Source organism: Mchenga conophoros, linkage group LG8 (genome assembly GCF_057382185.1).
Source record: "Mchenga conophoros isolate Kocher_MC1m ecotype Shallow Benthic linkage group LG8, M_conophoros_male_GT1.1, whole genome shotgun sequence".
Taxonomy (NCBI): Eukaryota; Metazoa; Chordata; class Actinopteri; order Cichliformes; family Cichlidae; genus Mchenga; species Mchenga conophoros.
In genome coordinates this window covers 20369833-20503251 of record NC_140533.1, presented here as the reverse complement: position 1 = coordinate 20503251, position 133419 = coordinate 20369833, and the positions used below count along the sequence as shown (strand labels likewise).

The 133419-nt window shown below is 38.6% G+C and overlaps 10 protein-coding genes across 14 annotated transcripts; 3 read left to right on the top strand and 7 right to left on the bottom strand.

Moving 5' to 3' along the window:
• Positions 1-6805: 6805 nt before the first annotated feature.
• LOC146568668 (G protein-coupled receptor 26-like) lies at positions 6806-14284 on the bottom strand. The gene is made up of 3 exons (XM_085284854.1): positions 12677-14284; positions 11926-12039; positions 6806-9876 (listed from the first exon to the last, which is right to left on the bottom strand). Exons 1-3 carry the CDS (start codon positions 13342-13344, stop codon positions 9648-9650), a joined length of 1011 nt encoding a protein of 336 aa, XP_085140980.1. The 5' UTR covers positions 13345-14284; the 3' UTR covers positions 6806-9647.
• Positions 14285-31488: 17204 nt separating this feature from the next.
• LOC146568667 (uncharacterized) lies at positions 31489-49636 on the top strand. 2 transcript variants are annotated; one of them, XM_085283410.1, is made up of 7 exons: positions 31489-31634; positions 32047-32166; positions 33143-33243; positions 33494-33642; positions 34507-34735; positions 36467-36687; positions 48017-49636. In XM_085283410.1, the coding sequence occupies exons 2-7, from the start codon at positions 32048-32050 to the stop codon at positions 48182-48184; spliced, it is 987 nt and encodes a 328-aa protein (XP_085139536.1). In that variant the 5' UTR covers positions 31489-31634; position 32047; the 3' UTR covers positions 48185-49636. The 2 variants fall into 2 exon arrangements, with proteins under 2 accessions (XP_085139536.1, XP_085139535.1); XM_085283409.1 differs by having other exon boundaries at positions 32042-32166.
• Positions 49637-59677: 10041 nt separating this feature from the next.
• Positions 59678-65152, bottom strand: bub3 (BUB3 mitotic checkpoint protein). Of its 2 annotated transcripts, XM_085283406.1 has the most exons (8): positions 64979-65151; positions 62873-63067; positions 62713-62782; positions 62459-62610; positions 61790-61948; positions 61502-61679; positions 61045-61261; positions 59678-60066 (listed from the first exon to the last, which is right to left on the bottom strand). In XM_085283406.1, exons 2-8 carry the CDS (start codon positions 63065-63067, stop codon positions 60057-60059), a joined length of 981 nt encoding a protein of 326 aa, XP_085139532.1. In that variant the 5' UTR covers positions 64979-65151; the 3' UTR covers positions 59678-60056. The 2 variants fall into 2 exon arrangements, with proteins under 2 accessions (XP_085139532.1, XP_085139533.1); XM_085283407.1 differs by lacking the exon at positions 59678-60066 and having other exon boundaries at positions 61041-61261; positions 64979-65152.
• A 1027-nt stretch (positions 65153-66179) lies between these two features.
• Positions 66180-68492, bottom strand: hmx3b (H6 family homeobox 3b). Its single transcript, XM_085284853.1, has 2 exons — positions 67756-68492; positions 66180-67475 (listed from the first exon to the last, which is right to left on the bottom strand). Exons 1-2 carry the CDS (start codon positions 68033-68035, stop codon positions 66883-66885), a joined length of 873 nt encoding a protein of 290 aa, XP_085140979.1. The 5' UTR covers positions 68036-68492; the 3' UTR covers positions 66180-66882.
• A 1926-nt stretch (positions 68493-70418) lies between these two features.
• Positions 70419-75043, bottom strand: acadsb (acyl-CoA dehydrogenase short/branched chain). Of its 2 annotated transcripts, none has more exons than XM_085284847.1 (11): positions 74937-75043; positions 74443-74608; positions 74254-74354; positions 73949-74155; positions 72969-73139; positions 72530-72655; positions 72350-72442; positions 72182-72271; positions 71941-72078; positions 71547-71646; positions 70419-71024 (listed from the first exon to the last, which is right to left on the bottom strand). In XM_085284847.1, the coding sequence occupies exons 1-11, from the start codon at positions 74967-74969 to the stop codon at positions 70948-70950; spliced, it is 1302 nt and encodes a 433-aa protein (XP_085140973.1). In that variant the 5' UTR covers positions 74970-75043; the 3' UTR covers positions 70419-70947. The 2 variants fall into 2 exon arrangements, with proteins under 2 accessions (XP_085140973.1, XP_085140974.1); XM_085284848.1 differs by having other exon boundaries at positions 74863-74980.
• A 550-nt stretch (positions 75044-75593) lies between these two features.
• Positions 75594-78793, top strand: LOC146568663 (zinc finger protein Pegasus-like). Of its 2 annotated transcripts, none has more exons than XM_085284849.1 (4): positions 75594-75632; positions 75913-76069; positions 76161-76349; positions 76526-78793. In XM_085284849.1, exons 2-4 carry the CDS (start codon positions 75934-75936, stop codon positions 77452-77454), a joined length of 1254 nt encoding a protein of 417 aa, XP_085140975.1. In that variant the 5' UTR covers positions 75594-75632; positions 75913-75933; the 3' UTR covers positions 77455-78793. The 2 variants fall into 2 exon arrangements, with proteins under 2 accessions (XP_085140975.1, XP_085140977.1); XM_085284851.1 differs by having other exon boundaries at positions 75603-75781.
• Positions 78794-79331: 538 nt separating this feature from the next.
• pstk (phosphoseryl-tRNA kinase) lies at positions 79332-82406 on the bottom strand. Its single transcript, XM_085284852.1, has 6 exons — positions 82099-82406; positions 81161-81398; positions 80876-81077; positions 80695-80770; positions 79820-79913; positions 79332-79723 (listed from the first exon to the last, which is right to left on the bottom strand). Exons 1-6 carry the CDS (start codon positions 82315-82317, stop codon positions 79509-79511), a joined length of 1044 nt encoding a protein of 347 aa, XP_085140978.1. The 5' UTR covers positions 82318-82406; the 3' UTR covers positions 79332-79508.
• Positions 82407-84395: 1989 nt separating this feature from the next.
• Positions 84396-93377, bottom strand: LOC146568661 (disintegrin and metalloproteinase domain-containing protein 9-like). Its single transcript, XM_085284845.1, has 22 exons — positions 93107-93377; positions 92701-92807; positions 92538-92614; positions 92380-92458; positions 92220-92296; positions 91809-92001; positions 91655-91717; positions 91329-91400; positions 91067-91236; positions 90847-90937; positions 90197-90327; positions 89528-89699; positions 88541-88630; positions 88234-88429; positions 87994-88105; positions 87011-87191; positions 86769-86855; positions 86572-86677; positions 86101-86221; positions 85913-86012; positions 85269-85306; positions 84396-85141 (listed from the first exon to the last, which is right to left on the bottom strand). Exons 1-22 carry the CDS (start codon positions 93174-93176, stop codon positions 85018-85020), a joined length of 2457 nt encoding a protein of 818 aa, XP_085140971.1. The 5' UTR covers positions 93177-93377; the 3' UTR covers positions 84396-85017.
• A 1785-nt stretch (positions 93378-95162) lies between these two features.
• LOC146568660 (disintegrin and metalloproteinase domain-containing protein 9-like) lies at positions 95163-99193 on the bottom strand. Its single transcript, XM_085284846.1, has 11 exons — positions 99115-99193; positions 98957-99033; positions 98116-98246; positions 97772-97934; positions 97495-97584; positions 97179-97374; positions 96937-97048; positions 96257-96437; positions 96018-96104; positions 95842-95943; positions 95163-95371 (listed from the first exon to the last, which is right to left on the bottom strand). Exons 2-11 carry the CDS (start codon positions 98969-98971, stop codon positions 95282-95284), a joined length of 1167 nt encoding a protein of 388 aa, XP_085140972.1. The 5' UTR covers positions 98972-99033; positions 99115-99193; the 3' UTR covers positions 95163-95281.
• A 1126-nt stretch (positions 99194-100319) lies between these two features.
• LOC146568659 (poly(ADP-ribose) glycohydrolase) lies at positions 100320-124554 on the top strand. Its single transcript, XM_085284844.1, has 17 exons — positions 100320-100852; positions 100942-101030; positions 101127-101875; positions 102150-102272; positions 103705-103791; positions 104035-104109; positions 107721-107813; positions 108393-108547; positions 111408-111487; positions 111573-111633; positions 111753-111828; positions 112953-113100; positions 117421-117499; positions 118277-118385; positions 121020-121125; positions 122303-122431; positions 123736-124554. Exons 1-17 carry the CDS (start codon positions 100740-100742, stop codon positions 123909-123911), a joined length of 2448 nt encoding a protein of 815 aa, XP_085140970.1. The 5' UTR covers positions 100320-100739; the 3' UTR covers positions 123912-124554.
• Positions 124555-133419: the final 8865 nt, after the last annotated feature.

Sequence of the window (133419 nt, the reverse complement as noted above, 5' to 3'; positions counted from 1 at the left end):
GAGTGAAAGAAGCCATTTACGTCCACTGTGAGTGACCATCTTTGAACAGAGGCGGTGGTTTACGACACCAGCTGTCTGCCATCTATAATCCAGTTTTGAGATCCCTTCCCAGACGCCTTAACGCCCACTCACATCCTGGGCCATCTGACCTCAGGAAATCACATGATAGGGTGGGGCCAGGTTTCACAATGAGCTCACCTGAAACCCTGGCTGATTGTGACCCACACCCGCTTTCACCCCTTGGCTCATGTGATTAGGTAGAGGATCATCAGGGGGTCCTTTGTCCCTCTTTGGGGGGATACTCCCACTGGGTTTAAATGTGGGATTCTCCACCATTTGACCCTTAGAACTGAAGAAGCTTCTCGGATGGGAGGTGAAACATCTTCAAGCAACTCAAAGAAGTCCAGACGCTTTTCTTTCCAAGCTCCTTAGACTACGATGACCTGGATGACTGAGAACCTTCACAGACACATCTCATCATCCCAACAACCCAAGATCACCATATTTATGAGTTAGTCTTACATAGTTACTTGTACTTTTTTTTTATAGACATTGAACAGTTACACTTCTTTGTACCTCTATTTAAAGTTTTTAATTACTTGAAGTCTCCAGCTCAGCTTTTGTTTCTGCTTCTGTAAAAAATCAGAACCAGGGTTCAGCCTTTGATTTAAGTGGAGACCCTTTTCTCTACTGTAAGAGAAGAAATGTGGTTATTTCGGTTCACCACACCTTCGAATATAGAGTTGTTTTTTAAAAAAATGCTGACTATGTACTTAATTTACATTCCTATGCTTACCTTTGAATGTCTTGCATGTTACTGTATTTGTAAATGTTAAATCAAACAGCTGCTGAATCCACCTAAAGAAGCAAGTCACTTGTTAAAAATGGGACATTGGACATTGATTATAAAATACTGGTGATGTTCATGAATAACTTGCAAGACAAACTAATGATACTTGCTCCATATGGATAGCAGACAATCCCTGTGAGATAAAATCTGTGTAAATCGTGACAGGGTATGAGGGTCGGGGAGTTGTACTGTAAGTAGGGTGTGTGCAGTGTAGCTGCTGTGGCCAGCAGCTGTGATACCATGCAGATGTGTGGGAAAATACAGGCACCAGCTGACCTTGCCAGAAGCTAAAAGGCCAGTGCTTCTTCAGAAGTCAGTCCAGCCTTTGAAGTGTTAGAGCGTCATGCTGGATATAACAGGAGTGAGACGTCACAAAGCTTTGGTAAACCAGCTCTTAACCTGTCTCCCCTCTGCTTCTCTGGAGCCTCCGAGACAGATTACACACTCTGGTTTTGATCTAATAGCGACAAGTGGAGATATCATCTGAATATCAGGAGCAGGACCACTCCTCCTTCACGCCCCTTCTGGCCTCAGCCTATAAAAGCCCCCCTTGTCCAATACCCGCTGTTCTCATTTTCATGCCCCCCCCCCTTTTTCTCTCTTCTCTTCTCCTGTCCTCTCCTCTCTTCCTTTCCTCCCTTTACTTCTCGTTAGTACAGGGGGTTCTGCCCGGCCCGAGAGCCGTCGCCAGTCCCCTTCAAGGCCTTCCCCAAACCGCAGCACTAATCACACTTCCTCATCCCTCATCGCCCATCGTTACCAAGGGAGTGGTCCCTGCTAGTTAAGCACATCCATGAAGAAATGGTGGTTGAGAAGTTTTGTAAACTCTGGATTCATTTTACTGGGCACATTATTCCTCGTTTACATTTCCTTAATGAGCATAAAACAAATATTTCAAAAAGTCTCATTTAGTTGGCTTTAGTCTTCATGCCTGGTCATATGCTACATAGCCTGTTTAAGAAAGTAAATGCCAATTTGAAAAAATAATACAAAGTCTGATGAAGCAAGAAACATGAGCAGTCAGACAACTAAAAGGTTTTAAACAAAGCTGAAATGGCCACATTATTCTGGAAGAAGGCATCAAAATCTGCAGAGAGACTTTGATTTTAGATTTGGCCTCTTACTGAGCAGACTAGTGGTGAAGTATCGTGTGGGAGGTTGCAAACAAACAAAGAAAAAAACTGCAAGAAGAGGTTACCACCCTGTGAGATACACTTTTTAAACTGTAGCAGCTCCAGCACAGATGTCGCAGGTTATGAGCAAACCAAATGCAACCACTACCACAATGCACGGAGTGATCACACACAGATGGTATTCTGAAAGATCTGTAGTCAGTAAAATCTTATATGTCTATACTTGGGAGGTTTTGTAGACTACTGTACTTAATGTTACTTCAATGATGATAGTCAGGTGAGCTTAAGGAAAAATGTATAAATGCCTTTTAATGCTTTTTGCTGGATCTGTGTCAATGGTCAATTATTTTTATTGAATGCCCAAATCGAGAATGGAAAGTATTCTTTTGTCTGCATTCACTTACATATGACATACCATTCTTATTCCATAGGGTTTAATATGATGTTGGATCATCCTTTGGAGCTTCAACTTTTATGGGAAGGCTTCCCACAATGTTAAAGAGTGCATTTATAGGAATTTTTGACCATTCTTCCAGACGTGCGTTTGTCAGGTCAAATACTGATATTAGAAGAGAAGGCTTGGCTCATTCTAATTCATCCCAAGGGTGTTCTGTCATATTGAATTCAGGACTCTGTGGCGGCCAGTCAAGTTCTTCCACACCAACCTTGCTCATTTATGTCTCTATGGACCTTGCTTTGTGCACTGGTGTGCAGTCATGTTGGAACAGGAGGGGCCATCGTTAAACTGTTCCCACAAAGTTGGGAGCATGAAATTGTCCAAAATGTGTTGGTCCAGTTTCACTGGAACTAAGAGGCAAGTCATGAAAAACAATTCCACACCATAATCCCTCTCCTAATAAACTTTACACTTGGTACAGTGGAGTCAGACGAGTACTTCTGGCCACCAACAAACCCAGGCTGACAGGTGCAGATGTGTGACTCAGAGAAGACGTCTCCACTGCTCTAGAGTCCAGTGCATCCGAAACTTTGCATTGCGCTTGGTGACGTCAGGCTTGGATGCAACTGCTCAACCATGGAAACCCATCCCATGAAGCTCTACGCGCTGTTCTTGACCTAATCAGAAGGCTATATAATCTTTGGAGGTCTGTAGTGATTGATTCTGCAGAAAGTTGCCGACCTCTGCCCACTCACTGCCTCAGCGTGCGATGACCCCGCTCTATAGCCTACCACTTTGTGGCTGAGTTGCTGTCATTCCCAACTGCTTTCACTTTGTTATAATACAACTAACAGTTGATTGTGGAATATTTAGTAGCAAGGAGATTTTATGAGTGGACCTGCTGCACAGGACTTCACTCGTGACAGCGAGCCTAGGTACTTGACCATGGAAGGGACAGGAAAACCTGAATTCAGTGATATGGATCAGTGAGTGAATACTTTTGGCAATACAGTATATTCAAGATGGGAACAAAAACCACTTTGGTCATTATAGCTAATTACCAACTTTGTGAAAACTATAAGGTAACAGATTTTTTGTTTAAATAACAATTTAATTTAAAGTCTCTACACTGTGCATGATCTATAGTAGGTCAGCTTTGATTGGTAGGTTGGCTGCTAGCTGACTGCTAGCTGTTTGGTACCTTTAGGAACATTTTCAGTGCAGCAATCTGAGAAATAATTGCTGCATGGTTCATTATAATCTAAAAAAGTTTACAAGTGTTAGTGAAATTCTTTTACTATATTGGTACGTTATTGATGCTCATTAGCAGATTTGTATATTTGTTCAAATCAAATCAAATCACTTTTATTGTCACATCACATGTGCAGGCACACTGGCACAGCACATGTGAGTGAAATTCTTGTGTGCGAGCCCCACAAGCAACAGAGATGTGCAAACACAACAACACAAACGAGCAAAATACAAGAATGGCCAACCTGAAACTAATAAATATATGTACAATATATAATAGTGTATGCATTTCTGGATGTGTATACTAAATATTTTCCTACGTGTGTGTGTGTGTGTGTATGTGTGTGTGTATACACATTTTTACAAATTAAATAGTAAAAAAATAAATAAATAAATAATAATAATAATAATAATAATAAAATATATAAAATATACAGAGTTGAATATGTGCAAAACAAGTGGCATTTATATACAGTGTGGAGTGCATAATGTTGAAGTTCCAGTAGTGAAGCTGAGGTGTCTATGACGTGTTCAGCAGTCTGATGGCCTGATGGAAAAAGCTGTCTCTCAGTCTGCTGGTACGGGACCGGATGCTGCAGAACCTCCTTCCTGATGGAAGCAGTCTGAACAGTTTATGGCTGGGGTGACTGGAGTCCTTGATGATCCTCCCCGCTTTCCTCAGGCAGCGCTTCCTGTAGATGTCTTGGAGGGAGGGAAGCTCACCTCCAATTATCCGTTCAGAGCACTGCACTACTCGCTGGAGAGCTTTGCAGTTGTAGGCGGTGCTGTTGCCATACCAGGTGGTGATGCATCCAGTGAGGATGCTCTCAATGGCACAGTGATAGAAGGTCCTGAGGATGCGGGGGCTCATGCCGAATCTTTTCAGTCTCCTGAGAAAGAAGAGGCGCTGCTGCGCCTTCTTCACTGTTTTGTTTGTGTGTACTGACCACGTAAGATCCTCAGCCAGATGTACTCCAAGGAACCGGAAGCTGCTCACTCTCTCCACAGCAGCGCCGTTGATGGTGATGGGGGTGTGTACTTCTCTGCACCTCCGGAAGTCCACTATCAACTCCTTTGTCTTTGCGACGTTGAGGGTGAGATGGTTGTCTTGACACCAGTGGGTCAGGGCGCTGACCTCCTCCCTGTAAGCCGTCTCATCACCGTTGGTGATAAGACCCACCACTGTAGTGTCGTCCGCAAACTTCACAATGATGTTGGAGCTGTTAGTGGCTGTGCAGTCGTAGGTGTAGAGTGAGTACAGGAGAGGGCTCAGTACACACCCCTGTGGAGCACCAGTGTTCAGTGTTTGATACACCTCTGGGCACACCTTGCTAATAAAGCACTTCATGTTTTTGTCCAATGGGCTGCTTTAAAAAAGTGTAATCAGACAAATAAGTGAAAGCATGTGTAAGGATGTAATAAAAAAAGGAAAAACAAAGGAACAAAAAAAAAAGGCCAAGTACATTTATCATTTTAGTGAAAGTATATTCTTGCAGCAGCCACACATAGCAGCATAGTGAGAATATGTCACACATTTTTTTATATATATAAAAAAAATATAGTCAAACAAAAAGCATGTGGTAGCATATGGGAGAGAAAGAAAAGGACAACTGCAGGAATAAGCCCCACATGTTTGGGGTTTTTCACACAGGAAGATAATAATCATCCTGAGTTACATTTAAAAATTAAACTCTTATAATAATTGAGTTTCACAAATCGTACCTATGTTACCTATGTCTGAACCTAACCTAACCAGTCCTAAACAAAAGTATCATATGGAGGAAAAAAGATCCCAACATATTCTTTTGATTTGTGTTTTGCTTTTTGTGTGAGGTGTCTACTTTTCACTTTGAGTTGTGGCATATTTCTCACTGAAACCCCCCCCCCCAAAAAAAAAGCCCGAGTGGGCTGAAGCTAACCACCATTAAACCGTATTAGATGGTCAGTGCCACCCACCTGTAGATAATCACTGGCTCCTGGGGTGGTAATCAGTGTACAGGATATCAGTGTTTTACAGCCAGGCCCTTCTCTGTCAGCTGGTGCTGTTTCATTACCACCTGCATTGTGGTGTGAACAGAAAAAATGGCATCCCTGTGACTCAGACTGATTGCTCGTGGTAACAGTCTGAATTGCCGCAGATACATGAGAGTCATCTCGTCAAACCCTTGCTTTTTTCCCCCTTCTGTCCAACACAGATGCATTCTCAAAATCTAAAAAAACCAAATAGTTATTGCTTGTTATTGCTAAAGCAGGAAGTTAAAGAAAAAATAGGGGGGAAAAAGGAAAAGAAATATGGCTCCTGATAAGATACGGACACCAACTTCAGCAACTCAAAGACTTTGGACTGAGCAACAGTCCAGTTCTTTTTCTCCTCAGCCTGGGTAAGACCCTTCTGACATCTCTGGTTCAGGTGTGGCTTGATATTAGGAATGCATCAGTTGTAGCTCCTTTCAAGAGCTCTGTGTGTCTAGCTCTTCATGCACTGACACAATCCTCAGCCCACTCCTTGTAAAGCTTCCCCAAGTTCTTGAATCAACCTTGCACGTCAGTCCTCTTAAGGCTGCAGTCATCCCTGTTGATTGTGCACCTTTTTCCTTCTGCGCTTTTCGATTCCGGTCAACTTTCCATTAATATGCTTTGATACAGCATTCTGTGAACAGCCAGCCTTTTTAGCAGTGACCTTCTGCGGTGCTTTGTGGAGAGTGTTAACGACCTTCATCTGAACAACTGCAAAGTCTGCAGTCTTTCCTGTGATTGTGGTTGCATGTAGCGAATAAGACACTGTCTGAAAAGCAATATACTCAAAACACTAAATGAAATGTTCTAGTAATTTCAGATACAGGGTTTCTGATTGTCGTGAGTTATAAACCATAAAAAGCTACATTAAAACAAAAAGGCGTGAATTATTTCACTGTGTGAATTTTACCTTTTTGAATTAAATCACAGAAAATTTTGACTTTTTCACAATATTCAATTGTTTAAGATGCACTAGTGTTTATGTCTGTGAACAAAGACACAAAGACTCCATTACGAGAGGCTGAGAAGCTTCATGAAGACCTCTTATGGATTCATCTTATCCATTATGTCAAATAGAACTAAAGTTATATGTGCAAGTGTGAGCTGTGTTACGATGGTGTGAGTGTGAGAGTAAGTGTTTCTTTGTTGTCGCATCAATAACAGTTGTCATCAGTTTAATCATCATGGTTAAAATCTAAAACAGTCATCTTTGTCATTTTTACCAACATAACAATTACAATCTCCATTAAAAAAAAATATTATGGAAAAAGCATTCATCCCATCACCGCCAACATCGTGGGTTTGTCATCTTAGCCATCTTTAGCAGCAGCAGCAGCATCGAGCCATGGTTTTATAAATCAGGAGGTACATAACAAAACACTTTAGGCAGTCAGGTCAGTCACTGATAAACAAAATGAGGTATATTACACTCCACTCATTGCCACCGATCCACAACAGGATAAACTTCATTTGCATTTGTAGCAGCACATTCTGTAAAATTCAGACATACAATAAATTATCCCAATAAATTACATTTACATATATCAAAAGACTCAAAAATACTTTTCACATTGCCTTTCATCTAAATATGTCGACATGTTTTAGGTTTAGGTTTCGTTTTAGTCATCATTTATGAGAAACATTTAATGTGGGCAAGTGAGAACTTCAGGAAATCAGAATTAGAGGATAACAAAAAGGAAGCAGATTTCGAGTAACGTTGATGAACAGAAGTGAATAAGGCAATTATTGATTCCAGTAATATAGTTCTAGATATCTATATGTCTGAAAAACTTAAAACTAACATATTATAGAATTTAAGGCATCAGCTGTCTTGGAGCGTCGTACAATGCATGATATAGTCAAGACAACTGTTTCTCCTTTGTAAAATTATGAATCCTTACACCCTACATAAATAGCCTTCACTTCTTTTGTTTTCTTTTCTGCTTTTAGAAAATTAATTACATCTGCTTATATTTAGCTCACTGGGCATCATCAGTAATTTTGGCACTGCATTTTCACTCCCCATCTCACTGTCAGATGTACTGTTTAATGCATTTTGTTTCCACATGACAAAAAAAAATTAAAATGTACTGTAAACGAGTAAATATAACTGGTTTTCTATTGTCTTCTATCAAAGTCTTCTATAAAATCAAATACAGTATCTTTGGATGTTTTTGTTTCGATTTAATGGACCAAACCAACAAAATAATTCTAAATTGCTTAAAACTATTTTTTTTTATCTCTTTACCAAGAAAAAAAATGAAATAACTTAGGGTTAGTGGGACAGGTGGGTTAAAGTTAGGGTCCAACTGGTAGCCTGGTGTTGTTAGAGACTTGTTTGTTGCACGTCTCCTTTAAATAAAGTTTATAAGGTCATAATTATTTCTACTTGGTGCCTTCCACCATCATTTGCCAAAGCTTTACAAATATAAGTGGCACTGGATGATTTTCATCTGCCTTCTACTGCTTTCAGGTGATTATTTAAAAGAAAAACCTTTTTATCAGCAAAGACAACAATATGTTATATTTATAAATACAATTGAGTCCTTCTATTAGTCCTTGCATTAGTATCAATATCTAATATCTGTGTTAGTAGCTTAGCTGCCCACTTATCTATTATCACTACTAGCTCTTTCCTGTCGCTGACTTCCTGGCAAAGTAGTTGGAAAACCTGCTGCTGGTTATCTGAGAAAAAAAAAAGACTAATAGGAATCACAGACTAGGATCATTTAGTTTTGCGGTCCAAGTTATTAATCCTATCTTAGTTTAGCTAGGATTATCATCCCTTGTTTTGAGCATATTCAGTAATTCAGACTGATTTTAATAATATTATGTGGTAAAGGTGCTCTCAACTATTACCATTGCACATTTAGTTGGCCTTAGCTGTTCAGAGATATTTCTTTTTTTACTTCACCCATTCAAACTGATTATTTCTGCATCCAGAGGTGCTTTGCTCTACTATTTTCTCGTGTCCGTGGCTGTCATCTCTATTAAATCATCTCATCTTTTTGCCAAAAGACATGTCCCGTGCATTTTTCCTTCCTGTATGTGTGAAAAAGCATCGAGCAGTCTCTACGGGTCACTTGTGACTGTGAGTACAAACCCAGGCAAATACAGTTGATCATGCTTCACTTGACTTAACAACCTGAGGGCCACATGTCAGTCATGACAGCAAAGGCAGTCGGTTTGAAGGTTTTTTCTTTCTGCTAAAACTCTGCTTGGACAGATCAGTAAGTCCTTAAAATGGGTGCTAAAGCATGAACGATGCCAGTACACATAAAACAAAATATATTTACATCCGGTGCTAATACAGCCAGATAATGTATTGAAAAATAAAAAATACCCAAAGAATTTGCTTAATTCGGACTGGGCTATACCTGAGCCATCCTGTGCAGTGTGCACAGTCTGCTGTATGTTTTCATCTACAATACAATTTGGGAACTTGTTCTTCTACTTTGTCAAGTTTTGGTTAGACTAGTCTTCAGTGCTACATACAGAATTAATGTATAAATTACTGCAAACACTTTGCACAGACTAAAACAGACATACAGCCCACCCTCCCCCCTTTTTTGTAAGATAAAATGAATATTACAGTTATGTCAAAACAAACAGACACACTGCAAAATCTGTATATAATAAACTGTATCTCATATCTGACTGTAAGCTACCCTAAAATAATAAAACTTTTAGGTGGCCATTCATCCTGGGTAAGCACATCTGTCTCTCCAGGTGGACATGGAATCTGCTGCTCTTTGTTGTCCTCACAGCAAGTTCACTGCACTGATTTGCTGTTCTGGGCACTCGGTATGAAAGCGCAGTGGTATTCCTGCACAGGGAGTTGACCTTGTCTGTTCTGTTTTCTTTCCTTTTTTTGTAGACCAAATTCAAGCAGACATGGACAGGAACTACCAAAATTTATTCCACTTCTTCATCGACACTAAACTAGGTTCTTTTTTCCCTGACAGTTGTCGGGTTAACCTTCCCATCGGGGCAATGCCGGTCACTCCACGGTGGGTATGCTGTTCACCTGGCTCTCGTGCTGGCGTCCGGACGCGTTCAAGGAGCTGCGCTTCAGCAGCTTGTTGATGATGTCAGTGCATGTCTTCTTGTACTGGTGTCGGAGGAGGGAGTACACAAATGGGTCGCAAGCTGCCTTGCTGTAAGCTAAGCACTTGGAGACAATTCCCCAGTGAGGGTTGATAGGCACCGCTGGAAATAACTCCACGATCCTGCAGGGAAGCATAAACAGAGGGTGGTGAGAGAGAGCGTGGTAGAAAGGCAAGTCAACATGCTGGAAAAGACATGCATGCCTTAAGCTTATTGAGCAGAAACTGAAATACATTTGCAACACAGTGTTCTATTTTTCCCCCATAGTAAGCAGGGAGTTACTTACGAAAATGTTCTGCTTCTTTATAAATACAGGAATCCCATTAAACACATATTTGTATAAAGTTATTTTTCTCATCTACCCACAAGAAAAAAAGTAGGTAGCTGTCAAAGGACAGTACAAGATTTCCCCGCCTTTCTGTCGTGAATGTGGATTTACAGTGTGGGGCTATATTAGATTTCATTTCTAATTTGCAGTCAGCAATATTTAAAGCCAGAAAAGACAAAAGAAGAGTAAAACAGATAAGCAGTAATGAGTGTCTGTGAACAAAGTTTGATTGTAACTGACAACCACATTAGACTGAAGACTGAGCAGAAAATGTCAGACAGTGAATTCTTCCAGTCTGGTAAAAAACAAAAAAACACCATCTCATTAGTGTATAATATAATATAAATATTTAATTTAAAGCAGCTCTTAATAAGCTTTACAGTCTTGTGAGGTCTGCATCTCAAAGCAGTTCGTGGCACTCCCAACTTGTTTTTGCTTTTAGACACATTTGTGTGAAGTGTAAGTTATTAAACCATCATAAAGCTGTATAAAACCGCTGATTGTCTACACTTGCACTCTGTATGATTAGGCCATCCAAAATAGAGCTCTGTCAGCGTATTACCACAGGCCTTACATGGGCTACTAGCCATCCCTGTCATTTGTTCACACACACTCCACAGAACGAGTGAATGTTGGTCACAGCGCCACACAAATGCAAAGGTGTTTTCTCACACGAGTTAACACAGAAGAAGCTAGAACTCCACAAAGCAGAGGATCAGGGGAAATCGGAAAATTTAACATGAAATGAATACCCCAAACCGAACCTCTTGGAAACTGGTTGAAGATGCAGCTAGTAGGTTTCATCCCATTATGTAGAAGTAAAGACGTTAGGGAAATGGTAGGCAGTGGTCCAAAGCAATTTTAAGCAGAGTCCATTTTTCAAAATCTCTGTTTATCGTACACAGATACACAGTTAGCACAAGAGCTTTCAGCACATATTATCTCATGATGTAACATTACATAGGCTACTGTAATTATATTTACAGTTAAATTGTTAGGAGGGCAAAACTGCTTTTCCAGGAGAAAGGAAATTCTCCAGAACTTATGGCTTAGGTGATATGACAAAGTAATTTGAGGTCATACCTACTTTTGCAGCTAAGCTTTGTTATCCACTGAAAACACAATAAATTGGGAGCACTTGTTGTCCACATAGAAGAACAGGTTACTGCCAAAGCCTACTGTATTTAACTCAGATCACGTCTACTTCAATTTTTTTCTACTGTGAGTTTTATTTACAGTAAGTTACTGGCATCCAGCTGCCATGTAGTTGCTGTAGATTTTACAGCAACCCCTTTACAGTGCAGCAGGTCTATGCATAAAGATTCTTTTGTCAAATCTCTTAATCTAAAGCTGAAATTCTGCACTTCAATCACAACAATCTTGATTGTTTGATTTAAATTCTGTTGTGGTGGTGGGTTCTCATTGTCCAAATGCTTGTGGGTCTGACTGTATTAAAGTAAATGTCTCACATGACAGCAACCCGATGACTTATGTGTCTCACTCACTACAGGCCTTATTTGGTATCCTGTCTTTGTTTAGTGATTGATGTGAGTGGATTCTACCTGACAAACTGATATGCACCCCGCGAACTCGAAGAGAAAAAGTGCTAATGCAGCAGCAGCAACAGCAGAGCAGAGGCATATTACTTATCACAAGGTCAGCCAATCTCATCTTCCAGCTCTGGCCAGTGTGAGGAGGAAGCGGAGGGGAGAGAGAAAGGAAGCAGGAGGGGAGGGATATGGGTATCTGTGACTGGAGTGCAAGGAGGTATCCAAGGGTTGCATACTCTGCATGGTGGTCCAGCATGGATTCCCTCTGGTCACCCAGTCTCTCTACTACTCACCTCGTGATCACATAGGGAGCGAAGCAGAGCATGAAGGTGCCGATAAAGGTGCTGATCTTCCTTGTCGCTCTCTGTCGTCGCCTCTTCTGCTCCTCCAGACAACGCTGACGGACACTACAAGCACAAACACATAAAGAGGGATGCCCACAAAGTGGGTTAATATGAGACAACAGGGAGTGGGTGTCATGTAGGGGTAAAGCATGGGGAGATCCAGTATAGGGTGAGTTCAGGTAAATCAACTGGGTCAAATTAAAGGCTCAAAGTGGGGATCTCCCTTTTAAGAATTCCAGTTTAATCATTTTCTCTGTGCCTGTATGGTTTTGTGTGATACCTGAGTGCACCACAGCTGTGATGCCATGGTGACACATTGCTTTGGAGATTTTTTTTTTTTATGAAATAGAGGTCATCTGTGTGAGTAATAACAGGATTTATAATCTGCAGTAGGCTATTCAACCACACACACACACACACACACACACACTCAGAGATTGTATAGTATTTCCATGGGAGCTATTCTGCACAGAGACAGAATAAAGCAATCACCCCAGATGACATTTCAGTTATATTAGATTTTGAGCGAGAACTCAATTCACATGTAAGATTCGCTGTTTTAGATAGGAGAATAAAAGAGGCTAAACCCTTCCTTTTAACTAATTTTTAAATACTTTTCAAGCTCTACAAATATAAAGGTACCAGATTGCTATACCATATAACGTTATAGTTGCAGGATTGATAACTTAAAGTAGCTCACCTGGGGTGTATATCCACTAGAAGCACCAAAGTTTGCATTGTAATAACGTCGATCCTCTTACAGTGAAACCTTGCTACTTTAAGTACTTTGAGGTATGTGACACATAATACTATGAAAGATAGAAGAAAGGTGAAAGAGTGGAAAAAGATGGTGAAGACGACAAACTGTGTCCGATTGCTCGCTCTGGGGTTGGACAGGGTGCAGGATGCGTAAAGCCGGTGGTATCCAACCCAGGAGAGACAGGCGGCCACCGTGGAGAAGGACATGGAGTGCGCCCACGTGTACGCGAGCACAAAAGCCGCGTCTTTGTGGCGCATTTTGGAGTGGTACCTCAGGGGGAACACCACCGCGATCCACCTGTCGATGCTCAGAGCTGCCATGCTCAGCATCGAGTTCGTGGACAGGAAAGTCTCCAAGAAGCCCACGATCTGGCAGAAGCCATCTCCCCCCGGTTGAGCTTTACTGACAAGTCCTACCAAAGTGAGCGGCATGTTGGAGACGGTGAGCAACAAGTTGCAGAAGGTGAGGTTGAGGTTGAACAGACCGGGGACTTGCTTGCGGATCTCCGGGTTATACAAAAAGCAAATCAGCACCAGGACGTTGGACAGCAGCGACACTATAATAATCACAACCACCAGCACCGAGAGAATTACCTCCGCAGTGTCCATCCTGTGGACACCCGAAACTCACTTCTCTCCAGTTTTTCTGCGCATATCCAGTCTTTATTTTGCAGCTGCAAAATTACACTAATCACCCGTAACCGTGTCCATGCATCCCCGGATCTCTTCACCGGTGGAGATTCCCTTTTCTTTCAACTACATTGTTTCTTCTTCGGCAAAGATATTCAGGAGGATTCCGACATGATAGAAAACCTATGTTTGTTAGTTTTTTAACGGACTAACTTCCTTCTTTCTCCCCACTCTAATCTACAGAAAACAAGCTCTCTTGCCAAAGCTGCTCTCTTCTGGCACTGCGTCTTGCAGTGGGGTTTTGTGTCCTGTGATGCGCTCCCGAGGCATCACCCCTCCGCACACATTGCACAGTGTGTGGGCTACTTGATCTCTCTCCTCTCTCCTCTTCTGGGTAAAAGTAAGAGGAAAAAAAGAGCATTAGTTACAGCTAAAATGAGAAATTATTAAGCTCATTTAACGGAAAATGGCAGATATGGTCAAAATAAGCGTGCTTGTTTTGTTTGTTTGTTTTTTTCAAAATTAAAAAAATATTATTATTTTGGACTATTGTAAATGTTAAACTCGCAAAACGGCTTTTTTCCATTTTAAACTCTCCTTCAGGACTTTTGTAAAAAGGGAGTTGGAATTATCTTGACAATAAATACAAGATAGACAGCATAATCAAGGTGAAAGAAGAATATAAATACTACACTAAAGAGCATATAAGGTACACAATTAAGAGGCACGAATCTGACTTTTCACCAAATCACCTAAAATCCTTAAACCTGTCAAACTCATTAATAAAACAGAGATTAACATGAGTTCTCGTGCCTGATTCTGATCTCATTCTTCCAAATCACGATTGCCAGCAGTACTGCTTCTTCATCTTTACTAATTAAGTCTGCATCATCACATTGATAAAGAGCAAAATCCTCTATTTCCCTGAAAGCTGGATAACACCCCCACACTCTGCTGCCCCTCTGGACTTCAGTGTGGGGAGAATTTTTCCTCTGAAGCGTGGGATTCAGCGGAGTGTGCTGTGGCACGTGAGCCACTGAAGGCGCTGGAGCAGTGTGTGTGAGGTGGTGGTTGTGGTTTTCAGAAGGGGAGGGGGACGGGAGGGGGTAGTGTGTGGGTGGAAGGAGTTATTGTTACCGTGCACACACACATACGTGATATTTGAGTGTGAGGATGTAATAAATGCAGTCTACCGTGTCCTCTTTCTTTGGCTAAACGTGAACAGAAACAGGAGGAAAAGAGGAGGATTTGTGTTGAAAGTGAGCCTCATTAAAGTCGTATACTATGAGGTAGTGGAGTATAGGGGTGGTGTTTGTTCTTGATGCAAAGAGAAGGTGGCTGCAGGGGTGGACAACCCTGGCAGCTGCTGTGTATGATTAGGCAGAAATGGAGCTCCATCTTGGACCCCATGAGGCTTTGGCTGTGATGGATGCATTATCAGCATGTTGTACATGTGATGGGACAATCAGCTTTTGCAGGAGCGGACACTTGCATACTGTCAAGCAACTGCTTCTGCGGCTTTTATCTCGTCACTTAAAGGGACTTATCAGCACAGAGCCACCAGTTGATCTCAGGCACAAGTGCAGCTTTTTGTATGCATCATTTTAATTATTCTTTTCATAATTAAATGTCAGGTCCAGAGACAATAATGTATCTAAGGAAAGTGCTCTAAAAATATGGCTTAGAAGGGACAGAGGGACATGGATGAATAATATCCACAGACAAGGGGATACTATTCTTTAAAATGCAGATTTTTTTTATTAGGATTTACTATTTAGAACATTCACATTTCTCCACAGCACTACACCACATTAGACAAATATGCCAAGGAAAACCTTTTAATTTTAATACCACCTTACAGAAGGCTTGTTTTCAGAGAGCACTGTGTCTTTACAGATCCAAATATGGCCTGGTTCAAGGAAACATGGGTTCTGATACCTCCTGGCATCCCGTGAGATTACCCAGAATAAAAACACTGTACACAGCTCCTGTTGTGTCAATTAAATAATGCCTAGTTCCCACAAATCTTATCGACTGTGGTTTATTAAGAATTACACAAACTAACATTATGGAGGTCATTTACTGACTCATCAAACAATGCTAAAGAATGACACATAATTCAATATGTTGTCTCAAGTTTGTGTCTACCCACAACCAACATTATATTTGTGTAATGCAACAAAAAGTACTGATCATTCAAAATGGTCCAGTCCCATGTGCAAAAACACCAAATCTACACATCTTTACACAAACATTGATGGGTCTTGATTTCTGGGCTTAATTGGACTTATTTCCTTTGGGATAAGTTCTCATTTTTGTTGACTAATACCCTAACTTGATTAATAATAAAATTTAGGTTTAGGGCTTCAAGATGTACACATTGACTGGTCACTTCATTGGGTACACCTTCTTCAACTCCTTGTTAATGCAAATATTTAATCAGCCAGTCACATGGCAGCAACTTAATGTATTCAGGCATGTAGATACGGTCAAGATGACCTGCTGTCCAAGTTCAAGTCAAGCATTAGAATGAGGAAGAAAGGTGTTTTAAGACTCTTTCAGTGTGGCATGGTTGTTAGTATTGGTGGAGTATTTGAGAAACTGTTCATCTACTGGGATCTTAATGCAAAACCATCTCACATAAAATGAACACATTGAACCTTGAACCAGATTGGCTAGAGCAACAGAAGAATATAGCATGTGCCAATTCTGTCAGCTAAGAACAGGCTACAACTCACACTCACCAAAACTGAACAACAGATGATTTCAAAATCATGACCCGATGAGGTGTTTTGATTTATGCAGTGACATTTTATTCAGGTAAAGGCTGGTTGTGGTGTAATGGTGTGGGAGATATTTTCTTGGCACCTAACTGTTGAATCAAAGCCACAAACAATTGAAGCAGTTCTGAAGGCAAAAGTAGGCTCAAAACAGTTTTAGCACGGTATCCCTAATAAAGTGCTAACTGAGTGTATAAACGCTCTTTGTCAACATACCCCACTCATTCTTCGGGACATTGATAGGGACCATAAGTTCCAAAATAAAATACGTGCTTTACTAAGTAAAACTTGAAATTAGCAATTAAGGCTTCATCAGGAAACTTTTTACTGAAGGCATGGATCAGGCGTCAATAAGAGGCTTCTATCCAGCTGCATCTAGGAGAATTTACCCCCTGCTGAGTATTGCAAAGAGTGCAGCTCTAAGACATTTCCAAACAGACTTCACTTTTAAGACCTGGAAGGTTTCTGATACAGTCTAAGATCATTTGAACAAAAACAACAATCAAGAATAAACACTATCATGATCTCTACAGATAATTAAACAATCAAATTCATCTATAACATTTCTTTCTACATACCTAAATGCACTAATTTGCTACTAATTTGAGCAAGTGAGCAGGTGTACCTAACAAATTGGCCAGCCAGTGTATTTCTCCCAGTAAGTGAGTCTTTGCTTGGTGGCACAAGACCTGGACCAAACCAACCAACTATATTATTTATTTCTATTACCGACTGGAACAAGAACAAATAGGATTCATCTTCAGGTCATTCATCCTTTTTTCTGTTAAATGAATTTCACGAACATTTTGTCAGGAGATGGAGAGAGTGTATATCCATCACTTTACAGAAAGGCACAAAAAGGAACAATTACACTTAATAGACAGTGATAAGGCACCTAGAGTCAGCTGAAATGTCAGGAGGAGGTTTGGGGACACACACTGCATTATATGAATTATTATTATTATTGAGAATATTGATATGTTCTTAATTTTTTTTTAATATTACAGCTTTTGTAATTACTAATCTATCACAGTGCCCCATAGTGTGTAACTTAGGGGTTTTATTACTTAAAATCTCTGTTTTGTAAGGGAATCCTTCGGGTTTACTGTGGCTGAGAAAAAATCTCAAGTCTGCAGATCTTCACTTTGAAGATAATACCTCTTGTCAAAAGATTTAACAAGTGCAGGACTTGACTGTGAGAGACAGTAGGTTGAGAGAGAGCCTGCGGCACTCCTCCTTTATGCTGTGACAGTGTGAATTTGAATTTGCTGCCAGTTCCAATTCCACCCTTGACTTCCCTCTGATTGGCAGGCTGGTATATATTTAAAACCCACAGTTGATATAGGCTGTGCTTTAGCTTCTTGGTTTTCCTGACTCATGTGAATATAGACATGTCACTTATATTTCCAACCTTCCCAAGAAAAATAATGCAGGATTTCTGAGCCGAGAAGAAGTTGTGCTGCAAATATGACAACTGGAAAACTTGTAAAAGTAAGACTTGAGTTATGTAACTCAGAAGAGTACATGCAAGCTGTAGAACAGCAGCCTTATGGCTCATAAAGGTCTCACGGTGAAGACGGTAGGGATGCTCACTCATACAAGAAGCTTTATATAAACATCGTGAAGTGCCACTTTGCAAGTAAGGAGAAAAGGAAGGTGTTTACACAGCTAGCTATAACGCTGAGAGAGGCCAGTTTCCTGTCACTTCTGACTTAGTCATCACCAATGCAACCACTCTGATATCTAATAAAGCTTGTACATATGTTAAAACACAAAGCAGTTACCTGAAGCAGCAGAGAATTACTGAGTGAAGCTGGTAGAGTTTCTGAAACCTATTACTGGCATTACTACCTTGAAGCAGATATTACTGGTTCTCAAAGTGGAGTCCCAAAACCCCCAGAGATGTGCAACACATACTGTAGGCGAGAGCTCCACATAATAATTTGTTGCAAATGACTAAATTCTGGCGTATAAAAAAGTAAAAAGTGCATTTACACAGGTAAAGGACATTTACACCAATAAAAGGTAAATTTGTTTTCATAACTTGGCCCCATTGTACTTCATGATGATGTATGGAGAGTCAGGTGAGTACCAAAGTCAGTGTGAGTCGTTGTCTAGTAACCATAAAGTGAGTACTGATTAGAAATAGAAATATACAAGTATGGCATTGATTATCCAATGTACTGGAAACACTCCTCAGAGACTTTGGTCCATATTGACATAGCATCACACAGTTGCTGCAGATTTGCTGCCCATCCATCCCAAAGGTGCTTTACTGGATTGAAATTGGTGAGTGTGGAAACTATTTAATGAGTCATGTTCAAGAAAATTTCTTGAAATGATCTGAGCTTTAGGACATTCTTTGTGTTATTATCGAGTTTTTCTAAGGAGCCAAACTGTGCTAGGAAAGTTTTCCCACAAGCCTGAACAACTGAGACTCGATGCTTTCATGTTGTTTGTGACAAATCAAACACTCATAAGCCCAGGCAATGTTTTTCCAAACTTCAGTTTCTTGCTCTTAGCTGATAAAAGTTGCACCTGGTGTGGTCTTCTGCTGCTGTAGTCCATCTGCTTCAAAGTTCAACATATTCAGCATTCAAAGATGCTCTTCTGCATAATGAGCTTGAAGAAGTCTGGCCTTTCTCCTCTGACCTTTGACATCAGTAAGACATTTTTGCCTGGAGAACTGCTGCTCAATGTATATTTTCTCTCTTTGAGACCATTCTCTGTATCACAATATGGCCCACAGTACAGTAAAAGTTCTAAATAGGCTCTTGATCTTATTTAAATGTATTGAGGTAGTTTTTCACTTATATACTGGACACCTTACATTTTTTAAAACATGAACCAATCAGCAGCTGCATTTCTACTACATAATTACATAAATTTTGGACAATCTTTCAGTTCTTTTCCTGAAAATGTTGTACTCCACTGAACTGCATTCAAAGACTTTTAAAAGATATCGAATTCTAATTTTATTATTGATGCACCAACATCCAGAAGTACTTGAAATGAATTCCAACTCGATCAGCTACATTAAATGCGACTGATGCTTGTGGGCATTATGCATCGGTCACAATAATAGAATAATGTAATCACAGAAAATACTGAGTGCTGCATATGAATTTAAAAAAGCCTCCCTCATAAGAAGCTTTTGTTCATGTCCTCCATCTGTATGCCCTGCTGAGCTGCTCACCATACCGATCCTCCTGTAGTATCTGAGACTTGTCTTTCCACATATGGCAAGGCAGAGAAAACCCAGCACCCATTCTGATCTCACCACCAGAAATGTATAATCAGTGCACAGTTAATACAGACGCTAGTACAAGCTTGTTTTCATTATGGATCCTGGAAGGCGCTGGCCAACTCCTACAGACACAAGCACAAAGCATTCCAGCTTGACAGTGTTTTATTATAGGTGCCGACAAATTGCTTTCAGCCTCCTGCTTGATATTTGTACTCTAAAACAATGGAGTGCAATAATTATCTTTAGCGGGACAGTTTTATGCAAACATTTGCTGCCCAGATTTTGTAGGATGGTGTCAGTTTTATAGCATAATTATCTAAAACTGTTGAACCTTACAGGACGGAGCTGGAATGAGCTGTATTTTTTCCAGTGTTGACAAAGGAGAAAGAAAAAAAAATCCAAGGGAGCTTTAAATCAGCTGGATAGGCTTAAGAATAAATAAGAATAAAAGACACTTTCACTCTTGTAAATTTAGATCATTTATCAAGTCAAATACATCCGTCTTTCATCTCTTGATTTCACAGACGAGTTCACAGCGACACTGTCAGCCGTTCCTCGAAGCCTGTGGTACATCAAAGAGAGAAAGCAAACACAATTTGCGGTGTATTGATCTCGTTATTAGCAATTCTCTGGCAGAACACGAAGTGTCAGGATGTGATGCCAAGATGCAGAGTTTGTTTTTTTTTATCTGGAAGTATCTAGATGAGCACTGATGGGAGAAATATGTTTTGTCTAGTGTTTCTGGAGCATGAGAGCTTTTATTGTGGTGCACTTTAGCGGCCTGTATTTTTTCATAATGCAGTTCACTTGGACTTGATTAGATTCCTCCCCCATGTTGGACTGTGATCTGAACCCTTTCCCCTTGACAGCATTTAAATCAGTTTTTCATTCAGATACATAAAATAGAAAGCAATCCTCTTTTTCCTGTGGACCCAGATAGTCTATTACTACCAACAATTTGATAAGAGTCAGTCACCTTAATGCAGGGCTTAAGAATTACAGAGCATGTCTGACAGGTAATCAGTTCTCCCTATGAGCCATCGAGACAGAGGCTGAACCTTGTGACCCAAATAAAACCTGAATCTAATACCTCTGCTGTATATTTATCTTCCTTTGATATCAAATCATGAAATTTATGCTGTTAATAGCAACAGTTAACGCAGTGTGCCAGATTTGTTATTTTAAGTGCGGGTGTTATCCCACCATCAAACTGTAGGTGAAACCTGCTTCACTGACAGTAAAGGCAGCCATAAAAAGTACAAATAATCTACTCCTGTGATGACAATGATCCAGGAGCCATTTGGTTCTGTTAATTACTGAAGTCGAAAAACAAAATGTTGAAAAACTCTGAGATGTAACAAAAATAACAATGATAACCAAGACAGGAAAAATGAAAGAAAAAGATAAAGAAGATAATTTAGAGATAATTTATTGATACTATTTGTGATAACACAGCAAATAATGATTACGCAGCCTTTCCCTCAACCTTTCTATGCTCCCTGAAAAAGTTGAATTTGACAGATCATGTTAAAACACCAGATGACACTTAAAGGAAAAGTTGAATATTTTTTTGTAAATGTGTTGTAAGAAAGTCTGTCTGTACGAAACTGGACCTTGAAGGCTGTCAGTCCATCTTAGCATAAAGACTGAAGAAACTGAGAAACAGTTGTGTTCAAAGGTAGCAAAATCTGTCCTTGAATTCAGAGATTTCCAGTCACTTTGTTATTTACATCTTTTTAGAATTTGGCTGAATTTTTTACTTCAGAACTGCTCTTATTCAACATGCTGCTGGAAAGTTAAGTTGCGCCTGGTGTGGTCTTCTGCTGCTGGACCTCATCTGCTTCAGTTTTATTTATATAGCCCCAAATCACAACGAAAGTCACCTCAAGACATTTTTTATTGTTCGGTAAAACCCTACAACAGCGAGACAAGCCCCTATGAGCAAACGCTTGGCAACCTTTGGCAGAGCCAGGCTCAAGAAAGGGGCAGTCATCTGTCACAACCAGTTGGAGGTAATGGGGGGAAGACAGGACAGGTCTTTAAGATAAGACTGGGCTTAGTGGGCCTTGTATGCAAGGAGAAGAGTTGAATTCAGGATTTAACATCTGCTTGAAGGTTCAACATGCTGTCCATTGTTCTGCATACCTTGGTGTAACGAGCGGTTATTTGAGTCACCTTTTGTCTACTCCAAGCAGCCTGGCATTTTCTTCTGTGCTTTACCATCAACAAGGCATTTTCCCCAGAGAACTACTCTTCACTGGATATTTTCTCTTTTTTCACTCTCCTCTTAAACCCTAGAGATGGCTGTTCAGGAGACTCCTAATTGGTCAGCAGCTTCTGAAATACTCTGACCAACCCATCTGGCACCAACATCCATGCAATGTTCAACATTTTCTAAATCACTTTTCTTCTTCATTCTTCAGATGGAACATCAAGTTGTCTTGACTATATCTATGTGCAGAATGAGTTGCTGACTTGAGTTTCTGCCATGTGATTGGTTGATTAGATATGTGAGTTAACAAGCAATTAAAAAGGTGCATTTAACAAAGTAGCTGGTGAGTGTATATTAAGTATATACATCCTCATATTTAACATACTAAAACAACAGTTCTATAAGTCAAAAATAATATATTACCTGGATGAGGTTTACTCTGAGGTCACTGTGAAAATACCAGCAAAGTGATGGTATGCAAGAGCATGTCTAGAGTCAATGTCACATATGCACTTATGTGTGAGAGAATAAATCGAAGTGCTCTGGAGTAGCCCCAGATTAAAAGACGAATCAGTTTCTCGTTCCCCTGGATTTGTTGTGGATTCTCTGCTCCCACCTAAATGTAAATAAGGTACTTGCGTGGTCAGTGAAATAAGAGCTGTTGCCATGCCTCCTCGATAGTAATCTGAACTCGGCTGCTTGCAGTCCTTCTTGTGCTTTATACCAATCCCACCTTCTCATCCCTGCTTTGTGTTGAAAAGTCAATTTTCTCATTCACTGATCTAATTCATTGCAAGGATTAATTTGCCTTTCTAATTTGATTTCACAGTAATTTAATAAGTCCCCCCAAAATTTCATCAGTGGTCCATTCACCGTTGAGAGAAGCCCTAATTAGAAACGCTAATGCATAATTATTCTTTTATTTCCAGCTTAAGCTAGCCAGCACATGAATACATGAGAACAAGGGGATGACAGCAGATATCAGCTAAAAAAACAATCTCATATAAGCATGTTTACATGAATGTGTGTCTATACCCACCACCCTCCGTTTGCATTGAGGCACCTTATCAAGCTTGACGAGACTTCAATTAACTTCTGGTGTCTCCTTTAAAGCATGCAGCTCATACAGTGATATAACCATTAATGTCTCATTAACTTACCAGCCTTTCTTTAACACATATGCTGCTGTGCAGATGGAAACCTGATCAGATTTCTGAAGGACAAGCTTAATTAAGTTTATGAAGGAATGTGATGTAGCCTGGTAGCTTGGATTTAGCACCGGACCATTTAATTATCATTTAATTAAAATGCTACAGAGAAACCTTCTTCATAGCTCAGTGATCACTGCTGTTAAACTACAAAGCAAAAGGTGTGCCTGTCCTGTTTGTTCAGGTGGTTTGCTTCTGAAAGAGATTGCCTTGGAAGTTAATTGCCAGGATCTCGCTCGTTAGCTCATGTATTCCTGCCATCTAGTGAAACTCTGCAGTATTACAAGCAGTCTCCAAGGGTTTTTTGAACTGTTGGAATGAATGAGACTGCAGCAAAATTTAATCAGTGGGTCCTCCTTGTGGCAAAGCAAGGTCAGTGCTGTTTTTACCCACTTTGTCATATTCCTTCTGCTAAAGTACCTGACTCCTTGAACATAATCTCTAAATTGCTTGCCCAGCTTGTCATGGTTACATGAATTATTTGACATCTCTGAAGCTAAACAGGATGCGTCCCATAAAAATGGCTTCCAGCCAAAGCATATTTTTTGAGGCAGTCCAAAATGCCAAGATGCTTGTGCTAAAACTGGATTTCAGGCATAGCAATATTCTTGATTTTATTCACAAAGTAATGTTAAGCAAATGTAAATTGCGGCTATGGTGATGTCAGAGGTCAGAGTAAAGGACCCAAGACTAACTCCATTTAATCTCAGCACTGGTTTGTCCTGCTTCTGCAGCTGCTGTAACGCCACTTCAGTCCTTGTTGAGATTAATAGCAGGCGCACACAGGAGCCATTAATGCTGAGGAGCCATTGTCCCACCTCTTCCCCAGTGCTACCCAGGGAGCCACAACCTCCATAATGGCTCCATTCTCTATATTAATGATGCTCCCTGGTCACATGAAAAAAGAAAAAAAGAAGAAAAAGATTTTTAGCTGTAAGCCTCGGTGAAACAAAAAGGAAAATGTGAAAAGGGGGAAGCAGGGAGACCTTCTGTCACCAAAAGAAGGAGGTGTTTTACTACAGGGGACTCAAGATGGCTCGTTATTAAAATTTAATGTGTATCGCGAGACTTTCAAACATAAACAATGTGGATATTTCCACAGGCTCAAGTTCTTGAAAAAATGATATTCAGGGTAATATTTTAATCTTATTTTTACATTTGATCTATTTCTATTGTTTTAGGGAATTTTAAGTTTCCTTCTTTTGTTGAAGGAAAGAATCTGCCATGCTGAATCTGTGTGCTTTTACTACCAACTGGTAATTTAATTAAGGTTTATTATATTCATATTTTGTAGAGTCCAAATCCCTGGGTGGTGTTGTTGGTCTTCTTTCTCTAGTTAGTGTTCCCCGCCACTGATGAAGTTCAATTTTTACAAGCCAAATTCAACTCGGATATGGGCAAAAATAGCCCTTTTGCCACAGTTTATGGGCAAAAGTATTTGTCATATACATTATTAGGCTTTGACTTTAAAACATAAATGTTAAAATGGCATTTATCATCCCATTTATCTTATTATTATTTTAATTACAAGTATAGAAATTATACAGCAGGAAGAAGTGTTTCACTGAAAAAACTCAGGCTAGACTGACAGGCTGCTGCTTCAGGCCCCGCCTTAGCTCAGGATGCTGATCGTCCAGTTCTGTAACAGTATCCAACTGGAGACAGACTGGTAGAATCTATCTCCACTTGGACCTCCGTGGTCTACTGTCATCAACCAGCAGAGGACTTCCTAAACTTTGTAGCAGTAGACATAAGATCCCAGCACACCAGTAACTATACCATAAGTCAGGTTTCACAAAGCAAAGTCAATATGAGAGTAGTGGTTGGAGTTTGTGGTATTTAGACTGTGATGTTACGAAGCAGTTTATATACTCTATATATAACCAGCTAGACAAACAGTGTCTTATACAACAGCCAACAAGTGTACACACGTCTGTATACGTTGGGCAATTTTAGTGCCTACTGAGTCCTGCAGAGGGCGAAGGAGACAGCCAGTCCACTGAACATCCCATCCACCTGAAACCCAAGAAGGACCTCTTAAAGAGAGTCACTTGCAATCAGAAAGCCCCCATTTAATTACAACACACAGGAAATTACTGAGTGAATGGGTCAGGCGCTGATAAGAGGCTGAGCTCTGGGGATGATAGCTCCTGAAACCCGAGGAGCCCCAATCTCAAAGCCAAATTATCACAAAGGCCAAGTCTGGAAGCCTGACAATCTGATTGTACTGTCATCCAGATTCATAATTAATACATTTATCAAATTAATCGCTGAAAAGAGCCCCGGCCTTGTGAACAGTAAGCAGATTCATTGGCCACTGGCTCAGCTTACCACTAATAACAGTGTTGTCAGTGGAAATAGGCCCAGAGTGGGCCGATGACCCGGACTTCATGACAGACAAATTGCGCATCAGTGTAGAGATGATATGGGGAATTTAGGGAGTAAAAGAAAGAAAAAAATGTCATTGTTTGGTGACAACCACAATTGTACCCTTGTTTCAGATTGTGAATGCCATGTTGGAGGAACATGAAAGGGATATTTACTGTTTGGATAGAGCTGAAAATATCTGCTGTTGTACCTGGTCTAACAAATCACTCATTAAAGGGACTTTCAATGTTACTACCACAGGCTGTAGTAGTGAAAAAGAATGATCTTTATTTTTAGAAATACAACTACCATAGAATTCGTACATGTTTAACAAGTGATTCGTGTGTTAAATAAGTAATTAAATAAGTGCACAAAATCACTTCAGAAAATGAAAAAGGTAAAACAGATTTATTATTTTTAAAAACAACTTTTTTTTAGGCTTTACAACAAAAGAAACTATAAGTAAAAAACTAGTATTTTGTACTTATAAATCTAACTAAAACAAAATAAAATGTACAGAAATTGCCTTAATTTTTGGTTTTTGCCAACATGATTGTCAATATTTTAAACATTAGAATTTATAATGGCATTCAGATATGCATGTTGTATAAATTGCTATGTTTCTTCTAGTCTAATTTAAAAAAATTCCCTGACACATTCCAAAGTATTGTAAGAATTCATAATAATAATAATAATAATAATGATCCTAAAAGATAATAACAAATTGATTACATTTACTTTTCCCCCCTTATATAGTAATTTTCTACTCTGTGTACATAACACAGTTTATACAACTTGCCTCATTCATACAATCACTTAAAAAAAATACAAAAAAAACCCACAAGTGCTTTCTGTCTAACATTCTTGCCCATCTTCCCCAAGAATATTTGGCACACAGACTGCAGCGGACAGGTATCGAACCACCAACCTTCTGATTAGGAGGTTCCCTGGTCCTTCTGCAGATCCAGAGTGGGGTTGCTGTGGCTCTGTGGGTAATATTAAAAAATATTAAATTATAACTCCTGTAAACAGGCAATAAACACATACAACAGTGTTTCTTCAGAACAAAAACTAATGTTGTATCAGACATTAATAGAGTCTGATGCAATAATGAGTAAAAAGCATTTTTCAAACAAAGAACAAATTTATGTCTTCCCTGTGGTCGTTGTTTTGGTAAAAAAAAATTTGCTTTAGCTTTCCTTTTTTTTTTTACTCACCTTGTTAGTTAACAGATGAAAGCATCCAACTACCTTCCTAAATGGTAGTGACAGCCTGACAGAAAACTAAATGTATTCCCCCCTTAGCAGAGTTCCAGTGATAATGCAAAGTGATTATTTGCATTGGCAAATGTGGACAGAAAAATAGTTCCTAATTTTTCTGAGTCACAGGGTCAAGTATGAAACCAAACACGCGTCATTTAGTTTATGTATACGTTAGAGAGGGCAAACATTTCTGCTGCTGACATCCTTATAGAAAAATAGCTTTACTGTGTTAACATTTTGGACGTTAGTGGTTCCCTGACTACAAATAGGATTAGTCACAACCCCAAAAACTGATCACAGACATCTTGTGTTGTCACCTTTAATAGAGTAGACCTTTTCTCTGCCGTGTCATCCCTGGCGCTATAGGGACTAATCACACATTGGTAACACATGGTAATTTAAAGCACTAATGAGAATACTGAAAAGCTGCTGGGTGAGCTCCTGGATTTCCATCTGGGCCCCTGAAAAGACCATAATCACTGGTCAACAACCCAGGTCATTTGAAACTGACGATATTGCTGTAATTACATGATAAATGTCTTTGTTAACGATACCTAAAAACACACAGATTTAGTATTTTTGTTGTTTTCTTCAGACTGTATACTATGGATACTGTGGATTTCTTAAATAGGGATTGCCTCCTAATTTACTTAGTCTTTTTTAGTTTTTATGAAATGTTTTCTTATAGAACATAATGAATCTGACAATAAGGGCATTGAGGAAAAATTTGTTTGAAATAGAATAATAATGCATTTGTACATTTTCTTATATTGCTGTTTCTCCAGAGAAATCGAGAAAACAACTGGAAAGTACTTCATCAGCAGGTGAGTTGCGCTCAACAACAAACGCATTCAGAAGTTTCAGTGTTTCAGTGCCGTGTTTCACAGGTTGAAACGTGACGTTGAGGACGAGGCAGTTTATTTCAGCTCATACTGATTTCGCCCTCTTTTCAAAACGAAAAGGAACAAGCGTTTCTTTTATGAAAAGACTGAAAGCTCAATTTGTCCTCTCTTGTTTACTCTGCGATAATGTTGTTTTGACATGTAGTCCTCAGCAGTGCTTATATAGTTGGTATTTATGCTGTCTATCAGGAGCTGGTTGAGGTCCTTTTCTGCACTGAGAGCCTGTCTGGTTCAGCTCTGGAGCCTGAATGGACCCACTCTTCACTGCCAACAACTGCAGCAGGCAGGTAGCAAAGGCTTTTCAGCAGGGCCAGCATGCATCACTCAACTTAGGTAGAGGGCTCTCTTCGTAATTGCCAACTATTACAATACGTGGCATGAGGGGTTCAACACTATTTTCAAACCTGATGAAATGGCATCAAGGCATCCTCTCACATCCAGTGATAATTGAACAATTAAACTTTAGCAGACAAATTACCTCTTCATAAAGCACAACTAATTATAACAGGCCAGTCACAAAGAAGCTTATCCAGGGTCAGTCCTGGGGCTGATGTTCAGATTTTCATTATTAGATCAGGCTTAACTGTATTTATTGTATCAAATACATTTTTATTTGTCCATTTTGAGTTTCCTTTTTATGCAGTGCACCCCCAAAACAACTTTTTTTCAAGCATCCAGTCTGTTTCAGGGACCTAGGATATTTTCAGACCATTTATTTGAGACATCCAGCTGCAACCCCCCCTATTAAACATCTTGATTAGACAGGATTTAAATCACCCTATTTGATTGGGGCAGTTAAGCTCTTTATACTCTTCACTGTAAAATGCTAATTCTCTGTGAAACGAATGGACATGAATCCTCAGAGAGCATATGGAGAATCTCTCATATAAATAATTCACAGGAAATGAGTAAAAATTAGTGAGCAGAGCATCAGTGATGTTGCGCAGTCATTACTTCTGCAAATGAGGTATTTAATATGAAGGATTTAAAATGGAAATGTCATCAGTGTGAAAAATGACCTCCTTTTGCAGAGCAAGACACCTCATGTACACTGCAGCACAATACTAGCAATGTAAATGCATGAAATCCATACTACTAGCATTTTTTAGATTATGGTGTTTCCTTCTACTACTGCCACCAAGCCCTTTACACAATAGTAGCTAAGCCCCCAAGTGTGAACTCTGAGCCTAATTACCCTCACAAGGGGACCCGAAACTCCTCACGTGCACGCTGTGGAGCTCTTCAGGTGCATTAGGTGAAAATTATATTGACGCTAACAATGGTGGCTTCAGGATCCACTTCAAGGATGCAATAGACTTGAAGAGCACCCATATTTTAGTCCAGGACAAAAGGCAGAAGATAACAGTGCAGGTTCTGCAGCAGCAGTATCTGTAAACAGTTTCAAATTTATCTGCAAAATACTTCTTTTTGAAAATTTGATGAGCCTAAAAGAGCATCGAATGAATCAGTGTAAAGTTTGTGCCAGACAAACACACACTCATGTCAATATTTGACACCATAAACTCCTCCCTTGGCCAGTCACCGATGAGACTCAGAGATTATGAATTTGATATTAATGCCGACCGAAAAGGCCAAACTGGGAGCACGGAGCACATTTAATATCTAAACGTGGCTCCTCTCGCACACACAAGTCATTTGCAAGTTCCAATACAAGATGATTATATGTGTTGATACATCAAGGCAACAGATGAAATTGATTGCAAATGTATCATAAGGTGGTGATTGTAGACAATATTAAACTTCACAAAGGAGCTTTTGTTCTCAAATTCCTGCGGCGGTTCAGCCAGTATCGCCTCTGCTTTAATTTAATATCTATTTATTTTACTCCATTGTACGGGTTTTATTGAGGTTGCGCCTGCTTTATCGCCCCGATCTAAACCAGAAGTGAAGGTCAGGAGAGGCAGAGTGCCTCTGTTTATTGGCTTCCATTGAGCCCATATGAGCTGATTTGGCTATCTGCTCTTTCATAGTATTTTGTGCTATCCGGATATTGTTTATCACCGCATTGAGATATTCACTGTGTATTTACTGCTGAATTAAATATTCTTCATCACTTTTGTAATATCCTCTCTGTAGGCTCATGCAGGATGTGAGAATCCTGTTGGATGTGCCAGCAAATCCTCGCTGACGATCTATGAATTCAGGAAGAAAAAACAGCGTGGAACATATATTTGTCATCTGTGTATGCTTTGAAAATGTTAAGTCACACTATTTTAGGCAGCTTCACTATGTTATTTTGAAGTCTGGACTTGGTAGCGTGAATATTAACCCATTAACCCAAAAGCACATTCATATTCATCAGCATGTCCAAGATGTTCCAGTGACCTCAGATACAGTGTAATGTAAAAAAAAAGAAGCCCACTACTACCTGGACAAATCAAGGTTATTCGTGTATGCAAAAGTTTTGACGCACATTTCATGTTTTGCCTCCAAGGAGCCAGACTTTCTTGTATTTTTTAACATGGTTTTGAGCAATAGTTCTGCAGGGGGGTTGCTGCTTTTTCACACATTTTCAGTCTTTAGTCATTCCCTTCAGTTGCTCCATTTACTGTTCACTGAAGCCTCATCAGAAATGGTCTTAGTGGAAGGATGGCTGTCAAGAAGCCATTCTTAAAGAAGGGAAGTGGATGAGATGTGCCAAATTATACAAAAACTGGACTGAAAATCAGTGGCAGCGGGTGTTATGAAGCGATGAATCTAAATTTAAAATTCATGTCGGTGTAAGCCATTTGTAAAGGTGGCTGTAGGTGGAGGTTCTTTCATGGTTTGGACCTGCATTTCATCATTTGATGGAATTATGAATGCAGAAAAGTAAAAGTATGATTAGATTTTGATCCATCATGCAATGCCGTCTACAAAATGCCTGACAGCAGTTTCAGTCATGGATTGGCCTCATCAGAACCCGGACCTCAACAGATACCAGAACAAAGGCAGACAAGAGCCAAAGAAGACCAATGAATGTCCAATTGGTACCAGTTATCGAGCTGTTTTTCATACCATGGGAATGGAGTGATATTTTTCCTCCCAACACTATTTATTTCTATTATCTATTCCTTTTGAAATTTTATGAAAGAAAACAGAATGATCGTGATGTAAAATTTAAAGCTGCACATGAACAGTGAAATAGAAACATGGTTTCTGATTAGAAAGAAAATAATACTACATCAACCTTAATCTACATCTTGCCAGTTGTCTGATATTGCAGAACTGTCACAGGTGGATCTAGAAAGTTTTACATGGGGGGGCAAACGAGTGTGAAGAGGTATACACAGGGTGGCAGATACCTCTTCATTAAAGTATGTCAAAATCCCTTATGTGTAAATGGAATCAACAATATATACACAAAAACACTTTAAAACGATTCATTGTATCATGATCTCTTCTTAGAAAACGAATATTTTAGGTATAAATAAAACAAAAACATTTCCCCCAAATAAATACAAAACAAATACAGCAATAAAGGAATAAAAAAGACAACAAATGCAGGAAAAGAGCTTAAATTACTGTTTTATCTAAATCAAATGTCATCTATTTCTTTTAGGAGAGCTTAAGCTTAAAATAGGGGAAGGAGGGATAAATAAGGCTCTACAGCAGGGTGGGCAGTTGACCCCCTTCCCCCTCTGTAGTTCTGGAATAAGCTGTATGGTCACTGCAGCCTCGAGATTCTTGCATAATGTTACCTCTTGTTGGTTTTGGGGGGGTTATTTGTTCCTCCTTTAGGTCACGTGGAGGGGTGGGGGGCTGTTTTGCCCGTGTGTGTGAAGCAGATGGAGCTTGGTCTAATATTTTTCCTCTCCTAGACTCTGCTAATGTTCATTTTTCACTACGTCAGTCTCCAAATGCACCTACACTTGTTTACATTTACACACACATATCATTGTGTGGCTTTTTCATGTACCGACTTTGTACTTTTGCACAGTGTTATTGCGATTTACACAGCGGATGAAAGCAACAGTAATGGTTCCCTGAATGCATCATCATGCAAACGCTGCAGTGATGGCTGAGTGACGTCACTCCTCCGTGGGAGAAATCTGATGCTGCAGGTCTTGCACGTGGTCTGTTGTTTACTTCTTCCAGGAACAGTGGAAGTGCAGCCAGACAGGGGGAGGAGGGGGAGTCGGCAAAATTTTGAAACAGCTGTCCTGGATAGGGTTACCGTGGAGAGGGGGGAAAAGACGCGCAGGCTGACGTTAACGTCGGGAAAATGTCGAACTGAATTCTCTGATGTTTCCATCTTCAGAGGCTCCGTAAACAGCGCGATACCTGAACTGTACGTATTTGTTTGGCGTCAGCATGCCGCTTTGCTCTCGCTCTTTGTTCTCCTCTCTGAGGTTCGTTAAAGTTCAAGCGTCCAAAGACCGTCAACAATGCGGTTAAACCGAGTGTAGCTGTGAGCACGCCGTTAAACGCAAACAGTGCAAATGCTGGAGTGATAAAAGTTTGATTGGACTGAAAAAAGAGAAAAGAAAGGGGGACAAAAGTGTACACAAACATGCTGTTTTTACGACAACAAGGGTTTCGGTCTCCAGTTTACGAGTTAAGGGAAACATCTCCCGTTACATATAGACAAATCATTTACATTTCCTTACAATGGCGTTGTTTCTGTAAAAATACCCCAACAACTGGAATGCTTATGCTTTTCTTTATTCTCATTTTGTTTATGTGCTTATAATGAAGACTAGAATGTTTCAGCTTGGAAGTCTGCTGAGTCAGCTCCATCTAACCTCCAAAGCGTCAGAAGCTGCCCATGGCCAAATCCCAAAGCAGACACCGACAGTACCTGACTTTTTACAAAGCGTGATGTAAGTATTAGGTCAACTTAAACCTGCACTAACCTTAGTCGTACAGTTAGTGTGTGTCAAGTAAAGTACAGGGATACACTGGCAGTGGTAAACCCCCAGGGGCACAGTTTATTTGGGGGGGGTCACTGGGCCCTAAATGGGGCTTAGAAATGATTGAAGTCCAGATCTGTCTTTTTCTTGATGCATCATATTAAAGGTGTAGCACCTGTACTCTAAGGAGCAGCGGAAGAGTCTACCCTTAAACTAGATCTTGGTCCCATTAGGTAAGAGTGTGGTGGAGAGGTGCTTTTCTACTTTATTTCAGCACAGAGTGCTTTATTGAGGCAGTAAAGTGAAGTGAGTTGCAATACAGTCCAAATCAGAAATTCTAAAAACTGTAAAGGAATTTTATTTTGTACAGCTTCCCTTTTTTTGTAGCAATATAGAAGATTTGTGTTCATAAAACAATGAAATAAAATAAAATAAGATACTTTAAATTTAAGAGACAGAATAATTCTGTAACATCTGAGAAAAAGTGGCTGTGGTCCTGCCTACCATTACAGGTAATGCATCAACCAAACCCCCAGCTAGCAGTATTGTGGGCAATAAAGCCCATAATCTTTGTTTTGTTTTTTTGGTTAAGTTGGGTAGAGTTGTCCCTTATAACAATCTTTGCCTGTAATTACTGTTCCCCTACCCATCACTGAAATCCATCCTCTGCCCATGCACTTCACTCTGAGCATTGCAGTGTCTTTCACCTCATTGTTCTTGTCCATCGCCTACAACCTGCAACCCTAACACTGGTGTCCACAACCTGTGACAGCACCCAACAGCATAATAGTGGAGATGGAGCAGCTTATGGTGATCTAATATAACCTCTATGGGGGTAGCATTGGTGGAGTTTAAAGGCAAAATGATAATTCTGCTTGCAGCTTGTACCACTGTGCTCAAGTGGAATAACAAAAATATATATTTTTACCATTTACTTCCTCTGTAGGAAACTCACCGGGCTGAAAAAGGAATATGTTTTCTGTAATCTGCGTATCCCCGACCAGCTTCAGACAACCAAAGATGACATCAACCTTGTTATCCTTTCAGGTGGGTATCTGCTGAAGAAATGCATGGAATAATATATGAAAATAATATGCATATGACATAGGGATGTAAGATTTAGCATCTCCATCTAAATGTTTAAGATTATTTAAGCGGACAACAGTTTTTGTAATCGTCTATTTTGCTGCATGCTACGAATTAAATGGCTTTAGGAAGGATAAGTTATATTCTAACAATAACACTAATATTATAAGACTAGTGACAAGGATTAATGTTTCTTGATCTCTTTGCTAAGGTCATGGGATCTTCTGCATAGATGTTAAACCCTGGAGAGGCACAGTGTCTGCTCACAACCAAAACTGGCATGTGCAAGTGAAAGAAGAGGACCAGAACTTTACCAATACGTGCATTGAGCAGATTGAAGATCCACTCAAAGCTATCATGGTAAAAAATTTTTTAAAAAAGACAAGTTTTATCTGAAATGTTGCAATGGCTCCATGAAAACCTAAATGTCAAACTGTCTGGCACACTTGAGTCCAAGGTCCAACCAATTGTCCAATACACTGTTTTCATCCAAACTGTGGTCGGGTTAAGAGATTCTGAGTCACTATAACAATTTATATGGAAATTTTAAATACAGAAGTGCTTCCTAAACTTCCTAAGTGGGCACTCTTCATTTGAAAGGCCATAATTGTATTCACGGTTTGAGGAGGGTGGGGGTGGGGGGTGGGAATGAAAGCAGGCAGGTGCCTAAACACAGCTGTCACCTTATGTGGCTGGGTCTGTTAGGAGTCATTCATTTCCATTTCTATAGATGCTCAAATTGGACTTGAAGCTTGACAGAACAGTTCAATGGCAAACACACACTGCAATATTGAAACGTGTTCTGCGTGAATTGGATCTATTAACTTCATTAATCTACACAAAACACGACAAATTTGAGGTTACATAATTTCTCTAAATGGGCCCTCTTTGAAATTTAAAAGTACAGTGTGTGATTCAGGTCATTGCAGGAGGAATGTTGAGACATCCTGTGAATGTGAGCGCATGCTAAACTTGATGAGTCTCAGCATTGTTCACGTAAATACTGGAACATTTAATAAGTTAATCGGCTGGCCTTTAAATTCGATAACTGCTGAACATTTTGCTACTTTTCTCCAGGTGTTTTATGCAAAGTGGATATCAGTGTTGGATGAAACAAATCATCTTTTTAACCAAAACGATCCAGGCGTCTGAAAAGGTTTTTATTACTTAGATACTAATAAAGAAAATGAAATAATAAGTATCTACCTAATGTCTGTCTCTTAGACTAAAACAGCAAACTTATGCAGTCATTTGAAGAGGAGTGGAGTGTCTGTGCGCCAAAGTCTCTTCTTCCCCAGAATCATCTTCCTCTCACCAGATTGTGAACTGGATAAGGAGCTGAGGAAGAAGAGGGAGCTGGTCTCCCACAGCCAAATAGAGGACTTCCTCAAATCTTTCAAGGAGGGCTATATTGCCTGGATATCAGATGCGGTGACGCCTTCCTGGATCTCTGGTGAATATGCATTAACACTTCGCTCAGTGTTCCAACACATTGCAAAAAGAACTGATCTATAATAACACGATATATGTCTGTTATTATGTCCTAAAACTTGTGAAAATATCCACTGCTGCCTAAAGTTCTGGTGGAATCAATCGAAAATTTACAGACACTCATCATGGGCATGAATGTCTTGGTAATTTGTACAGCATACATTTATCAATTTTTAATTTATTTAGGATTTTCTCTAATCCATACATGGCCAAAGTATCAATACAGGCCTAATATAAACATATACCCCCACTAATATTTGGTTAACTGTTCCTTAGTAAGTTCCACACCTTTGATTGCCATCAACAAGTGTCTTGCATAATTCTGCCTGGATATATGTTTAAATTCTATCGTCCCGATAACGATATAAATCACAAAAACATTTTCTGTAAATTCTGTGAATCTCGGGCAGCTCGACTTGCGGGAAGTGTTTCCAGCTGCCCGTCAGGTACCTGGAGTCGAGTGTTTTAACCGATGCATGAAACGATACATTTTTGGACATAAGTTGTAACGGCCGCCGTTTTCTTTGTGAGTATTTATTACACGGCGCGCTGCGGGGAAAAGCCTGTTCTTACGTTTGAGTCTAAGGTTTATTTTTTAGCACCTGGCGGCTCTTTTTTGCTTCTCATCCCTAAATAATCTGCTCTTTCACGTGATTCAGTTTATTTTGAAAAGTCTCAACAGGATCTTGAGCTTTATTGTGAAAGGTTTATGTGGAACATAAACAAGCAGACACGCAATCCGTCCTTAGTGTGGTTATATTAAATATAAGAGAAAGAGAGAACTTTAAGAAATTAATATAGCCACTACAGTGACCATCAAAACGGAGAAAAAATATTGCCGTAAACAGTTTATTTTGAGACACCACGAAACAAATGATAGCGTAAAATTAAAGATAGACGTTTTTATATCGTCATCCGATATATATCGTTATATCGAACAGCCCTATCATCCACTTTGTGCAATACACAACTACCACTGGCAGCAAAACAGCCCTAGAGAGTGATGCTACCACCAACAGGATAGTGATGCTAGCATTCTAGCAATTTCTAATTCATGGCAGGCTTGGTGGTTCCTGAGTTGGTCCTGAGCATGGTAACCATTTTCTTCTCATTTGGCAAAGATGTCATACATTTGAATAACTTGTACTTTCATACAGTTGTTTGAGCTGATGGTCTTGGAATCTGCAGTTTACCAATCCCTCCAAGAGACCATCTCAACTTCTGTAACTTTATAGTGCTCCTTAGATCTTCACTGAGTTCCTTCTCCATTGTTCTACGTGTTGATCAATCCAACGAGAGCTGTCAAACATATCCTTTTTATGAGAAAGAGAAACTTAGTTGGCCTTGGCCTTGTCAAGTTAAAAGACATCGTATAATTTTTAGCACTACTTATTAAAATGTTGAAGTAAATGTATGTATAGATTTTAGCCTTTATTTATACTTTTGACCGTGTGTGGATTAGAGGCAATCCAAAATCAATTCACAATTGTGAACCCCTTGTTTTATGAAGATCTATGCTGTGCAATTATTCCAACCTGTAAACAGAACAGTTCAAAGAAATCATTTACGACCCAAATTACCATGACATTCATGGGGTTTTGTAAACTTCTGACTTAAATTTAGCAATAATTATGACTAAATTGGCAAAGGCTCATAAAAAGCCAGTTAAACTTGTGTTTTTCTTGACCTGCAGGTCATCTGTCGTACAGGCAGATGGAATCAGTGCGAGACGTCCTGAGGAGGGTGGGAACGTGGGATTTGGTGCGGCTGCACTGTGGCGAGCAGCTAAAAGGAGACTTCCAGAGCTGCCCGTATATCGCTCTCAACCGCCAGGAGACGGACACCCTCGAGTTTTCCAGTGTCAAGACCCTTTCTGCTGACTCGCTTTGGGCCCTGCTGGGACACGCTCCTCAGGTCAGTCCACTACTGTGGTTCTGATGAACCAGTCACAAACATAAACGCCATTTGTAACTTGGGATCGAATGCTTTGTCCAAATGATAATGTGAAGCATCACGCTCATCATGAACCAGCAGGTGGCAGTAGCACTTTATGACTGCCTCCATCAATTATCCTCTGTTGTTCTGGTAACTGGAAAAACACAGGTTTGATTTGTGCTGAAGACCCCCAAAACATGACACCAATTTCACAGTTATTTGAATGCAATTAGGATCATTTCTGTTTAGAAGTATGAGAAAATTACTGTATAAACACAGATGAAGTGATACAGTTTAGCAATTAAGATAAGAAAGTGAACTGTTTTTTTTTTTGTTTTTTTTTCACCACACCACAGAGAGCGGTCTAACTGAGTACAGTGTTCAGCATTTAGATATAAATTAATTTAAATTGTACTGACCAATTTTCCAAACAAATGCTTTTTTCACAAAATGTAAATTTGGTTCTTTTTTTTTTTTTTTTAAACCAGTTCGACCACCTACACTCTTTCTCTCTCAGATCATTTTAATGGACACCCTGGGTGTTATTGAAGCGTTAGGGCAGGTATTTTGTTTGCATCACAGTAATTTGAGCTGATTAAAATTGATTTTATGTTTTGGGTTAATAAGCAGATTTCATTCAGACTCGGTAAATGTTGCCTCTCGGGATGCGATTGGCAAATCTTAGCAGTCACTAGAGCAATGACCGAAAAAGGTGGTTTATATAGAAGTTAAATTGCAATGATGATAGAACGTTAGATTCACACACAAAAAATGTCATTTCGTTACATTTTCTTTTCTTCCAAAAAGCAGGATCGAACCTTTAATTATTTTCACTTGGCAGTGGTGCCTCTTTTCTGCTTGTCAGTTAACTAAATGTTACCTCTTTAAAGACCAGCGAGTGCGACCCAGCTCAGCATCCATTACAGATTCACACCCACCCTCGAACACCCAGACACTCAGCCTGCGATGTCCATGCAAGCCTGCTCAGGCATTAGTTTGCCCCCACCACCACCCAGCACCCCAGACTGTATGTACTCTCCCCCCTCGCCTCCAGCTGCTGTGTATTTGATACATGACCCAGCAGTCATTAGACAGTCTCCAGTGGGCTCTTTTCTTGCCCAGGGGGACACAAAACATGACAAGAAAATATATTATTTTCAAAGAGATATTTGCAAATGGAGGCACAGTGATGCAAACCTCATCCTCATATTAAAAACAAAAAAAAAGGAAATTGGAGAATAGATGGTTAATATGCTTTTGTGAAATTGGTTTTATTTCTCTGATCGGTTTCTAGGTGTGTTGATGCAGTCCGCACCGGGGGAAATTGACTTTAATATTTGGAGGTTTTGCCTTTTTAATTCACTGTGTCACCTACTTTGTCTTTAGGAGAGAAAAAAATGCTCTCTGCTCATGTGCAGCAGCTGCCAGGGGAAGTTTGGGGGGGCAGCAAAGAAACCTGATAGCTACCCCCATTTTCAGAGCCTACAAATAATGCATGCTTTTGATTTTTTTTTTTTTTTTTTAACTTGTAAACACAGGCTAGAAGATCTCCAACATGACCTATGATTTCTCTCGGGCATCTGTTAGGTTGCATGAAGGGGCACCAGATGCATTCAGAAAGCTGCCATGGAGGCAGTAGGTGTGTATTCTGTGAGCGCAGGCAATTACTCTGCAGAGAATGGGATGTCTACATGCACCAAAGTGGAGAATGATTGAGTGGAGTGGCTGTAATTTATTAATTATGGTCTATATTCTTAGACCACGGTTCTGGCTTCATTCAATTTGTATGGATTGAGGGGTAATTACGGTGTGTGTGTGTGTGTGTCTGTGTGTGTTAAGGAGAAAGAAAGAGCTGAAGATCTATTCATGTCATAATTTAAAGTGCAGGTTACTTGTGATATTCATCTTCATATTGTCCCCTCTTCTAATAAGGCCAGTTCATATAATGCAGTTTATTCAAGAGAAGACCCTGATTTAAAAAAAAAAAAAAAAAGTTTCTGACTTGTAGTCAGCCTATATAGAGCATCTATTAATTGCAGAGCTGTGAAGCAACAATTAAGTTCTTTTGAGCGTAACTTGACTACACAGCCCCTCCTAGCTGATTAATAGAGGCAAAGCCGGTAGGTGAAAATCTGCAAATTCACAGACAACATCTTGGCTAACGGAGAATGGTACAAATAATCAGATCTCGGTTGCCGGAGATACATCTCGTCTCCCTGACGAGCTACAGATTCCACACAAATGTAGCTTGTTAATTTAACTCCACCATGACATTCCTCTCCATTTGGCCATCTCCCAGGCTGCACGCGTCACGGGCCTGTAATGGACAGCTGGTGCACTTGGTGCTTAGCACAGAAAAGGCAGAGAGGGTAGACATCAACTGCTTTGTGTGATAATGAATGGAGGCACACAAAAGGCCAGGAGCAGGCCATTTACAAAGCCTGCAAATTCTGCTGTCTAAATAGATAATATTGTCAGCCACTGTGTCTTTTGGGGTTTCTTTTACTGTAGTGAAAAAAACAGCATTCACCCCTTTGAGGTAAATATATGCCTTCCCCATTACTCTTACTTTCAAATATTTATGATAATCATTAGAAACCATATTCTATGTGTTCTGTGTGAGCATGGCTATAACTCCACTTATCAAAGGATCTGTTTCACTAAAAGAAAAAAAAAGAAAGAAGACAACTGTAGTTTTTTTTTTCAGTTATGCAAAATTAAACAAAGCACACTTTAAAGTTGTGTCACTGAGACTACAATTTAGGCGCTAATTTCAGATTCATAGCTCACTTATTTCATTGCGTACCCAACAAGCCTGTAGGGACGCAGTGCGTAGGATGATATCTCCATTGTGGAAAAGTTTTCAAAGAAAAGTTTTTAGATTGATTTTTTTTCTAGAAAGAAAGATCTATTGGTTGCATTGCATTTCCCCAGCAGAGATGAAAATTATGTGGACACTACCATGATGTTCAGATTTCTGTAATTGGAGGATCGCTCTCGAAAGGAAACTGGAATTGGAAATAATTCGCGCCAAAGAGCGTGTAGGAAGCTACGGAGGAAAAATAACCATGCAATTACGCATGAGAAGAGTGCTGCAGAATCACAAGTGTCTGTAATGAACTAGTGAAGACACCGGCACTTATACAGTGGAAGGCAATGATAAAAGCTGCCTTGTAATAGCATGTGATTAAACTTAGTAAAAAAAAAGAAAAAAAATCTATTTTTTCACTCGAGCACTGAACCGCAGTGAAGAGTCCCGTGGAGAGATTCTGCATCTGTCAATTTGAAGATGACTCAATGTGTTTCCTCCAAATTCATCACCCAGCATGCAGTTCCAGTCATTTTAGAGGGCTCTTCAAGTGCTCTTTTGTTAATTTAGTTAAACATGAAACGTTAGAGTTCATGTTTTACACATTCCTACTTAACACAGGTGGAGTTTGAGTTTCACTAAATTTGAATACATGTTTAAGATTAAGCTCCAAGCCATTATTATTCATTAGCAAATAATTTCCGTGAATGTGGAATGAGCCCGGGTTTGCAGGGCACTGTGGGTAATAATATCTGCTCTACTGCATGCATATATATAGAATATTGTTAATTTGTATACTTTGTCTAGAAAATACAGCGCGTGCATTAATAGGGTTTTGTAATATGGTTGCAGTAACAGGATTTTCTTTTTAAATATGTTAGCACCATTAATATGAAGTTCCATGCAGTGAACTGTATTTCAGGGCGATTCTTCACTCAGTTCAAATATCCGAATGTTCAGCTATGTAAAATGTTCACTTGAACATTTTCAACATTCAAATGTTGAATTGAAAGCATAATAAATATTGCATAGGTACATTTTAAAAAATTAGAAGATCGAAACTCTGTCTTTGATTCTTTTGCAAGATAAATAAAGAATTAGAACGAATTTTTTTCCCTTTTTTGTGCAGTTTTACAATTAAACAACAACAAAAATAAAGTATTTTGAAATGAAAATCATTAGCTATGTCCCTTACTATATGATTCTGTGATCACCTGTGAAACCATTATTGAATTGTTGCACAATCCTTTGTCATAGCACATTTAATAAGACCATGTAAGCTTCATAGATATCTTTTTTTTCCCCAGTTCTGTGACATTATCTAATTTGGCATTAAATGCTGGTTTTAGTATTTAAAAGAAACTTTTCTGCGGTCATTGGCCAACATGTTCATTTTTATCTCTGTAGGCTCAGTTATTTGTTTTATGGATTCAGGATATTAGAGTGATCCCCGCAGCATAGGTGCTAAGATATGATCAATAGGGATTCATGAATAATGAAGAGGCCGAGTGGAGCAGAGGCACTTAATTACAGCTTCGAAAGCCATTCTCGTTAATTGAGGAGAATAAAGGTGCTGAAGTGGCTTAAACGGCAAAAACTGTAATTTTTTTAAATTATTAAAAAAAATTTTTTTGTCACTTTTCTTTTTTTAAATTACAGCAAGCCTCTACCTGAAAGCCAGATGGATCCAAGTTCTCACCTTTGTTTTCAAATAGATACATTTGTATTTTATATTTAGTTTATTTTTGTTCTCAGGCTTTCTTTGACCATTTGTGAGCAGACTCTCATTCTTTTAATGTAAATGCTAATATGCTGCATATCCAGACAGTGTGTGACTGCTGTGCACTGCAGATACAGTATATAATTGACAGCCCTGCCATCTGTTACAGTTATGTGAAATTATGGATAAACTAGTTAACAGACACTTTGGCCCATTGTCTGTTGTTTTGATAATCACCCTTAATAACGGACGGCATCAATATGGTCTTTAAACCTGATTTGGGAGTTAATGGAGTCAGATGGGGGCAGTCAGTGTATGCTCTGGGGGTAATGCTGTTAGAGATGTTCGTAAAGAGCAAATTAAATCAGTCATAGATTGTGCCCTCTCAAGTCAGCCAGACAACCAGACCTATTGAGGAGAAAAAGGAGGGGGATTCATATTTTAACCTCTCGCAGAAAATGCACTTATGTGGATGGAAATACAGTCAGAGCTGGGTGACTGCATGCAAATGGTTATTGCCCAGCCTAATGGCTTCCTGTTAGCTGAGGCAGGTTGGAAGGGGAGTCATATCTAATCGGAACTTAACCGGGCATTTTTTAAAAATATATATAATTTATTTATTTCTTTTTGTGGCCTCAGACGAGCACAGTGATTAACATGGACAGTAATGTCACCACCTCTATCTTAATGGATAGGGTTGGGAGTCAAATAGAAACTCGTGATATGATTCAGTACGTTACCCAAGATAACATTGGTATCACAGTACAGCCATTCCAAGATTCATATAAATGAAAGGAAAAAAAACAACAAAATACAGAATTTAAATGTTTAAATTAATTGATATTCACTTTATGTCTCTAGCTCTCTGATTTGCTCTGATACGTTTCATGGTATAGATTCAACAAGGTGCTGGAAACATTCCTCAGATGTTTTGATCCATATTGAAATGATAGCAGCACACAGTAGCTGCAGATTTTTCTGCTTGCACAACTATGATGCAAATCTTCTGTTCCACCATATCCCAAAGGTGCTCTATTGGACAAAGGTCTGGTGACTGTGCAGGCCCTTCAGTGAACTCACTGTAATGTTCAAGAAACTAGTTTGGGAGAGGTTTGTGACATGGTGCATCATCATTATGGAAGAAGTAACCATCAGAAGATGGGTCAGCAACAGTACTCGAGTAAGATGTGACATTTAAATGATGCTCAGTTGATACTATGGGCTCAAAAAGGTATTCTCAAAAGAATATCCCCCAACCCATTATACTGCCACTGTCAGCCTGAATTGTAGATGGACTAATGCTTTCATTTTGCCAAATTCTAGCCCTCTATTCAAAGCTCTCTTTCCTAGCGGTTCATGTCCCGCTCATGAAGGATCTGGTGTTTTGCACGCCTTCCTCCACTTCTTCCTATCCAGAGCGTCTTCTGGTGTGACATTCGCAGCCTTCATATCATTTTTGATTCGGTCCATCCAGAGCTTTTTTTTTGGTCTTCCTCTTGGCCTGTTACCGGTCTAATCGTTGGGCTGTTTTAGCGATGGAGTTCTCATCGCTAGGGACTACGTGGCCGTACCATCGGAGCCTCGACTCTCGCATCTTGTCCGTGATTGCCACTTCCCATCGTTTCTTGACGTCTTCGTTCACTCATTCATCACTAACATTTTTCCAATCTTCTACTGCCCAGTTTTGGTGAGCCTGTGCAAACGGTAGCCTCAGTTTCCTGTCCTTAACTGATAGGAGTGACACCAGGTTGTGGTCTTCTGCTACTCTTACCCATTAGCTTTGAGGTTTTAAATGTTGTGTCATCAGAGATGTTCTTCTATGTGCTTTGATTGTAACAAGTGGTTATATGGCAGTCTGGCCATTCTCCCCTGATGTCTGGTATCAACACAGCCATTCCTGATGCCCGTTTTGACCATTTGCAGGTCATCTTGACCATGTCTACACGCTTAAATGCATTGCTGTAGTGTGACTGGCTGATTAGCTGTTTGCATTAATAAGCAGTTTAACAGGTGAATTTAACTCAGTGGGTGAATGTATTGTAGAGATAGAGATTGGACTCAGAATATGGGATGCTGTTTACATTTCTTTTCTTTTTTCTTTTTTTTAATATCTTGTAACCTCAAAAAATTAGCAGGTAAAAGCAAAATCTATTATGTATTAAATTAGAATAAAGCTGGCTTATTTAATTTAGCCGCTTCTATGGGGGGGGGGGGGGGGGGGGGGACGACACTTTTGGCTGATTGTTAATCAGATTCTGTTTTGTGTCTTAATGGAAAATCATTGAGTCAGATCATCAAGATCATGACTTGAGTTGAATCAAATTACCGCTGGTAGTCACTCACTCAACAGATTGTTAATATATTCACCTTCTGAGCCAAACCACACAGTGCTTACCTAATTGCCTTGCAAACCATTTTTGGTCCATTTCCATGACATTTGGCCCATCGACAAAGAGGTTTGGTGCACCAAAGGTGTGTTACTCAGTGTCCTCCCCCCCGTCCGTGTCTAGTGAGACACGAAGTGGAACAAAGAGCCCGTCGTCTGAAGCTGGTGTGGCTTTACGCTCACTCAGAGTTCACCTGAAACACTGCACCATGGCTCCAGGTAACAGCCTCTGCTGACTGATACACCGCTGGGATTCTTTGACTTTATCAGGGGAAGAATCTGAACTTTGTGAATGGCAATACATGCAGGTGATGACATGTCCCTACCCAATTACACAGTTCCTCGGATTTGTCATACCTGTCAGACCTTAATGACCAGTAAATACATTTATACAGAAATAATTCTGTAGTCACAATTAAACATCATTGATTCATGTTGGTTTTATTAGCAGAAGTGATTTAGGATGCCTGAACGGTCTTTAAAAGAACTAGCTCTGAATCTGTACCGTGGAGATCCCTGCAGATGGGAGATAAGGAAACCACTGGAGATGTCTATCAGCAATTTGCATGGAGAAGTTTTCAGAGAATGAGTTGTCTTGTTGAGTATAAGAGGTTAAAAGGTGAACAGTGAACCAGACATAGGATTTATGACTAGTAGCAGACGGTAAATAAGAAGAATGAGTTTGTCTTGTTGAAATGTGAGGAGTGATGTCATTCACATGGCTTCTGCAACACTGAAAGTGAGAGGGAGATCAGGGTAGACACCGTTAGGTGAGCTCTCAGCCCTTTGTGTGACACCCAGCCTTAGCCCCAAGGGTCTTGTTCTTTCCATGAAATGCACCATTTTGGCCTGCTGGTGCTTGAAGTAGCGATGGTTCCCTTACAATTGTGAACAAATCACAGAAAAACCTAATACCTAATTTTAGTGACTTTAAAGTGTTCGTTTTGGCTTATTGGAGAGTGTGTCGCCGTGACACGTTGCAATACATCTTAAGTGTCGGATAGAGATTGCACTTTAAATGACATTTTGGTTTCTATCAGCAGCTACTTTACTTTTTTTTCCTTCTGCTGCAAGTCAGATACAGCATGATCTTTTACTCTTTAACACACCCTCTCATTCACTTGAGGGATAACATGCAGTGACAGTTCCTGTACCTGGCACGTGGTCCGTGCTGAGCAACATCTGGCAGGCAGCTTGTCTAGACCACACAGAAACTTGTTTTGCTCTTTTGTATTTGAAATCTGTAGCTTACCTACTTGGTAACTATTGTTTGGCGGATGATGCCGCAGAAATGGACGATGATGAATTTAAATGGCTGTAAATTAAATTTGACACAATTCATCTCTACGCTAACATTCTCAGACAGGATTTATGTATACTCCAAAGCAACCACGGGCAGCAAATTAGCATGGTTGTTACTGTAAATATGTTTCTTAATATAATTTGCAGGATTGTTCTGCGGCGGGTTTTATAGCTTCCCTGCTTCAGTGTGGGTTTTATATTGTCTGCCTCTTGTGCACTACAAGTATGGAAGTACTCAACTTTGGCTCCATTAAATCAGCTAATTGCTGATTATGAACTATTGCGCTGCGCTGTGATTTGTTAGAATAATTCCTTTCTGATGTCTTTGTCTCGGTTTGTGTGCCTCTCTGCCACCAGCTGTCATTAAGCTATTTTTTCATGTATCCCAAATTAATAGACACTCACTCACTCTGAAGTGTCTGATGCTATTGTAGCAGAAGCCACATGGCATTTGGCCAAGGCTGCAATATAAGATGCAATTGTTTAGCTTTTTTTCATCTTTATCCCTGTTTTAATGCACAGTAATAAGTAAGTAAATGCTGGAAAGATGTGTGTCTGAAATCGCAGTGGCCTTTGTTGTAGATAATTAGGTTAGCAGCAAGAGTGTGCAGGTGTTGAGGGTGTACTGTGTGCTCATGTTGTGTTATCGACTTGCTCATATTCGTAGGCTGTCAGGGGTGTCGCACTTTCCATCAGCCCCAAAGCTCACCAACCTCTTCACTATTAAAATGATCACTTTCAATAGCAGACAAAGGAAAGAGGGAACATATCTAGTGCAGGGTATTTTCCCCACCTCTAATGCTTATCTGCCTTTTGATGTCAGCGTAATAAAAGGCCTATTGGGCTTTCACAATGACCTGCAAAATGGACAAGGGCCGATATACTGGGCTCTGACTGTCGCTACCATTAACTAAAAGGCCCAGACATTATGGAGAGCCGGGGATGAAAGTACATGGAAAAAAAATAATAATTGAAAAATTGCCTAATGCTAAAGTGAAAGAAAATGGAACTGTGAAAAGGCACTGTAATATTCTGTTATCCCCGGTAAATGCAGCCAAACAAGAGATGCAGCAAGGCATTCTTTTTGAAATGGATGTGGTTCAATTACCTGCATGTCTAAATCTAGTTAAGGCTTCCATTGTCGGGCTCGAAACATAACAGGCAGTTTTTGTAGTGTTAAAGCGTATTATGCCCTACAACCTACATAGAATCAAGAGAGGTATGACTCCATTCAAGATGCGGAGGGAATTAAAATTCACAGTGAGACCGAGGTTAATTTATTATTTAGTCTGTTTCGGGCTACCGTTTGGATCACTGTTCTAACAGAGTTCGAGCTCAATATTCGAACAAGCTTGAAAAGAACGTTTCTAAATATGTTTTAAGGAGTATTGAAGGATTAGCATCCAATAGAAGCAGAATCTGGTTTGTTTTACTGTGTAAAACAGTTGACCTAATTCAGACTAGACTAGGCCATGCAGACGGGCATTATATTGATGAACAAAACTAGCAGACTGGCAAATATTTTACTAGTTTTACCTTTTCTTATATAATTTATAATTTCTTTGATATTATGTATTATTTATATATTCAGTTATAAGACACACAAAACCCAACCTGTAAACCTTGAGTTTGATGTTTAAGTAAATGCCTTAATGTTGGTGTTGTCTGTGATAATCTAAAAAAAGAAAAACATGTGCCTTTACCCTGTAATTTAAAAAAAGATAGTAATATAGTGCATGTATTATTTTGTTTGGTCAATAATTTAAGATCCCAGTTGTAATACACATTGTACACATCTTACCTGAAATGTACCTGCCCACTGATCAGTTAACCTCAAACTGCTGACTTCATAGTAAATAACTGAACGTCTATATTTAAATCTGTTCTGTATATAATACATGAAAAATTAACAACTACAAAAAATGTCAAATTAAAAATACAGTTTTACAATTTATAACATTTTAAAATTTACATGGGGTCATGCAGTCTTGGTGGTCGTCAGGAACGCCTTCTACTTTACCATAATTAATCATCATCTGTTGAGCTATATGTCTGTGATATCCAAGAACTTTATTTCTAATTCCACATTCCATATTTAGAGGTAAGTCAGATACAGATTTCGGTATTATAATACATCTTTAAAAAAACAAAACATAGATGGTAATAATCGCTGTATGCGTGTCAGTGTTGGCGCAAGGTTTCATTCAAGATTGGCCCAGCAGTTAAGGATGGGAGGAGATGGGGTGCATACAGATATATATGCATACGCTACAATTATTTTAGTAAGGTTTACATATTATAAATTGATTCTATAGTGTTGTGGTTTACACATTCAATTGCCAAGTCGCTGGTTTTATTCTAGCGCAAGACATAAATCCCTTTTTGGGTCGTGGCATCTGCCGTTAAAACTCATATGCAGAGACACCCATTGTAACAAGGAGCAGGTGAAAGTACCTTCATTCAACATTGTTATAAACTGATACAGTGATAACAAAAGAAACTGTAGATTTTCCAGCCATGAAAAACATCATTACCTGAAGTACTACTTTAGTACGTTGCAGGTGTGATGCATCTAAATATATACCAGTACCTTCTACTTCAGTTTTATAGAGAGCTTAAAAGACAACAGCTGAAAAACCTCATTCAAAATGCAATTCACTGCATCAGTAACTTAAAATCCAACAGTGGAACAGACTTTCTTTCTGAGTTATATGTTGTAGATGGTATTGGAAATTAAATTAATCTGGAAGTGACTTTATGATTCGGCTCTATACAAATTCATATAGTTATCATGTAGATCATCTTGATGTCTAAAAAAAACCTCCCAAGTATAGTTTATTTTTATCCTATTATTCCTTAGAATACCCACGAAGTATAATAGATTGCCAAATCTAGACTTCTGGGGAAAGTTGACCTCAAGGTAAACAAAGATGTTTACTTTCTACACCAATAAAATAAGTCATTTTTTCCACCGGGCAGAATGACTTTCTCCCCCCCACCCCACCACCACCACGTAGGTTGTATACACGGTCCTAAAACCAAGAAATATCCAACAAAATTTCTAATTATTTCTCTCTTTGGCACTTTGCAGGTAACCGTTAAAATGTATAAGCGTGGATCTAACAGCTGGCTGGGGAAGTCCCTGAATGCCACCACCACCATCCCCTCCAACACCTCTGTGATCTTCAGGATCAGCGGCGAAGAATCAGATGCTAAAATCCCAGCAAACGCCATTCACAGCATCACGCTCAGCATATGACTGTGTGGAGATAATACAAACAGGATCGCCATCGCAACATGGCACTGAAGAAGCAAGGGGAAGAAAAATTGCTTACTTGTGTGTAGCATTTTTTAAAAACTGAGTGCATTTTAACATGCAGTGATTGTACTTTGCAATATTGTAGGACTTCCAGATGTTTTTATGTGCGCATTTATCGGGGAAAAAAGGAAAAAGGTCCCATTTGCCAATTTCCCTGATTCTCCTTAGTGACAATATTATGTTAATGTAGATGGTTTCAGACAATTAGCACGATTAGCTTTCTCTTGTTTTGAATTTCTAGAGCTGGCCCACACTTTACACTAGCCATTAATTAATCATTATGCAAGCTGATTGTGTCACACCGATTTAGGACTGAAGTGTTTAATGTGTTAATTGTGGCGGTTAAAAACCGGTGGCCTCTGGCACGTCGAGGGCCGAGGATGTAACTGCCTCTGTGGGTTTAATCGGAAGTTATTTACGGTCTGTTTAGACAGTGGAACTGTAAGGTGCTTTATTAATATGCTCCACCGCACGGAGGAGATGATAACTATTCAAGAGCACACAGGCACAGCAACCAGCACCATTCATAACTGTGTCTGAGTCACTTTCCATCAGTTGCCCAGGCTTCCACAGCTGCGCTAACAGCTAGCAATTGCATTTACTGGGCCTGGCAGTGGTCATAATGAAGTTATTCCCAACAGGATATCAGTGCCTTTAGCTAACAGCTCTCTCTGTTGATGGTATCTTTCTGTATGGCATGTCTACCTGAAACATCATTACACTGTACTCAAGCTACTCGCTTTTTCAAATGTCTGTTTACTGGTTTACCTGAGGGGTAGATCATCTGTAGTTTTAAAGCCATCACTCAGTTGTTTACATTGGTTGCTGCACATTTTTGAGACTGGTTGTTTTGTGGTTTGAGTCAACATTGCTTGAAATTATAGGTGTTTTCATGAATTTATTGCCTATACATATTTAAACCTACATAGTCCTCAGGAACTGTTTTCTCCAAAGCACTTGACAAACAATATTTGCAATATCAGATGGTCTGGTATGGGAAGGACTTCAAGGAAATATCTGATAAGTGGTGGGTGCATGCACGTTTTACTGTAATTTCATTATACATTGAACCATGCTTCTCAGTTGATTTATTCAGGCATGCTTGCTTGATTCATTGGTGTGTGGGGTTTTTAGGTCATTGAGTTATCAAGTGTTATCAAATGTTTGTACCACGTGTTGTTGTAATAAAGAGATGTGATTATTGGTTGGTTCAGTTAGTTATTTTTACCATTTTGGACTGAAGTGGCCTCAACCATCTCAGTCCTATTTTTGTTGTTGTTTGTTTGTTTTATTTCTGTAGTGTCGTTATTGAATCATCTTAGGATACAGCAGAATAACAGGAATGGTTTGGAATCAGCCGATGCAGCTCTATCTCTGTAGTTCTTAGATGTTATGCTGCAGCATTTTGGTTTAAATTCTGGTGTTTTAGAGTCCAAACTATCGTAATGTTCTTAATCATCCAAACGTAACAAATGCATATTAGTGTCTCTATTTCATGATTGTTGGTCACCACTGTTGTTACTTTGCTATGACGGAGTCGTGACATAAATAATTTGAAACTGTTTTTCAAATATTTAAGAAGTAAAAGTGAGGTTTGCTGAAAGACTTGGGAAAAAAGTAGGGTTTTTAGGTAGATGTTTTTACTTATATTTAATATTGTACCTAATTGCTTCCCTAAAGCTATAAGGTATCTGTAATAGTGAACCCCATATACAAAGTCATTTGTCACTACTGGGCCACAAGGTTTCTTCAAAGCCTTATTAGTGAGATGGAGGGCATCCATCAACAGCTTACCCTGCTCTTTGAAAGCATGCAGCATGTCTCCAGCACAGTAAAAGACTGGAGATTAGGAATGGATGGCTGGCCACAGGGACAAAGAAAAGTCTGTTGGACAGCGCTGTGGTGACTGGGAGGGGAGGCTGAGCGGAAATGGACATGGAGATCAGACCAGAACATAGTGTGACAATGTAACAAGGTAAACTGATCCAGGCTGTAATTCCTCTAAAAAACTGAATCAATGAGGGTTCTGTTAAAATGGAAATTCTCCAGGATATCGAGTTTAGGTGAATCTGGAAGTACATAATCAGCTGTAAATTTACAGCTGTCCCTTGCTGTAGCTGTACGAATATGTCTGGTAACCTGCGGATGGGTGTTCTGAACATCTCATTGAACCAGAACATTCATGAATTGAACCTATCGTTTGAACCTACAGGTGTCCAACTTTGACCTCTCGTCATTCAATATGGTCCCAAGGGTGGCTAGGTCAGGTAGCTGGTTTGACATTTTCTTTGTACAAGACATGGAACTCTTGCAACTTAGAGATGAAGGCCTAATCCCTCTCAAATAACAGCGAACAAGCCGCTGTCTCAGCCACAACCATTGTGTTTCTACACCACAGTAACTGTACTCACATAGGTCAGTCAGTACTTGAGGACTTAACTGTTTTTCCTCTCCAAAATGTTTGCTGCACTCCCTTTCACCTGCAGTTTCCCACTAGAATGTCAGCACTGCGCAAATCCAACAAACAGTTTGACCCCATTATGTGAGCGGCACATCTTCTGTGATGTTGCTGCTTCAGCTCGACTAGCTCAAAGGTTCTGATCAGACCCAGGTCAATGCACTCTTTTTAACTGTAATATTTTCTGAGATGCAAGCCTGTTTCATCTGTAGAGGGCCCTAGAGATGAAATTGTGTTGTACTCAGAGCCTAACCCTACGTGATAACCCTGTGGTTTACTGTAAGTGGGGAAATGGGTAGGAATAACTCCTGGCTCTGGTTGTGCCCTAACATAAACACTCTGAACATCAAAATGCCTGAAATTGCCAGTGAATTTGTATTCAGCAGTTAACAATTCTCGACTTTACTCTGCATCTCTTATCTGCCTGTAATTACAGCGGCAATTTTGGTCCCGGTTTTGACACTTTAATGTATCCTGAACTCAAAAAAACTGGCAAAATCTTACACAATCACCAGAACAGGTCAGGTCACCCAAATTTGAAAATGCTGTTTTTCTTACTTAAATCTGGCATGTGTCCATTTTTGAGTTATCAACCACATGGGATTTGGCTAAATTCAGTGTAATTAGTGTAAAAGCTAATTCAATCTGTTCATGGAAAGGTGTTATGACAATGGGTGGGGTGGGGGAATAAATCCATATATTTTGAGAAATTTCACAAAAACAAAACTGATCAGAAACCCTACAAATATTAATCGAATTATTGCAAAAGCATTACCAATGTGTGAAATGGACAAACATTACAGAGTACTGTGTGCTAGTACTAAGATATCATAGTAGATAAGTAAAACCTTGTACCAGTTTAGTTCAATTAAATTTTATTTGTGTAGCACCAAGTTGTGACAACAGTCGCACATTGAAAGACCCTCCAAAATTAGAAACCATTAGACAGCGCTCTATGATGAAGTACTTAAAAGTGAAAGTGGGAAGGAAAAACGCACTGTTGGTACTTTCGTACCAACAGTTATTCCAGATTTTTTTGGTCATGGATCTTACAGACCAAAAAGCTTACATCCATCCATAAACTCACGCAGCTAAAAATCAATGGATACACATTTTAATCTCCAGTAAACATATTTCAATCTTTATACTAAAGAAATAATGGGGCCAGGATTTGTGAAGATGTAGAAAAATGAATAAGGAACAAAATTCTGCTTCCCAAAACTAAAAAAGAAACAATCGAAAGAGGTAAATCAGTTATGAATCATTGATTGAACTGACAGCTCAGAGATGTGGGTGACAAGAGGGTTGAAAAAGGCTTACAAGCAAACCACTGCTATACTTTAAAGTGTTGTGATGTAATTTTATTGCATGTGTGAATAGTAAATGCTTAAAATACTCACGTATAGCACAGTATCCATGAGGAAATCAAAAAATCATGAGCTGGGAATAATCCTGAAAAATATCAGCAAAAGCAAATAGTAGATATTCCCCCTGAGAACTTTCTTGGCATCTGTATTTTTATAAAACTGATGTATGAGAGGGTTAAGAGTGCTTAAGAGAATAATGTACTGGTGTAACACAGCGAAAAATCTTTGAATGCATTTTACTGCAGCATAAAGTGTAATTTTGGTGAAAATACAACTGCAAGCTACATTTTACAGGCTTTTATACAACTACTACAATGTGATGATAAAAGGAGACGAGCCGCCCCTCTAATGCCCACCAACCCCTATTCTGTCACCACTACTTTGCTGAACAGCAATAAAGCTTTCAGAGTGTGAAAGCAGCAGGACTCGTAAGAGATTAAACATTTTCCCGCCTCTTGCGGATGTTCGAAATTAAGTGTCATCGAAATTCTATTAAATGTTCAATTTAATGTTTAGTTTTTAACACATTTCAGTGTCCGGAAAAAAAAAAGAAAAGAAAAGAGGAAATAATCAAACAGTTGTGTATTTATGAATAAATAAATAACGCAGGCAGGAAGAGACAGGAGGCTGCAGAAATTAGCCAGTTTTGAAACAACTTTCAAAAGCACCACACTTGAACGAACCTACAGGACAACAAAAGACATACAGGAGTGAATAAAATAAAGCTTCCTTGCCAATTACTGTTGCGAATGCGGCCACGGTGGGGCTTTTTGTGCTTCACACAAGCAGTCTTTTCTCCCCTTATCCCCGGCTATTGAGAGGGATACATTAGCCTGGCAGGATGGATGTGGTGGAGAGGAGCAGAGCAGAGAGTTCGCAGTCATACAGCTCACTTCACGCCCGGTATTACAGATCTCTTATGATTTCACTCACAGTGCTCGCACACGATGTGATTTTTCCAAGTTTTTTTCTGCTTCCTAAGACTTCCACACAAATCTGCTCACTGTGCTCTTTTATCTTAAACATTTGGGTACAAAAGAGATTTTAGTCTTGGAAGTCAGTCTACTTCATTAAAACATGGACATTTAAACGTTGCTGAAAAACTGTAACCTAAACAAGTAAACCACTTCGACACTGATATGCTTTATTATGCTGAATATGCTTTATTTTATTTATTTATTTTGTCGCAATCATACCTCTGGACCACCTCAGCTCTTTATTATTTATGACAATTCCAGCAGGCTCTTCAGAGTCACAGTTATGTGTGAGTAAATGCTGGGTTAATGCTGCGGATAACAGCATCCATCATGCAGTTTCATTAGCACTGTCCTCTGACCCCTTCCACATAATGTTGTGAAATGTGTCAGGTGCCAGATTATGGGGAGGCATGACGATCAATACAGAAATAAGAGAGACGCGTGCGATGTTTCTGGCCCAGCTGCAGAATAAACCTTCATCCAGCATTCTGCCGCCTGTCACAAATCTGAAAAACAAATGCACTTGCCCACGGCAAGAGCCATCAATAATAATATAATGTGTGGACAATGATGAATTAGAGCCAGACTTCTCAGTGCATTGCTGTTCTACACACAGAAACATTATTGGATGAATGAATTGATCTCTGTGTTCACATTAGTTTGCTTAATCTGTATTTGAGTCGATGGGACAACATACTGTTTCACTTCACCGAATTCAGAAAAGTTTATCATGTCCAATAATCAAAAACTGTTTATGAAAGCATCTCCTTTTTTGTCTCATTGATTAGGCAGCATAATGCACCGCAATCACTAATCACTCAGACAAAATGCACTTAGAAAATGACAAATGTATTTTATATTCAATAACATCGATTTTTCCCCCCTTGCTTAGGTAACAGGTTGGAGCTTAAACAGAGGGGCAATCAAATGTATTTCTCTATAACAATTACCGACGCTAACTTTGGACAAAGAACATGTTTAAAATAGGTCGTTGTGTTTAAACAAAGATGTAGTAACAGTTCAAATTCCCTTCAGTTTTTGTCACTGAACTGCTTGGGATCTGGGATGTTGCAGTATGATCACATCAACAGTTGCTGCAGGTTTGTTGGCTGCACATCTGTGATGCGAATCTTTCGTTCCACCACATCCCGGTGCTCTCTCTTCATGTTTAAGAAATAACTCTGAGATGATTCGACCAGAACTTTTTTCGAATGTTATGTTGTCCAATTTGGTGAACCCGTGTGTATTTTAGCCTCGGTTTCCATTTGGTTGCTGCTTCAAGGTATAACATGCTTTGGGTTCAGAGATGCTCTTCTGCATACTTCTTCATACTTCATACCTCTAACCTCTGGCATCAACAAGGCATTCCCTGGAGATGGTTTAGGGGAAAGATCTCAGTAGATCAACTGTTTCTGAAATACTCAGACCAGGCCATCTGGCACCAACAACCATGCCATGTTCAAAGTTTCTTAAATCATAGTTTTTCCCTAATGATGCTTGTTTTCAACTTCAGCAGGTTGTTTGGCCATGTTCACATGCCTAATGCACTGAGTCATTGCCATGGGATTGGCTGATTAGATTTTTGACATAATGAGCAGTTGAACAATTGAACAGGTGTAACTAACAAAGTGGCATTTGAGTGCATATTATTTAGCATCAGTACTGCCAAATATCGTAGTATAACTTGTAGTTTTTAAACAATACTATGGTCAACCTACATAAACGTCCACAGGTCCTTGTATAAACTAGTCAATATTATTGAATACAAAGAAAGCTAATACCAGAAAACAGCTCCAAGCAGCTTCATTTAAGTAGTTATGTTACTCTAGACCCATGAGATCCTCATGGCCCACAATGACAATAGCATTGGTATACATGTTCCTGTGATCAGTGTCTTGACCCAAATGTCACAGGGCATATACAAACACAAAAAGCAATAATAGTCCTAAGGGTTTTCATTTTCTTATAATGCAGGATTTAGACAAATAAATAAGAAGCAAATATAGATTGATAGTGAAAAGGAAATGGACTATATTGATTTGAACTGAAAATGAAGGCCACTGGCTACTGTGGCTTTTCCTTTCACCCATTGTGACCTGAGTGTTAATATAAATGCAAGTATTTAACCTTAAGCTATGCTGTATGATTGCATGGTAAGCCCAAGTTTAGCTGTGCCTTCTTCTATTTGACACTAACACTTAATTGTCTGATAATGGCTGTCTTGAAATTGTATTCTGCAAGGGATTTTGCCAATAACCTCTAATAAAGCAGGTTGAAATGGATACAAGGAGTAAGTTAAATCTTGGCCACACTCACCCAGAGGCACAGAGGAAACTTGAGCCTCAAAGATTTGGTGCATTAGTTCTGCTAAGCTAACCGTGAATGCTAATTGCAGGAAGGACAAACTGTAACCCCTGCCCTGTGGCCATGAACCCATTAAACAGCACAGAGAGTTCATAGGTATGGAGAGTGCACAAAGAGGTTTGCCTGAAAAGATCTGCAATCTGATTTCAGTTTAAATGGGGATACCTACTTACTGTTTTTCAAAGGTTCCCCGGGGATGTGCCCTCCCTGTATTTAAAGTAAGACTGCTTGTCACTCCAGAACTGACCGCAAATCATCTGTACAATGCAAAAGGTTCTGGAGTCTGTTGTGTGAGACAGAGAACTTGGGTGTCTCTCTACAGGACAGATCAGTTATGTCTAAGTGCTTGTGGTTTCACGCCCTGGAGGGTAACAACCCAGTCATGGTAACATATGACACCCTGTACATGGAAAAGGTGTTCTTTATGATCAGGAGCAATAAAGCATTGCCACTGAATCACCAACCTTAATTATTTAGATTGAACTTTCATTTAGGCATAGATTGCTAAAAACACGCCAGACAAAATACAAAACCATGCTAGTGATAAAACATTACCAGGAATGCTATTATGCACAACAGTATCCCAATTTACATTGATTGCATGCTAACGTTTGCTAATTAGCACCAAACGTAAATGTGTTTGCTCAAAACCAGATGCCGGACAAACCAGATTTATATTTGACATTTGATAAAGTATTTGTCCCTTTCATGATTTCTTAGTTTTTTCCATATTTCTCACACTTAAATGTTTTAAATCTTCAAATAAATGTTCATATTTGACAAAGGTAACTATAAAAAAATCTGCATTTTATTACTTTATGAAAAAGTCACAGCTACTTTCTGCCACTGAATGTGCCATCTGCATCTGCTAACCACTCTTCTAAAGAATAAGTGGTCAAATGGTCCATTTATGAGGCCTTGGACAGTTTACATTGATGGAAGATACACACAAGTGTAACTGATAACCTGGTAGCCGAACGTTCCACATATTAATGCTTAAGTTTGTTTACGCTGTTTGTGTAAAACACAGAAATACATTTATTATGCGATGCCCTTTATAGTGAAGTTAGTCTAAATGTAAAACCTAATAAGATGTGGTAGTGTGATTAACACATTAGTGGCTCAGTAATTTAAAACAGCATCAATTGAGTTTTTATACAAGTTTGTTACACTGGTATAATTTCTTTCAGTTTCTACAGTCTCCAAAGTAAAGATCATGGTCTTGTCCTCCCCAGATTTAGCATGCTGTGTCCACTTCATCCAAACTTCGGGGGAACGAAACCCAACCCTTTCACTCGGGCATGGCTGTGGCCTGCCTCGCTCCTATCTGCCCCTGCCCCAGGGAGGCTTTTAAAGGAACTTTGGTGGGCGAGACAACATCTTCTCAAGAGCATTGTAGTTACATTAGAGCGTAATTAGGCGATAAAGCTTAAGGCCATGTAACCCACTGCTAGGTGTCACACTCACAGCTATCCATCTCTTTTACAGGGCTGACAGGGGACAGGGGCACTCCTCTGGGAGCTGGACTATAGTAAATTAAAAATCTCTGGGCATGACAAGGGGGGGTCACAGATATTTGGTTTGACATTCCATTTTGGCTCATAAGCTTTGCGCTGGAGATTAGGTTAAATACAGTGCAGTCCAAATCTTTATTTAAATCATTTAAAAATATTTAGAGACCTTATAAAAATAAGGTCTTTAAAATTATAAAATTGGATTACATTTCTTTATTAAATTAAATGTATGAATGATATTTTAGAAAAATTACAAAATAAAATACTTTTTAACCTCACTGGTGGCATAGTGCTATGAAAAAGTACTTTCCCCATCCATATTTTTTTTTTTGCATGTTTTTCACATGTTTGAGATCATCAAATAAATTGTAATATTAGACAAAGATAACTAGAGTGAATGCAAAATGCTATTTTGAAATGATGGTTTCATTTATTAAGGGGAAAGACCTATCCAAAGCTACCTCACCCATGCCAAAAAGTAATTGCCCCATAAAACTAATAACTGCTTGTGCCTCTCTTGGCAGCAAAAACTGCAATCAAGCATTTGTGATAACTGACAATGAGCCTTTCACATCACTGTGGAAGAATTCTGACCTACTGACAATTTTTTTTTGATTCAGCCCATTGAAGGGTTTTCGAGCGTGAACCTTCTGTTTAAGGTCACACCAAAGCATCTCAGTTTTAGGGCTAGACTTTGACTAGGCCACTCCAAAACCTTCATTTTGGTTTTTTGAGCAGAGGTGAGTTTACCGGTGTGTTTTGGATCTTTGTCCTGCTGCATAAACCCAGGTGTGCTTGCGCTTTAGGGCACAAACTGATGACCAGACATTCTCCTTCAGGATCAAAGCAGCTCCAGACTATCACTCTATTGTAATTTTAAAATTTGTTTGATAATTTGTGTAACAAATATGCAAAAATAACTGAAAAAATGTTTGCCCAGGAAGAGGGCAAACATTTTTCATAGCACTGTAAAGTATTAAAGGAGGCTTTGTTAGGGTGTCAGTAAAACCTCGAACACTGAACCATAGTAGGTGTGCTGATATGGTTATGAAATCTTGTAATCAGTTTTCTTCCAGCATGAAATATAATTTATGCTCATTAAAAATTACCATAGTTTAATTTTTATCATTTAAAATTGTGATTTCACAATTAAAAGCTTGAAGAAACTGCATTATAGCATGGTGTCACTTTGTGTCTTTGTGGTCTACAGTAAGTAACAATGAAACGTAAGACAAACCAGAATGTGGTCAATATTTTCCTGATGCATCATGTGATTTCCCCATTTTTCCCCAGCTCACGAACGACGCAGGGCTATCATCAGCTTGATATAATATTAGAAACCAGTCTTGAGAGATAAGGTGTCTGCTGAAGGTCATCTGCGCCCTCTTGAGTGAACATAAGAGCCCTTTGTGGTTGGGTTAAATGCACCTGACAGGCTGTTGGAGGACAATCACCCATTTTAATTGTCATGTAACGGTTTCATGTAGAGCCAAAGTGTCTGCAACACTTCAGTGGTTGGAAATCAGAGCCCAGCCACACAACCACAGATGTGGTTATCTGAACATTTGCTAGAGGAAATTTAAAAAAAAAAAAGACATTTGGAAGAACATGCTGATAGATAATCCAGCTATCTGCAACAATTTGTTAAATTATAGAGCTTAATACATCTTTTAATAAAAGGGTTGGAAAAATACTAACTGCCTTAATGCACCTTTCAAATAGACTGCTAAATTACTTTTTCCTGTGTAACACCTATCCAATATGGGTTTAATGAACACACTAAATTTCGCAATTTAGTAGAAGCCAAAAATGGCAGGAAACAAGGTAATTCACTACACCCATAATAACAAACCCCTGCCCATTCTCCCTCTATTTCCATGAATGCCATTTCATATTAAGCTGCAGTCCTAATCTAACGTCAAAGACAGACTCATTATCGACAATCACAGGAATTAGTTACATCATTTCACCAAAGTGGACTAATCATTTCCAGGATACTGCAGAAGCAGATAAAACCATTTGGGAAAAAATAGGATCTCTTAAATAGAATAACTGACATCTATATCTTCTCTCATGCTTAGGCTGAAAGGTTTCAGAAACTGCATTAGATGCCATTGAAAATCTGCGGGAAAAAGACATCGCTTATATTTTTCCAGAGCTGCACTGTGCCAGTCGTATATTACCAAATACTGCATTACAAAAGCCTGTGTTGCATCTAATTCTGTCATCAGTGTAACAACTGGCACAGTCTATAGATAAATTCAGTGATAATAATACACTTTTAAAAAGTTTTAGCCCTCTGAAACATCACTGCTGTCATCTGCTAAAACAGCAGAATTAGCTCATTGTTTATAGGTTGGAAGTTACCATAAATCCACTACTAAGGGATATATCTATATCTGGGGAGAGAGAGAGAGACAGAGAGGGAGAGAGATGTATATACACACACACTTAAAAATGGATGATGAAAAAAAGGATGATTAAATAGGCTGGGTCATCAAGTTTAGTTGTTTTTTTCTCCCAATTTTCCCCAGTAATAAACCTGGATCTTGTTTAGGCCAAAGACCTCTGATGTCTATCAGCAGAGGTCACTGTCTGGGGGCAAGTGGAGCCCACAGCAAGATGAGTGGATCATCACTTTCCCTCAACACATCATCAAGAGAACAATCCTTATTGCCTTGACACATTCCTAGCATTTCTCCAGCTGTTGTTCATGCAGGTAGTATGTGACAAAGTATAAATTAACTTCATGATGGTCATATTTGAACATTTATTAAATTCCAAGTATCAAACTGTGAGCACTGAAAGACTGATCCACGAACAGCTGCAACTGTGCCTTGTTAAAATGTCAAAATACCAAAAAGACCAAGGGGAAAGAAAAGTCAAAAAGGTACAGTATATACAAAAATGATTTTAGTCGAGAAAGAACAAGACAAATACATAAAAGAATGAAATATTTAACACAGACCAGAAACGAGCAGAAAATGTAACAACTGTTACTTAAATTACAAATGCGGTTTGGGAATGGAAAGAAATGACAGGAAACGATATAGTAATGGTACACTGGATGCCAGCAGATAAATCCAATGTGATAAAGGCTTCAAAGGCAGAGGGAAGTCTTCCTCTGTGCACTTAGGTTGACCTGTAAACCAAAAAACACAAGAAGAGATTCAATTAACTTGAGCAATCACTGAATTGATACATGGAGACAAGTCATATCCCATTTGGTAACTACAGTTTTGTATCATTGCTTCTTTTCGAAGTTCTCGACAAAAGCCACTCACCTTTTAATTAAGTCGGTACTTTAAAATTACTTTTAACATCTGCTTATTGAGATTACAATCAGTCTTTCTACATCTAAAAGCTCCAATGAAAAAAAAAGCACATTTAAGGCATCCTGAGGTGAAGGAAAAGATAACCTTAAAGAGATTTGGATTTTTGGCCAGAGTCCCAGTATAGTCATGGCTATGATATACACCACAAAGATAAGCCTCAAAATGCCAGGTCGTGGTTACCAAACACATGACAAGAAACTGTTGAGCTCTGCAACCAGGTTCTAGGGACAAGTATGGCTGACGGTGAAAGAGACAATCTGGTATTTGAAAAGTATGTTGTGATGTTTATAGACTATTATGGATGTTTACCTGCCAGTACCTATTCAGCTTACTCAAATAAAGCTGAAAATGAACTCTAATAAAATCTATGATTTATTTCAAATTAGATATAGAGGGAAATATTAAGAATTCCTTTTAAAATACTTTAGGTCTGGATTGAAAAACAAGTCAAAAGAACACCTCAATTCTTTTGACTTTGACAAAACAGGGGTAGTATTTATAACAGGCCCACTTTAATGGACTGCCTCATGCTATATAGAAGGTTTATGTTTATTTGGTCACTGAGTAGATATTTATAACAGCCACAGATGTACAAAGTGAAAGGAGGACTTCAAGTTCTCATCTATCTTTCACTATCGGATATTGAAAAGTGGATGGACAGAGATAAAGATCAGCATATGCTGCAGCTCGACCTGCACATTGTAAACAGCACTGCTCAGAGATTCAGCGGTATGAAACTGCCATTCTGAGCAGTACTTTGCACAGCAGACAAGAGGAAGACTCACTTGGGCTTTGTCTCGGCATCTGTGACCTGGCGGATAAAGATGGCATCCTCTGGGTGGCTGATGTCTCCTTTCTCAAACATGTAGGAAGCGGCGATTGCAAGCATGGTGCCATCATTATTAAAGGCCAGTGATGCAATACTGGTTGGATACCGATGGAACTGACACAAACGCTTCTTGTTGAATGGATCCCAGATGTTCACAAAGCCATCTGAGCCACCTGGTAAAAGGAGAGGTTCAAGGTCAACCTCAAAAAGTTTTCGGCCTTGTTATTGCTGAGATATGGATCTATATTAACAAGAGTTCTGGATGCAACCTTGGCAGTTAAGAGGTGAAGGTCAGAGAAAAATCTAAGATATTTTCTGTAGCTGACTCTTTTTGTATATACATATATAAGCTAAGACAGATCTAAGAATAAACAAATACCTGCTTTTGTCAAGTACTAACTAGCCAATCTTACCTGTGGCAAAGGTGTTATGAACACTGTGAAATGAGATGGCATTGACAGGATAAACATGCTCGATTCCTTCTTCCTTCAGCCTGTGGCACTTGAAAGCGTATTTCTTCTTCTGAACTTCCTGGCTTGGGTCCAGGTACTCTACAGCTACACGTCCCTCAATTGAACTCAAGACATACCCCTGGAGCCAAGACAGAAAATATGAGGTTAAAATTTGACTCTATATTATCAGGTTCTATTAAGAACAAATTATCAGCCAGGTTTTAACAGTCTTCATATTTTATAGTCTACCTGTTTGTTGGGGAAGGCTCTAATGCAGCGCGTCTGATACTTCAGACTGGACTCTCTTCTTTGCTGCACATATCCCATGTTTCTCAAATCCCACACCAGTACTCGTCGTCCTGCTGTGCCAACAATCAGCCTATCTCCAGCCACAGAGAGGGTATACACCTTTGACAAAGACAAGTTATGAGACAAGATGGCGACATCACTAGCAGTGCCAAAAATCATATGAAATGTATATGCATACAACATTACTTAACCACATGCAAACATATTAAACTTAACATCTTTTTCTTTGTTAACCATTATGGGAAAGTAAATGAATACAATTACAATGTCTAATGTAGGGAGCTTTCTAGAAAATATATTAATAGCTACATCACTGTGTACCAGTATTAGGAGTAAAGCCAAAATAAAATGTAAATAAAATCCATCAAAAAATTTTCCTGTTTTCATTAATAGTCTTATCAACTCATTCTCAATAACAACTGCTAAACCTGTAATGCCCTCCTGAGAATCCAAAATACTTTGTTGCTTTGAAAAAGGATGAATCTCCAAAAATGTCATGTTTTCTTTTTTAAACTTTAATAGCAATTCTAGTGATTTAGATCTGAAAACATGTATATAACAATCTTATAAACAATATGGTTAAGCTCAGTGGTGGCTCTACTGCTTTACCTTGTCTGGCTGAGTAAAGGTGCCAGCGTTGCAGGGCGTTCGTGGGTCCCACAGTCGAACTGATCTATCCCAGCTACCTGTTACCATGACATTAACTTCTGGGCAGTACTCTACACAACGAATGGCAGCATCATGTGTTCCAACAATTGTGTCTGTTTAAAGAGAAGAAACCAGCAGAATATAGATGAAAGCATTCCAACAAATATGTTTTACTACTGGAAGTTTTTAATCCACCTACCAGATTAGTAACATACCTTGGTCTGTGTTCAAATCATGCATTTTTAACTGTGCATCTAAACCTCCACTCCAAGAATGTGTTGGATCCTGAAAGTTAAAGGTTTATCATTTGAGCACACCAGACTTCAAGGCTATAACATAACAAGAAGAAACCTAAGCAGAAAATATGTGACCTACATAAAATGCACAATCCAGAACTGGAGCCGTGTGCTGGTACTTCATTCGCATGGTGTTGCCTCCCACGTCATAGAGACGGACAGTGCAGTCCCAAGAGGAAACCAGGAGAAACTGGGCTGTGCTGGGACTGAACTTGACAGCAGAGATGCCATCCTCTGGTCCCTGATTGAGCTTGTACTCGTTTGAGCCTGTCATCTGCAGCAGAGAAAAATGAGCAGGCGATTTCAACTTTAATAGTAATCAACCCAGCAAGGTCTTTTAATGCAACCTAACTGACATTTAGACTGGAATCACAACAGGACACAACAGAGGTCAAACATTATAAACTGGGCTGTTAATTTCGATCTAACTGCCCAGTTTTAAATACTGCTCCACTATGAACATCTATGACACTGTCAAAACACATATTTTATTCATTTCCTCATTCATTTGGAAAAAATGTCTGTACAGAAATTTTTAACACTTTATTGGGCAAGGAGCTATATTTGGTAACTTAATAGCCAAAATTAGCACCCCAATGCTTCATATTGAAATTGTAGAGCCATGGATTCCTCCCAGTGAGTCAGCAAAGATCAGGTCATATATATATATATATATATATATATATATATATATATATATATATATATATATATATAGTTCCAGTTGTATAGTTGTGATAGAAGTTGACATAGGTGTTGTTTGTTTAGGATTTCTAGAAATTTGAGACGTGTGTGGCATAAAAACTGTAGCAACATATTTGATCATATGACCTGTTCACCTGAAACTGGTACAAGGGATGTCAAGTCCATTTTAGACATACACCGGATGTATCTAGCAAGCCATACTTGTGTTATGAAAAACAAACAAAATAAAAAACTATTATAAACGTAGGACAGCAGATGTCAATTGTATATTGAACCTTGCCACAAGTTTGTGTAATAACATAAAGTGATTCAGTGACAAATGTATTCCACTTGACATTTTCAGGCTATAAATAGAACCACAGATGCTATATTTAGTTCATTTTATAAGCATACATCCATGTATTTTTTACCGTGAGTCTTGTTACTGCTAAAATTGACTTAGTATTTCAATATATGCGATTAATTTATTTTGGACTGAATTACATGTAAGAGAAAATAAGTGGTACCACCACTAGTTATACCATTTTTTACTCCTTGTTATACATTTACAATTTCTGCATCACCGTTTTAGATTCATTTTAGGCTTCACTGTTAATGCGCACCTTCAAAGATGGCTGGATATTTATGTTCTCTCTTTTATTTTGCATTTGTGTAGTTGGAACTTTTTTTTTAAGTACCATGCCGTATATAAACCCTAGATCCAGGTGGATACACATGCAGCGAAAAAACTTAAATTGTTGCTGAAAATGATAAATATTTAGTTACAATGTCTTATTGGAAATTATGTCACCTTACAGAAGCTTCAAGTATCATAAGGCCTGTGACAGAACAGGACTGCTGTTATCGTTGTGACAAATGCCAGTATTATTCAAGATAAAAATGTTTCCCTAAAATCTCTAAGTTTTTCCAGTACTTTATTTTATAGACACACTTTTTGGAAACATGTTTACCTAAGATGGGGAGAAGTCATTATACTGATTGTGATTTGCAACACAACGTGCTCCAATGACACTTCAGATTTGAAATTTTGAATTTCCACGTCTTTCAGTGACTCCCTTATAAAGGGTTACTATTACTTAGAAGTTATTAGTGGCTTCAGTGAAAACCAAACATGCGTTTTCATACACATTATAAAGCTACATAAATTCCCTGGTCGCAAACACAGCCTAACAGCAGTTGGTTAAAGGCTTTGTTGCTTGTTTTCAATGCAGCCCACCGACAGAATACCCGCCCCAAATAGTAGCTAGCAACCATATAAACTAAAATACATGTTTATATGCCTTTCTGTCAGTTGAATGACTGCGCTACTTGTGACTTTATAACCGCATTACTTTTTGTTCCACACTGACTGGACTCATTGTTCAGTTAAATCCAGGAATTACACCAAGCCCACTACTACTCTTGCCACTGGTGTTAGCTAATGCTAGCTCGAAAGGGCAAAAGCAACGAGCACAAATGTTAGTAGTTTCACTTCACTTACCGCTTCAGTCAGATGTCGTTCGGACGTGATCAGTTGGTTTATTTGCCAAGAGCGATTATTATACCTTTTTAGTTAACTATAAAAATATATGAATATACGAGAACACAATGTGGCTGCGTGAGGATAGCTCGCTACCGACGGTCCACAAGGCGCTGATTGGTTGAAAGAAATGTTCAAGTTCGCGCCTGCGATTTCATTGGCTGAGCTGATTTCTATGGTTATTTCCGTTGTCTCAATACAGAACACGTGACATGGGTCCCTTTTCTGTCTTACGCCGTATTTCTTCCTAGAGCCTACTTTCTAAGATGAATAGGCCTGATATCTATCTATCTATCTATCTATCTATCTATCTATCTATCTATCTATCTATCTATCTATCTATCTATGCAAGCATTTATCTGTGGTTTTACTCTAAAATCATGAAGTTGTATAGCTCATATGTTAAATAAACAGGTAGCAGAAAAGCTGAGAGAAAAGTGAGCACATTTTGAAACAGGCACCTGTACAATGCGCCTTTTTTTGTTGTCCATTTTTTTGTTTTTGGCTTTTTGCTTTTGCTTTTTGAAGTTTGACTAGGAGTTTACCACATAAATTAACCACCATAAATCAACCATATTGAGGCACATGTAATGGTATATTTTAGTTTAAGCTGCTCTCAAGCGCTATTCAATAAGGAAAATAATAAAAAAAAGAATAATAAAATAAAGCATATAGTAACGTGATGACTTTATGAAAAATTAAGAAGGCCGGCTCTCAATCTTTCTGATTCATTTTGTAATTTAGGCTAGTACATTCTAATTTGTGTGGATATGTGACAGTTTTCTTCTTCTTCTAATTATAGGACATGTTTTCCGCAATACTTTTTCTTAATTATATAAAGCAAAAATTATATGATGAAAAGAGCTGACGCTGAGGCCTAAATGCTTCACAGAAACCCAACATTTGGTTCATCCAACGTTCCTATTATTTAGAATGCAGTTGTTTATTTTTCTAAGTGATCGGTATAAATATTGTTGCCACTCTAATGCTGATCCGTGTTTTATTTTCGATAGGCTCGAAAATAAAACACGGATCAGCATTAGAGGAAGCTTAAGAACCCTTAAGAACATACCCCTCACAAATGTTTGAAACCAAGAACGACATGACTTGAATAAACATTCGTGTTGCACACACCAAGGCTATATAAAAGGAAACATTTCTTGCTTGAATTAATTTTTACTGAGTGCGAGACCATATAATATACAGAATTTCAATAACAACATCAGAAGAAAACCATACACAAAAAACAGAGGCTTTTTTGGCTTTTTCATGGCTTTAAAATTACGCCAACCACTGCGTCAAAAAGACAAATGCCTGTATCATCTGCAGTTGTTTTTTTGGTGGTGGGGTGGGGGGTGGGGGGGGGGGTCTTTTAAGAATGACATGATTGTCCTGACTATTACCAAGTGAGCTATAGGCCTATGGGAGACAAAGGCTGGCAGCCTAATTTAAAGCCAACAGTATTGCACAATATTGAAAAATATTAAAATATTTAATTCCACATTCAAACACTGACACAAATCTCTGTAAATTACATATAGACAGCCAACCCTGTTCAACTTAATACGTTCAAATATATGCACCCAAAATGGATCATAATAATTAAAAAGAAAAAAGAAAATAACCAGAAAATCCATTACTTTTGTTCCCCACACGCGTGGGAGCTGTAAAAGGGACCCTGTCTTGCTCAAGGACACTTTAGTAGAAGAAAGCATGATTACAAATAATAATAATAATAATAATAATAATAATAATAATAATAATAATAACTGTGTCCGTTCAATCTACAAAATATACAAAACAATTTTTTTTCAGTTAATCACTCTCATTTAAAAACATATGTACAATGCTTTATGACACAAATGTTAAACGGGTCTCAGCAGTGGGACTGGGTGAGAATAGTACATGTGGTGGGGGAAAGCCAGGAGTGCCTGGCCGCCCGGTGAGTTTGTAGCAGGGCCCCCGCTCGTTTCTGGGGCTCCATTCTCGTGGTAGAGTATGGGAACCCGCACAATCCTCTGTGCCGCCGCATGGCTCAGGTTGGCCGCCTCCAGCTCGGCGGCCAGCTGCCTTTTCCACTTATTCCTCCGGTTCTGGAACCAGATTTTCACCTGCGTCTCGGTTAAGTGCAGAGACGCGGCTAGGCCTGCCCTCTCTGAGCTGCTCAGGTAGCGCTTAATGTCGAAAGTGGACTCCAGCTGAAAGACCTGACTTCTGGAAAACACGGTGCGCGTCTTCTTCTTCCGACAGGGCTTCTTCTCGGAGTCCAGCTCGTCGTTTTTTCTCCTCCAGTCGTCCTCCTGGTCTGTTTCTTTCTTTGGCTCCTCCGAGTCACTTTCATCCAGGGCGATGTCATCGTCGGCGCTTTCATCTTTGGCATCTTGATCACTTTTCTGGAGATCCGGAGAGCGCCTGTCCGGTGCCTGTGATGCTTCTCTTAAGCTGACCTTCTCAGACCCTGGAGAAAAACATTTTATTTTGTTAAAACCTATTCTTCAACGACAAACAATTCTGCAGTGAAAGCTATCCTACCTCTATTCTATTTTCCCCTTTATGTGATTGGTTTATTGTTGGGATACATTAAGTTTAATTTAGAGTTTAAAGTATTTAAAACGTTTTTATTAAGATTTACGTATCCATTCACGATGTTGAATACACCACAGCTTTTTCCGATAGAAGAACGTGAATTAATATTAAAACACTATACGTCCCTCGTCTAAAGCAAAACAATAATTTACCTCCAGTCCTAAAATGTGCTCCAAGCGTGTAGGGGTACCACCAGGTAGATGCTCTTTCCAGATATTGCGCGGATAGTCCAATTCTCTGTGCTGGCAGCTCAAATCGAGGAACAGACAAATCACCGAGCCGAGAAAAGAAACTGCCTTCCAAAACCCCCTTGTGCGAGCTGAGGATGCTTTTTGGCTTCGTGGGTTTGTCTTCAATATTCAGCAGGTTCTTTATGGAGAACGGCGAGTCTTTTGCAGGTTGGCGAGCCTCTTGAGTATCAGAGTCTGCCATCACCGTTTACTGTCCGACAGGGATCACCATCAAAAGCTGAAAAAAGATATTAAACAGATCTAAAGGATTCTCTGGCGTTAAAGTCCGAGCTAAAATAGTTCGCATAAGATGGAGGGAAAACTCAGAAAGTCGCGTAAAGCTGTGCCCAGCTTCCCCCCCACGAGAATGATCAGCGTGAGAGCGCAGAGATCACTGAGTCAGACTTGCTCCCGACCGTAGTGATGAAATAAAAATGCCATCCGAGTTAAAGCGTGCTCGGTCGCTGCTATTGGACAGGTACAATAGCAAATGGGATTTGAGATGAAACCGCGTGGGGGTCTGACAAGAATGGACTCCAAAGAAAAAGGCCGCGCGAGAGTTTTGGCTTCGGGCTCAGCAGTACGCACCCACTTGTCAACCAATTAGATAAAAGAGGAAAATGTATCAGGGTTATGAGGGGTGTGCGCGAGCCACAATTACCTGTCAGTAAATTGAATAAATGGTCCATTGATTAAATGGTCCAGCGAAATCAAGCAACTTAGCCTTATTAAACAAATTACGCATAGGGTTTACGCACGAATGTAAGCTACGATATACAATAACAAAATGGCGAAGTATTATTCTTAACGCACAAAAAGATTCAGAAAATTGTTAAATATTTAGTCATTTAATGATTTTTGTCATTAAACGCGGACGCTGAACACTATGACGCACGATTTCGGTGTGCCACCACTATTCTGTTGCGTCCTGACGCGCGTGTGTTCGGCAGGAAAGCTGTTCGTTTCACCTGCACCGGAGCGCATTGACTTCGGTGTAATTTTATTAGCCAGGAAGCGCTACAGGCAGACATCAAATTGAATGTTTAACCATCGTGATAAAGTCTTTTCACATCAGCTTAGTACCAAAGCAGACAAACCCACAGGGGCAGCAGGTGATCTAATGCGCGAGGATGACAATAGGCCTGTTTCTGTCACACATACAACAGTGCTAGTACTTGAATTAAGCAAATTTCAATTGTGTACCTGAAGAGACATGTATAAGAGCTGTTTGGTCACATTTTATTTGTGCGTATGATGAACGAAAGAAAGACCAGGAAAGAAAATGAATTTATAAGTACACTGCTTTTCTGATCTCTATTTAGACTAAGAGCATATATCTCCAAAAACGGAAGAGATATCAACATTTTGCGTGTCTATTTGGTATAGGCATACGCAAAGAAAAAAAGAGACACTAAAAACATTTAAGATGCACCATTTAAACCAAAGTTGAAGCAAATGCAGAGAACTAATCAAACAAATTGAATTTGCTCAACCTGCAAATATGCAGCCTGTCCTTTTAGCTCGTGGAGCGCTCTCCAGCTCTAGAGGACAACACTGTGTTTTGTGAAAAGCTACTTGAATCCTTGCATAATTAGAGGTCTCATAGCTGTGTTAAAGATGGGGGCGGAGAAAGAGGCTAGCTGAGCAGCATTTTGCCGATGCAAAGTGAAAAGCAAATAGCTGTGTTTTCATCAGATTATGTTCATTAAAGAGAGGGGGGGAGGGTCCACGAGTCAGAGTGGATCAGAGGGGCAAACAAAGTACACTCAATCAGTGATGTAAATGCAGGCTTGATTTTCTGTTCTATCTTTATGTGATTAAAAAAAGACAGAAATTTAGGTTTAAAGAACAGGTGTTTGTATGCAATTACACTGCAGCCTAGCACGTTTGATTCTAACTTCTATCAGCAAAGTCCCAGCAGTAAATAACACTCAATTCATATTTAAATTCAAAGCTTTTGTTACAGATACAGTGGTGGTGTCAAGAATTATACTGATCGTTTAGAAACACACACATAATCCTAAATTTTTTATGAGGGCAAATACATTTCAGTCCCTTTCACTCTTCAAATGTATTATACAAATACATGAAATAAGAAGCAAAAGCAAATTTTAATATAAAATTATCTGCTACAAAAACATTAAGTTTCTGTATTAGGAAACGGTGTGACTAATGAAAATCATCAAATAGTATCCGTGTCTGTTTTAATTTTTCCCTCTCCATTATTTAAAAGTAATAAAAAATATCACCACATAATTATTTGTAAGAAGTCTTGGCTAAAAGTTTAAAAGCTGTTCAAACAATAGACCATATTTTGCACAGCACATGTAGCCTGTGCAAATTTAATCAGTCACACCCACAAAATTATCAATGAGTCAATTATGCAAGGCGAGCTCTTTTCATCTGAAGCACCGGCATAATTAAATTGATATAAAATATCATTAGAGGTGACAAGCTGTTAAAAGACATGATAATTGACTGCCGCTTCTGTGAGCGGCTGTCACTCGGGAAAATGCTGCCATCTAGTGAGAGAACTTGGTATTAACCTGGACTCCTCAGCAAATACAAACAACCATACACTGCACTACAGCATACTTCACATTTAATAGTACTGACAGATCATTCTTTACAGATGACTTCCTAAAAGGATGTAGAATCATACAGAGAGAACACACACCTTTACATCACTGATCTCAGTAATCGCAAATCTTCCGAAGGCACCAAAACATAATCCTAATCATCAGCTTTCAACAACTAACTCCCACATTGCAAATGTATGGATCATTTATGTTACTGTTACATTAATAATAATCCTAGAACAAATGTGGGGTGAAGGTTGTAAAGGTCTTAAAATGATATACAGTTTGTTACTCATTGTATTTGAATCGATGGAAAGCTCACTGAATACAAAAAGCAAAATAAACATCATTAAACCAGAGCAGCTTTATCTCTAAACCTGAAGAAACGTAACCAAAACACCAGTAACTATGAGCTGCTGCACGAGAACTAATCTATAGTAGTATGGTCTGGATCAATCCCATTATAATCACTGGGGGGAAAAATGCGGAGTGTAACATCGCAGAGTACAATCGTTTAGGCTTTGCTCATAGAGTTTCAAACATTGTACTCCTTATCAATGAACTTGGCCATAGTGGACAGCTGGATATTCGTCGTGCCCTCATAAATGGTACCTGCACAAAGAGAGAAAACAAAGCATTAGCACAGATTCCTGCCATACACAACAAAGTCCATTTTGTCAAACTCCTCTGCACACTACATGCATCCGCCGCTTTCACTAGCAGGAGACAAGGAGGCTTAGCGTGCAGCTAGGTCTGCCGGTGCTCCAGCCAGAGAGCTCGGGAGCCAAAGTGGCAGTGATGAAAGGAAAAGTAACATTTTGAAATGGCAGCTTCCTTGGCTGTGTGCTGGTATAATGGCACTCTGAGGGGTCAGACTGGAGAATTCCAGCAGAGTCCGATTACAGCCACTGCTATCGGGCCTTCTCTCTCCGCCCCACTCTGCTCCAATCACGAACATCTACACCTGACCCTCCTGTAGCACTCACAAGTTTCGTTCTTTTCACAGTAGGACTCCAGCCACAGTTACACTAAGTACACCTTATTTAAGCAGCAATCTCACTAACAGCATACAAACACAAGCCAATATTTGCAGAGTGATCCAGAGTCCAAGCACGTTTGTTGAGTTAGGCTCACCAATTTTACAGTCTCTGTAGTATTTTTCAATAGGGTAGTCTTTAGTGAAGCCTACTCCTCCCATCCACTCGATGCACTTTGATGTGGTAAGGGTGGCAACCTGAAGAAAGTAAATTATAAAAAGAGACAGAGAAAATAAAAAGACTTTTTGAGTTGAACTTGTAAAAATAATTACTAGCTGAGACAGCAGCAGAGATATCACAGAAATGATAGGATGTAACAGAACCTAAAAACTGCCATGGCTTCAGGAGAGTCTCAGCAACAACTTTTACTTCTTCTACCATTGGTTGCATGAAATCATGACACAAATAACGTTATGGCAACATACCTAAACAGGTCCAAAAATATCCTTATTCTGTCCTACAGTGTACTACCACAAAAACAGTAAGCTCACCTCTGCGCTGAAGTATTTAGCCATGCAGGCCTCTTTAATGAAAGTTCTTCCGGCTTCTTTCAGACGAGCAGCGTTGTACGTCAACAGCCGAGCGGCTTCAATCTGTGTTGCTACATGGGCAATTTGGTGCTGCATCCCCTGGAATATAAGGAGCACCAAAAGCAGCATCAGAATTTATTGAACCAAGCCTTATCACCACAAGGTGTTGTAAAAAATCCAAAGTCCAAATATGGATCGTGACCTGGAAGTCAAAGATACGTTTTCCAAATTGCACCCTCTGTCTGGTGTAAGGAACAGTGTGATCAAAGCAACCCTGTGCCAATCCAAGCATCTGAAACACACACAGAGTTAGAACACCGCCCTGCTGAATTTGACATTTTAACAGAGCAGATTTTGTGTTTTAATTTACCTGTGCTGCTATTCCAATCCTACCCTCATTCAACATCCCGATGGCATACTTATAGCCATGACCGATCTCTCCTAAAATGTTCTTCTCTGGCACCTAGAACAGAGAGCAGAGTTTAAAAAAAATCTATCTAACGCACTTGCCAGGCATTTCTCTGGTAACGTACATGATGTATGGTCGCACCTTGACATTGTCAAAGTTGAGCGGGCAGGTGGAGGAGGCCCGCAGTCCAAGCTTGTTCTCCTTCTTGCCAATTTCTAGCCCCTCGGTGTCCCGGTCCACGATGAAGCAGGTGATGCCTCTGTATCCCTGCCAAACAAAGATGACTTTATATTTACCTTTCTGTCACAGGGGAACGCATTTAATCACCACAAAGCATCAATAGAACCTATAGAGGGTGGGTATTATAAAGTATAGTTTCACTTGATGTTTTTGTTAAATGAATTTGATAAAAAAAAAATCCAGCATGTCTTGGTAATTTCCAAGATAAAGAAAAAAACGCAATCAATATATTGTTATTAGCTTATAAGCTCAGAAGCGACTGTTGAGAGGGGCCTTAAAAATCTAGGCTCAAAAAGAAATACTGCACACTCTGAGAATAGAAACATCAGCAGTTACTCACAGCAGAGAGATCCACATTGGCCATTACCAGGAAAACACCAGCATGCTCTGCATTACTGATCCACATCTTGGATCCATTGATTACATAATAGTCCTTGTGCTTTTCAGCACGCGTCTTCAGAGCAAAAGCATCGCTTCCCGACTCTGCTTCAGAGAGACAGAAGCTTCCAATCTGGTATAAATAATACAAAAATACTAATATAAAATACAAATAAACAAGGAACAAATATAGAGAAATTACACATACGGTTTCCAAAAAAGAACGGCATATATATATGTATATATATAAATAAAGCTCTTTGACTTAACAGCAGATTAAACCAGTACAAAGAACACAAATCACATGATGAATGATAAAACAAAGAATGTTTCCTTTTTTTGATGATTTTTGGAATCAAATAGCAAATCTTTGGACTAATGAGGAGAAAGACCAACAGTGTACAAGCTCAAAAGCCAGAATTCGTGACAGTAAAGGGACACATAAATGCATATCGAAGGTGTCTTATTCAGTGGAAGGCCATGCTTATTTCATGATAAAAGGCAATTAATCACTATTGGTTATGGCCAAGTCCTGGAGAAGAGCGTCTTTCAGTGCTCTTGAAGCAGATGAGCTGGAGCAGCAGAAGACCACACCAGGTTTCTCTTGTATAAACTAAGAACAGAAAACTGAGACCACAATTTATAAGGGCTCACATAAACTTGGCAATATTAAAATGTAAAATCACTGTCTGAGATATTTTCATATTACCCTTTAGGCCCCTTAGTAGCAATTAAGCATCATTTAAACACTTCAATTAAATAGTCTTGTTGCTGACCATGTCCACTCCTTTACTCAACTGCTGCTGTGAGCACTAAATAAATAAATAAAACTAAACAGAATTGAAAGCATGATCAGAAAACATTAATCAGTTGCACTTGACAACATTAACATTGAATTGATGTACACTGTTTTTATTTCTTCCAGATTATCAAGCTGCTTACCATGTCTGTTGACAGTCGATTGAGGTACTTCTCTTTCTGAGCTGGGGTACCGAGTTTGACAAACAGCGTGTTGATCAGAGTGTTCTGGATGTCACATAGTACAGCCACAGAGGGATCCACCTTCGCCAGCTCCTCGATGACCAGAATAGAGGAGAAAAACGAGGAGCCAGTCCCGCCATATTCGGGGTCGATCTCAATGCCCATGAGCTGCAAAAATCAAATGAGTCACTAGAAGGGAAAAAAATGACACACTGGCGTACTTTTAATGACATATACGTTAATTCACGATTAAATTAGTTACGTACACCTTGTTCAAAGAGGGATTTGATCACTTCCTTATCCATCTGCGAATTCTCATCCATTTGTGACACAAGTGGGAAGATGCGCTCCTGTGCATATTTTTTCACTGTCAAGCAGCAATGCAGATATTTAGCGTTTTAAGAAACCCTGTCTCCAGCTGTGCACTACAACATGAAACAAGAGGTCCTGCTTACCTGCTTCCCTCATCATGCCTTCCTCCTCTGTGTATGTCTGAAGTGGAGGGAAAGAGGAGACCACCTCGGCGGGATGGTGTGAAGCCACATCTGGGACAGATCTGGAGGAAGTGCTCCTCCATCCTGCCTGGCATGCCCCCCATGGACGAGAGAGTTGTTTGAAAGACTGAAAAACAAACAGCAGTAGAAATATGTAACATCGCTTAGAAAATAATTAGTAATGAACACACAGTGTGACTGAGCATTACGCAGTAATCTCGGGCACGGTTGACCACTGTTTGAGGATTGAGTGTTGAAACTATTTTGGGATGAAACTACTTAGGTTTGAGCTTTAGCAAATATTAGCATCAGTTAGCTAAAAACGTCACGTAGGCAAGAGCCAGAGAGGTTACAAAATTCAATGATAAAAAAGGGTTATACCGTAGAAAAGATATTCAAATGAGCGCAGAAACTCTTCAAATGCAAATAATAATGACCTAAATATTCTGTATAACCTTTGAGAAAATCCTGACCAACGGGATAGCCATGATGTTTGTTATGAAACGTTCAGCAGCGTACGTCCACCAGAGGGCTCATTTCTATTGCTGCCTTCAGTGACCTCCTGTAAGAGTCAGACACGAGAAGTTACACTATGTAGGAGACTTTAATGGCAATACATTAATCATTAACATGTCCTTGTGGGATTATCGTTATGAGCAGGAGTGGAGAAAAAAAACATAAATGGCAAGTGCTTCACTGTCTGTCCTGTTAATGTTGTGAATTTTTAACTTTTTGTATGTACTTATTAAATTAAGAAATCAAACGAAATATACAAACTTATGTCAGTGTCATATATGTGTCCTGTGCAAAAATATAGGGCCATTGTTGAAGACTTGTGAGAATGTGCGTGTGTTTCCATCTGTTTGTGCGTACTGAAACCCATGTGCGCGTATTCAGATCTCTGTGTGTGATCCGTGTGGTTCACGCAGTCAGATTTATACATATTAAAAAATATAATAAATATATATATAAATATATATTAATGACAACCAGTTATATATTATAGATAGAGTGAGAGGGAGAAAGAGAACGACAGCCCCATACGAAAATAAACATAGGCTATGTTTTTCCGATAATAGAGAAGGCAACAGTTGCGTTTGGGTGGCCGCTAACATATCAGGAAAAAACGGAAGCGATCGCATGTTCGCCAGGTAACAGCATGAGATGATAAACTGTCCCAACTCTGCTGTTAGCTCGAAGAAAAAGCGTTTGTTAGAGTTGTTACGGCAAAATATGGACCACAGTAACGATTGTGCTTAATTTGGGTGTTAAAATTTAAAATACAAGAGCTTAAATCTAGGTAATGTTAGCGCTGCTGCTAAAAGCAGTAGGCTAGTCATTAAGAACGCTAGCAGCAGTAGGTTAGCTGCTGTCAGAATACCAAAGCAGACTTGTAGTACATCGCCATCACATTTGAATCTTTTTCTTCAGGCTCAGCACACGAGAAGGAACATGGAGGAGATAAAGACCGAGCCCGTGGATTTTGTAAAGGAATTTCAAGAATACCTGACCCAGCAAACCCAGCATGTCAACATGATTTCAGGCTCCGTGTGTGGTGAAAAAGAGACAGCGGAGTCGTTTCAAGCCGGTGAGAAGGAAGCACACTAATATACAAACAACTGATTTACGTGTTTTCTAAGAAAAATCATATGTTGAAGTCATGCTGTGTTTGTTTGTAGTTGCCCCAAGGTGCGAGCAAAATGGTCTGGACCCCCCGTCTGTGGAGGTGAGACTGTCTGTGGAGGATGGGTCAGATGTGCAGATGGATGGCCCGGAGAGGACCTGCGATGGAAAGTATAAATGCAGCTACTGCAGCTATGCAAACAAGGGCATGGCTCGCTTAATAGAGCATATCCGCATCCACACAGGTCAGCGTTCCCACCATGTAAATATTCCCAATATACAGCTGATAAAGTGAAATACTGAAAAGCTTCACCTTGTCTAAACCTTGTCTAATAGACACTTCCCTACCTCTGTGCAAACCATCACAGTAAAATATGCTGGTTAATATCAGAGTTATAACTGCAATTATTTCCTTGCCCAGGAGAAAAGCCTCACCGCTGTCAGCTGTGCCCATTTGCATCTGCGTATGAGCGTCACTTGGAAGCCCACATGCGCTCACACACAGGAGAGAAGCCCTACAAGTGTGACCTCTGCGCCTTCCGATGCAGTGACCGCAGCAACCTGTCACACCATCGGCGACGCCGCCACAAGCTTTTCCCCACCAGTGTGGCACGCTCTCCTTTCTCCAACAAGAGAATGCTGAGCGCTTTGCAGAAGAGGACAGCTTCGCTGGGGTTCGGGCGGCGCCTCTTGATCAATCTCAACCCGGCCTCTGTGATGATGCCAAAATCGGATTTTCTGACTGACTTGTCTCACAAAATCCACCATTTAAACAGCAGCGAGTATAAGAACGCTCCCAGGGTAGATGAGAAGGAAAGTCGCAACAGGAGTGCTAATGGTTTGACTTTTAAAAACCCACTCGACCAGGTGTCTACACTAGCCGGTCAGTTGGCTGAGCTCCACCCTGAGTCTCAGACTCCCGTGTCCCCAGACAGGGAGTCAATAAAAGATGAGAAGCCCATCCTAATACATAATGTCTCCAGTGAACAGGTTGCAATGTGCTCAAATGGAGTGCAGATATCATCACTTAAAAAAGAATCTCCCACCTCACGCCACGAGAACTGTAGTCCTGCTCTGAGCCTTGGCTTTGAGAACAACATGAACGCTCTGACTGCGTGTGTTAGCAACAGCCAGTCGGGCACACCCGCCCCTGCCCTGACTATACCGGACCAGCAGGTCGTGTATAATTGCCAACATTGTGATATTCACTTTTCTGACAATATCCTCTACACTATTCACATGGGCTGCCACGGCTATGAACATCCATTCCAGTGCAACAGCTGTGGGCATAAATGCGCAGACAAATACGATTTTGCCTGCCATTTTGCCCGTGGCCAACATAAAAAGTGATTCCTGACAGCACAGACTTATATGGAGCCCTTGTTTTTATTATATTGGTTATATTTAGCAACTAAACATAGTGAGACTGTTTAACATTTCATGTTTTAAGTTGTTTTTTCATTTTACACTTCTACATCTGCACTATACTGTTGCCTTACTGCTTTTCTACCTTGATCCCTACTTTGGGCTTGTCGTATTAGTTGTGAACGTACAAAACCACAAATGACACTTTACAACACATCATAGTTTGTTGTGAGAGTTAGTTAATGCCTTGTGATATCTGTACTCCTTTGCTCATGCAACTTATTGGGTTTGGCATTAGACTGGGATGGGATTTGCAGTGTTTCATCACTTTGGAGTGAGTCATTAGGATTTCATTCAGCCTGTTGAGTAATCACATTTATAAAGGCAGCTATATACACTGATCAGCCAGAACATTGAAACCACTGACAGGCAAAATGAATAACAGTGATTATCTAGTTACAGTGCAATGAAATGGGCTTCTGTGGCCTGTCTACTAACTGGAAGGTTGGTTGGTTGATCCTCAAAGTATCCTTGGGTAAGCTACTGAACCCTCAAGCTGCCCCCAAAGTATCAGTTGGAGTGTACGTGAGAATGTTACAAAGTGCTGTGTGAATGTGTGGTGTGATTGGGTGAATGAAGTCTTGCAGCTATACAAGTACCAGTTCATTTGCCAGTGTTCAGATGGGAAGATTTTGCATGTGGCACAATGTGTAGCACTCACGTGGCACATATTAGCACACCCATAACAAGCCCCACAGTGAATCACCCTGCTGCCAACATCCCAAAGGTGCTGTGTCCACACTGTGAATGCTTAGATCTCTGTTTTCCAGCAGGAAGGTGGGGCCCAATTCAATATTATGAGGGTGGTTTTAATGTTGTGGCTGTTGGGTGTGGGGCTTTTAAAAAAAAAATACAACACCAAAGCAGTATTAAGCACCAAACATTTCAAGCTCAACCAGCTTTGTATTCACAGTGGAGCCGTCGAGGTGCCATTCTCACCACCATTTGTAAATTGCTTGTATGCCTAATAATTATACACCAAAGTCTCAATCATGGTTAAATTAGCCAGACACATTCCTCAGTGGGAGTTGTAGTTCTAATATTTATTTATATGTAACCTCAGAGACTACAATTAGTAGGTTTTTTTTTGTTTTGTTTTTTACAGTTGTATTATATCCCTTTTTAAAAAATATTTATATACTGTCTCAAGTAACTTTGTGTACATACAACTTTAAAATTAATTGTAGCCACTTACTGTCTGTATATTAGCCAATGCTGAGCCATATTAAAGATCCCATATAACCTGGGGTGGTTTATGATGCCAGCTGTCTGCCATCTATAATCCAGTTTGAGTTCCCTTCCCAGACGCCGCAACGCCCATTCACATTCTGGGCCATCTGACCTCAGGAAATCACATGATAGGGTTTCACAATGAGCTTACATGAAACCATGGCTGATTGTGACCTACACCCGTTTTCACACCTTGGCTCGTATGATTAGGTAGAGGATCAAAAGGGGGTCCATTGTCCCTCTTGGAGGGACACTCCCACAGGGCTTAAAATCTGGGACTCTCCACCATTTGACCCTAGAACTGAAGAAGCTTCTTGGATGAGAGGTGAAACATCTTCAAGAAACTTAAAGAAGTCCAGACGCTTTTCTTTCTAAGCTCTATAGATCCCATATAACCCTCATTATGTTACATGTAATGTGAACTAATGTTAGTGGCTTTTCGTTTGTGCAAATCTTGGACACATTAACTTGTTTGTACATGATAATGTTAGTATGGGCAGAAAATGTAATAATGATACTCTTAATTACACCACTGTACCATATCAGGAGAGAAGTCACGTAGACATCTGAAATCAGTTGAGGAGAATTTATTTTAAAAAATAAACATTTCATTCACAGTTGTAATAACCAAGTTATTACATTACAACCATTTACGAGTGTTTCACTTAGTAGCAGAAAAATAATTTTAAAAAAGCATTTTTAAATTCTTACATTTAATAAAATACAGTACATTGGCTATTCAGTCAAGCTTATTTGTCATTCATGATTCTAGACAAGATTTCTTTCAAGTCATCATTAAAAATTTCAGCTGCTCTCTTCGCTGCATGCTCTACGTTGATTTCTTCTCCTTGGATAAATGGCACTTCATGGAGGAAATGTTTCCCCAGGTTATGAAGAAACGTTGCTTTGGATTCACTCAGCTGAGCAGCCAAAGACCTCATGCGTTCAGGAGGTACTTTATTCTCTAAAATTAGGGAAAGACGAGTTGATCATTTAGCTAGGCTTCAAGTGGCAGCATGCTCTGGTAAACTTGAAATAATAAATATTATCCAAAGCTGACCTCTGGCAGTCTTCATGGCTTCAGAGATGAGGCGTCGACAGGCCTGGTCAGCCTGGTGGACAACACTATTGGCACATTTCAGACGATCAGCATCCTGCAAAATAGATGATGATATATGTGCAGGTGCATGTCTTAAGCCAATACCAATGTATATATGAAAACAGCAACATAGATTAAAAAAAAATCAGTTATGCATGATGGTATTTCTCTGGCTTCTTGTATTTCCACTACTAATGATGCATTCTTATCTCAGTGCAAAACCGTCCTTTTAATATATTTCTAATTTTCCACTTATAATATGTAGTATTAAGGGACCTGTTATTACTATGTAATATCAAGACAAGACTACCTGCTAGTACTGTTGTTTATGATCATGAGTGAGTTTTTTTTTTTTTAAACAGTATGTGTTAATAATGAGTCATTGTTATTATTATTGCATGTTGATGATGATGGTAATAATTGTTATACCTTAACCCCTCCCCTTCATTTTTTTCCTTCTCTGTCTCCTTTCCCATCCCTCATCCATCCCCTTAACGGTAGCTTGGTGTAATGATGTTCCAATATAGCTGACGGTTAAAACTTTCAGAGTTACATGGAAGAGGCTCTGGGTCACTTTCTTTACCACTGAGATAGACAAAAATCTATTTTACTCAACTGACAACCCACTTATAAACAGTCTCACTCCTTAGGGTCTGTGGGCTGTTTTAAAGGGGGGGTCATGCTTGAGGTTGGCCCCCTCTGATTAGGTACTGTTGATTTGAGGACTCTTGACGATGCGTTATTTCATACGTTAAACCTTTAGAAATGATAGAAATGATCTGCTTCTGTAGCTACATCACTAGCATGTGTCTCAAGTTTACTCTACAGTGACGCACCTTTTGTTCTTTGTTGTCTTCTCCCAGGCTTAGTGGGTTATTTAGTGCAGAGGAGATCAACTCCATCACCCTCTGGCTGAGGATAAGCCACATAGGAGAACACAGAGGCAACAAATTAAAGCCTGACTTATGAATTGACTTTGGTAATTAATCTTTATGGCTGCTCTTTCTGCTGCCTTACATGTCAGATTTGGACACAGTTCCTGTGCTGTTAAGTGTAATGCTGTTAATCTCCCATGAGTTCTTCTGAGGATTCGGAGACTCCAACCGCTTCACCATCTCCAGTATCACCTCAGTGGGAACGGGCTGAGACCTGCTCTGGTTTCTGCTGATGCATGATTCTAAATCACACTGTAGGTAGACCTGGCAGAAACCCAGCGAATCTGCAACATCAGAAGACGTTAACCTAATATTTGAAGAGCCGCATACGTTAAGTGGCATATTCAGTTGATAAGAGGGGTCTTACACTTCCTTGCAAGCTGACAAACTTCATATCTCATACTTGGATAGTAGAAGTTGTCGTCCAGTAGGAAGACGAGAGGTGGCTTCAGACCTTTAGGCCCCATCAGACCTTGAGTGCACTGTTCCCAGGCAGCAACACTGATCCCAGAGCTGCTTGGTGCCTCTGGCAGTATTTCTGACTTCTGCAAGAACTGCTCAATACAGTACAACACAGCTTGTCTGTGTGACTTCCATTCAGTGTGCTAGAGAGGAGAATCAGTTCTAAAATTACTAGGACATACTCAAGCTACTTATGATGTATGGAGACAATATGGATTTTAAAAACAATCTGCTGCAGAATAAAAGTACTTTGAATAATTAATACAGTCACATATCGTGTAGCAGAAGGTAACATTACAGGGAAATTAAGAAGCTTGTTGTTTATGTTGGCTCAAGACTTACAGCAGGTTGTTTACTAATGTTGGGTCAATCCCCAGCTCCTGGACTGTATATGATGAAGTGTCCTTGGACAAAATACTTATCCTCAAATATCCTATGATGCAAGTGCTAAAATTTACCATGGCCTAAACTATCTGATGTTTTATCTATGTCAATGTTTTACCCTTTCCTAAACTGGGAAAGGGTAAAACATTTGATGGAAAAGTGTAGTGAGAGTTACCTGAATTAGCCAAAAGACCCCAAAACAAATCTAACCTCTAATCTTCAAGCACTGAACACATGCAATTTACTTACATGGATGGGTACATTGACCTAACTTAGTGCTGTCAAAGAGCTAAATTTTTTATTTTTTTTTTTTACCTTTTCTGTTAATTAGCACCAAACTATGTTATTTAATGTAAAGCTGTACTATTTTGATTGCGTTCTCTAATAGTCATAATGCCCTACTATAGATAATATTACGCAGGATGGTTGGTTCACATTACATTTGAATCATGTCCTTACCATTTCTTGCAGGTTAACACCATCCTCGACCACTTTGGTTCGAAAAGCTTGCTCTGGGATCAGGTCATCGTATGGCACCACAGTGGCTCTCCATCCATGCTGTGCGGCGGTACTGAGAATCCGGCGGGCCAGGGTGGACTTCCCAGCAGCGGGTAGCCCGCAGAGGACACACAGACAGGCCGAAGCCCTGCTGACACTCACGGCCTCCTCAGTTGCCATGGGCTACGAAAGAGCAGCTTCACAACCTAGCTTCTACTACTTACAATTGTACTCTGTTTGCAGCCATGTTGGATATTAACTTCCTCATATTCTTCCGCGTGCCATTTCCTACCGACGTCCTTCAAAATAAAAGCACATAATATTGTAAACGACGTCTTGACCAACCTTGTGTTGTACAGTACTAAATAATATTGTAAATAAAGGATCTAAAGGATTGGAATATCCAAATAACTTTCAAATACAAAATACAACGACTAGTGACATAAAACGAATCGCAAATTGTTTTAATGACTTTTTTCTTGATGTTGGTCCTAGCTTGGCTAAAGAAATTGTAAAATCTGGGCACCCTCCTAAAACTATCAATGTAGCAAACTCAATGTTTATGAGGGGAGTAGATGAAGAGGAAATTATGGATGTAGTTACATCCTTTAACTCCAAGAAACCAAATGACTGTGATGGCATTGATATGGACTTAATTAAAGATATTATTGGATGTATTGTGAAACCATTTACCTACATTTGTAATCTGTCATTACAAAGTGGATTATTTTCAGATAAGATGAAAATCGCAAAGTTAGATCCAATGTATAAAGCTGGAGATAGCAAACTATCGGCCCATCTCTCTACAACTGCAGTTCTCTAAGATACTGAAAAAATATTTTACAATAGATTATATGACTTTATCACAAAAAAACAATGTACTATATATAAAGCAAGTATGGATTTAGACCTAAAATGACCACAATGCATGCCTTAATGGAGTTTATAGATACAGTAACAACTGCTATTGAAAACAAAGAATATGCTGTCTGAGTTTTTTTTAGATTTAAAGAAAGCATTTGATACAGTTCATCGCAACCTTTTACATAACAAACTACATATGGGGTCAGAGGGGTGGCATTATCATGGGCTAACAGTTACCTTAAAAACCGTAAACAATTTACCCAAATAAATGCCATAAAGTCAGAATTGAAATCCGTTGTGTTCCAAAACTGATCCTTGGGGATCAGTTTTGGGGCTGCTGCTTTTCATATTGTACATTAATGAGATATGTGCAATTTCAACATCTTTGAAAATAATATTATATAATATAATACAAACTTACTGTGCTGTGGAAGTAACTTGGAACAACTTCTGAATGAACTAGAATATGAATTAAATAATCTGAAGACCTGGTTTGACCATAATAAATTAACATTGAACCTGAGTAAAGCAAAATTCATAATATTTGGGAAATGCACATATTCTACTAATAGTAAACTGACAATAAATAACAGTACCTGAAATAAAATTCCTTGGTGTGATAATACATCACAAATTATCCTGGATTCCAGACATTACTTATATCAAAGGCAAAATATCGAAGTCTCTGGCAAGGTTAAGGATCTCATAAATCAAACATCATTATATACTCTGTATTGTTCTATCATACTGCGGTACATGACATACTGTGTGGTTGTGTGGGGAAACAAGTACAAAACACACACCCATCCAATATACATTCTGCAGAAAAAGAGCAATAAGGATAACAAATAAAGCTACTTCAAGAGAACCTTCAAATCCACTTTTTATCAATGAAATCGATGAAATCAAGAAAAGTAAATCAATGCAAAAATTCACACATTAAGCAAGTGTTAAACACAGGGTGATTAGTTTATGTAAAAATGTAGTTTGTTGTTGTTTTGATTTATGTGCTGAAAATGGTTTTATTTGTGTATGTTCAATGTGTTAGACTTGTACATAGTTAAACATATATGGATCAAATAATGTTGAATTCTGGAGATGGATTTGTAAGCAATGAAATTTGAAATAAGGGGGTAGGAACAGGAAAAGTGTAAACTTCATCCTACTCCTTTTCAAGCACACACATTATGTAGAAATGTATATGAAAACTTGATGATTTTTAAGTTTTGTTTTTTCTCTCTTGTTATTTCAATTATATTTGCATGTTTGAAATAATATTCTATCATCTTTCAAAATATGTCAAAAATATCTGATGTGATGAAATGATTTCAAGTTAGTTTTGAGTCACATTCCTGTCACAAGGTAGAAGCCTCAAGAAGTTGTTATTGGCAAAGCCACTTTTATATACCCTTTATTTAAAAAACAAAAACAAAAGAGTAAAAAAGAGGCATAGTATTGAGGGCAACAGAAATTTCAAAATAAATAAATTGCAGTTCTATCAACACATCTTAAGTGGCCAAAATGGGCTGGATGCTGAAGCTTTTAGTTTTACATTTTATTTATTTTTTTGCCATTTTGACTCTATGATTCTACACACAGTGTTTCTGTTTCTATTCTTAGTGTAGAAATAATTTAAAAGCCACAAGAATTTTTTACTCAGTTACAACGAAACAATCAAAGTCCATTTTTGATACCCTTCATTATTACATCGCACACATTATAACAATTGCATTTAACTGCAAGAAACATCAATAATATTTTTTTTTTTAAAAGCACGATGATGTAAAATATAAAACTCTTTTTGAATTTTATTTGCATGTATCCCCAAATAGTAAAAAGACCTAATAAAACAGTCAGTAAACATTTACCAGCCTCATCCACTACCACATAATAACAGTCAATCTTACAAACAGCGTGCCTTTAATTAGTATTTTAAAATAGTCTCTTCATACAGTTTTGATCTGTAGCAAATTCATAACTTCAGAAAATAATTTAAATGATACTGTATGAAAGCAATTAGCTTGGTAGATGTTTCGGTTGGATTGGTCTGGGTACTCCAGGGCCTTGTACAGGAGGTGGTTGTTCAGGGGGGTCATGACTGTTTTCATCATCCCAGTAGTTCGTTTCTCCGTACTTGAAACTGACAGATTATGTTTAAAGTCAGAAACCAATCACACATGTTTGTTTGTGTACTGACAGCTTCAGTTTCCATTTATCTATGAGGGAAGTATGGATTTAGTTAAGTAAAAAAGTAAGTCCGTTCATACCCAGAAACTGGAGTTGAGGCAGCTGCTGGAAATGCAGGCTAGAATAAGAACAAGGCAAACACAACAATGAGCAACACTAAACACTAAACATCTAACAGAGTTACCTTTCCTGTTTAGGGATTTGCATTTTCACTAGAAAATAAACAAACATTGCACTTCATGTCCTTCACACAAGTACACACTCTTTAAGTTTTAAGGTTTTACGCACAAGGATATGACATATTGCATGATGTCAGCCAAAATGCAGAAACAGTGTGTGAAAAATGAACTACACCCTGTGATCCAACAGCATCTAAAATCACTTTAAACAGCAATAACTTCATGTAATCATTTTCTCTATAAGTCTCACGTGACTGTGGACAATGTTGCTTCTGTTAATTGAGCTTTGCATGCACAGCTCTCTTAAAGTCCTGGTTTAAGTCTGGACTTTGACTGGGCCATTCTTTGACTTGGCTCCTTTATTTTTCAGAATGTTACAAATTTGCTTTGCAAAGTTTGGTCAACTTCTTCCTCTTGCATTTAAATCATTTTAGAACCTGTTAAGGACATTTGTAACATGCCCTAAGACGTAAAAGCCTTGGATCGACAGAGAGTGTACTTTCTTTTTACCATAACTATGAAGATAAGTGGATAAATATATTTACCCGGTTGGTGGGACGCTCAGGTGGAGGTATGGGTCTGGCACCCGTTTGAGCATTGCTGTTTGAGCCTGCATTTGTGTTTTTGGTCTGAGTCTTACGTAACCTGAAAAAGAAAAAAAAAATCAAAATGTACAACACCATATGAAAAACAAAACTATTAGTATGTACACTTAATTTGAGTTGAAGTTTACCTTTTGAGGCAAGGCTCTAAGGACTCTCTCCTAAAGATGTAAAGGAGCACCAAAATGAGAAGAACCAGAAGAGGAACTACCAAGAGGAAGAAGATCAGCAGGCCGTTTCTGAGGGAGTAGTCTTGTGCAAAAAAGAGATGTTTGTTCAGATGTGAATTAGGAACAATAGTGAAAATTTTATTGCACCAGGAGGGAACTTTCTAAAAGTTCTGCTTTTTATTAGATGAAAATTAATAGTGAACTATCACATTGTTTTTGATTCAGCAGACATACCCTGCATGTCGTTGGTAAAAATGAAAATTTTCCCATACAGATGATACAACAACAAATGCTACGGCAATAATGTCTCCACTAATGAGGGGATAACAGATGACTGTGTATCTAATGATGAATTCAGATGGTCATATTGCCACACATGTGGTATTAGGGGACTTATTTGTCATAAGTCATAACCGGTGAATTAAGACGTACCTATTTGAGCAGGGCCGCTGTCTATGCTGCCACCCCACCCTGACCTGTCACAGTAGGGTGGGCCCCAGCCATTTTCACAGTGGCAGTGACCTAGGTTGTTACAAACCTGAAATAAACATTAAAGAGTAAATATCCAGCAGGTCCTAAGTGGCTGGAATCTGAGTAAAGAAAGACAAAAAAAAAAGAAGAAACTTTACCCCTCGGCCATTACAGGTGGTTTTTGCATCACAGATCAAGTTGGGCAGGAGAGCAGAGGCATTCACACACTGAAAGTTCACACAGGTCTAAAAGAAAAGTAATGTTACTTACTGGTGCAGTTAGATTGAGTCATTAGCAGTTTTTCCTTATGATGTTGACAGTATTTTTGTAAAAAAAAGTGATACCGTATTTGCATTAGTTGTTACATTTCTTTACTTTGTCATTAAAATAGTTTGCTCACCTTTCCTGTAGCACAGGGGCTGCCAGGGTTAACATAGGCTGGGTCCAGCACATCTGTGCCAAGGTTGAAGTCTGCATTAACACAAGTCTTCCCAGCAACTATTTTGATACTGACTGTGGCACCAGGAGGAGGGTTATTCACATTCACGTTGGTGCACTGCACCTTTCCACACATGGTATTTCTGTGTAACAGAGTTAAATTAAGAAAATGAATCACAGTTGCAAATGACTTAAACACTGGATGAAAAAAAGGTAAATCTAATCATTAACTGAAATGCTACAATTGTATCTTATCACTCAGTTACTGCCATCAGATAAAGTAATGCTACTTTTTTTTCAAACACATTCACATATGCTTAATCGAATACATGCTGAATTTAGTGTACCAGCAAAGCTTCACATGCTCATGATGAGAGAGGAGATTCATGACATCATACTTATCAGCAATAGGTTGAAGTTAAAACCCAAGAACCACACTTTTATTTTAAAAACAAGTATAATCTACACTTCTGGTTTCTCATGTTTTTCTTCAATGAGTAAATATAATCTCACATTTAACATTTGGCAAGTAAAAGGAAACAAGTTTGTTCACAAATAATGTTGTTCCATAAGAAATCATGGCTAGATTTAAGTATCAAACCATAGTTAGGAAGGTGCTTATTTCAACCAAACATCTTTGAAAAGTGAACTCCAACAGGGGATCAAAAAATGGAAAATAAGAGGACTTAGAAAGTGCCAAATTATAAGAGTAAAATTGTCCATGTTTTCATTAGATATCATTAGATATAGCTATACATCATTGTACAAAAAGAGCAAAGTCTGAGGGGATGGGATTAAGATGGGAATTCTTCTCAGATTTGACCAACTTTATAAAAACAAAGTCGATGTTCAACATGACTAGCGCAGTACTTTTTCAACACATGTTATCTAAAATCCTTAAATTCATGAGATGATGAATTAATGACATCATTAGAGAGTACTTACGCTAAAGTACATTTGATGTAGTTTCCATTGCTGTTGGATCCACAGTTACCAAACCGATCTCCCTGAATATTTGCATCTTGGAAACAAATATCTGCTGCTTTTATTGCATTATCTGCCAAAAAGAGAAATAATATCCAGAAAAAAGAACAAGAAAAGTCTGAGAAGTCTTGCCTAGTGATCGTAACCACATTACTGAAAACTAAAAGCATGAAAAAAGTAATGAATTATTATTAGATGTACCTGGTGCAAACAGATGTCCGCACTGATAATCATATGTCTGGCAGCGTCCTTCATAGCAATACGCAGCATTGTTTTCACAGGGCAGACCATCCATGAGATAAAAGTCATTCGGACAGGATTCATTTCTTCCATTACAATATTCAGGAAGATCACAGGTATTGACAGAATTTCTGCATGGCGTTCCTGCAACTTTCAGCTAAAAAACAGAAGAGAGAAAAAAGTTAACTCACCCACATTTCCAAATGTTTTTTCTTGGTGCAAAAAGCACAATAATCAACCATAAAGCTAAATCCAACACATTTCAGACCTGACAGTTTTCACAACATGCTCCGTGAGCACATGCAGATCCGTGGGTAAATGTACATGTGGCAGCATTGCAGCACTTATTCGTACATTCCTGTATGAAACAGATGAAAAAAAGACAGTTATTAATTATTTAAACAAAAGATACAAAACTTCAACACCGCCAGAGCATTTTCACTCTCAGAGGCATGAAGCAGAAGTGTAATTGGGTAATTGTGCCGCAATAAGTGAAATTAATTTACAAAAAAGGTTGCAATTCTTTGCACATTGTATTTACTTTGTAAATGTCCGTTTCCATATTTAGACATCCTGATATGATATGATATCTAATATTCCCTCTTAAGACTTGATGCAATTTAACAGATGGTACTGTTAATTCAAATTTATAAGGCATGTAAGAAAAACCTTTACATGATTACCTATTGTTAATGCTTGTTATAAAGTATTATTTTCAGTGTGTTTGACTTTACAGAACTGAGCAAAAGACTTAAGCAACCCTTTATTTCATTATAGTTTGCAAGGAAACTGGAAAATAATTGCAGTGATTTACTGAAATTTGCAAACATACATGGAACTACAGTGTTTTTGTTTTTTTCATTTGCTGCAAATAGATTTTCAGGTCAGTCACTTCTCCCTCCCCCCCCCCCCCCCCCCCCCCCCATCTGTCCAGTTTCCTCAAAGATTTGCACACCATACCAAACATGCCATGTTTTTTGGCTAATGGCTCTTTGGCAATCACCTTGATGGTGCAAAAATACAATTTATGATTGCTAAACTACGCTATTTTTGGTATTTCCTGAATATTCAAACATTTAAGTGAAGTAGCTTAAAAAATATAATAATAAAAGAATAATAAAAGAAATGACCTTTAGATGAACTCTTAGAAAGTCTGAAAAACTATTGTTCAATAAATAAATGGAAGCAAAATATAAAGAAATGAGGGTTGGTTCAAGACTTCTGCACAGTACTATATTTGACAGTAGTACTCTACCTGTGGTTTGCCACAATCACACTGCTCCCCTTGTTCCAGTAGGCCGTTGCCACACTCAGGATTGCTAATCACATTTGATGCAGCGGGCTGATTTCTCAGACACAGGCCTCCTCCTCTTAAAATCAGTGCTTCAAAATCTGCTTCACTGCACTGGCTAAAATTTGTGGCACCACTGCAAAATAACAGGATAAATCATTTATAGAAATATACAGTTGGACAGGCCTCATATAGATGTTTTTAAAAACCCTACTATAGTGAAAGGTTTCTGTTGTCAAATTCTAAATATCTATACTGATCTAAAACCTTTATATCTTTCAGCACTGATGGTGCCATTCCAGATGTTAAAGCTGCCATTTCCATAGGCACTAACGCTCCTCTTCAGTTCAGCACCCAGGTTTCCGAAAAAGAATTTCAAATTTTGATTCGTACAACCACAGAACAGTTTTTCACTTTGGTTCAGTTCATTTGGAATGAGCTAGTGACGGCGTTTTCAGATAACGTTCGCATACAGCTAGACCTTTACTAGTGATTGGATTCATTGTTTCCTTAAATTTGACATATCGTCCCAAATTTTCAGAATTGTAATTGTAAGGAAGGTTAAAAAAAAAGACTTCTACGGAAAAAACAATAAATTAAACATTTTTTGAACATTAGTGAAAACTGTATTACCTGGCACCTCCTGACATGATGCAGCTTTTTCCATTACAGGCGCAGTTCGCAGAGTCATGATTCATGCCCAGGTTATGACCCATCTCATGAGCCACCACAGTGGAGACAAAAGCCAAATTGTTGTTGCTAAACTGTAAAAAACAAACACAGGACATTAAATGGTGACATTTTAACAAAATTTATGCCCAATTTGCAGCTCCTGAATTTGAAATGAGAGTTTAAATCAATGATATGATAAATCATTATTCGTGTATAGCCAGAAGAAAAAAAATGTAAATGAACTTAAAAGCATATATCAAATATATCTACAAAAAATATAATATTATATAGTACATATAGATTTCTATTAATATTAGAAATCAATTTATTGATGTAATCACTTTCTCAACTGCAATAGTAATAGCAATTGATACATGTTATACATTATGTTGTTGGACTAATAAGAAAAGCAGTTTCCAAAAAGACTTTGTAATAATACAAAGAAAGATGCATTGTCACGGTGGTGGAGTGCATTCAAGTATAACTTGTTTGACTAGAGTAGAATGTATTCAAAGCCTGCGAGAATAAGGTGCAGTTTTTATGAATAATGTATGATTGGTATCAGTTTCTGTGTGTCAGCTGGTGTTAGAAGTTAACAGAGATGAACTAACCACATTGATTCCTCCAGAACTTGAGGCAGAGCAGACTGTGCCCACAAAGGCCATACCTAATACACCTCCTGGATATGCCCCAGACTGACCACTAACAAATATGGAAAAAGGGGTAAATGTGTCAGAGAGCAGTTGATATTCTGATATTAAGCATTATTGATACAACATCTTGCTCAGAATAAATAAATAAACCAAAGGACAAAGACCACGTGTTACTTACACAATGAGTTGTCCAATGTCATGCCTGATTTTGGGTATCAGAAAAGTCTTCCTCCACTGAACAAAATTTCCCAACACATTTCCTGCACTGCCGTCCACACTAAAAGGATTACTATCCTTAAAAATCTCCAGGCCCACCAGGACAACTCGGATGTTCAGCTGCTTGTAGTACTACAGCAAAGAGGAAAAAAAATACCAGTGTTTTAGTACAGAATCTAGTTTAATTAGGCACGTTTTCTTTTACAAACTACTTAAAATCTCACCCCGTCCAGTAGATTAGCCATTTGCACCATCTCCTCTCTCACTGCTGTTGCATTGTTTTTCTTAAAAGTATACTGTCAACACAATTAATTTGTATTTAATGGCATTTACATTAACATGCTGCTCAATAGCTTTGGCACTATATTTTACAATATAAGCACTCCAGATTTTGTGGGAAAAGTTATTTTAAAAACTATTATATGCCTGGTGACACCAGGAGTAATATATTCATTTACTGCATCAGTTTACAAAAGCCTAGTCATTATTTCCATATCAGTGAGTTCATAGACACATATATATCTATCTACATATATATTTACACACTCACCCTGAGATTATCCACAACCAGCACCAACTCCACATAACTGGTCTGTGGTAAATTGCGTTTTCTCTGTTAAAGCAACAAAAACCCCAATGATTTTCATGTTGCATAACCTTTTAACACTGCAAATATATGTTGAAGTAACAAATGAGCATTTAACCCGCAGCAGAGAAGTCAGGGATTGGCCAGGCTCAAAGGGTTCGTGGCTCGGCACTGAAGTAGCCTCAGTAACGACTCCACAGGTGATGGGCTCGGTCTGAACGTCCTCCAAAAGGTAGAGAAGGTGGTCATTGGTGGTGGACTGTGGCACAGGCTCCAGGCCAAAGGCCTTATTTTCAAAGAAGATCACACCCCTACAGAAAAGCATTCAAGACATTCTAAGTGACAAACGCTCTAATTCTATTCAGGGGCTTGGCATGGCAATCCTGTAGCAGGTACTATGAGCTCAGGAAACTTAGATACTATTCCTCAAAAAGGTTAAAGCAAATCATTGGCCTTTATCGAGAGCATTTCCCAATAACCAGAATAACTGGAAAATAATTTGAATTGTTTTAAATAGGGATAGTCAAACCTGAGACCAGAGCACGTGCTCAGCGCTACCATTGAATCCTTATAGCCTTCCACCTCCCCGTGGTAATAACAATGTACCTGAAAAAAACAACAAAATGAAAACAGGTTTTAGAGTTAATGCTCAAGACCAGCCTTATAACTTAAGGTGTGTTTCAACGTACATGTTCTTTCGGATACGATGTGTTGTAGTTCCCGGCAGCGTCACGTGAATATTGAACAAAATTTGGGTGTAAGAAGTCTCTGAAAAGAAAAGATGTATATATATTTGTCTGCAGCATTAATATAAGCTTATAATGTCACTACAACCAAATTCACATACCTGTTCTTTTTTAGATGAATGACATGCTTTTGGTTGTTTATGTTGACTGCATATGACACTGTCTCATCTCCATATTTCTTAATATGTAAAGAGCATTTAAAAAAAAAAGTTCATATTAAACCATCAGCTGAAAAGATAATTCAGTCAGGTATCAGGTACTCACATCTTTTAAATGATGTTGTCTGTTGATGCTCCTAGACCCTCTATGAATCGCTTGAGGATTTACAATGGAATACTTGGAAAGCTTTGATGTAAACCCCTGGAAAGCATCTGCAATGTAAATTCAACAAGATACTATAAAAATAGAGAAGTCGCTCCATGATTATATAATGCTAGTCTTCAGGAAAAGAGACATTTAAGAATACACCCAAATTAAAATGACCAGAACAACATTTAAGCTTAATTTTGCTGTACTTTCAGGAGCTAAATATGTCCTGATTAATCACACACAGCTTTTTTTTCTGGACTCCCCCCCCTTTTTTTTTTAAGAATGAAAAATTCCAAGTTTTCGTTGTATGTCCTTTAACATCGACAGCCTACGCATTTAGTCAAGCTCAGAGGAGTCTTACCTTTGTTATCGATCCCAGAAATAAAGGAAAAAACAAAAACAGTTATTAGGATGTGATTTTTGATGATCATTTTTGAAGTCTGTAGATTGCGTCCCGGTTAGGCCCACAGAGTGCCTGCGTTGTGTCTTTGCTTCCTGCTCCTTGTCAGGTGGCTAACGATGGGTGTGGCTTTGGACAGGTGAGCGCCTTAGAAAACCGGACTTTGTTGCAGTGACAATTCAAAGCGATTTGTCAGAGGATTTTTATATGAGAAGTTTTCTTTTAAGCGTTAAAGGTTATATTTCAGTCCTACCTTACAACTTTGTCCCAAATAACTTTTCTACCAAGAGACGCCTCCGTTTGTTTGTGTTGTTAATATAAAGATTGCAATCTTTTAACAATACTTGCTGAGTGGATATTTTCGATATATATTACGTCAGGGTTAAGATCTCGGAGGCTATTTGGAAGTCAGAAATTCGAGGAGCTTCTGGATAAACCAACTATAGCATATTAGTCTAGTGATGACATAGTATAGGCTACACACAGAAATTATCATTACGTTCTTTATTTAAACAGGTTGTATCACTGAGATCAAGATTTATTTTCCCCAAGAAATACCTGTGTACAAAAGACATTTACAGTCTAAGTTCAAAAAGTAGGCAGACAAAGCACATTATTCACGTTTACAAACTAGAAGGCATGAAAAAAAATAACTGCAGATGGATGTAATTATAACTTTTTTTTCTTTTTTTTTTTTTAAAAACAACCAGAATTTAGCTTCTTTCTTTTTTTATGAATTCATTAATATTTTATTTTTGGTAGCTCATTTCATTGGTCAAATCCATTCTTACCAAGTTCAGTGTGACAAGAAGTGCAGCTAAAATGAGCTGTAATTAAATACCTTCCTGCCTCATTATCTTTGATCAGAATCAGGTGTTTCTCATTATCCTGCTTTGTCCACTTCCATTGATCACTTTGTATGTATTTAAGCCCACTTCTTGCTTTAGATTTTTGTTACATTATACTACTTTTGGCTACTTGAGCTGCCACTGGTTGAATTTCTGGATTCTGTTTGTATAATGGCCTTTTGGATCTTTGGCTTCACCTTAATAAAGTACCTTTTCAGTGTACTTTGAGTCTGCATTCCAGACAACACCCAACCAAAGGTACACCTATTTATGACAACCAAGCATTCAAGTTTCGTCACCATGAAAAGTTTTACTATGTACCATTGGCTGCAAACTGGTTGTCTTTTAAAAGCAGACTTGAGATTTACAATGGCCAAATCAAAAGAAGATCCTTTGTGAACTGCATGAAAATATACATTACAATAATGACAGAAATAATAATAGTTACTTACACAGAATTTCAAGTCCAAAAAGCTGACCTGATAAACTCTAGTCTCAATTCTCCAGTCTCAGGTAGGTTTATTTGGATTTCAGCAAATAAAATGGCTCGCACTATGATGCTAAACGGGTGCAAGGCAGGGCAAAGGTGACAATAAGGAGCAAAGGGTCTGATTGATCCAGTGAAATGTCTCTCTGCCTTGACTTTGGAGTCTCTCAGTGCAGAGAAGTATGCTTAAGGTTTAGAAGACGGATAAGTAATTAGAAGTCAATGTTTCAAAGTATTGAGAAAAATTAAAGTGATTGTTCAGTTTGTTTGTGTCAGAGCTATTAACCGTTTCTATCATTGATCTCAATCCACTGACCTGTGTTATTTGTCTACAAAAGCTTTTAAAATAGTGACCCCTGCTGACGGTTTCATGACAAAACTGAACCACACATCCCTTCTCCTCTATTCTTCCAAACTGAACCTTTGGCTCATACATGGCTTTCCTGAACAGGTATTAATGAGAAAAAAAAAAATACAAAGGAGAACATGAACCGGAACTGATAGTTTTTCTGCATTCCAACATTCCAGTTCTCCATACCAAACACTGACATTTAATTCAAGTGAAACCAGTTAGGCAGATCAGCTTGTGTATCTCCCTTTAAGGTAGATGTGAAATCAGTGAACATAAAGATATTATTGAAAGATACATTAAAAATATGAGTTTAATTTTAATTTAGTCAACTTCCCTTGCCCCTGCACTGATTACATTTTAAGCAAAAGCATCATTTCTTCCTTAAATAACAACAAAAAAGGCAGTGTTTCCTTTCTCTGTCGAGATGATTAAGATATTTACAGTGTGTCTCAAAATGTAGAGCGACACCAGAATGAGAAAGACCAGAGGATGAACCACCAACAGGAAGAAGACCAGGAGGCTGTTCCTGAAAGAGCAGTCTGTGGTAGAGAAAGTCTTATTACTTAATGGATATTACTTAATGGATAAATCAGATTACCAAAAATCAGTGACTTTTAATAAATAGTAACAAGTAATAGTATCAGTGCCAGAGGCTATTAAGAGGAGCACAAATAGTTCACTTGTTGTGACCAAATTTAAACCAGATAAAGTTTTAGCTTTTTATCTGTGCAGGCATCAACTGTTAGATAGAACATGGATGATCACACATCATAACTTGATAATTATGTTATTTCTGATCCAACACGCATATAGTTAAACTGGGAAATTTACACAAAACAGTTTCACCAAATTGCCTAGATCAGAATAAGTTACCACAACCATGTCAGTGGAGGAACAGAACAATTTATTCAACAGTAATTTGAAATACTGTGTCTCTAATGATGAATTCAAAGGACTTTGTTAGCCCAACTCAGCATTGATGATCATAGGTCTATTCAAGTCCACCTACCTGAGCAGGACCACTGTCTATGCTGCCACCGTGCCCTGACTTGTCACAATTAGGTGGGGCCCAGCCATCTTCACAGTGGCAGTGCCCTTGATCATTACATACCTGAAATAAACATTAAAAAGAGAAAGTCTGACATGTCCTAAGTGTCTGTATGAAAAAAGAAAATGCAGTTTTACCCCTTGGCTATTGCAGGTGGTATTTGCATCACAGTCCAGGTTGGGCAGGAGAGCTGAGGCATTCACACACTGAAAGTCCAGACAGGCCTGAAAAAAAATTACTTACTGCTGCAGTTAAAATGAGTCATTAGAAGATTTTCCTTCTTATAGAAACACTATTGTCATAGAAAAAGTGAAATCACATTTGCATTACTTGTTACATTTCTTTCTGTTGTCATTAGCAACGAGAGTCTGCTCACCTTTCCTTTACCACAAGGGCTGCCAGGGTTAACATAGGCTGGATCTACCACATCGGTACCAAGGTTGAAGTCTGCATTAACACAAGTCTTCCCAGCAACTATTTTGATACTGACTGTGACACCAGGAGGAGGGTTATACACATCCACATTGGCGCACTGCACCTTTCCACACATGGCATTTCTGCATCAGGAAGTCAAAGAAACAATCAACAAACCTTTAAATGGTATGCCAAAGATGCCATTATTTTCTTTATTCTAATCAAAGGCTCTTTGTAATTGCACTTTTATTAAAAGTTTTCGCATTATCTCACTTGGACGGAAAGTATAGCTTATTTGAAAATTTTAATCTTGCCACAAAAAGTTTCAGCAAGCGCTGATGTGGGTTCACAATAAATGATTCAGGTAGCTAAAAGTAATCATGTAATATTTACGAACAGTGAACTTCATTAGTTGGCACTGTACACCTAGACAAGGTGCCAGTTTATCACATTGAGACAGACATTAGCTCATGCTCACATGCACATCTAGACCCAATTTAGAATCAACAGTTAACCTAATTGAGCTGTGGGAAATAAGCAGGATACCCAAGGGAGAACCAATGGAGGTACAGAGAGAGCAAACTACTTAAATTCACAACATGTTAAATTAATGATGTCTAATCATTAAAAGACAGTACTTACGCTAAAGTACATTTGATGTAGTTTCCATTGCTGTTGATTCCACAGCTACCAAACCGATCTCCCTGCATATTTGCATCTTGGAAACAAATATCTGCTGCTTTTATTGCATTATCTGCCAAAAAGAGAAATAATATCCAGATAAAAACAAGACAAATCTGAGAATTCTTATCTTGCCTAGTGATCGTAACCACATTACTGAAAACTAAAAGCATAAAAAAGTAATAAATTATTACTGGATCTACCTGGTGCGAACTGATGTCTGCACTGATAATCGTATGTCTGGCAGCGTCCTTCATAGCAGTACGCAGTATTGTTTTCACAGGGTAGGCCATCCATGAGATAGAAGTCATTTGGACAAAATTCATTTGTGCCATCACAATATTCAGGAAGATCACAGGTGTTAGCAGACTTTCTGCATGGTGTTCCCAAAGCCATGATCTTAAAAAAAAGAAAAAACGAAAAAAAACCAAAACTCAAATCAAACCTACTTTTATGTTTTTGGAATGCACAAGAAATGAAAAATTGCAACACAGAAGCAAAGTCCAACACATTTCAGACCTGACAGTTGTCACAACATGCTCCATGAGCACACATGGACCCACGAGTAAAGTTACATGTGGCAGCATCACAGCACTCATTCTTGCATTCCTGTATATAATAGATGGAAATAATTATTCTTACTTACACAGACAAAAAGATATGTCATGACGCAGATGTTTATGTGCACCCTAGTTAATAAAATGCGTAACATTTTAGATTTTGCACTGCACCAAGAATACAAATGATAACATTAGGTATTTTTTCCAGTGTGTGTGACCGTATCTTAAAGTAGTACCTCTGGTCTGCCACAGTCACACTGCTCCCCATTCTCCAGTAGGCCATTGCCACATTCAGTCACATATGATGCAGTGGGCTGATTTGTCAGACACACGCCTCCTCCTCTTGAAATCAGTGTTTCAAAGTCTGATGCACTGCACTGGCTAAAACTGGTGGCACCACTACAAAGTAATGGGATAATCCATTAATAGAAATATGCAATTGGATATGCCTCATATCCAATTACATAATTGCATAATAATAATTCATATGATTCCACTTGAAGGAATAATAAATGCTGAAAAATTAAGCATGTAGAAAACACAATAAATCACACTTTTTTATTTGTGGAAAATGTCTTACCTAGCACTTCCTGACATGATGCAACTTGTTCCATTACAGAGACAGTTCACAGTGTCGTGATTCATGCCCAGGTTATGGCCCATCTCATGGGCCACCACAGTGGAGACAAAAGCCAAATTGTTGTCGCTGAACTGTAAAAAAAACCCCACCAGTATATTTAAATTGTGACATTTTAATAACATTTATGCCAAAATGTATATATGTCTGTGTATATATGTCTCTGTAAGCAATATGTATATATATATATATATATATATATATATATATATATATATATATATATATATATATATACATACATATATATAAATTGATACATTCTTACATATCCAGTGGTATGTAGCCTATGTATTATCTCAGCAGGGCTGCTGTACATTGAATGGCCAGCACATATCAGGAAGCAAAGCAGAACATAAAACATGCAATGTGAGGGACTGTCAAAATAAAACAGGAACCAAACCACAGACATTCCAATTTACAGTAACATAGGGAAAATGTGAACAAACAATGAGAGCACACACACTTTGAAGACAGGACACAGAGGCTGGACAGAAAGAGGGGGAAAAAGCCGAGACTAGAACGGAAGACATGGGGCACAACTGTAGGGACAGACAGGGATACAATATAAGCAAAACAGAACAGAACTAGATAAGAAACAAAACTATAGATTGTTAATAAATAAATAAAAACAGGAATTGGGAAAACAACAAAAAACGCAAAAAAACTGGGACCAAAACGCAGGGATCCTAACACTGAAGGAGGAACTAGAAAGCTACTTCCAGTTATCAGGAGAAGGAGTACAAAACTAGCCTGACTCCAGATGAAGTAGAGTTGTTTATACCTGAGACCAGAGCATGTGCTAACTGCTACAAGTGAATTCTTATATCCTTCCACTTCTCCGTGGTAATAGCAATGCACCTGGGAAATGCAAAGAAAAAAACAGGTTTTAGAACTAGTCTTCAGATCCAGCCTTACAAATGAGTTTGAGCTTAAACTTACTTGATTTGCTGGATATGATGTGTCGTAGTTACCGGTGGCATCACGCAAATACTGAACAAAATTTGAGTGTAAGAAGTCTCTGAATGGAAGAGAAAAAAAAAATTATTCTAAAGCACAAAAAAGGAACTTACATTAATATCTGTGTGGCCTAATGCTGCACATACCTGTTCTTTTTCAGATGAAGGACATGCTTTTTATTGTCTATAGTGACTGCATATGACAAGGTCTCATCTCCATATTTCTAAATGTATACAAAAAATGTTAAATGTTCCATATTAGACCATCTGCTGAAAAGATGATTAGGTCAGGTATCAGGTACCCACCTCTTTTGAATGTCGTGGACTGTTAATGCTCCTAGACCATCTGTGAATCATCTGAGGATTTACAATGGAATACTTGGAAACCCCATGGAAAACATCTGGAAGGTAAATTCAGTAAGATACTATAAATACTGAGAAGTACTCACTTATAATCTCATTATCACTTATCAGTAAAAGGTCTTTTAAATGCCAACACTCAAAACACAATCAGATTTCTGCGATCCAATCCTTTTAAATGAGAAAGAATTAAGTATACACTATAGAGCAAACAAAGCTCTTAGTCAGAGTAATAATGAAAATACAAATGAACAACAATATGTAGCAATTGTCGTTATGAGTGTACAAAAGAAAAAGTTCAGCAGACAAACAACACAACATTTAGCCCATCTCAAATGTGATGTATCCAGGTCTCGTGCCTGTTGAGTCTACTGAGTGTCTTTTATGCTTAATTCGAGGCAAACCAAAGTAGGTCTACCTGTTTTTTGTTTGCTTGTAATAAGGAACCTCCTTTGACGGGAAAAACAGGTATGATAAATTTAGGCGGAAAATAACAGCAATTTAAAATATTTTTCATACAACAGGTATGCATTGGTGCACCTATTTAATTTTAATTATATGTGTGGACTTTTAAGACAGGTGTGTGTAGAGCTGTTGAATGGAATGAGCTCCCAAATACACCTCAAATATGTGAAACACTTACGTAACATGATAAAAATAACGATTTTCTCTGTTTCTATAAAACAATGCTGTAAACCACGACGGTAGTATCGTGTGATGGGTGTGATGCAACAAGAGCAGGTTAGACTTCCGGCCTTCGAAGGGCGCTTTCAAGTGATGTACGTTTGAGTTATCGCGTTTTTCTCGTAGACATCTTACGTCACTCTCACGGAAGTGTTTGTTGTTTTTAAAGTAAGCTAATAAACTGTAGCATCGCTTCAGTGAAGTAAAAAAGTACGGGTCTACGGTTTAACAATAACGAAAGGCTGGAAAAGTTTCTATGCTGTCCTTCGAGTCTCTTTCTAAGTAAAACGCTATCGATTAACACAGCAGCTGCTCAAGTTTTTTGGATCATTGTTGGCTCAAAAATAGTTAGCACGTAGGCTAACCAAAAAGATACGACTGCGTGAGTCGTTTGTAGATAGCCTATCAACTATCTGCTGAATGTGAAATGCAAACATATGTTTCCCTTTATTGCCATGCATTAAATTTTTAGTGTGATAACTAGTAAGTTAATGGGCTAATTTAGTAATTACGTTCATAACTAAAGCACTGGCATCTACTTTCTAAAAAGAGATTGCGTTATGTATGGCTGCGCACCATTTTTTAGGATTTGTTCATCTACTGAAAAAGGGACTGTATAAGAATCAAGTCTGTGCAAAAAACAGCATCTTATCTTTGGCGTCAGCTCAAGTTGTCCTGTAAGTGCACATGTACGGTGCAGTCTTCAAGTTTAAATTGAACCCGCACGGCACGGACATGTTTTATGTGTTGTTCTATTCTTTTGTAGAATGACTGCACTGACAGACTTAGAACCTTTAGCAAAACGACTAAAGGTGGGAACAAGTGCTCCATTGTCTTCTTCATCTTCTCGTGGAGGTATTTGTCTAAAAATATTTCCCCCCCTGCAGAGCATATTACTACATTGCAGTATCCCCCCTTTGTAAAATAAAAATTCTGTGTTTTATTTGTCAGGCTCACTTTCGAGTAGTCAGAGCGTCGGTGCTGCGACTTCAGATCAAGAAAGAATGGAAAATAAAACCGAGAGAAAGGTGGTAATAAGGCCAAAAACAAGTGGAGCAGGTGACTTAAGAGGTGTCAAAATGAAAGGTCGCCTTCAAAGAATTGGTCCAACACAGCAACAAAAGTTCAGAAATACTCTTGAAAGATGGTTGATCAAGCCAATGGAAACCTCGAGTACAGGAGATGTGTGCCAAACCCAAAATGATGAAGAAATGATGGATGATGATGGTTTTCAAAGCACCTCAGCTCAGTCTTTAGAGTCCAAAGAAGCTGAAATACTTTTTGTCACTGACACAGATGAAGAAACCCAGCCATTAACTCCAGCAGACTTAGATCAAGATCCTCCTGTATCACCAGCTGCCAAAGATTCTGCAGGGAGTGATCTTACACCAACATTGCTTCAAAGTGATGATGATTTAGAAACAACAAAAATGGACACATGCCCAGCAACCTCCGATGGTTCAGTCAAACTCAATTCTAAAATTACAGACTTCTTTTCGGGGGTGTCATCACCAGGTTTTCCTGGGAAACGACGCAGGTCAGAAAAGTCTCCAGAGAAACAAGATACAGAAAATAAACCTAACCCTTCTGAAGTCAGTTGGCTCGGGACACCAATAAATGAGCTAAAGAGGATGCCAGAATGTGGCAAACCACTTCCTCCACTGAAGAATGTTCCTGGCCATCACACCGTGATGATTAGGGTTTGATCAGTTCTCTTCTATTCAGATGACAGCACAGATATAGTAATATACCTAACAATTCAAGAAGTTAATGTTAAACCTAAAAATTCAAGAATTCAATATTAATTGAATTTGAAATTCACATGTGATTTTAAGAGATTTTGTTGTGATTTCATCTCAGTGTTTATCCTGAATATATAGAGTAGACATACTTGTATTATTAATCATGAGACTGTTTGGTTTGTGTACGTGGAATGTCCATACTAATGTCATTTATTTTGATTCCCATTAACAGACAGATCTTCTTCAAAAGGATAAAGTTCCTGTTCCATATCCCACTAGATTTCAGGATGCCTGGGATGATGTACATGTCAAGATGCCTTGTTCCAGCAGGAACTTATTTCCTATAGAAGATGAGGTAAAGGCTCAAGTGTTTAAAACTTATTTTCGATGTGAATTAAGAAATGCACATGAAGTTACAGGTTGAGGGCATAAATTCGCAAGTTCTACTTAAGTTGTTTAAGTTGTGGGTTATGTAATCAGTGCAGTCACATGATACACATTACTGAAGGCAACTATTTAATTATTTAAAGCATCTAAAGAGAACCATAATTAGATGGCAAAACTATGGATGATGAATGAATGTAAAAAAAACAAGATGTATGTAAAAAACAGTCATAGTAAATTAATAGTATGTGGAAAAGAGAATATTTAGGACAAATGTGCATGGTGCAATGTCCTATCTGATGAGGCAGTGATGCTTCATGCTCAAATAACTAATCACATAGTGTTTTGAGTGTCACGTCTTACTCGTATAGTGTCCTAACATAACAGTGACAGTGGATGCTAGAAGCTTCTCTGCACCAGTGCTACATAGGCCATCACTGTAAACTCTACCCAGTTTAGCCTTTGTTTACTGTCTGTAATAACCTTTGATAACATAAAGGTATCATAATTCAGTTAGTTTTTAAAGATTTCTTTATATTAAATCAAAAACTTAATAATAAACAACGTCAGGAACATTCCATGTACTTTGTGATTTAAAAAAAATCTTGCATTAATTAAAATTTAATGCATAACCTTTAAATTTACTGTTCATCAAATGTCACGTGCTTAGGCCTTACCTTTGACCTCAGTATTATCTTTCTCTCCTGTCTTCTCTTTCATGCCTCTTTCTTGATTTCAGAGAGTAAAGCTGTCACACTTTAAGATTTTTCTTCTTCTAGGGAAATAGAGCAATTGATGCAGGTTGTGTTACAAACTGCACAGAGGGAGTTTGTATGTTTGCTGATATTTGTTGAGCTGCATTTAAAAATGAAGCATCTTAAACTCTGTTTATGGTTGCTCATGAATTGCTAAGTCCAAAAACTGCAACTTTACTTGCTTTAATGACATGAACACATGACAGGAATGAGAAGTAAAAAAAAACAATGTGTGCAGTGTGCAGATGGGACCATGGGGTGGCGTTAATTTCTCGCTGATATCAGAGGTAAGCAGCACCAGGCTGCAACACAGAAAAAAAACCAACTCCTTTGATATTTTTGTGAATTCAATGGACTCTAAAATGTGGTTCACTAACTCATTAATGCTGCTCTGGATCCTGCCAGCTCACTTTAACTCCTGCTTGTTAGTTGCAATAGTTAGAACAGTTCTAAGTTTGTAACATTATAGCTGGCAAGATGTCAAAAAATAGCAAAGCGTATGGTGCTTATTCATCCAGGCTGGGGTTATTCCTTCAACAATAGCTGTAAAGATTCCTCACATCTCTGAAGTTATGAAGTACAACAAAACAACACAGTATTATTGTTTATACATAAAAAATCTCAGACCTGAAATGTATACTTCCACAGGAAACACAAGAACTGCAGAATAAAAGTCGGTGGGAGCTGATCAAGGAAACTTTAAACAAGACATTTACAAATCCTCATGAGCTGAAGGTACGTTTTGTCCCTTCATTGGCAAGACAGTATGTCTCCTCTAGTATGTCTCAGTTGTTGTTACCAGACTCTACCATAAGATGGCATGATTAACCCAGAAACCAAAATACTGTCACAGAATTTAAGTAAGCTGACACTTTAAAAATGCAGGGATGCATACATATGGAGTAATTGTGACTTGAAGTGATGTTTAAGATTAATTTTGATTATCAATCTTATATGTTTATTTTTGTGATATTACAGAATGCAATGTTGAAGTACAGTGCATCACATGCCAAGAAATGGGACTTCGCAGCGCTTCATTTGTATTGCACAAAGGTAAACAGCATAGCTATCAGAGTGTGATGATTAATAATTGTTGATTTTTTAATCGCGTTGAAAATATAGTGAATTAAGCATCTTTTGTTTGGAGCTGTCATCGAATTAATACTGACACAGAGGTCTGTAATCACACACAAGCACATCTTAAAGATGTCAAAAGATTAGCTGTAGTATAATAAAGTATTAAGTAGCTAAGTATTAACTGTCCAATCACGATGCTTAATTGCCAGCAGAAAGCACCGTGTTCATCTGTTAATTATTCTGCTATAAAAACACTATTAAAAAGCAGTATGAATCAGTATCAGTAGATAAGACTAATAACCAAATTTGCAGCTCCATAATTGCAAATACTATGAAGACATTACAGACACAACTTGTTTGAGGTTATTGATACTAAGAGAGATTTGTCTGGTTAAATCCTTGCCATCCACACCTGGACTTCATTAAAAGGATATTAAAATGATACAATTGTACCTTATAAAAACTTAAGATAATTGTTTTAACGGAGAATATAAGGTAATTCTAAATTATTCTAAAGTTCTCTTACTAATGTAAGGAAATCAAGTTTTGATAGATTCCCCTTGAAAACATTTGATTTGTTTTGCCCTTTTTCAGACTTTCCTTTTCCAGCATTACAGACATGAGAGTGAAAACATTGCTCATAATTATAGAGAATTTCACAGGTTTTAAGATGTTGTTTACATGATTTTTTTGGTACTGTCCCAAGCTAAGTAAAAGCACAAACAAAGATGAGCCTGAGTTGCATCATAATTTCCAGAGCACTGTTGGTTCACAGGTCTTTGCTCAGAGTTGTCAGCGTCTTCTCCGGCCTTGTTTGGAGCCCATCCATCATCTGTCTTAATGTGCTCTGTGTCATTCTGTGTAGAGAATCACAGAGGACTGTACTACAATCTGCCTCATGAAGGGGATGCGAATATTCCACTTGAAGCGATAGCTGTGTTTTTATGTTTAATATAAGTAGCACTGAGCCCGTAAGAGTAAGAAATACTCTTTTTTTTTCACGGTGAAGTATTGCTACATCACCATGTACTACATGGCATCAGCTATATGTTTCACCGATATCTCTTATGCCGCATGAAAAAGGACACGTAAACCTTTTTTCATCAATGTCATTATACCAAATGGGTTTCTGTTATTTTGCTGAGCAATAATGGATTTAACAGCGGGACAGAATCCTGCAGCCCTTTACAGGCAAAATGGGAGTCGAGAAAATATTTGGTCTTTAGTCAAAAGGTCACATTTAGTAACTTGTCAGAAATGAAAGTGGTTGAGTTTACATTCTCGGAAACTGATTTATTCCAGCCTTATGATGTCAAATAAATTGTATGGTGTATGTATGATATAATTTATGTTATAAAGGGAATTCTGTTAGCAAATTTTCAACATGTTAAGGCTGAGAAGCTTTAGCCATAGGCTAAGTATTATTGTTTCAGCTGGCTTTGGATTGTGTCATTTGTCAATTTGAATGACAAAGTTGTCTTATATCATACAAAAAAATACCAACTACCAATGAACATTTCATATAAAGTCACATTTTAGATGAGGCCCCTTGTAAAGTGTAGATAGAGACATCAAACATCTGCTTGTGTGCACATTTGACTGCTAAATTGTAAAAACAAAAATTGGTATAATTGAGGGTTATGTTTGATACCAGCTGATAACTAGTGACGTAAGTGTCACTGATGGGCACCGTACTTAACTCTTTTACTTTTGTGCCATATAGAATTTACTCAGAACTTTCATGTGTTACAAATCTGTGATTTTTATATCATTATTATTAAAGGGCTGAGGCCACCAGAGCCGAGCTCCACCTCCCGATAACGAAATCACTGCTTGTTAGAGCTCAGCTTTAGCTCCATCAGCATCACAAACTTGCATACAGAATTGCCCCTTAAACACAGTAAAGTTAGCCACAGTAGACTTATTATTACTTATTATTACAAATTCAGGAGATGCCAAGTGAATAAAAAGTAAAGAATTAAAAGACAGCTATTCCAGTTATTCTACTAATGGAAACACAGTTTCTTATATTAATCCTATAAGCTCTTTTAGATACAATATTTTATTGAATGATAATTCTATAATAAACAGAAAAAATAAGATTGCTTGTTTTTTAAATGCACAAATGACACAATAAATTTAAATAACTGTCAGTCTTCTGCTTTTTATAGTTTCAGTGGAACTAATTTCTACTAAAGGGTAATTCTCCCAGTTGAACCCAGAATTAACCCTGGAATAAGCCAATAGTCTTCATGTGTGTAAATGATCCAAGAGAGCAAGTAGAGTTTAGTATTTGTTGACATTTAATTAAAAATAAAAGCGTTTGCTTTACTTCCAATTGTGTGGAAAAGCGAACAGCGTAGAATAATGCACGCAGCTTTTCACCTCCTGACGTCTCCCGTGCTCCTTGCCACATTGTATGATTTGAGTGTCAGAAAAAAGGAGGGATTGAATAGCATGGAGTGACGGGCCAGGCAGTTTCATTGAATATTCATCTGAGGACGGATTCCTTATGAATAAGTGAACAGCTGTTGACAGAAAGCATCAGTTTTGTTCTCTTTCATCCGCCCAGTCAGTGCTGTATTTACAGTTAGGAGCATGTGTGTTTTACTTTTACATGGTCTCATGTCCGTGGACTTGGTTAAGCAGATTGCTTTAATTTGTAGACCTGTTGGGAAAACCTCTGGTTTCTTGCTGCTTACACCCCCACGTCTTGGTTGATTGCTTTGTCATTTCGGTGCGATGTACAGAGCAGTATGAGGTCATACAGAGAGTTAGTATAGCTGATTTGATGCAAGTCTTCTTCTGATTTAAAGAGTTCAGCTTATACTGCCTCAGCTATTTCTACTGTCTCCTCCGTCAGCTGCCTTAATTTATAATGCCTGTAGGAGCAGTTTACGATGTCAGCTAGGTCATTACTTACAACACTGTTTAGTCAGGCTTCTTTTGCCATAATATAAATGTCCAAGGCTAAATCAACAGTAAAGGCTTCATGTGCTGGGAACACACTGTCCTTTCTATTTCAGACACTTGGTCATTTGCATCTCTTCCAAGAAGACTGTTTAATCAGTTGGCATGCAAGTGTAACCTTGATGAAATTGCTCTGTTATTGATCATTCTGACATTTTGTAGCCAATATGGATGTAAAAAAAAAAGAATATATAATGTCTGTTATCTATACGATTCATAAATGTGGTGTAGTCATGGAGGATATGCTACTATGGGGTGATATTATTATTAACATAGATGACCTGTCCCACTTAGACTTGATGTATTTTTATAATATGTCACCACATCTTTCACATTCTCTTTTTAATTATCAGTATAAGAAGAGAACAGTTAGCTGTAACAGTCATTGAGCTCCCATAGATGTTTTACATCTGCATATTGTGGATTGGAATGCCCTTTGATTTTCTATAGTGCAGATATTTCAACAGTATTTGTTTCACCCTAAAAATTTTGATATGGATCATAGCTCGTGATTTTCTCTGTCTGTCTCAAACTAATCAGCCGAAACAGCTAATAATGTCACAGCTGATATTTGTGGCAAAGCAACAAATATAAACAGATCTCTGGTTCTCTCCAAGGTCCTGGAGCCTGATGCTGCTGAACATCTGTTTGAGTCCCTGCTGCCAGACATGGTGCAATTAGCGCTGAGAGCATCTGAGCTCTGTACCAAGGTAAATCCGTTGCTAACCAATGGAGACCGACATACTGGTCTTTAACATTATAGATCATTGCAGCACATTGATCAGAAAAGTCATATAATCCTGTAAAATCATAGTAAAAATTATGAGTTCAAAACACATAAGATGAGATGTTTTGATCATCTGGATCTTACATCGTGTAGTTAGTGTGTTTTTGCAGTAGGAAAAAAATTCATGCCCTAATTTGACCAAGCAGCCTATCATCTTGTTAAATATTACTTCACTGCATTGATTTTATTTCTACTGTGATTCATTTAAAAACTCAAACGGTCCCTCACAAGTAGGCACATTAGCCAAACAGATTTGTAAGGGAACATTATTCATGTAGCAAACTCCGCATTGTTCTTCCTTGCTTATACAAATTTATTTATAAAATCATAACTGTAAATCTCCCAGACATGAGGGTGTATGGACTTTGATTTAAATTAAAGGTTGATTTAGGAAGCACATAATGGTGCAAGATTATTAGGATTTTTTTCAGCGTCTAATTCAATAAATTGACAGAACAAATTATTTTGACCTTCCTCGGTTGTACCTATTTTCCTCTTCTAGCCAATACCCCTCCTCAAGGCAGGCATGAACCACTCCATCACCATGTCTCAGGAGCAGGTGGCATGTCTGCTCGCCAACGCCTTCTTCTGCACCTTCCCCCGACGGAACTCTAGAAAGACCGAGTACTCCAACTACCCAGACATTAACTTTTTCAGGTAATCTGGGGATGTACTACTCTTTGACTCATGGTGCTAAACGTAATATGATGTTGTTCGGTAAAGTATGTATTCGGGACAACTAACTTCATTCACTATGCATGCTTTCCTTATTGTCACATGACATAATGCTGGTCTTTGTCAGGATTATCAATGTAGGTCTTCACTTGGAAAGTATGAAGCATGGCTTGAGGGAAACCAGGGCCCAGGATGTGCAAAAAGGGAATCCTGTAGTAAAACATTTTGAACATAGGAGTATCAGTGTTGGCTAATTGAGCCACGCAGCAAGCTCCTGGTAAATGCAAATCATCCATCAAGCCTATCATTGAACTTTTTTCATACATAGAAGAAGATAGATAATGGCGCATTTTCACATGGATTTTTTCTACTGAGTGAACACAGATGTCTCAGGAAATGTTTGTTCATGAAAATTTGCTTCAGAGATAGATGTAAAAGCATCATGGGAATTCATCAGTAAAATGTATGTGAGCTCAATTCAAGAATTTAGAGATATTACATAGTTTTGCATTTTCTTTGCATTTTGATTTTAACTTTCATTTCCTTTTTCTTTTTTGTTTTTAATGCAGTCTAGTTCAGTTAGAGTCCAGAGTAGATTTTCTTGTTTCAGTTTAGTTTTTGCTGTTTGAAAATATTCAATTTTAGTTTTCATTGGTTTCATTGTTAATTTTTTGTCTTTTTGATTATTATTATTTGAAGGTGATTTGTCAGAGGAAAGATTTAGGAAATTGGTACAGCTATGAGAATAAAAACACAACTTACAGAGTCTCAATAAACACGCCCATCAGTGCCTCAACAGGCACTTTGTTAATACAATTTTACCAAACTAACAAATACTAGAAATATGGATGTTCCCTGCATTTTTTTTAAGTTTTCTAAGTTAGGAAAATCATTAAAGTTATTCAATTAATTCTAATTAGGTCTAGTTTCTATTTTTATTTTTGTTATGTAAATTTTTACACACCCGCTTTTAGTTTTTGCTTTAGTTTCAGTTAACTATAATAATCTTGCAAAGATTAAGTGACAAACTATGACCTAAATGACAGGTTGAACAGAAATGTGCTAGAGCCAACCCTGAAGGGAGTGTTTCTCTGAACGAACTGGTGCTGGTGCTTTCCGTTGAACATAAATTTACATTTATTCATCGAATTTGAACGATGCTACTGTTTGCTTTCTCTTGCACTTGAACGTTTCTCCAGTATGAGAATGTAAAAACAAGTGCATTCCATTCAAAAACACTGCATGCGACAAACATTAGGGTGTTTTCTTAATTCTGCAAACTTTCACTGTGGAGATTGTGTGGGCGGTGTAATGTAAATGAGTCTGCAGTTCACTGCAGAGTCATCTCTGTTGGCATCACATTGTAATTACCTAAATGGAAGAGGAAATTAGATTAACATTGACTCAGATGGCTGCTTGTGACAATAGAGAAGGCCGTTGGCTATTTTGCAAAAGGCAGTAAAGGAGTTCACTGGCATCTGAATTTCATTTATGTTGTGGTTGTGCTGTAATTTCAAAGAAACTGCAGCATCGTCCCCTTTTCTTCCTGCGCAAAAGTGTCCTAAATATCCTATGTGGTATGAGACAGAAAATTAAGTTTATTTCATTATTCAAAATCCTTAATACATTTTTATTTCACAGGAATACCCAGAGGGTTACTAAAGGAAAAACAAACACTCATTATCTGCGAATTTATTTATTTATTTTTATCTCAAAGCAGTCTTCTTATTTGCATTGAGATAAAAGTGACTATAAACACTATTATCTTTGAGGGTTTTTTTCCAGCATTGACTCTGCCATTCAACATGTTCTTCCTGAAACTGTATCTATTATTTTACCACAGAGTGCAGCTAAGTTTATTAGAAACCCAGCAGTTACACTAAATGTAGCTATATACACCCTTTTACTGAGTTGCATCATACCTTCTGTACATCAGTTGGAGGTAAATTTATGTTATATAATTATATATTAATACCGTATTCCCTAAAGACTGTATGGCGATCTGTTACTAAAAGGCTGCCTTATGTAGTAGCTACCTTATGTCTAAGACATTTTCCCCGGGGACTACATGAGGCATGATTGTTTCTCGAGTCCACGCTGACAAAGAGAAATGAGTGCTGGAACTGACTTCAATGAATGAGTTTCCCATCCCCTAAAGGGCTCTCAGTGCACTGAGCTTTTGTCATTATTTCATTTCCTTCACTTGGAATTTCTCTCTTTATATTGTGGCATGTGGGGTGAGCTGCAGGGTTTTTTAGAGTGTGCTTGAGTGGGAGATGGTGGGCTTAATGCTCAAAGTGTATTCAAACCCATCCACTGCGCCTCGCTGTTAGCAGCTTTGTGTGTATCTGTGCTATATTCCAGGGGGATTGCCTTTTTGCCTCCTGAGGACTCTGTTGCTTAAAAGGGACACGGGGCTTCTTAATGTATCCCCAAAGAGGGAGGCCTGTTTCCCTCTCTCTCTCCCTTTTTGAGTGAGTGCTGTGAAGTGGCACATGAGTATTGCTCTGTGATGGCAAGCCTGGGGCAACTCCGTTGTCGTAACAGCGAAGGAGCTCCTACATAACCGGCTACTGACTGAAAAGGGAACTGAGTGAGAGGTGAACTAATTCATATCAAACGTTAAAGCATGACTGAACTCACATGGCTAAAGTGGACATCCTGTGTCTCAATTTTTCTTGGTCCTAGCTGTGGCATTTTGATTGTGAGGGTTGGGCATTTGGTTGGGATGCTGTGTTAAACCAACTTTCTTAAGAAGTAAGCTTTTAATTTTTGTTTAAAAAACCGGATGTACAATATCAACAGTTATGTAATTAAATCCACGATTTGTTCTCATCTGCAGGCTTTTTGAGGGGTCCTCTGCAAAGAAGACTGAAAAGCTGAAAACCCTTATGTGCTATTTTAACAGTGTTACTGAGAAAAGTGAGTGGTCACATTTTCTTCATGTTAAAAATTTACTGCCACATAATTGTCTTGCCAGATAAAACATTTCCCTTGTTTTTTGCAGTGCCTACAGGTCTTGTAACATTCACCCGAAAAAGTCTGAATAAGCCACCAAATTGGAAAAGGTATAATAATATGATGTCAAAATAATATTATATGATGTATTCATTGGGCTGTTTGGAAACTAGCATGGATACATGTTCACATGTTCTTGATGTTGATTAAAAACTGGAAACTGTTTCAGCTCACAGACTCCACTCACGAAGCTCCACATCACCTGTGAAGGAACCATTGAAGATGATGGGTATGGAATGCTTCAGGTAAGAGAGAGTATGCGAGGAATGCACGAGTTGGAGAGACTTGAACCCATTGAATCTTTGCCCAAACGAGCTGTTTGTTGGAGTGTGCTTGGTTCCCATCCTCTTTCCCTTTACTGAGCCGCCTCATTCTAGAGTCTTCCACCCAGAATGCTTACTACTGCTGAAAAGGCCTTTGAGGGAGCATTTGATGTGTCGGAGGGAGTTTGCGCTGGGACTGGGGTCGAGGCCTCTGAGCCTCTTGTGCTCTCTGGGTCGACGATACTTCCTGTATACTGTCAGGATGGCCTGCTCTGGCTTTCACCTTTTGTTTGCCTCCAGTTGCCACAAACTGACAGTTGATGTGCACACATGAAAAGCTCCGGGGCACACTGCAACTTGGATTGATGGATGCTCCATGCTTTGTTGGGGTGGGGGCTGTGGTGAGGTGTTGACAGCCTGTCAAAGCAGACTTTGGAGGCTGGCTCGCTGTCCCAGAGATGAGTGACCAGTTTAGGGAGATCTGCTCTCAAACTGCTGCTCATCCCTTTGCAGCTTCTTCCTGGGGTTGTGAGGGGTTTGGTCTGGTCTGTCTACAGGCCAATGAGCAACTGTCAGAGATGAAATTGTAAGATTATATGTTCCACATGGGTGCTTTCTGACTAAAACAATCAATTCACGTCTCTCTGAGCTGAATCAATGAGATGAACGTTTGTTCTGAATCACAAACAGACTGAAATAGCAGTATTTGTGACTGGAGAAATATGTTTATTTTCACCTGTAGGACTGCTCTCTTCATTTGAAATTTGCTACTGGCAGCCTCATACCTAAATGCCTCTCCTGGGAAGAGTTTATTTTGGCATGGAGGACAGATCTCTGAGTAATGCCAGCACCTTAGGGCACCTTTCCAATCAGCTTGTCAGGGATTCTGTCACAAACTGAATAAAAAGGGCAAAGACCATTTCATGAGGTGCTTTCTTCCTGTTTCCAAAGCTGTCCATTTTAACGTCAGACAGAATGTTAGCAGTTAGATATTTTCTTTTTATTTTCTAACATTTTCACATGTGACAAAACAATAGATGCTGCAAGAGTATTAATAATGTTTCATAATCTTTCCTTCATCATCAACCATCTGTCTTGATTTGCAGGTGGATTTTGCTAATCAGTTTGTGGGAGGAGGTGTCACCGGGTCTGGTCTGGTTCAAGAGGAAATACGTTTCCTTATTAACCCCGAGCTAATTGTTTCTCGTCTCTTCACTGAAGCACTGGATCATAATGAATGTCTGATTATCACAGGTAAGTGACAAACACTCTTTAACCTTGTTAAACAGTAGTTGTTACTAAAGGAATCCTATTCAATGATTCACAATTTAATCATATGATTCCGATCAAATCAATAACGCCATAGTCTCATTCTTCTACTTTTCTTCTACTTTGCTTTTTCGAATTTGACAGTAGAGAAATTGCATTGATTTCTAGTCAAACCCAGCATGGAGAACACATTGCACAGCTTCAGTTTACAGCTTTCTGACTCAGCATGGGGCTAAAGGATGTTTGTGGCAATTGTCCTGTTTTCTGTATCTGTCCTTGTCACCTGTTTTCTTTTGATTGGGTACACACGGTAAATTCTGGAGACAGACTATGCTGTTCTGATTGCGCTGTTGGGGCTTTCTGTTGAGTAATACTTCAGAAAGGAGTGTTTGCCACAAACACGGCTGGAACAGGCCAGTAGACCCAGTAACAAGAGCATCCCTTAGGGAGCCCCAGCAGGAGGCTGATGGCACCTGTCTGCTTTGTGGCTTGATTGTGTTCGATGAAGACTTTAGACAACCAACCAAGATACAAACTAACAAAAAAAACAAACAAAATAAACAAACCATACTCAAATTCTCAAATATAATGTGACAGTAAAGGCCGCTAGTGGAACCAAGTCACACTAGTGAGTATGGTTGATGTGCCTTCTGATAGAAGTAAACAGAAATAGATTAATTGGTTTCACTGTGCAAGTGACCCAAAGCATACTGCTAAAGCAACCAAAGCAGTTTTCAGGGCAAAGAAATTTGATATTCTTCAGTGGCCAAGTCATCTAATCTCCGCTCAATAGAGTGTGCTACTCAGTTATTAAAAGCTTTAAAGTGAATACAGAGAAACTCAGAAACAATCATCAACTTAAGTACGTTAGGGCAAAGATTTGGCAGACCATCTCAAGGAAGAAACAGCATGTGGTGATGTTCATGCGCTCTAACTTCAGGTAGTCATTGACAGAAAATTATTTTCATCCAAGTATTAAAGACAGTATTTAAAATTCTGTTAGTTTAGTCCATTTACCGTAGTTTTCAGGTCATAAGCCGCTACTTTTTCCCCACACTGTGAACACTGTGGCTTATACTGACGTGCGGCTAATGCATTTTTTTTTCATGCGGCCAAAAACATTTTGCCTGGTAACAGTAGACCAATAAAATTGATAAGTAGTATATATACAGTATATATTTTTAGCGGTTGTTAAGAGACGTTGTAATGTTGTTTGTGCACTGTTCCGTAAAAAAACCATAAGCAAGGTAATTTGTGTGTTACCGATACGTACGTATACTTAAAGGTAGCCGTGTTACAGGCGCTGTTCGAGGGAAAAAAAGCATTTGCAGTATGTATTTTTGTATGTTACCATAACGTTTATGTTACCATGTTTATGTTACCTTACGGATTGAATTAAATGTTAAAAATCCTCACATGTAGTATTTCTGTGTAAATATCTCATATTACGAGTGAAACGCATACGGCTTAAAATCCGGTGCGGCCTGTACAAGTACAAAATTGATTTTCTTTCTAAAATTAGAGCATGTGGCTTTTAATCAGGTGCGCTCTGTAGTCCGGGAATTACGGTACTTTTGAGCCTCTGGCAGATGTCAGAGGTATGTAATGTAAATAATTCCTTTGCAGTTAATGCAATTCTTTTGTTAAACTATTAGAATTAAAGCTAAAAGTCTGCACTTTATTCACAGCTTGAATTTTTGATTTGACAAAAACAAAACAATTTGTCCTTGTCTAAATACTTATGGACTTGACTGTGTACCATTGATGTATATGTGTATTAAAAAAAATTTAAATTAACCAGATCTATCTCTCTTTGGCCCCACCGGACTTATTTATGCACCATTTATTTGAGTTATTTTATTTTGTATAACTGATAGAACATATAAGCTGCTGTAATTAATCCAGGTGTCTGCACAGGCCACATATTACACATTTTTGAAATCATGCTGAGTAAAATCACTATGAAGTACTCCAAATATCTACTATGTTTTTGCCTATTTCAGCTTGTTGTTTTGCATTGATTGCAATGTTTTGGTTAATCCACAACTCATTTCGATACCCTTAAGGGACAACAAACATCATGGATTACATTATATCATGTTTAAATAGAAACATCTTAAATTAAACGTCCTCCTTACATAGCACGTGCATTGGGTAAGAACAGGAAGTGAGGTCCTAGAGGCACCAGTCATACTGCAGCATAAGAGTTTCTCGCTCTCATAGAGTCACCTTGAGACTTCTTGCTGGCCGCCTTTCCCGCGTCTCTGCTTATGCCACTTAACTTTATTACTTGGGCCCAGAATTAATTATAGCTGGAAGACCTGACTCAGACCTGCTCTACTAATGGACTCTTCCATTCCATCATCTTTATTAAACCCGGGCTGTATCTCTTGTCCTCCACGGTAAAAGTCCAAGCCTTTGCTGCAATGTGGTCATGTGGTAAATCATGTTCCCTTGTGATACATTTTGGCATACAGTACTGAAGCTAATGGATCGTACTCCTGCACTGAAATTTGCAAAAGTGCCTTATCCTAATTGAATTTTCCTTGATTGCTAGATATCTGGCTGCCAGTGGGGCGGTCACAAGTATAAATAGTATCAAGGAGAACTCATATGAACCATATGAATGGTGGTGCTGACCAGAAAATGTGGTTCATGCTCGGTGCATGCAGGAGACAGTCATAGGGATTTTTCATTTTTATTTTTTCACAGTATTTTTTTTTTTTTTTACAGCATCTACAATTTGAACATAATTAAAGCTATATTTTACCCATGTGCTATCCTCTTTCGTTCAAATGCAGAAGTAAAACTTGTTAAAATGAGATACACTGCTGACTTTCTAGTGTCTGGTCTTCCACAAGAATGTGAGACAATTTGTTTTGATGCATTTACACATGAATGGGACGACCTTCAGTGAATTACACCCGCTGTTTTTTAATACGACCTGTTCATTTATAAATAATTTCTAAGGAACAGACATATCTTCTTCTAGCCAAGATCGATCCTCTTCAATTCTTACTAGAATAAATTTTTAAATGGCAAATGGGTTGAATAGAAAGCAAAAGCGTAATCTGTTTTGCTCCTGAAGAATGTGCCATTCAAATGCAAAAATGTTTGAGAAAAGAAATCTTATTTGGAAAACCAGTAAAGGTCAGGTGTATGCATAGTGTATGCACACAAAACCATCTAGTACAACAGCTGTAATATCCCATCTTTAGATTAGATATCAACATCACGAAAGTATTTATTAAGTAGTAGCTTTATGGGTTTTTTTATTCAGTTATAGTGCTGGGTGCAAGTTGACATGTGTTTGCCATCAATAGCGTGACTGAAAAGTACCTTTGCATGTACCTCAGTCTTTTGCAGACCTTTTGACCCAAAGTATGCATCTCTAATTTCAAATGTGCCAATGGCACTGAAGCTCAAAAAACTTCATATGGGCACATAAGTCATGTAGAAGGTTTATTTTCTAGCGCTGTTAAACTACACGAGGTATGTCATTGTCTTACTCATTTTGCTTATTTAAAAAAATAGAGGCTGGTTAATTATTAATGATGTGTCTGTCAAGTGGAGTGCACCCTAGAGATTCCCCCATGTGTTACTAATAATAGCTGCTGACCAAGGCTTCTCTACTAATCGCTTGGTTTATTCACCTTGCAGCATGAAGCATCTCTGCAAGTGCTCTCAACAGCTAGGTACTAATGAGTGTTAATGAATGGGAAGTTAATCTGTGGCCCAATTATATTGACTGTCCTGTTGTCTACCCCCCTCTGCTCCCTCTTTACGGGTGTTGAGTGCTTCGCTGTGTGCTGGTGGTCAGTCATTGCTGCTTGCATCATTTCAAGAGGGGTAACAACTTGACCTTCTGTTTTTCAGCAATCGGATGCTCTTCGATCACTTTTAACCCCCTAAAAAGTATTTAGTGCAAAAAATTAGTAATAATTTGTTTTCTTTTTCTGTGTGCATGACTTGTTTTAACAATATTAATTTTCCTTGTGGTTTTAAGCATTGAGCTGGGTTTAGGAGCCAGTTGTTTGTGTTACACTAAAGTATAGTAACATGGGGTTTCAACTACTGATAGCATTTAGGTGGGAGCCCTAACAGAGTTTTTAAATGTCATTGCTTTTACCTATCAAAGATTTGTTATTCTGTATGTTAACACAATAAACTAACCCACATATTAGTTTTGAATCATGAAGAGAAAGATAAATAATCTTTAATTCTAAGTATGTGTAAATAAAATTGAGATTTATATGTTTATATGTTGCCTGCTTAAGTGTGCCTGAAGTTCCTGTTTGTTATTAGGAACGCAGCAGTACAGTAAATACACAGGATATGCACAGACCTACCAGTGGGGTGGCAGCCGTTTGGACACAACTCCAAGGTATCTGGTAATTTTACTTGGTTTAAGACCTTTAACATTTTAAAATAATAAATAAAAACTGTTGTAACTTTGTTAGATCTCCTTACATTGATTAGCTTGTCTTTTTCACCACCTTGGTCTAGAAATATCTTGTAAAATAGTCACACTAGTCAAACTGTAGCATGACCAAAATTACTGCCAGCGTGTGCAATGAACCTGTGAAATTGTTGCTTCTGAAATAGTTGCTATGTCAACACAGCCATAAAACCCAAATGAGATGGAATCAGTTTTTTATCAGGCTGAGACCAAGTTGCCAGTTACAAGCAATCTGTTTGTGATAATATGGCCATTCACTCTGATAAATCAGCAGATATTGCAAATCTGTTGCCATCTACATACATAGAAATTCACAATTACTAATTACTTTCAGAGTCCAGACAGAATTTTGTGAATCTGAAAGAAAAATTTATATATTTCTCATTAAATAGTGATGTGGTAGCTATGGAATTTAAGCTGCAATTATTAAAGGAGTTACTGAAGGAAACATGCAGTGGTAGATTCTTTCCTTGAAATGCATGCAAGCCACACACAAACTCAACCAAGGTTTCCACTGGCCAGCTGGCCCCACTCTGAGATCCCATTTAGAAAGGTTACCATATTTAGTACACATACGTTTTCCTTTAACTTTAAATCTCACAATGGATGGATTGCCTTGTCTTTTCTGACTCAGGGCAGCATTTTGTTCCACTAAAACATTTCAAAACCATTTCTTTGATTGAATTTTTATTTCATTTTCAGTGATGGCTGGCAGAGAAGATGCACTACGATTGTGGCCATCGATGCGCTGCAGTTCAGGAACTTTCTTGAACAATTTCAACCAGATCGACTCAACCGAGAACTTAACAAGGTTGTCTTTTACTTTTGTTTCACTCCTTATTTTGTGTTATTTTTTGCAGTTGTTTTTCTTCGCTCTGTATGTTACGATGAGTTGAGTAAAGTATTTGCCCAAAATTGTTGAAATTAGGACCATAAATCTCGGGAGTTCGGTGTGGTCACTTATAGCTAGCTCCAAAAGTGAGTGAGTCCTCACAGACTTCATGGACAGCTTTGCAGCAGAAAGAATTATGTTTACAACTTTCTATGAAGAATTTTACCATAGCACACATCTTTAAAGGCCTAAATTTAGTATAATAAGGGATGTGGTCTCTTTGCATGCCAGGTTGGTTTTGTTGTAAGGCTGTCTCATATTAGCCAGTATTAACATCCCATTTATTATCATAGTGAATAATGGCTGCACCTTCATACCTATTGTGTGCTGACTGTTAACTCGCCAGTTCTATCCTTGTAGTAGATTCACTCCGGTAAGCGTTAATGACTTTGTGCTTCATCTCTGTCATCTCCTCTGGCCCTGCACCGGCTACATGAGGAGAGAGAATAATTATCAGGTGTGCCTGCTCCACCCCTCCCTCCAATTCTTGAGTTTACTGTTGCTGGAATTTGACACTATATGAACTGAAATCAATTGAATTGAAACACATAGAACCCCACAGCCAAGCCACTGCAATACCCAGATGCAGTTAAAACAATAGCTAAACAACAGATAACTAAACTTCACAGATGTAATCCACAAACCAGTTGGTTATGTCATAGTAGGTGCAGCCATCTTTTATATCCAGTCTATAATTTGTCTTATGCTTCACACCTGTTTAGATAGAAAAAAAAGAAAATTGTCATACATAGTGAGTGCTGCTGAAAATATACTTTTCCCCCCCCCTTTTTAAGGGCAGCACTGTACGTTTTGATTTGGCAAATTTTTACACTGCATGCAGAGGGATATGTGTAGCAGCCTAGCCTGCCAAGTGACTTTGTTAACCACTACACTATAGAGCAGCTAGGTTTTAAAAAAATCTACTCTTAATTTCTAAATTCTCGGTTAATTTTTTACAAATTTGTATTCATGATGGTGAATCTGTAGGGAACTTCTATCACTGCCACTGAAGTAATTTCATTTTAGAATTTTGATTTGCATTGTTTTAATGGTCTGAAGCCATTTGGTTGCGAATGGGGAAAAAAAGTCTCATCACAAATGTCACCTGAGTTGATATTGACTTGTGTTTACTTTTCTCAGGCTAAATAGATGAATTATGACGTGCCATATGCATGTAATACGTACTGATAGATTGCTGTATTTGTAAAGAATAAACATAATCATATTCATTACACTGTCCATTAGGCCCAGCATGAATTCTAATAAGCATAATTAACCTTAGTGCAATTAATCACCGTTAGCACATTTGCATCATGTTAAAGACACAAAAAACAAAAACAAAAGTCCTTTGTTATGTGTAATCTTCCCATGGTTGTCATATCTATTTGTAATAGAAAATCAAGATGTTGATGTTGTCAGGTCTGCTGTCAGAAATCATGGAGGGGTTTGACAGCTCTGACAAGGATTTAAAAAATGGACCAACATGAAGATCAATCCCAGTTCGACTATTGTTCAGTTAACTGTCATATCTGCCCTTTCACAGGAAGAATTTATGACTGGTCAGTTGGAGGACGGGCACTTACAATTCGTTTTCAGTATACATCATTAATGTTAAGAGTCCCCTGCAGATATCTCATGTAACAACCTTTTGCAAATAATTTGCCATGTCACTTACAACCCACCCAACATGTGATTTCATATGTTTTTGGTTATAACACATGGGTTTAGTCAAACGAATCGATAACATTGAGTGAATAGCCATGAAGTGGAACAATGATGCTAAATGACATCGTGTTAAAAAGACATGTTCAGCCTAGTCAACCAAACCTTATTTTTCATGGCCTGTCAGCAGCATGATTGTTATTACAAAACAAATATTCAATTACTTTTTGTAGTCAAACCATTTCACTTACATCACAGCTGGACAATTACACTATTTTACCACTTCGTTAGGTGTACCATGCTTGTACTGGGTTTAACTGCCTCAGTTGGCCATGGCATAGATTCAACAAGGTTGTGGAAAAATTTATCAGAGACTTTGGTCCATGTTGACACAATAGTATCACAAAGTTGCTGTTTATTTTTTAGCTGTACATCCGTGATGTTAAGATCCCATTTAATCAAATCCCAATGTTGCCCTTTCGGACTAGGATCTGGTGACTGTGGATTTTGAAGAACAGTGAACTCATGGTCATGTTCAAGAGACCAGTTTGAGATTATTTGAGCTTCTTTACATGGCATGTTATCCTGCTGGAAGAAGCTATCAAAAGATGTGTATACTGTGATCAGAAATGGATGGACATGTACTCAGTATTGAACCCTACAGCCAAGCCACAAACCACATCCTGCCACTGCAATCCAGAAACACTGAGGTAGGCTGTGGTGTTGAAGCAATGCTCATTTGGGGCCAAAAAATACCCCCCATAAATTACAGGACCACCATCAGCAGCCTGAACCATTGATACAAGGCAAAATGAATCCGTCCTTTCGTGTTGCTTACAATATAATTACATTAAATGATTGCATTTCTAATTTTCTGCTGTCTTTGTGTAGGCTTACTGTGGCTTTGCATGCCCTGAAGAAAAAAGTCAGAACCTTTCAGCAGTTGCGACAGGAAACTGGGGCTGTGGGGTTTTCGGAGGTGACACACGTCTGAAAGGTAAGCACTGACGTAACACTGCCGTCAGAGGATCTCGTGGCGAAATGGGCTCCTGTAATCTTTGTGCACTTGGCAGTCTAATTGGAGTCTCTTCCTCGATATAACAGAATGTATTTTAGATAGAAAAGCTCCAGCAGATCAGTGTGAGCTCCATTTGTCTTCTGGGAATGCGTTCATTTACTTAAGGCCTGTTCGTTGGCTTCCTTCTATTGATCAAATGACAAAGTTAATATGTTTCATTAATAGAGAAATTGATCGCCTGCTTGAGTCCATCAATCTGTTGCAGCTTTCTGTCTGTGCCTTGTATCACTGTCACAGCAAAGGGAGCTCCTTTTTGCCAACAATTTGCAGTAATAGCTCTGCTTCTCACTTACTATCTGACTTGGAGACCTTGTGCTTACAAAGTATACATCCATCCATTTATTAATTAGCTGTAGCAAGGTACAGTCCGTTATAGGCACTATCACTACTGTCTGCTTAATGATGTGCCTCCAGGGAAGAGCTCTGTAATTCAGATGCTGTTCTCTGCCTCGATTTATTGTCTGTAGCATCGCATAGACCCCCTTTTTTTTAATTGCCGGATAATTTTTGAGGAAAGAGTTGAAAGGAGAAGGGGAGAGAAACAGCTGAAATGAAGAGATTCAGCTCAGAAATCCTGTGAAAATGTTGATTCAGTTTTGCTCATTAACTTGGCAGTGTACTAACATTCATTAATCAGTAGACACATTTCCGGTCTCTTAAAATATTCACAGCTCACCGGGGCCAGACCTGGACTCCCTTTGTAACTAATCCAGCATACTCAGTAGGGGTGAGACCAGTTCCCCAGATAACTTACCTTTTGCTGTAGGCTACAGAAGCTGATACTTCTCAGTTTTAAACAAAAGCTATTGGATGACTTTTCAGACCTCTGTTTTATTTGTCTTTGTTTTGTTTTTGCAACTGAATCTATGAACGTGTGTGGAAAACTCTTCAAAAGAATGTTCAAATTGTTTTTAGCTTCTATATTTTCCTTTCAAGCATTTGCTTGAATCCTTAATATACTTGAATACTCAGTTATTTTCCTTTCGAACTATAAATAACATTTTTTTTAAAGTCCAGTTTAGTTGATATACTGCATTGAAACATATTTTGTGTCACATACACTATTGAGGCTCATCACTGCCTTCTTTTCCTCCAGCTCTGCTCCAGATGCTGGCAGCTGCTGAGGCGGGCCGAGACGTAGCCTACTTCACCTTTGGTGACAGCCAGCTCATGACAGATGTCCACAACATGCACTCTTTCCTCATTCAGAAAAATATCAGTGTTGGTAAGGGGAACAGCCCAGGCATCATGCCAGCTTCTTGTTTTTATGAAACTTTTTGCACTTTTACATTCAACATTTTTAAATTGTCAAAGATGCAATTAAAGAAATAAAGTAAATACAGATAATATGTATTGAACACGCCACCAATTTTCTAAGTAAATATAAGTAATATAAGTTTTAAAGGTGCTATTGACATTAAATTCTCACCAGATGTCTGTAATAACCAATCCAGTCCATACATGCAAAGAAATCAAACCATAGATGTCCATAAATTATATGTAACAATGAGAAGTGACACAGAAATGGTACTGAACACGTGAAGAAAGGGAGGTGCGAAAAGGCATGGGAAGAGAGGACACCAGCTGACATCTATCAGTAATCAGAAAGCAATCCTGCCACTTTGTGCAAATTAATATCAACTGGTTTGGTTCCCAACCGATGGCCTATAAAAAGGTATCTCGTTACCATGGTGTCACACAAGAAACATTTCATGATGGGTAAAATCAGTGCGCTTTATCAAGACCTTTGCAGCCTTATTGTTGTAAAACATACTCATGACATTGGTTACCGAAGAATTTTTAAGCTACTGAATTTTCCAGTGAACACTGTTGGGGCCACAATCCAGAAGTGGAAAGAAGATAATTTCATCATAAACTGGCCATGACCAGGTGCTCCCCACAAGATTTCAGACAGAGGAGTGAAAATAATTATCAGAAGAATTGTTCAGGAACAATGGAGTTGACTGACTTGTGGAGAGCTACAAAAAGGAAGGATGAATGGAAAAACTGGGGATATTTTTGCTAAAAATCTGTTGCCATCTACCAAAAGACAATGGAAACATCCAAGGAAACTTTCAGTTGGTTTTGGAGAAAGCACATAAAGCTCTATGGAAAGCACTAAAGCTCAGAGTTCATAGAAGGGGCCCACAAAACCTTCAGGAGTTGAAGACTGTGTGAAAGAATGGCCGTGGCATGACAAGCTGTCATCACGATCAGGCTTTTGCATGTTCGATACTTTTTCTCGTGTCACTTCATTATGTAACATAATTATGTTACATCTATGGTTTGATTTCTTTGAATGTCTGGATTGGATGGGTTGTTGCCGACATCTGGTGAGAATTTCATTACAATAGCACCTTTCGAAACATATTTACTTAGAAAATTTTTATTATTTTTACCAGCTGTAATAATCCAATTATTTTTTGTTATGAGTTTTGGAAAATAATATGATCTCATGAACCATGAAATTTCCATCCTATATTTCAGTCTAATATGAAGATTAGACAATATCTCCTTGTCTTGTTACAGGAAAGGCGTATGATCTCTTGGGGCAGTATTACAGCTCAGAGTGCAAGAACTGCCTTGGTCGACGCCCTGACGTCAGCCTCTATTCCTTCATCTACCAGCAGGTCAACTCCTCCCTGGCGCCTGATGACTCCAACATGGGTTCAGCCAGACAACACGCACCCACTGACTGCCATTAAGGTTAGGTGGCTGATGAGTCACCGTGATTTGCCTTTAAAAAATGAACATTAAATGAATAAAATATTTTCAGTTCCTTTGCTTTTTTAACAAAATCTATTTTCTTTTGTTCATATGATGGTGGATGTACCAGATGTGGTTTTAACCACAGGCTGATAAAAATGATAATGAAGGTCTAGCATGCATACTCTTTAAAAAAGGCAGGGGGTGGTTAGTTATGGCCGCGTCTGGCACTGTACTCCAAGATGTGTTCATTTGGCTGTAGCTGGTAATACTGCAGTAGATTGAGCTTCAGTGTGACGCGATTGTGATTTTAATGGTGAAGCAAAGGTTGCCATCCATCTTCTCAGTTTGTCATGTTGCCTATTTTTTACACCAGCACATATCCAGCCTAATTGAATTGGCTGTCAGAAATCAAGTTAGAGGAAAAGAGTAATAAGAATTGTGTGTTGGAAAGCTTGCGGTCCCAGAAAAGTGGTTTGATTTAAAGAGCAGCCTATTTCTCAGCAATAATCGCTTAACTTCTGTGTTTATTTATTTGCAGGCATTGAAAATGGATCCATTCAGATTACATTGTTGTGGGTGTTTCTCTGTTTGTGATTGCAATTAAGATATTAAAAAATAAGTGTTTGCGTCTTCCATTCATTTCAATGTAAAACAGTTTTCTTTGCCTTTTTAATTTTTATATAACATCACTAGAATTAAAATAAATATTCTTGGCAAATTTTGTTTTTCAAAGAATTATAAAAGGTTACATTAAAAATCAACAGCACAATTTAAATTGAGCCACAAATCTCATCTCTGACTTGATGAATGATGGTTCCTTGTCCCACAGATGTTATAGCAAAATGACTTTCTACACAGCCTTACCATTTATCTGTCCCCAACTATTGCTTCATCCTTTCCTTCACAGTTTAATAAGGTCACACCTTTTATATAAACTGCACATGACACCTCATTAAGTGAAGAGTAGATCATAGAGCATCCAGTCAGATCTGGGAGTCAGGTAGTGGGAATCTGTGTGATTCGTCTGCCTGTTATACAAAATGCAGCTTCTTTTGCGTCAAGAAGCTGGCTGACCGAAGTTTCTGCAGGTAGATCTTTGGCACAATGTGTTTAGCTTTCATGGATTTCCATGGGTCTTTATTACAATTATGTATTTAAGCCAATTTGTGTTAAATAAAAGCTGATTAACACCATTAGCAGTCTGACATTGATACAGTTTTATCCTTTAATGGTAACTAAAGCATGGGCTCAAGCTGTAATTGTGTACTTCAATGAAATAGATGATGTTTTATTTCACATTTGACCATCATTTATTCAAACGCAAAAGTTGTTATCTTTCAATTTATAGATTGGCCAGTCTGCAGAGGTCTATATGCACTATTGTGCAAAAATCTAGAGCCCCCTGTCATTTCTTTATTTTGCTAGGAAAAGTGAGTTTGAAAGGCAATATTTGGTAGGACCACCTTATTTTTCAAAATCAGCCTGAACCCTTTTAGAAAAGTAGTCTTCAGGAATAGTTCTCCAGTCTTATTGAACCACATTTATGGCTCTTCTTTGCTTGTTGGCTGGCTTTAGTTCTGTTCTCTTCAAAATGACCCCACACTGATTCAATAATGCTGAGTACCAGGCTTTAAGGAGACTAATTCATGACTGATAGTGTTCCAGTGTTTTCTGTCCAGGTATGCTTAAACCGCATTGGGAGTGTGCTGGAGATGCATGGTGGATCAAAATCTAATGGTACCTTTCAGTATTTACAATTCCATTGAGTTTGACAAGATCCTCAAAACCTCAAAATTACCTTTGCAAACATTGCAATATTTCTGTTAATAGCTATTTGGGGCTAAATACTCATTTACAACTGGCATTTTTAATAAAGTCAACAAAAGAAAGGGCAACAAATTGTGTTTTTTGTGACACGTTGCTAGTAACAAAGCTCTACTGAGGATTCAGTACAATATAAAATTGGTTCTTTGCTAAGTTGTCTGTTGTGTGGAGACACAACACTGGTTTATCCCTTGAGTTAGGTGTCTTTTTCAGCTTCAAGGATGTATAGATGATTGCCAAGTTGTTCAATAAATGAAAATAAATTCTTCTGAAAATTGTCAGGTACAAAGACTGCACTGAAAATGAGTGAAAAAGCAGCAAATGTCCCAAGAAAGCCTGACTCATTTGTAAGTAAAACATAAATTACAATCTGCTCAAGAATTTTGCACAGTACTATATGATATTTTTTTTTGTTGAATGTTAATTTAGTTTTGTTTGCTGAATGGATTCATGGGAGCTTGTAAGTAAATGAGAGATATGTAGGTGCCTCTAAGCTTGGTGCTGTCTGCCTTTATAGAATCAGGGCCTGAAGCAGGGGGTCTCTCTTTGTACCTTGCTGGCTTCAAAAAAGCCTTTGGTGGCATCTCTCCTGAGGGGTTCCACCATAGACACACAGGGGTATCCTACTGGACTGATCCCTCTACAGTGAGCCTCATGTGTGTTTTCGACCTTTAGCCTGCCATCTGTCAGAAAGTCACAAACATGCCCTGTGTTTAGTCTTCTAAACATCTCTGTAATGCAGTCTGGTAATGAAAAGTCCTATTAATAATGGAGTTTCGAGATTGATCTCAGTATGGAGTGGGTCCTTTAAAGTAATTTTCTGTTGTGTATGCTTATATTCTGTTAGCTCTTCAGCTTGCTTCCACTGGTTATTTATTTTATAGTATGTAGAATATCTTTTGCTGTTTTAGACATCGAGCAAGACACTGTGTACATAAATTCAGTGATTAATCCTAACTAATATGGGAACCCACTTTTGCTTTAATGCTAAATTCTAAAAAAAAATTGTAAATGGATTGTGATGAAATTTAGTGCAGACAAATGTACACATCTCTAAAGCTAAATTACAAAAGATCGGCCCCTTTAGTGCTTCAAAGAGAAACAAAAGTTGGCATTGGAGTAAAAGGTGATTCTTTTGTAGCAGGCTGATCCAAATAAAAACCACTAGACTATTAAAAAAGCTTTTTGAGTAAATAAATTTGGACTTTGGAAAAAGGTTTCCTGTGCCACTTGGGGTATTTTTCCCCATGGTGACTGCACTGTTAACAAAGTAATTATTAACAAAGTTTCCAGCAGTGTACGTTTTTTCCAGGCTTTGCGCTAGGCTCCAAGTGCGGTACTCAGGAAGTTTATCATTGAAAAAGCTGTCCTCGAGAATCGTCTACCATATCCTGACCACCTGTCCAGTGGTGGCTGAACGGGATAAGAAGTGAATGAATGGATGGGTGGATGGTTATTATGTTTATTAATTAAGGCAGATGTGGCTCAGGAGTTAAATCATGTCACCTATTAAGGTTGGTGGTTTGATCCCTGTCTCCTCTAGTGTACATGTTGAAGTATCTTTGGGTAAGGTACTGAACCCCGAGTTGACCCGATACATCCATCACAATGTGATTGTGACATTAAATGTGCGTAGGCATCACAAAAGGCACTTGTGGAACTGTGTACGTGAATGGTTGGATGGGGCTTGTTTGCATCATTAGGAGGAAATTATCAGCAGTATGATAATAAAACAAACTCAAATTTAAGTTTATGTTTCATATGTTAAATAAGGCGAGTTAGCAGAAATAATTACACATGCACTGTAAAAATAGACTACATGGCGTACTAATGTAAAGCCATCTTATTTGATGATTATGACCGAATCATCAATGCAGCCCAGACAACAAAGACAACACATTAAACAGCCCATTAATAAATTCGTTTTGAAGTTTGAAAAATAAAAAAACATCCACTTGTGTTTTGTTTCCATCCAAGGGGGTCAGCTTGGATAATGTAGGGTGCTGTATTATAAATTGGGAGGCCTATTAAAATTAATTATAAGCTATTTACTTCATATTTCCTCATCATTTTTGATCATTAGTGGAAACTCCCTGTAGCATTTTGAGGAGTTATGCAAGGTTTTCTTGGCCACAGATTAAAGGTATTATCAGCTGAATATTGATATGTTTGATGAAACCCTGGGAGCTGTGGCTTGTATTTGTTTGGACTGAAGACATAAAACCAAAATAGGATTCGCTGTCACGAGCAGCCTTTTGCTAATTATTCATACTGTGTCCTTTTCCATGGTAAAGTCCTTATGGGGAAAAAAAAGGATGAATGTTGCAAATACACCTGGGGAATTGAGTTCTAATGGCATGCAGCTAATTTGCAAATGATTCTGATCTAGGAAAATAGGTTATGTTTTTTACAGTATTGGTAGTAGCATTGATGGTTAATATATGTAAAAATAGTCACTGCTTACACCGAAATAGACAGAACTAAGCGTACTAACCTAAAACTTCACCCAAGGTCAGCCTATGTAGAATCAAACTGGGGGATTTGTATGTCCTAATTTGTCTTCATTGTGCATATAAGCAGTTCATTTTAAAACTGAATGACTGAACTTTTAAAGAAATGACCTCTTTATAATTAAATATTTAGACATCAAAGAGCTCTGAGCGTGCTCTAATTAATCTCCGCGCTGCAGTTTTTATTGCACAATGTTCTTTAGCAAGATCTTTAACGCAGGTACATCCTATTAAAGTAGCTACATTGCTGGTGCGGGACACAGTCAGCTAAGTTTAGAGTGACCAGGTTGTCCCGCTTTATGTGCAGGACATTTTTGTCCCTTGTTGCACTTACTATGACAAAAGTCAAAGGTAAATGAGAAGAAATACGAGATGTGTCATTTAGGGATGCACTGGCAGAACAGCAGCTGAAATAAATTGTGCATTAGCTTCCATTTTGGTTTGTTTTATTTAATTAGAGAAAAGTGGGAAATTTTCTTACTGAAGTGTAATGCAGTGGTAGTTTGTTTGTTTTTATTTTTAAGTTTTTAAGTTTAGATATACACTTTATTACTTACACCTTGCAAATATTAGCTTGGACTCCAATCTAGTATTAGAAGACCTGTTAAAACGCCCTTTTAACAGGTCTTTAAAGGGATTTTTTCCTTCCCACTGTTACCAAGTGCTTGCTCAAAGGGGTTGTATAATTGTTGAGGTTTCCTCCGACTGTTGTAGTGATTTGCTGCTGCATGAACTGAATTGAACTGAATTAATAGCGTCACACAGTTGCTCCATAATCCATGATGGGAATCTCCAGTTTGACCACATCCCAAAAGAACTCTACTGGATTCAGATCTGGTTACTCCATTTGAGTGCAGTGAACTCATTTTCATGTACAAGAAACTGCTTTAAACCACTGATACAAGGCAGGATGGATTCACGATTTCATGTTGTTTATGCCAACATATCTGACCTGGCCTGAACGTTTTAGCAGAAACAAGTTATTAAACCAGACAACACTTTCTAATCTTTTATTGAGGTTTCTCACATGACACCATACACATATTGCTTGATATTTTTCTGCCATATTGGACTTAATAAAACCACTAATTCCTCGACGTGGCTGACTCTCACTGGCACCAACAAACTTGTTATATTCAGAGTCACAAAAATCACCTTTCTGCCACATTCTGATGCTTACTTTGAACTTGAGCAGGTTATCTTGATCATTTCTAAATGTCAAAATGCACTGAGTTGTTTCCATGTGATATTTGTGTTAGAGAGCAGATGAACAAATATACCTAACAAATTTCAGACTGCTTTGCCCTTTAATCAGATTTGTGCCATCATGATTCACAGCTGTATCTGTAAATGCCCTCTCACACAGCTGTATCTGTGTGTGTGTGTGTGTGTGTGTGTGTGTGTTTGAACTCAGTGTGACCTAAATGTTTGACTACTTCTTCTGCGTCCTGTGTGGTGCCTCAGCAGTGGCATAGTTGCCATCGTTTGATGGTAATTTTGTCTCTCCTCCGGCTCTACACATGCTGAGATGGTTCCTCGTCCAAAGGCAGTTCCTTTGCTGCCCAGAAAATTTGCTTGCATTGTCTTTTATTTGGCCTAAACAGCCAGCAGCCAAAATAAATATGGGCTGTTGTATAGAGCGTGGAGGTAGTGGATAAATCCATTTAAACATTTTTTATTTATTAGTGACAGCTTTCTATGACCATTTTTGTTTAAATGTTTACACAGCAATTGATCCAAAAGAAAAATCAATTTTAATTGATAGCCAGCAGTAATACCTAAACTGACTGCTCGTTCTGTAAGGTCAAGGAGTGAGTGAGTGAAATAATTTTTTGCTCCTTGTGTTATTTGATTGCCTATTTGTCACTGGAGTGTCATGTGATTGATACTGACTCGGCTTCAATGAAAGATGAAGGAAGGCCATCCCTTCTGGCATGCAGGAGTAGGAATATGTTGGCTTCAATTTGTGTTTTGCGAGCATTTCTTTTTTTTTAAACCTCATTAAAGACATTTGCTGTACAATCATTCCACACTGGAAAAAGAGCAGTTCTTCTGGCCATAATTGTATATGGGAGAAAATGCATGTGTTAGCTTCCTAGCATTTCTATTGAATTCAGTGTCAGAGTTCTTAAAAATCTGCTGGATAGGCCTTTGCAGAAGAAAGAGCACATTCAAATGTGAGTGTATAAAACTGAGAGAACCTGCAAAGTGCTGACCACTTAAAATTGCATGAACTGTTCATTAGTGCCCATGTTTGCTGATTTTCCATTTTTGCCATGCATTTGGATTCACTACATCAAATTTAACTCTCTAAATGCACCATGCAGGAAGTTGTCTTCTTCTTCTTTTTTTTTTTTTAAAGTTGTGCTGGTTTGCTTTCTGGAGTTTGTGTTTTTGAATGAAGTAGTTCCTCGGGCCTTTAATTGCACACTTGTTGCTCCACTCACCCGTGAGGTAGATAACACCATCTGTTCCATATCCGCACAAGACCAATCATAATTTCAGAAAGAGAAAAACATATTTCGTTCCCTGGCAAAAATTTCAAAGCAGTGAGTCTTATTAGGGAATATGAAACACACCTTTAAAATAGGCTTTAAAAATATTTCAAATTATTGTATTATTTGAAAAAAGCCACACGTTCAAGTGAAATGTATTGATATACATGTCAGTGTTGATCTTCGGGTACTTTGGGCATGTTACCGCATCAGACAGATGTCTCTATCGGGGTTTCAAAGGTGCCGAAGGCAGATGCTTCCCAAACATTTCAAAGGAGACATTTTCCTGGCTTTTGGCCTTGATCATTTTCAGGATATGATTAGATTCCAACACACGGTCACTGGGGAGAAAACAAAGTAACAAAAATAAGTTTAAGTAGACTTTACTCACTAAGACGTAGATAATGAATCAAAATATGGTGGGTTCTAATTTAAACATGAGGATATGTTGCACTGCAAATTGAAGATCTTTACAGTTTTTCACTGTTTATCGGACAAACCTGCAGTTTTACATTTTTTCAATACTGAGATTAACTTTCAAACAGTTAAACATTCAATAGAAAGCCATAGCTGCAATTTTTCCTTCAACGTATCCCATAAAATGCTTGATATGTTGTTTTGTGCATGTATGTGATGGGTCTTTGACAGGGTGGGGACCATGGAGAATAGCACTGCGTGGTGACTCGAGGCAAGGACCCGTCACGTGTCGCTGGTTGACTCTGTTTCTGTCTGTCCGTTGAGTGAAGGGAGTTGTCTGAAAGCGCTTTCAGGGCTTTTCAGAGTAGCTTTGGCAGAGTGAACCCCAAGGCTCTGCTGTGCACTGGGCTTGTTACAAAACTGTCACTGTTAGGGTGGCAGCACACAATGCAGTGGTCCCTTTGCTGGATGTAGGACAAGAAATGCATAGCTGACTGTTAGTCACAGATAAATTAAGAAACCAAATGTAGTACTTGTCTTTGTTCCCACAGGGTTAGAGTTGAGGATTTCCTGGTTAAAATGTAATTTCCTGCTTGGCCTTTTTAAAGCCCCCCGGTCCTTTAGGAGACATATTTTTTTAATCAACACATAGTAAATGAAACATAATAACATCTAGCAGCTACCTCAGATAACTCAGGGGATTTATGGCTTCTAATTGAAAAAGACTATTTTATCTTTCCTCTCTGCTTAAGATTATTCATGACTGAGTTCTTAACATGAGGTTAATATGATATATTAAAGCGCATCACAAAAGAAAAAAAGTGGATAGATTTACAAATGTTGGCAGTTTTTTCTCGTTCTTTTTCATGCGACCATAATATAAAATCCTTATTCTCTTATTTTTTCTTTGCATAGCTGTCAGTGTTGTAAAATTTTATGATGTTTGGCTTCTGTCTGGCATAAGCAACGGTGAATCTTTGCTAGCATATATTTCTGAGTCAGTCGCCTTATAGTTTATCTCAGTGTTGGGTAATTGTAAACTACAGACACAAAGCCTATTTGTTGTGCCTATCTGAGCTGTCTTGTAGGCCACTTCCCTTGACAAGTGTGGCTTGAGGAGCTATAAAGCAGCACTACCGTCATCCCTCAGCCCTGTCCTCTATTACATATGAACCTGTGGCTAAACTGACAAGCTTATTTACACCAGGACACATGTAGCCCAGATAACGCCATCGCTCCAGTGCCAAACACTGCAAGTTCACAAACACATCTTATTGACATATTCCTAAAAGGCGACAAAGAGATGGAGAGTGGGATCCCCATTTCAGTTCACCAGTCATTTAGTTTAGATACACTTCCTTCACGCATAAGTGAATGAGATCTTTTCCGCTGTTGCTGCTCAATTACCTGAGCACCCATAAAAAGCCGCAGCTTCGGTCTTTGGAGTGAGATATTGTTGCGCTGCTTGTAGAAATCAGAGGATGATTTAAGATGAGCCCTTCTCTTGTGAGAGAGACTCGGCAAAGGGATTCTCTGTGTCACCAGATATTGCAAGCTGCAGCTGCTCATTTACCTCGGGACCATTACTTTGCGACGCTGACTCGCCTTCTCGGCACCTCCTTCATGTGCCTTCACGGCCCCGTGGAAGTAAATAGACACAAATGAGCCCAAGAATGTACAGGAAACACTTAAGCTGTATCTGTGAAAAGAGGTCACGCGGCATTATTTCACAGCTGTGCCGTCTGTAAAGTTTTTAATCTTATTTCTCATAAGAACTCTTCATGGTTGGATTAAGTTTATATCACAGGGAAGTCCCCTGTGAACTATGTTGCATAATGTGTTCGTTGATCACAGTATGTGCATTCCCTATGGTATTGTCTGTATTTCAGTTGTGATATTTGCTTTACCAGTAGGGGAAGAATGATAAACAAAAATCTAAATTCCTTTCTGCTAGTTAGGTTCGTGGATTAAAATAAAAACTACTTCTACCAACATTCCAGGTATCAGGTAAATGTAGCTTTGTAAAGGCTGATGAAATTAGCTTATATCCACAGTACTTATTTTGCTGATTTGGATAGAAACTAATGGGAATGTATGGTCTTTGTTGATATAGCATAAACTATATTTATGATAAGGTCACACACAGAAACATCGGTAACAGTTCATCTTTCTTAATAGGAAAGATGAAAAAAAATAATTTAATAAACAACAATACCGGTACATGTTAAAATAACACTACAAAGTTTTTTTTCTTAGAA

What these genes read in the sequence shown, in the direction of transcription:
- bub3 (XM_085283406.1), bottom strand. Translation starts at nt 63,067, where the DNA reads ATGACAGGCTCAAACGAGTACAAGCTCAATCAGGGACCAGAGGATGGC. An exon ending in CCTTTACTCAGCCAGACAAG is followed by an intron (nt 61,949 to 62,458) that starts GTAAAGCAGTAG and finishes TCTTTGTCAAAG; the next exon opens with GTGTATACCCTCTCTGTGGC. An exon ending in GAGCCTTCCCCAACAAACAG is followed by an intron (nt 61,680 to 61,789) that starts GTAGACTATAAA and finishes TCTTGGCTCCAG; the next exon opens with GGGTATGTCTTGAGTTCAAT.
- hmx3b (XM_085284853.1), bottom strand. Translation starts at nt 68,035, where the DNA reads ATGGCAGACTCTGATACTCAAGAGGCTCGCCAACCTGCAAAAGACTCG. An exon ending in AGCACATTTTAGGACTGGAG is followed by an intron (nt 67,476 to 67,755) that starts GTAAATTATTGT and finishes GTTTTTCTCCAG; the next exon opens with GGTCTGAGAAGGTCAGCTTA.
- LOC146568667 (XM_085283410.1), top strand. Translation starts at nt 32,048, where the DNA reads ATGTTTCAGCTTGGAAGTCTGCTGAGTCAGCTCCATCTAACCTCCAAA. An exon ending in ATCCACTCAAAGCTATCATG is followed by an intron (nt 33,643 to 34,506) that starts GTAAAAAATTTT and finishes TCTGTCTCTTAG; the next exon opens with ACTAAAACAGCAAACTTATG. An exon ending in GACGCCTTCCTGGATCTCTG is followed by an intron (nt 34,736 to 36,466) that starts GTGAATATGCAT and finishes CTTGACCTGCAG; the next exon opens with GTCATCTGTCGTACAGGCAG.
- LOC146568668 (XM_085284854.1), bottom strand. Translation starts at nt 13,344, where the DNA reads ATGGACACTGCGGAGGTAATTCTCTCGGTGCTGGTGGTTGTGATTATT. An exon ending in CTAGTGGATATACACCCCAG is followed by an intron (nt 12,040 to 12,676) that starts GTGAGCTACTTT and finishes TTGTGCTTGTAG; the next exon opens with TGTCCGTCAGCGTTGTCTGG. An exon ending in GCTCCCTATGTGATCACGAG is followed by an intron (nt 9,877 to 11,925) that starts GTGAGTAGTAGA and finishes GCTTCCCTGCAG; the next exon opens with GATCGTGGAGTTATTTCCAG.
- acadsb (XM_085284847.1), bottom strand. Translation starts at nt 74,969, where the DNA reads ATGGCTATCCCGTTGGTCAGGATTTTCTCAAAG. An exon ending in TGGTCAGGATTTTCTCAAAG is followed by an intron (nt 74,609 to 74,936) that starts GTTATACAGAAT and finishes TTTGTTTTTCAG; the next exon opens with TCTTTCAAACAACTCTCTCG. An exon ending in AATCCCTCTTTGAACAAGGT is followed by an intron (nt 74,156 to 74,253) that starts GTACGTAACTAA and finishes TGATTTTTGCAG; the next exon opens with CTCATGGGCATTGAGATCGA.
- LOC146568661 (XM_085284845.1), bottom strand. Translation starts at nt 93,176, where the DNA reads ATGATCATCAAAAATCACATCCTAATAACTGTTTTTGTTTTTTCCTTT. An exon ending in CATCGTATCCGAAAGAACAT is followed by an intron (nt 92,297 to 92,379) that starts GTACGTTGAAAC and finishes TGTTTTTTTCAG; the next exon opens with GTACATTGTTATTACCACGG. An exon ending in CCCTGACTTCTCTGCTGCGG is followed by an intron (nt 91,718 to 91,808) that starts GTTAAATGCTCA and finishes TTGCTTTAACAG; the next exon opens with AGAAAACGCAATTTACCACA.
- pstk (XM_085284852.1), bottom strand. Translation starts at nt 82,317, where the DNA reads ATGGCAACTGAGGAGGCCGTGAGTGTCAGCAGGGCTTCGGCCTGTCTG. An exon ending in TTGTCAGCTTGCAAGGAAGT is followed by an intron (nt 81,078 to 81,160) that starts GTAAGACCCCTC and finishes CTGATGTTGCAG; the next exon opens with ATTCGCTGGGTTTCTGCCAG. An exon ending in AGCCATGAAGACTGCCAGAG is followed by an intron (nt 79,724 to 79,819) that starts GTCAGCTTTGGA and finishes CCCTAATTTTAG; the next exon opens with AGAATAAAGTACCTCCTGAA.
- LOC146568663 (XM_085284849.1), top strand. Translation starts at nt 75,934, where the DNA reads ATGGAGGAGATAAAGACCGAGCCCGTGGATTTTGTAAAGGAATTTCAA. An exon ending in AGCGGAGTCGTTTCAAGCCG is followed by an intron (nt 76,070 to 76,160) that starts GTGAGAAGGAAG and finishes GTTTGTTTGTAG; the next exon opens with TTGCCCCAAGGTGCGAGCAA. An exon ending in GCATATCCGCATCCACACAG is followed by an intron (nt 76,350 to 76,525) that starts GTCAGCGTTCCC and finishes TTCCTTGCCCAG; the next exon opens with GAGAAAAGCCTCACCGCTGT.
- LOC146568660 (XM_085284846.1), bottom strand. An exon ending in TACATCAAATGTACTTTAGC is followed by an intron (nt 96,438 to 96,936) that starts GTAAGTACTGTC and finishes TTCCTGATGCAG; the next exon opens with AAATGCCATGTGTGGAAAGG. An exon ending in GCCCTTGTGGTAAAGGAAAG is followed by an intron (nt 96,105 to 96,256) that starts GTGAGCAGACTC and finishes ATTTTTTTTCAG; the next exon opens with GCCTGTCTGGACTTTCAGTG.
- LOC146568659 (XM_085284844.1), top strand. Translation starts at nt 100,740, where the DNA reads ATGGCTGCGCACCATTTTTTAGGATTTGTTCATCTACTGAAAAAGGGA. An exon ending in ATCACACCGTGATGATTAGG is followed by an intron (nt 101,876 to 102,149) that starts GTTTGATCAGTT and finishes TCCCATTAACAG; the next exon opens with ACAGATCTTCTTCAAAAGGA. An exon ending in CATCTGAGCTCTGTACCAAG is followed by an intron (nt 107,814 to 108,392) that starts GTAAATCCGTTG and finishes TTCCTCTTCTAG; the next exon opens with CCAATACCCCTCCTCAAGGC.